At 41.8% G+C, this 126,343-nt stretch overlaps 7 protein-coding genes across 9 annotated transcripts; 5 read left to right on the top strand and 2 right to left on the bottom strand.

Moving 5' to 3' along the window:
- The first annotated feature begins 9,453 nt into the window (after positions 1 to 9,453).
- Positions 9,454 to 13,867, top strand: LOC115369710 (potassium channel subfamily K member 13). Its single transcript, XM_030066380.1, has 2 exons — positions 9,454 to 9,790; positions 13,008 to 13,867. The coding sequence occupies exons 1-2, from the start codon at positions 9,454 to 9,456 to the stop codon at positions 13,865 to 13,867; spliced, it is 1,197 nt and encodes a 398-aa protein (XP_029922240.1).
- A 2,564-nt stretch (positions 13,868 to 16,431) lies between these two features.
- Positions 16,432 to 36,602, top strand: calm3a (calmodulin 3a (phosphorylase kinase, delta)). The gene is made up of 6 exons (XM_030066656.1): positions 16,432 to 16,553; positions 26,027 to 26,057; positions 27,623 to 27,766; positions 29,645 to 29,751; positions 34,081 to 34,216; positions 34,756 to 36,602. The coding sequence occupies exons 1-6, from the start codon at positions 16,551 to 16,553 to the stop codon at positions 34,782 to 34,784; spliced, it is 450 nt and encodes a 149-aa protein (XP_029922516.1). The 5' UTR covers positions 16,432 to 16,550; the 3' UTR covers positions 34,785 to 36,602.
- A 13,853-nt stretch (positions 36,603 to 50,455) lies between these two features.
- ptgir (prostaglandin I2 receptor) lies at positions 50,456 to 104,666 on the top strand. Of its 2 annotated transcripts, XR_003929263.1 has the most exons (4): positions 50,456 to 50,698; positions 51,090 to 52,150; positions 80,191 to 81,336; positions 104,625 to 104,666. XR_003929263.1 is itself a non-coding variant. In XM_030067734.1 (3 exons), the coding sequence occupies exons 2-3, from the start codon at positions 51,329 to 51,331 to the stop codon at positions 80,473 to 80,475; spliced, it is 1,107 nt and encodes a 368-aa protein (XP_029923594.1). In that variant the 5' UTR covers positions 50,456 to 50,698; positions 51,090 to 51,328; the 3' UTR covers positions 80,476 to 82,165. The 2 variants fall into 2 exon arrangements, 1 of the variants encoding a protein (XP_029923594.1); XM_030067734.1 differs by lacking the exon at positions 104,625 to 104,666 and having other exon boundaries at positions 80,191 to 82,165.
- Positions 83,762 to 89,436, bottom strand: LOC115370624 (4F2 cell-surface antigen heavy chain). Its single transcript, XM_030067730.1, has 10 exons — positions 89,217 to 89,436; positions 88,705 to 89,095; positions 87,755 to 87,919; positions 87,529 to 87,632; positions 87,296 to 87,373; positions 87,119 to 87,174; positions 86,824 to 87,022; positions 85,898 to 86,005; positions 85,749 to 85,817; positions 83,762 to 85,581 (listed from the first exon to the last, which is right to left on the bottom strand). The coding sequence occupies exons 1-10, from the start codon at positions 89,340 to 89,342 to the stop codon at positions 85,186 to 85,188; spliced, it is 1,692 nt and encodes a 563-aa protein (XP_029923590.1). The 5' UTR covers positions 89,343 to 89,436; the 3' UTR covers positions 83,762 to 85,185.
- ppm1na (protein phosphatase, Mg2+/Mn2+ dependent, 1Na (putative)) lies at positions 91,593 to 96,087 on the bottom strand. Its single transcript, XM_030067733.1, has 6 exons — positions 95,263 to 96,087; positions 93,943 to 94,514; positions 92,611 to 92,728; positions 92,384 to 92,498; positions 92,223 to 92,283; positions 91,593 to 91,802 (listed from the first exon to the last, which is right to left on the bottom strand). The coding sequence occupies exons 1-6, from the start codon at positions 95,666 to 95,668 to the stop codon at positions 91,773 to 91,775; spliced, it is 1,302 nt and encodes a 433-aa protein (XP_029923593.1). The 5' UTR covers positions 95,669 to 96,087; the 3' UTR covers positions 91,593 to 91,772.
- rtn2a (reticulon 2a) lies at positions 97,614 to 115,769 on the top strand. 2 transcript variants are annotated; one of them, XM_030067731.1, is made up of 11 exons: positions 97,614 to 97,784; positions 98,752 to 99,280; positions 100,407 to 100,460; positions 100,880 to 101,467; positions 103,182 to 103,412; positions 109,627 to 109,834; positions 111,350 to 111,488; positions 112,985 to 113,054; positions 113,166 to 113,212; positions 113,317 to 113,375; positions 113,531 to 115,769. In XM_030067731.1, the coding sequence occupies exons 2-11, from the start codon at positions 99,250 to 99,252 to the stop codon at positions 113,604 to 113,606; spliced, it is 1,503 nt and encodes a 500-aa protein (XP_029923591.1). In that variant the 5' UTR covers positions 97,614 to 97,784; positions 98,752 to 99,249; the 3' UTR covers positions 113,607 to 115,769. The 2 variants fall into 2 exon arrangements, with proteins under 2 accessions (XP_029923591.1, XP_029923592.1); XM_030067732.1 differs by lacking the exons at positions 97,614 to 97,784; positions 98,752 to 99,280; positions 100,407 to 100,460; positions 100,880 to 101,467; positions 103,182 to 103,412 and adding an exon at positions 105,610 to 105,657.
- Positions 115,770 to 116,649: 880 nt separating this feature from the next.
- Positions 116,650 to 123,788, top strand: rhoub (ras homolog family member Ub). Its single transcript, XM_030067736.1, has 3 exons — positions 116,650 to 117,064; positions 119,404 to 119,462; positions 121,376 to 123,788. The coding sequence occupies exons 1-3, from the start codon at positions 116,848 to 116,850 to the stop codon at positions 121,829 to 121,831; spliced, it is 732 nt and encodes a 243-aa protein (XP_029923596.1). The 5' UTR covers positions 116,650 to 116,847; the 3' UTR covers positions 121,832 to 123,788.
- The last annotated feature ends 2,555 nt before the right edge of the window (positions 123,789 to 126,343 follow it).

The following is a 126,343-nucleotide window of genomic DNA, read 5'->3' as shown; positions in this document are numbered from 1 at the left end:
GTATCCACAGGACCATCTGATATGGACAAACAGTTATTTACAGTAGAAGGGCTGAATGCTTGGGACTCTAGGACTGGATTGAGAGCAGAAGACCTCCTATCATCATTCTGCATAGTGGTGGGCCTTGACATATCCATGACTTTCAGAGTACCTTTGTTGAGCTGCCATCAGTCAAGATGATCTTAAGGATCACAGGAGCTCTCATCTTCAAAGGCTGCTGTTTTCTCTGCACAGACACAAATCCAATCAAATGTCAGACATCCATGAATTTAAGATTTCAAATTCGGTGCTGAAATCCTACATTTCAATTACTGAGCGCAGCAGGTATGCAAATGTATACTAAAAATTGTTTGGTAAAAGTAATATTAATTTAACATGGCTCACACCTTTTCTTAGTTACTTTTAATGCTCCGTAAATGTTATTCTGTCTCTCTCACACATCAACATGTCACTGACTCCAAAATATAACCAGACATGAGTTGCCACACGAATGAGATGACTCAAATAGTGCATGACTCAGCTAGAGTCATATGGCTTATGTCACAGCTCAAACTCATGCACGGGCAATTCCTGGAAAGAGCCCGTCTTCCAGAGTTCACCTCCACAGCGTACGTGAGGCTCTCATGTCAGTCAGCAGGAAAATGTTATATTTTCTTTATGATTATTTTTATTATAGATGTAATTTTGATTTCTTGTGTGATCAGATTTTTTTTTAGAAGTTTTGTTTGTGATTATTAATCTTTATATTGCATGGGTTGTGTTTGAGGGTTTTTTTTTTGTTTGTTTTGTTTTTTTAGGGTTAGTTTGCCACTGAGCCTGGACACTTCAGACTGAACATTAACACTAAGCACTGGCAGCTGTGTGGATTTAGATGCCACAGTGCTGTACATGCACCAATCGCAGAGGCAGAAAGTCAAAGAGTTTAACTACACAACAGCACTTGGCTTGAAGGAACGTGGCTATGTGGTAGCAGACTGTAATGTGGTCGACACTAGTGACCTGCCCAGCCTTGCCTCTCCACAGGGGCTCCGGAGGTGTGGCGTTCTGGCTGCTGTACATTGACATCCCTGTGTTTCTACGCTTGTTGATTATGGGTTTTGTATTTTAATTTTAACATTGTTGGTTTTAATTTCTTGTATCTGTTAGTTTGACGCCATACTAAATTGCATTGTTTTTATTGTTGCTGGGCTTTTTAGACACCATGTACCAAGGTTTTTTAGTTATTTATTTAAAACTTGTATACCTTCCACTCTGCCGTTTTTAATGCCCGTTTGCTCTTTTAAATTTGTGTTTGAACCTGTGTCGGCTATGTATTTTAGCGAGAGGACCCTTACCTCTTTAAACCAAACAGTGGTGTTGTTGGTTTTTTAGGTATTTTAAACATTGCACAGTTCTGGGTGCATCCTTTCCCTGGTTGGGATCCAAGTATATCTATCTATATATCTATCTATCTATCTATCTATCTATCTATCTATCTATCTATCTATCTATCTATACTTTTAAAGGGCCACACTTGGACTCCTTCTGAAAAACATTCACCGAAGCACTGATTTCGTGGTTGTATTGCAGTGTGATGCTATCCAGATGGTATTTGTTTACCCATTTTTACTAGAATACTAATTTTGGAAGGCCAGTGCATAGACAATGTTTTTCATAATGCTCTGGTAGGAATGTGGACCCTTTGGCTCTGTTATCGTCAACAGAAACAGACCAATCCCCTTAAGAACCAGAGCCTCCTTGGTTTTCTGTCTTGTGTGTGTCTCAATTCTTTTTCCATTGTTCATCATGGTTAGTCTCACTTTGTCCAATTAAAGAAATGCGCTCTTCAAGTTTCATAGAGGATATGTACATACGGGTGGAAAATGAAAAATAAAAAAAACCCAGCATGAAGCATCACCCCGAGTCACCACAAGAGCTTCAGTGCACTATTCTCTGAGTGCACTTCTTATTAAGGTGTTAAGTGAAGAACTTAGCAAGCTGTCTATCATAATTTTCCCTCCAGTGAGATTGCCTACCCTGCCCCTGATTGGTTTCACCTGTTTTCCCCTCCTTCATGTATAAATAGTCCGTCTCCCTTGCTTTGTTGCCAGTTCATTTATGCAAGTCTGAGTGTTGTCAAGAGTCCCTGCCTCAAGCCATCAAGTTTCTGTATTGCTTTTTTGAGGTTAAGTTTTGAGTATCCTCCTTGTGAGCGCTTTATTTTGTGACTTTGAATATCCTCCTTGTGAGCGTTTTGTGTTGTTACTTTGAATTTCCTCCTTGAGAGCGATTTTTGTAATATAACTTTTTGTTTGAATAAATACCTTTCTGTTATTGCCACGCCTGTCCTGGAGTCATGCATTTGAGTCCACCAGTTTAGAGTCAAGGTTGTTACACTCTTGTCTCCTTAGACGCCCTCATTCTCGTACTTCCCAATCTCAGTTTAGTAGATTTTACCGAGGGTCCAAAATCTAGAGTTCTCTGCCTTTACATTTCTTGAGTTTGTCTCCACAGCAGTGTAAAAGAGCCCTGACATCATTTCTCATAACCAATCAATGTTTTCCATATGGATTGCCTATTTAAACCTGATCATACCAATATTTTCCAAGTCCAAAGGCCTGTTAGGAATACTACCTATTTTCTTTTTCCCCCCTTTATCTTCAAATTGTCTCTGATTACTTTTCTAATCTTTCTTGTCTCATGGATGAGCCATATCTCATGAATGCATGTTGTTTCTCTGTTAACGATAGTCAGAGTCTTGTGACCATGACTTAATTCATTACTGTTGTGCAACAGACCGGTATTTATGGGATGTTTTGTTTTAACATGCTTTATTATATTAGGTTTCTTCTCTTTTCTATTACTTTTTTTCAATTCCTGATAGATGTCATTCCTGTATGCTTACTGTCAGTGACGTGCTGCCTGGAGAATGCCAGGCAGCACATCACTGACAGTATGATTTACATCATTTTAATCCTCATCAAACCATTCAGTGAGTCTTCATGCCCTGTGGGTGGAGGTGCTGTCATTCAGGAAGTGAGCACTTTCATCAGGATAGAAATGTTTTATCACAGGATGAAGATGATCACTTCTGAACTGATTTACCGTGACCCTTCACTAAGGGGAAAAGTGGATCCAAATTATGCCGGGAAAATGCCCCCATGGCATGACGCCCTCACTGCAGGGCTCCAGCACTCAGGTCTGTAGCCTGATCCTGTTGGACCACACATGCACCTGTCCTCTTGTCCAGAACAGGAATCCACCGATACTGACTTACTGATAGTAATCAAGGACAGCTATAGCCGAAATATAGGGCCAATGTTCATTTGCAGCAAAACACTGAAACTGGAAATTACAGTGTCAAAATTTACAGGACAATCACCAGCACAAATCTTGCTTTCAATTAGCAAATGTTTAATGATCATTATCACTTTAGAAAAAAGAGAAGAAAAGAAAAGAAAAGAAAAATTGCCAGACAATGTCCCTTGCCCAGGCATAATTATCGGAAAAATCTCAATGGAGAATTTGTTTGGAAGGTCTGTAATCTGGCATGTTGATGTAGCTGATGAGGAATGAATTGTGTGGGAGTGACAGACAGACCAGACAAAGAAACCACAAGGAATGTGCAGCCTTTAAAACGCATTTTTTTTTTTTTTGTTCTTTGGGCTTAACATTTCTGATTGATGACATATTCATTTTCCAGAGAAGGGTTGTGCCTTGTAAATACCAGACATATACACTATATTACCAAAAGTATTCGCTCACCCATTCAAATGATCAGAATCAGGTGTCCTAATCACTTGGCCTGGCCACAGGTGTATAAAATCAAGCACTCAGGCATGCAGACTGTGAAACAAGACATTTGTGAAAGAATGGGCCGCTCTCAGGAGCTCAGTGAATTCCAGCGTGGAACTGTGATAGGATGCCACCTGTGCAACAAATCCAGTCGTGAAATTTCCTCGCTCCTAAATATTCCACAGTCAACTGTCAGCTCTATTATAACAAAATGGAAGCGTTTGGGAACAACAGCAACTCAGCCACGAAGTGGTAGGCCACGTAAAGTGACGGAGAGGGGTCAGCGGATGCCGAAGCGCATAGTGCAAAGAGGTCACTGACTTTCTGCACAGTCAATTGCTACAGAGCTGCAAACTTCATGTGACCTTCAGATTAGCCCAAGTACAGTACGCAGAGAGCTTCATGGAATGGGTTTCCATGGCCAAGCAGCTGCAGCCAAGCCACACATCACCAAGTGCAATGCAAAGCGTCGGATGCAATGGTGTAAAGCACGCCGCCACTGGCCTCTAGAGGAGTGGAGACGCGTTCTCTGGAGTGATGAATCACGCTTTTCCATCTGGCAATCTGATGGACGAGTCTGGGTTTGGAGGTTGCCAGGAGAACGGTACATTTCAGACTGCATTGTGCCGACTGTGAAATTTGGTGGAGGAGGAATTATGGTGTGGGGTTGTTTTTCAGGAGCTGGGCTTGGCCCCTTAGTTCCAGTGAAAGGAACTTTGAATGCTTCAGGATACCAAAACATTTTGGACAATTCCATGCTCCCAACCTTGTGGGAACAGTTTGGAGCGGGCCCCTTCCTCTTCCAACATGACTGTGCACCAGTGCACAAAGCAAGGTCCATAAAGACATGGATGACAGAGTCTGGTGTGGATGAACTTGACTGGCCTGCACAGAGTCCTGACCTGAACCCGATAGAACACCTTTGGGATGAATTAGAGCGGAGACTGAGAGCCAGGCCTTCTCGACCAACATCAGTGTGTGACCTCACCAATGCGCTTTTGGAAGAATGGTCAAAAATTCCTATAAACACTCTCCTCAACCTTGTGGACAGTCTTCCCAGAAGAGTTGAAGCTGTAATAGCTGCAAAAGGTGGACCGACATCATATTGAACTCTATGGGTTAGGAATGGGATGGCACTTCAGTTCATAGTATGAGTAAAGGCAGGTGAGCGAATACTTTTGGTAATATAGTGTTATCATGTTTGCCAGCCTTGAGGAGACAAATATTTAACCCTACATAAATTCCAAGGTAGGTAAACGAAGTCACAACTTCCTTTCGTCACAAACAACGGCAACATAACAACAGAAATAAACCAGCAACATGCCTCGGCAGCCAGTGTCATGAAAACACTCTGGAAGCCGTTGTGGAGACACCATTCCATATCCCGAAGGACCTAACCTCGGATCTACAACACCTCAGTTCTCTCCACCCTTCTGGAGCTGAAACGTGGCCCCTCAGCAAGTCCCTGGCTGACAGAATTGACGGCTTTGACACCAGAGCGCTGCGCACAATAGAGGGTATAAAATCGCACCACCGAGTTTCCAACATCACACTGCGGGAACGCACCCAACAGCCCCCCGCGCCCCGTCTGGCAGCACAGAGCAGGATGCGCTGGTGCGGCCACGTCAAAAGACTCCCTCTCGAACGCCCCACACATGCAATCCTTCACTTCGACCCTAATTCCGCTGGCTGGAAACGCCCCCTCGCGGTGCCTGTCGCACTCGATACATCGACGCTGTCACCAAAGACCTGAAGCAGATGGGTCTGTCACTGGCACTGGACCGACCCAAATGGAGAAGACTGGTGAACCTGATTGGCTCTACGCATGGCACTGCCCCCATCGCCGAGCAAGAGACCTGACGATGATGATGATGATGATGATGACATTAATTCCTGATTCACCATGTGGTCATGTTGTCGACCTCTTGTATTACAACTTTTGACCACATATTTGTGGTGTGTTTTGTGTCTAAATCATGTTGACTGTACATTTTTGACTATAAATTACCTGGGCCCCATTTGTGCCAGTGGACATCAGGGGCGGTGACTTTGTGCTTGCATGATGGTAATTTTGTTGGGAGGCAGCAGGTTTTCTCACGCTGAAAATCATTTACACTGGTGTATGCATGTTATCATCTTGTAGGGGCCACTGTTTCTTCTTTCCTGCTTCTTCACTGAATTCTCTGTCTGTGTCTTTTTTTAATCTCCTGTTTCACTTTATCTAAAATGTACTTGAGACCCACCTTGATTCAATGGGGCAGCTAAAAAAAATTATTTTACTGAGCCATTCACTGAATTCTGACGTAGCGATTCAACTTAAGAGATTTTCCCATTGTAAGAATTCGGCACTTTTAAACAACATTCTGGCACAAGTGACATCGGCGAGCCACAAAATTACTGAATTGAGCAGGTGGCAGATGGCAACACGTGATCTCACAGTCCACGTGCGTTGTAGTTAGCTTTTAGTTAGTTATTAGGAAGAACAGGCTAATGAGTGTCACACACAGGGTCCCCAGTCATTACCATGTATGTATGTTTTTGGTATGTGGTCAATATATAAAAAAGGTGAACGGATGGATTCCACATGCCTGGTTCCCACTGTGAAGCATGGAGGAGGAGGTGTGATGGTGTGGGGGGACTTTGCTGGTGACACTGTTGGGGATTTATTCAAAATTGAAGGCACACTGAACCAGCATGGCTACCACAGCATCCTGCAGCGACATGCCATCCCATCCGGTTTGCGTTTAGTTGGACGATCATTTATTTTTCAACAGGACAATGACCCCAAACACACCTCCAGGCTGTGTAGGGGCTATTTGACCAAGAAGGAGAGTGATGGAGTTTGAACCACTTCATATGCACGCCTTAACAATAGTACGGCACACAGTCCTATGCCTGAATTAATAGCCTACACCTCTTACTAACGCTGTATAACTGCTGGTCATTGCATTAATATCCTACAACAGAACAGACATAGGATTATTATAAAGAGAAAATTTGTCCCGATGGATCAGGTTAATTTCATATGAACAACAGATTTCCTGAGCATTTATATGGGCTACGCAAACTTCAATCCACATGATAAAAATTAATCCACGGACCACCAAAGTAACGTTTGACTGTTTAATTAAATCAACTTAAAATTACTCTGGCATGGTTGGAGGGGGTGTGCTCCAGTACAATACGAGCGCTCATGCACGAGCACATGCACGGTCACATGAACGTGGATACGACGTAAATCATGCCGTCCTCCTGCTTCCGCAAATTTGTCAAGGATTCTCCCCTTGCAAGAGGGTCCTCTTACAGCACATGAGAAGAGTCAACTTCCAGGTATGTGTCTGGAAGAGGGCTCATGAGCAGTACCCAGAGATCCCATCCCCTCTCGAACATGGGTTTCATATGAACACAGAGAAAGGCAAGCTAGAGCCACTATGGTTTGAGGGTGATGTCATCCCCAAAGCCCTTGTCGATGTCTTGGTAGAAGAGGAAACAGATGAGGATGACTTAGCTGATGACATCCATACAAACATGGATGATGATGAGGAAGAGGAGGACGATGATGATTAAAAGCTAGTAACATAGTTTTATCAGCTAATGTATCTCATGTATAATATCATCAAACAAAGCCCTCCTAAACAACTTTCTACATCACTGCTCAGAGTAGCAAAACCATACTACAATCCTCAAATAGTCCAGGTATTTCATGAACACATTGAGGACACATCCTGGTGCAGAGAAATGTTATCAGTGTAGCCAGATCACATATCCCAGACAACTGCTGCCACACTAAAAGCATCAAGAGATAGCATGAATAAAACTTAAAAAATGCATCTTCTGGGACATAGTCTACACTAATACAATACACTGATATGACCAGTGGTCAAAGTACAGTAGCAAAAATATCTAAGAACCATAGAAATGTGTTCTATTTTCGTTATTTGACTATGCAGAATGTTTATCTATAGTTAAGAAATGTTGACTCGAGTCATTTATTCCGTGTCAGGACTGAGTTCTTTAATAAATCTCATATGATTACCTGGTTTTGTATGATGCTGTTTAATGTTGCACCTTGATATCGTGGTCCATCTGGGGGCGTAACATTATTCTCTTTTCATGTAATTCACACTTCAGATAGTATATCAAGACGTAACTGAAGTCTCACCTCTTGTTTAAGATTGGGTTTAGATTCCAGAAAATATGCTTGAGCCCATTTGAAATGGTAATACTGGAATTTTCAGTTTTTTCCCGATTTGGGGTAAAGTGGAAAACTTTGGTCATAGCAGCTGTAATCCTATAGATGGAAAGGTCACCTTGGACTTAAATTGAAGCTTAGAAATGTGGGAAGTTTTTAATAAACATTTTAGGCAGTGAAACAATAATGAATTGTTTGAAACTGAGCACTTTTGATGGTGAGTTTTCAGGCGGACAGACATTTTTTTTGTCTTTTGGGGTATGTTGAAGGTGATATTTGAGAACTGAAAGGCAGGACACCCCTGGATCTTTTTCTGGTAGTTTCCCCTATGTGTCAGGATACATCTTGCAGAATTTGAGGGTTTTACGACCATTTTTGCAGTTGCAGTACCTTAATATGTACAATTACATAATTTCGCCAGGAGCTTTTCCCAAAAAGGGAGTTTTTTGGCCCCTGAGACCAAATGTCACCGAGTTGGGAGTGGTCGGTATCAACTCGTGATGGCCCAAGGTATAAGATAACAGGAAATTATAGTGAAAAAAACTTAGCAAAAAACATCCTGAGGGGTGGACCTGGCTCCCGGCCTATCACACCATAACTATTAAACAAGTCTCTCACCATTACAAACATGATCCTCCTTAATTCCCCCTTGAGTATGTACTTTTGTAGTTATCCCAGTATTACAAAATAGTTGCACCATAATTTGTGGGCTATCAAATCAAGTACTGCCAGATCTTATTTGTTATGAAATAAACACTTTCCATGTTTCAAATGTGAAACTTGGCCCCTGTGAGTTCACGCTAAGGAGCTCAGCTGGTTTTGGTTACATGGTTTCCTCACTATGACTCTGTAACAGTCATTATGATATCCGCTCACCAGTGTAAGAAATGTACACCAAAAAAAAAACCATCAGACTGCTGACTACACAGTGGTAGTGAGGTTGGGCCTCATAACTTACAGGGGCAATCATAGAGAATAATGGAAAATGGCTACATAACAACAAGCCAGCTGTCATATATATGGACAATGCTGGGTCAATACTTATGCAATAAGCTCTTTGTACGTGTGTGTGTGTGTGTGTGTGTGTGTGTGTGTGTTAAAAAAGAAAGATTGCAGATGCAGGCGTGTATTTCTGGCTCATAAAGGAAGAGTAAAGATGGATTATTGAGCTGGTGATAAGCAGCAGGTATAGGCACATCATTAAAGCCACTGATAAAAGCACCTGCAGACTCAGAGGCCATGCTCACTGACAGCAGACCATCGTATGGGGACATTATTGTTTTGCAAGTGATGTAGTGAGGAATTACAGATTGCACAGATTAAAGCAGCGGACATTTCTGATTTACGGGTAGCAGCTGTGCTCCTGCTGCAGTTGTACTGAAGCAAATAAGTGAAAAATAATTATTTGACTTTTATTGTGCAAATATTTTAGAACGTCAAATCAGTTCACAGAACAAACTTGTGGTTTGTATGATTTTCAGATGGAAATGAGGAGGGCTTCCTTGTGCTGCTGCCCCTCTCTGTGCCTGAGCAGGGACACAGCGTGTTTCTGTCTGCTCGGTGTGCTCATCGCTCTTTACATGCTGGCCGGCGCTGCCATGTTCTCCTCCCTGGAGGGGCCAGCAGAGCTCCAGGCTCACCAGCTCTGGGAGACGAGGCTGAAGGACTTCAGTCATGAGCATCGCGTCAGCTGTGAAGACGTGAGGTCTTTAATACATCACTACGAGGAGGCCAGGGCCGCAGGCATCCGGATGGAGCGAGGCAGAACTCTCTGGGACTTTGCAGGCGCCTTCTACTTTGTGGGAACTGTGATCTCCACTATTGGTGAGTCAAAATGAAAAAGCACACCATGAGCACATTTTGAACCAAATTCTCAAACAACAACCCTCAACCACAAATGAATTCAACCTTTTAACTTTACAGCAAAAAAGCTGCGTAACACAAATAGAGTGGTATTGACCGAATATGTACAAATTTCTGTTGACACATCTTTCCTACAGTTTCTTTTTAGTGGAAACATAACACAATTTCATCAATACAAGTCATCTTTAAAGGAGCATTCCAACGTTTTGGACAAAATACCCTTTTATTGACTTACTCAGACTGAGACTGCTGTTTAAAAAAAAAAAAAAAAGTGGCAATAAATCAAAATACACTCAATGGTAATGACCTTGCAGAAATATGGAGACCCTGATTATGAAAACAGCATGGCAAGTCCACAGGGGTGTTTCAAAGGGGAAATTTCATCCATCTAAATCTAAATGGATATTTCACTTGAATCAAACAGAGAAACAGGTTTTAAAGGGGGAAAAAAGCTTGACCTCGTCTCTGAGAATAAACACTTGCAGCCTTCCTGTTCCATAACTATACTATCTGAGTCCCTGACCCGTTTCTGTGGAAACTCATGGATTGGTTACTTTGAATGACTCAATTTCCTTTTTCAACAGCTAACATGTTTACCGACTGCAGTTGTTGCATGTTGTAAATAACAGATGCTGAGCCAATGACAACATAAAGATATTTCCACATGAACTTTTCCCTTTGTGTGGTCACACGGGTGATTGTGAACATTTCATGGTGACTCACCCCATTGATATGCTACCTCTCTCATTCCGATCATGCTCTCCCACTCTCAGCTGCCCACACGTACACACACGGCCAGGCCATCCAGCCCCGACACGCACAGGAAACTACTTAAGATGATAGTTATTTGATGTTCCTAAATTTAGGAGGGCCAACCTCCACAACAATTTAGTGTTGGTGTTTTCCATTTTCTCATTGCACTTTCAGGGCTCCAGAAAAACATGATTACAGGGTTTCCAAAACTTTTAAACCCTATTTGATGAATTAAATCTACTCAGAGACCAGGGAATATATGAATTGTAGGCATAAAACAACAAATAAAGCAACACAGTGCATTAACAAAAAAACAACATTTATTTTGTTATTTATGTATTTCTCCTGCAGAGATAGTAAAGCTGTGGTGAAGTGCTTGGCGAGATGTGCCTCACCTGAAGTCCCCACAAACCTAACAGTCAAATCAATAAATGGATTGATGGCTTATGCAAATTTTGTTAGCAATGCACACAGGAGAGAGTGCACAGCCTGTGAATGTATGAAAATGATCCATGCCACTGTTCTGGAGGACAAAGTGAACAGCCAACATGAATACCTACATTGAAGCTGACCCACTTGATCCAAAAAGGGAGTCTCTTTCCTGCTGCTCTCCACAATTTTCAGGTCTAGTAAGACATGTGCAGCTCCTAGTGTCTTTCAAAGGATCTCAGCTAAGAGGATACAGGATACTGGCTCTTAGCAGCAGTCTGAGACATTTGAAAGAAATGCCAGACCACACACAAACAGAGAGGTGAAGTGAAGCAGGGGTGATCCAGAGAACAGAGACGTATTTCACCCAGGAGAAGGAAAGTAAGAATGGCTCTTACAGTTCTCACACTATGCTACCACCGTAGAAAGTCCAGAAAATAAAATTGAACCCTACTTATTGACTAGCAGAGTGGTTGTGGACATTCTAGTTATTTGGAGTCTGGGAACTTGTATCTTACAAAGCAGCGTGACACAAGTGTCTTTACTAGTTTCCAACCAGCGCAGTTGTCATTTTCCCGTCCAGCAGCCATGTTGTGTAAATGCACTTGTGCCCATCTGTGTGCCCATGGGCGTGTCGGTCTTAAGATGCGATGTGGTCAGGCGTATTGTTAGTGCATTGCTGTCTTGGGACAGTTGAATTGCGTGATTGACCAACAAAAACCAGTTCTTAAGTCAGTGGTGCAGTTTTCACTGGGGCGCATCACCAAGATAATAAAATGCGCCTCTGCACCTCATGGAGCTTTGGTTGAATCCTGCTGCTGCCATAGATAATGTGCTGTTTACTGCATGTTATGCCCAGCACACACCCATAATTTTTTAATTTAGAGGCTAGATACAACCCTTTTGAACTATGCCCCTTGGCGCAAAGACTCTGTTTTTTATGCTGTTAAAATAGTGAAAGTGGACTTGGACGCGCCCTAAGTGCACATGCGCCATGCTCTTCAGACTGTGTGCTTAGATAATTAAAATAGGGCCCTTAGTTTGTTTCTCATATTGAGTACTAGACAGAGTGGCCACTGAAAATGGTGTTATATTTTGGGTCAGGAAGAACAGAAATAATAAATAATGAAAAGAAGAACAGGGACATTCAGCCGCATGGAAATGAGGATTTGTCTTTATTCTGGATTTTTTCCACTCATTTAGTGTCTAATTCATGGTTGCTCTGAAGTTGTCAGATGATGTGTTGCAGCTGTGTCGGCTTGGAACCTGAAGGCGTGTGGCCACATCTGTCAAGTCTGTCTATTCCTGACCAGGACACCTTCCACCACTTTTTGGGGTTTTGGTTTTGGCTTTGTCTTTGCACCATCCAGCCTCCCAGCAGCACACTGTCCTACCATGCAGGCACCTCTGATGATTCAGACTTATTTTACAAACTTACAAACTATGAGTCAGCCAAAGTGGTGACACTTGCTCTGAAGTTGTGTTTTGATGGCTGACACAACACTGATATCTCTGACACGGTGGCTGCAATGCCAAAAGTCTGACATAAGTGACCGCTTATGATAACAGCTAGAAACTTGGCTAATGCCACATTTTCATGACAAAGACATCCCAGATCATGTCAGCTTGGCAGGGAAAGCCACAGAACTAACCAGATGACTCTTAATGTCAGCAGCAGCAGAACACTGACCAAAATGGATGACAGCTATCATTTCAGGAAAATTGGTTTTGTGTCAGTTCTGTTTGTTGTTTTTGTATTGTATTGTTCTTTTTTGTACTCATAATTATGGACAATTCTGTTTTCTATCTTAAGCCATCATAAGTCAAAATGGACATTGTTTTGTTTTACTTCTAACGAAACATTACAAAGCTAGACACATTTTCCACAACCTTTACATTCATGAACAACTCATTTTCACTTGTCATAAAGGCCCTGTCGTTTTAAAGTGTCCATAATCACAGATCTGACCTTTGACCTAAAATGTCTTTCTGATAGGATTTGGAATGACAGCCCCATCCTCCACTTTGGGAAAAGTCTTGCTGGTTTTCTATGGTTTGCTGGGCTGCTCGGCCACCATACTCTTCTTCAACCTGTACATGGAGAGAGTCGTCACATTTCTGGGCTTCCTCATGCGCTGGTGCCACAAGAGGAGATCACAACACGATGCTTGGCTCCACACTGGAGGGGAATGCAGAGACAATGATGAACATGGGGGAAAGGAGGAGTGGAAGCCATCAGTGTTTCAGGTCATGCTTGTCCTCCTCGCTGCCGTCCTCGTGGTAGCATGTGGAGCTGCCACCCTCTATTCAGCCATGGAGGGCTGGAGTTACTTGGAGGCGCTGTACTTCTGCTTTGTGGCCTTCAGCACTGTGGGCTTTGGGGACCTGGTGAGCTGCCAGAAAGAGCACCATGAGGACAGCCAGGGATACAAGGTGGCCAACTGTCTACTGATGCTCCTGGGTGTGTGTTGCATGTACTCCCTCTTTAACATCATCTCTATTGTTCTCAAAATGGGTCTTGGCTGGATGCTGAAGACATCAGCCTGGGCGTACAGGAATTTCTGCCACACCAAGCCCCAACACATGTCACTATTTAAGCTCTGTCTTTCTGACGCCAATCCACCCATGCAACTGTGTGAAAATGAGCCTCAGCGCATGCAAAAAATTTCCTGTTTAGGTCACAACATGCTGACACTTTCCAGTGCTCCAAATACTATCAGCAGATGCCTGTGTGATGAGGCCAAGGTGGAAACGGTGTGCCACAGCGACACAGACAGGCTGATCGCAGTACAACAAGTGCAGGGTAACTGTTTGCTCAGGGGGAGTGGCGTAAATGTCAGACCTCTGCCTCTTTGACTAACAAGAGTCATGAAAATGGGATGGGTAAAAAGATGATAAATGGGATCAGTGCTTTATATGGTGATTTAAAAAAAAAAAAATAAAGATTGCTGTCTACCTCTGATGACTGGATAACACTCATTTAGTTGTCTGATTTCTCTAACAGGTCACATTCAGTTTTAAATAAAGTGGAATTTATTTTTACAGCCACTGCTTGAAAAATCACTTGCAACTGTATTTACCTAATGCTAATGCCTGTATATTGTATACAATGCCTTAAAACCTATTGAAAACATCCTGAAATGCAATTTAATGAGTATGTAAAAGCGTCACTGCACAGTTCCCTCCTGTGTTTCCGTGCTATTTTATCTTTTGATGTAGGCACCAAAAACTACCAGGAGAGGGAGCTACTGCACTGTGAAAAAGCTGGGCCTACTCTATCTATCTATCTATCTATCTATCTATCTATCTATCTGTTAGAAAGTAAATAAATTCATAAACAAATAACTACACAATAAAACGCTTAATTGCCACCATAAATATAAAGCAAATTAAACCTGCAGTGCAGAACTTTCACATATAAATGAACATCCAAAGAGCTTGTTTAAAGCCCATCACCGCCAGTCGAGTCTGTGTGGAAGCTGAAAAACATGGAAAATAAAACTCAGAGTGCAACATTTGTCTTTGAAATGTAGTGCAGTAAAAGTCATAATGTTGCTCAAGTAAAACACAGATACTTGGAAGGGGGGAAAAATCAATCAAATAAACAACTCAAATAAAAGTAGTAGTGAGTGTTAGTGTCCACCACTGCAGATCCAAGAGATCTGTATTGCCAAAAAAAAAAATAATGAGGAACATTTGGACAGACGACTGAGGCAAGCCGGGCGAGCTCTAGCTCTGTTCCAGGTTGATGGTTTCTGTGCAGCTAGCCAAGGAAAATAACTCAGACACAGCCTGGCTAATTCTAACTAACAGATCCAGGGACATTTCTTTCCAGCAGGGCAAGTTGATCAATTAAATTTTTTGCCAAACCCTGTAGGCAGAATGGAAAAAATCAAATCTTCCCCTGTCATAAATGCCTTCAGAGCTCAACATTGCTCTGCTGTGAATGTTCACAGTTTCATAGTTTTATTTAAAACATCATCATCATAACTTCATCATCCATGTTCTCCTGTGGGCCAGCATGCTGTGATCCCCCTGGCTTTGGTCCAGCTTCACTGTCAACGTTTGACCCACTGATTGATACATAATGCACTTACTTTCTTGTTACAGTTTTCTAATGTCTCATTTCTTATTCTGTTCCTTATCATTTGCAATATATTCTACTCTTGAGAATTTCAGCAACTGCAGCTGACCCAATTTTCCCTTGGGATTCAATAAAATAGCTTGTTTCTCATTCTAATTGGCCTCCTTTTCAGTCAGAAATCGCACTTGAATTGGGCAACACCAGACCCACATGAGTCACTGGACCTTCTTGTGACTCACGGGTCTGGAGCCAGGCTGTTTAAAGGACAGTGACGAGTATTATATCACATTAACTGCATCAGGATATATGCTACATGCAGTGCTACGTGCTAGAAATTGTTGCCTGCGCTCATTAGACTGACCTAGGTTTGGGGTTAGCCAATCAGAGGCAGCGTAGGGGCGGGTCTTCCCAGCCGGCATGCTGGGTATGCAGGTCCAGTATGTCAATTCAGGCTCTCTCTCTCTTGCGCCTACAGTAGCGTAATTATGGTAAGAACAGCCGCTAGGCGACGCGAAGGTCCTGGAAGATACATACATGAATTTCTCTCATGTTGTGTTTGGGCTCTTTATGAACTCTCTCGCTCTTTATTACCTGTGGGAATTGAAAAATAAAATAACCTCCTCTCTGTGTTTAGTCTTTAGTCTTGTTTTAAAGTAAGATTTCTCCATGTTGATGCAGTAAAATGTCACAAAGTTTTTACTAGGGATAGAAGACAGTAGCATGGAAGAATGAATTAACCTACTGGTGCTTGGTGCAGGGTCAAAGTTCAGATAAATGCATCTGTGCTTTTGGTCTTGCAGGTTAATTTAAACTGAGATTCCTCAAAGATTTTAATTAAAATATTTCAAAATTTCATGAGATTATAAATGAGGAGATTAGGATTTAGCAACCACAACAACCAAGCTACTAAAAAAAATGTCACACTTGAAATTTAGTTTACAGAAGAAGAAGTGTACTTTGTTGACCATACTTGGTCATGTCACATTAATTCAACATTTTTAGCATTTACAGACGTAATGGTTGGGGGGAATATGTGCATTATGTATACATTTGTAAATAAATGTGCATTATGTCTAAACATGCATAATGCACCCAATTGCAGCTGGGTCAGCTGCAGTTGTTCTGCTTCTCAAGAGAAGAATTTAATCATAAGTTATGATTAAATTCTTATGATTAAATTTAATCATAAGTTATGATTAAATTCTTCTCTTGAGAAGCAGAACAACTGCAGCTGACCCAGTTTCCCCTCGGGTACCAATAAAATATTTCTGTTTCTGCCTCTAAGGAGCATGAAAGAAAACGTGTATCGTCCAGGACCTTCGCCTCGCGCAGTGCCCGTCCTTACCGTAATTACCCTGCTTGTGGCGCAGCGGGGTTCAGACGGCGGCTGGCTTGAGCACGGCTCCGCACTCGGCAGCTCACTTGACCGCAGTTGCCTGAAGACTCGACGGGACAATGGTGAGTACCGGGGCCGCGGTGACGCCAGCAGCGCCCTTAGCCTTCTAGCCAGATAGTTAATGTTACTAACATCGACGACACCGCGTTTCCGACCTGTCCTCCTCGGAATAACCAGCACTAAATAATCTCCAAACTGAGCCATTTGTTTGTTAGTGCCTGCATCGACGCCTAATCTTCCCAAGACAGCTAATTACCCAACTCCAAACTTGACGACAGAGTTAAATGCCCTCGGTAGTTTACTAGCCGCACACTTTAGCTGCAAACTGGAGTCTGCCATCTAACGGTGTTCATCGCCCGTCGTTAACTATAAATCTCCACAACAGCAGGAAGGGCAAACATTTTTTTGCAGTCGTTTCTGTGTCTGGTAGACTGTCACTGTGCTGGTTAGCGGATTTTCCATGTAGTCCACAGCTGGTGGCAGAAAGCCCCTTTTTCTTTATTCAGAAATTGCGCAGCAAGGGGTCGTCGCATGAAAGAGGGCACATGTTGTCGCCCTGTTGCAACGAGGTGTCAATTAATTAGATATATTATGTGTAGCTGCTCAGAAATACCTGGAGGTTTTAGCTTCAGTGTCAATGCCCGTTTGAGGGTTTTGCAGCGTTTAGCTTTTGAATCGAAAGTGGGCGTGGTAGCGCTGGGGAAGGGATTGCTGTGCAAAAATAGATCCCCCGGCGTTAGCTTGAAGCCCGCATCGTTGCAAGATTGACATCACGGCTCTCGCCAGCTAGCTTGTCTCTAACTGTCTTTTTTCTCCCCCACATCCCCCATGACATGTTGGTGCAGCCCGGGCTGGAAGGCAAGCCGCATGTGGCAGGCACAGCAGCAGGGTGGCATGCGCAACAAGCGAGAAGGGCTGTTGCCATGATTGCGATTACATAAGAATTACAGCTTAGTTGTGTTGTAAGTTGCATGCAGCTTGGTGGTAGTAACAATTGGTCAGCAGTTTTTGAAGTGGATGCTGTTTTTGATGTCGGTACCGACGTGTTCTTGCAGTCCAATATGTCAGCATCTCTGCCTGTGTTGCATATTGCACCACGACGTGGAGCCGCATTCTGCTCCTCCTGAATGATTTTCCTTGCCACCCCTCCTTCCTCGCCCCTCTCTGTACCACACGCCTCCCTTCCCCCCGCATTGAAACAAACCATGCTTGGTGCAGTAGGCTGTCAGGACCCGCAGTGCACGCTCTGATAAAAGGAATGCGATTTCCAAAGACTTTATTGTTGCGGGACAAATAAACCATTGTCTCCCAGTGCCTCATCTTTATGTCTCATAACTGTTGTTTTTGTGGAGAGAAGTGGGTCTTTGCTGTGAGGCTGTATCATTGGTTTTCTGCCAATAGATCAGACACATTATCAGTAATAGATGCTGCCATCTGCCAAGCAGGGAAACTTGGAGGAGGCTGCAACATCCTTCTCAGCTACACAATGCCCAAATGATGTTTGTGTATCCGCACAGTAGGAGATGAAGAGGATTTCATCTCCAGCACGTCCATGTGGTTGTCTCTTCTGTACATGCGATGATGTGAAAGATTCTCCTGTTTTGTGATAGTTAAAAGCCACTAATAGTGTTTCACTTGGCCATGCAGTGCTTTACACCACAACCTTTGGAAATCCTGTAACCCTGAACTGTGCCATGCTCTGATCCAGGCACTGCTTACTTCAGCATCGTTGAATTGGTTGGCAGTGGACAGAGTGGATACTCTGCAGTCTGTCTCTCTCCCTCCTCCTTACTTTCCCCCCTCTCCTCTTCCCATGGTGACTCATTGAAATGGACCAGAGGAGCACATGGCGTAACCACCCTGGGCTAGAGAAATGTTGGATTCAATCTGCTTGGTTTGCACTGACAAAGACTTAGTTATAAAAACATGGATATTTTATGTGCGGTGCAATAGTGTGTGCTGCCTGTTTTGTTTGTGTTTAGTCAGTATTCTCACATCCCCCATTTTTGAGAGCCAGGCACTGTTGAGTGTCACGTCAATGGGTGTTGGCTTCCTTACAGTGCAAGTGGACATATTTGTTTGATGCAGTTAGCTAGGGAGCCACATGAGTTTTACTGTTGCTTTTGTTCCTCTTTGTTTAAATATGTCCCCAGGCTGTACTGTAACATAGTGTTAAACTCATTATGCAGCTAACACCCAAAGACTGCAGGCCTGTGGAGTTGGCTTTGCAGCAAAATGTTATGTTTTTGTGGTCAGGTGTTCTCTTATCATCTGTGGTTTTTGTTTTGATTGTGTGTGTGGGGGGGGAGAATAGGACACAGAGGCAGAGAAACACAAACTCGAAAGCAACAGTTGGCGCAGAGGCTAAGGCTGTGATGATGAACCAAGTTCCCACATCTGTTCAATAAAAAGATACAAAGTGGTGGTGATATTCAGTGTGCTACATTGGCGACCCTGTTCGTGTCTCACTAATTATAGCAGGCGTGTGTATTTCGGGCAGCAGAGTATTTATACCCGTCCCTCATCACACTTCCTCAGCCTGAAGAAGGCATATTGACTGACTCAGACAGACCTGATAAGGCCTAATATTCACATGTCAGAGAGAAGTCTTAGATGAAGTATAAAGGTTATGTGGTGCATGATCGAAATAAATTTGGTTACTCTGGCTTTATTACTTGTTACAACAGGTAAAACTGATCTTGGAGCAGCAGGTTGAAATAACCTTGCCACTTAGGCTTAGGCTACACACACGCTAATATGTTTGTGTTTCAAAGCACCAAACTTTTTCTACATTTGTACCCCGGGTTCCACTTCTCTGGCGTGTTTGAACCCCAAAAACAGAGACTTTTGGAGATGCTGCTGACCCCGTATAACACTCTGGGGTTGCATAGTAGTGTGGACAGGCAGATACGGAGACATTTAAATATGATGACGCAGACAAAGCATGGCAAGCCAAAACATTATAGTGAGACCTGTATACTTGCTGTAATTTCATCCTCCTTGTGTGGTTACTGCTGTCTTATTGCCATGTCCTCCAGTCATGGATAATGCTGTAGTCTCCTTACCTGTCAAATGCCCTTGGCTACACCATCTGATGTTTAGAAGCAGTCCAAGTCCCCCTCCTTTGCTTTTGCTGCATAGTTTAGCGTGGTTTAGCATTTCTAGTTAGCCACGTTTCCATGAGACAGTGTAGACAGACCTCAAATGGGGTGTGTAATGCTCCCGACCAGCCTGCGGAATATACAAACTGCATCCCATTTACACCAGCACGCGTGTGCCCAGTGTACATAAATGGTCATGTGATATGCGTTTTCAGGTGTGTTAGTATGGAAGGAGAATATTTCTGATACGTTGCTAAAATACTCATTTAAGCAAGGATCGTTTTTTAGTCTCAAATGCCGTTTTAAAAAGAATACATATTGGTGTGGAAGTAGCCTTAGCATGGTGGGGTCAACCCAATAGGCTAAAATAAAATCATATTTTGAAGAGTTTTAATTCTGGTAATACGACTGGCCTAAGGCATTTTAGATAGAAAACTGTTCCTGAAAAAAAGCTAGTTGCCTTCTTATTATGAATCTACAGATATGGTCTCTTTGAATAGGTCATAGGCACTGATAATGCGAGTCCAGTTGTCGAATGATGTCCGAGTCTGTGTTTTGGATTAGTTTGCACAGTGCCGTTGCGTAGACCTAGAGCTACTTTGCACACAGACCTGTATAAGTAGTTTCCACAGTGAGGCCTGTTGCAGTTGTTTTCCCTCATTAGGCTGACAAGATTTTCCATCTGTTTCATCATCCTATTCAAAATCTAACAGGAAGAGCTACAGGCTGATGCCACTGTTTGTTACAGGATTAAACTGAAATTTCTCCAACACTGTTAATGCAGTGGTGTCATCCTTCCAGTGTTTTTCAGAAATAATCATGCTAAAGGCTTTCCTTTTTAACCCCAAAGAATCAAGTTGGAAAGTAAATAGACAGTTTTTGCTATATTCCTACACAAAGTGCCACGGGCTGCAGAGTATGTTGGTAGCCAGGTGTGACTGTCACTCTCTGTAGCATGTTTTCAAACACTTTACTGGCCAGAGCATTTTTTAATTGAGTATTATTGTCTAGTGTTACAATAAGAGGAAGCGCATACCTTGAGAATAAAAGTAACATCGAAACGGTCTTAAATATTGATGTAACAAGAAGGATATTTTTTCTGGTAACTATGAGGTTACTCCTGCAGGGATGCATGTTCAACAAACGCTGACAGACATGAAATTTAAATCTTTGAATCGTTTACGTAGAAATCAGATTGCCAGACCTCCTTTAGTAATAGTAGTAGGAGGGCCTAACCCTCAAATGCAGCGTTAAACCAATAAATCAACAAGCAGTTTTTCATTGTGATGACATACATGTTGCAGCGTGTTATTAGTTCCTGCAGGGGTCTCTGAAGGGGGGAGTTTAGTAGAAAAGGACATTGCACTTGAACTACTGTCAACACTTTGAGAAAATGTGCGTATGTGCTGCGATTTTTTAGGTTGTTTGCTTGTTCAATGATGCCAGCAAATTGCGGGGTTAACTTGAGATAGGAGGAGATGAGGAAACCAGAAATAAATAGTTTAGTTTTGGCAAACCACAAATTTGTTTCGCAGCTTTCTCCATGCTGTCTTGCACATATTGGGGTTGTTAATGCTCAGTTTGGTTGAAACTCTCCACTTCACTTTGACTCAGTCCATCTGTCAGCTGTTGCTCCATCTAGCTTCATCCAGTCACTGCTTCTCCACAGGACATGTCCAAGTGTTTTTGAGCAAAACACTGAATCCTGACCACCCCTGATTAGCAGGCTGCATGACAGCCTTTGCCAACAGTGTCTGAATGTGTCATCTTAGGTGAATGTGAGGTACACATGGTAAAGCACTTTGAGTAGAGAAATGCTATGCAAATTAGAGTTGGGACTGATCCAGTCCAGTATTAGTATTAGGTGCCGAAACTGACGTAATTCACTCACTGGTTTTCGGACTAACGTTACTGATCTATGTACTGATTCAGATTAAATAGTCTGATGTTTTTATGAATTATCAATATTTAATAATGCAATTTTAAGACCATTTTTAATATACAATTAGTAATTAAACAGTTCTATAAACATATCCAGTTGTCCTTATATTTTTTGTGCGCTTTGACTATAGGGATTTTTACATGGGCAATGAAAATTTCCTGGCCTTAATTCATTTTCAGTGAGAGGCGAGCAGAGGAACAGCACCAGGCAAGCAATTCAGAGCGGAGCTGAACTTTTGACGATGTGATGTGTAAATCACTCGCCCAGTTGACCAGTCAGCAGACACCAGACACTTGGTGCATTAAGTTCTGGCTAGACCTACTTTCAATTGATGGAATTCACAAAAAGTCAGATCTGGGAGGCAGCACAGGATGTACCCCTGCCTCCTGCTGCTCCTGCTCCCAGAACAAAACTAAACTGATGACCTCCCACTCCTGTGTCACAGGTCCTCTGCCCACATCCCACAACCAGCTAGTGTTTACTTTGCTAGTAGGCAAAGTTGTACGTTTATAACACATTTTAGATGTTTTTTAGGCACACACTGTTTGTGTTGTGTAACTAGTGCAACAAGGATGAATTAAATTTGCATGATGATTATTTTCTAAGTAATTGACTGCGAATCAGAAACCAGGATCACATGGAGCCTTAAAGTGTGTGTAAGTGCCAAGGAACAACACGTCAGGCAAAATACAGATTTATCAAGGCATTTAGTAAACAATATGGCAAATATCACAATATAGAAAAAAAACAACAAAAATATGGGCCCTTTTTAATTTGTTAATGTCCACTCAAAGTCCAATTCCAATGTTTGAAATGGAGGTAAAGTTCATTTTTTTCCTTTTCCTACCACAAGTTGTGGGGGGAAAAGACGAAGATTTCACAGGCTTGGGGTAGCTCGCCATCCAGAGTGGAGATCGCTGGTTCAGCATGTAGGCTAGAGGCGCGCGCGCGCGCGCACACACACACACACACACACACACACACACACACACACACACACACACACACACACACACACACACACACACACACACAAAACCTTACAAACAAATCAGCATTCAACTTGATTTTTTTCTCCTTAGTTGTACGTTTATCACTTATCATCGATTCAACATAAATTATAGCCGGCATATAAATCTTACAAAAATACACACATTGCCGGCATGCAAATCTCAAAATACATTCAGAAGGTTAAGCTAACCAGCTAACCCAATGGAAATTTACATGTAATTAGCATTAGCAATGAAAATGCCGACCGTATAACTCGGTCTTGATATCAAACATTTTTTAAACACATTTTTGGCAACGAAATGACAGCTTGTGACACCTAACCATGTTTGAAAATCTCTACTCACCGTTGAGTGTAGAATACGCAACTTTACAGCGGGAGCATAAATCGGTAGCAGCAAACAAACAAACAAACAAACAAACAAACAAACAAACAAACAAACAGTCGCATACATGTGCGGAAATACACAGGCATGGCCCGACATCATTATAAATCAATAGTTCAAATACAGTCATAATGTCTTCCATTTAACTAAAAACGTTTTTGGTCCTTTTAATCAGACATGGGATGTTTATTTATTTATTTCGGAGGTCAATTGTCACTCTTCTCTGACAATGTCACACTAACCTCGCGACAACTGCCACCTACAGTACATGCAGTAGGTTACTGTAGCGGGTGGCAGACGCAGACCGGGAATGGGCGGCTCGCCCCGGGGTATTATTATTATTTTTAATAAATGCAGGTTAAATACGGGAAATTTACGGGAAAATACTAATACGAGAGGGGGCCGGGAAAGGAGGGTAAAATACGGGAAAATCCCGGCCAAAACGGGATACTTGACAGGTATGAGCGGAAGAGGAAGTGACCTCGCAACCCGGAGCTGTTGCGTTCCAGCAGGTAATTGTACCTGTGAATCACGACTTCAAAGTCACGAGTCACGACTTCAAACCGTTCCAGGCAGAACCGACAAACATTCTTGTTACAACCGGCAATGGCGGAACGTGCTGTGGGCGTGCTTATGTTATTTATTCATACACTTAACAGGTAATGATATATGTAGTATTTACAACGTAAACGTAAAAAAGTACTTTTTATCTCTACCCAATACAATATTTCTCACTGTTGGCTACTTGAAGAACAACCGTCTCCTGTTTGTGTACAAAACATAAACTGCGTGACGTCGAACGAGGAAGTTGGAGTACGTTGAGCACAATCGAGCCCCGCCCACTTTTAACCGGTAAATTACCAGTTACGGGTGGCCTGGAACGCAGCATGGACATCGGTAACCATAGTTACCCGGGTTACACTTGCTTTTGTGCTAAGGTGACACACGTCAGCCCGATAATAATAATGTTAATACCAGTAATAATAATAACAACAACAACAATAATAATAATGATAATAACTTGTTATATTAAGATTCAAGAAAAAAGAACTCTGCTATCGGCGGATATCCAAATGCAGGTATTGGAATCAGATTGTAATTGGAAAAAAAGCAGATTGTTGCATTGCTAATATAAATGCAGACTACCGTAAGTTCACCCTTTATTCTTGTACATGCGCTGTCTGATGGTGGAAGACCTAAAGCGAGATGGAAATCTAGTAACACATTTGCCTGTCTATGTTCTTGATCTTAATAAAAGTCAACACTCTGAATTTCGGACACACAGGAGCTCCACTGTAGAACACAGGTCTTCAGTTTTTTCATTTGTGCTACGTTCACAAAACGGCTTTCAAAAACACAGTTATAACTAAAATATGAACCAGACTTACAAATAGAACTCAAAGAGGATCACATAAAGAAATGGTGGTCTCACTCTTTTTCACTTTCTCATTCAAACAGTTATTGAGAATTCAGTGGGCAAGATCTGTGTGCTAAAGCAGAGCTCACAGTTTAAACACATACGGGCAAATGTGTTATTAAACTTAAATGTCATTTTAATTGGGGCTGGGACACTGTCCTCTATTTTAGCACCTACCGACCCAAGATACGTGGTAGATATACATAATGCAGTGTGGGTCTGCTGTTCTGTTCCACATTTGCACAGTTTGTGCTCTGTTTCTCCTCACCATCTCTTCACCTGCTAAGGGAAACACTGATGTCCATGAGCCCATGTACCGTATTCTTACTATTCATATGATCAGAGGTCAGTCACCTTCCCCATCTCTTATATTGCATATAGCTGTAAAGTTTGATCAAGAGCTAGGCTACCCCATTATTATTATGCCAGTTGAATCCAGATAGCTGGAAGGCCCTACAAGAGTTTGCACTAAGCGGTACATCGGGCATCACTCAAGTCAGCGTGTTCGACAGTGATTCAGTCGCCATAACACCTCTTCTATTAGTGCTATTTTATTCTCTGATCGAGTCAGCTTGAATCAGTTTCATATTGCAGTCTTTGAAAATTTGATTTATCCTTTCCCTAAGAAACAATAGCAGAGTAATTCCATATCTTTACTAAGGCCATGAGCGAATTCCCTTATGGTACAGGCAGTATTGTTTAGAAAAGGCTGAATTATTTTGTTTGTTCCTGACATCCTAGTTGAAACCCACAGTCTTTCAACATGTCTTTACTAAGGCCATGAACGAATTCCCTTATGGTACAGGCAGTATTGTTTAGAAAAGGCTGAATTATTTTGTTTGTTGCTGACATCCTAGTTGAAACCCACAGTCTTTCAACATACTTTGTCCTAAACTGTTAGACGAAAACCTTTGGAAAAGATCATGTTTTCAAGTGAGGAGGTTTTTGTGTCATGTTCTGTTGATTCCCAGTGTGAAAATTTCCTTTCACTCACCTCCACCCAAGCACATGTTCAGCCACAGAGCAGGACCCTGGAAGGTGGATGCTTCCTGCCACAGGGGGGTTGAATATGGATCCTTCCACTGCAGTGGAAAGTGCCAGAATAAAATGCATTGATTTTTGCTTTTGCTTTTTACTTGTCGGCTTGATTGTAAGAAATTTTTAGTTGGAAATAAGAATGGGTAAATAATCATTGTCTTCAGTGACTCAAGCACCATAATGGGGCAGATGTGATTCAGTTCATCAGTTTTGTTAGAAATTCAAGTGTGGCAAGTGAGGACTGTGTCTTTTTGGAATAGTCTGTCGTTTCTTTTTTGCTTTGAAGTATGACTGAATCATCTGTGTAAAAGCACATTCAGTGTTCATCTATAAAATACCATCTAGTATGAGCCTTCTTTCAGAAATCAGTAGTTTCAGAAGCCAGAATCTTGTATGCAAGGAGGATTTGAACTGTGTTACCTAATATAGCCTACTCTGTTACATAAGTAGCATAGACAATTTTTTGCTTTGTCAAACAGTACAGCATTTAGAAGCTCAACAAGATTATTTTAATTGAGAATGTGTTTCACTTATAATCTTATGCTAGTGCTATATGCAAAGCAGTCAGTATTGTTTCCTGTTGATGTGCCTCAAACGTCATCTTGGCTCAACACTGCCGCTGACAATTTATTCTTTTTTTCAGGCTGACCAACTCACTGAAGAGCAAATTGCTGGTGAGTAGTCATTTTAAGCGTGGATAATACAGTCAGGTTTTAGGCCTCAGCCACATCAACTCAACTGTCTACCAAACCCTGATGGTAGAGGTGATGGAGGGGTCATTGAAATCGATAGTTGTGAGCATTTACAGTTCCACTGAAGCAATCAGCATGTGCATAGAGATCTTGCACCAGTATGTTTAGTCACACCAAACATACTGGTACAAGATGGGACATGCAGTTTCCATCCAGAAAAGTATGAAAAAGCTGCATCTTGGTTATATCTATATCTAAGGAATATCTCAGCTGGGCTACTTATCACCGTTCTTTAGCAGATTTTCAGTGACTGCATTTTTTATGTTGTAGAGGAGAAACACGGTCAATTAAAGCCTAATACATTCAAAAGAATCTCAATCGATTTCATGTTATACCCAGCAGGCACAGGCCACTCATTTGTAGGGTCTGCGTCTAATCAGAGGCACACCCCGGAGGTTCACTTAAATATTTCTGATATCATATTTCATATTGCTATCACAATATCTAATCAGTTGCTTGCATGATCCGCATTTTCTCCGTATAGTGCAGTCATAATTGGAGAGGTTTTTTCTTCAGTAAACAATGGGAAATGTGTGTGGAAAGACAAGAAGGAAAGCAACTTTTGAGATTGTAAAATAAGTTCTACAAATTGTTTTACAATTGATATGGCATTTCTGAATTGACAGGCTCTCTTTGAATACTAGATTAGCCCAATATTTTACATTTTATACACTGAAAAATATTAAATATTAAAAAATATCATATGCATTTATCACATGCTTACACTATGCATATATTTGAAAATGTCTTATTGCAAAAAATGCACATGGAAATATTTTATTTTATATAATATAGACAATATATTGTCATAGATTATGATGATACAGCTCAACATTTTTTGGGGATTAGTTTCTTGTACAATTATTCACCATGTTACACTTCATAAAGTGGCTTCAGTGGCTAAACCAGAGACATGATGGTGTGATGCCATGCCAGTGTCCCTGTCTCAGCTACGCTAACAGCTAACGGCCCCTCCATCGACACTCACAGCAGCGGGAGGAGCTTGTTCATCACTCACATCAATAGTTAATAGTTTCCTTAGTTAAAAAAAAAGAAAAAGAAAAAGAAAAAGTTATATAGTTTCCTGTTCTATCTCTGCAACTTTGCAACTTTTTGGTAAAAATTGGCACAAATCACCAAGCAAATCAATTTCAGCTTGAGCTGAGCCTGAAAGACCGCAGTCACATCTGTCTGTTCAGATCTATCAGTGAGGCCTAATCAATAGCCAGAAGCATGTTAACCATTTCTTTCTGATATTGGCTGATGTTACGTAAGGCATTCAGGACATCAGGCGAGAGGGGGTGCGTCACCTGTAAACGTCTGAAAAAAACACAGATCTACACTGTAGTCATGCAGTACTTTTCAAGCTTAGCTGTGTGTGTGTGTGTGTATTGATTTGTTATTAGCTTACATGCAGGACAAAGTAGAATCCATGTGATTACTCACACCACACCACCTGTGCCATCTCTCTAAATGTACCCCAACAGAGTTCAAAGAGGCGTTCTCGCTGTTTGACAAGGATGGTGACGGCACCATCACCACCAAGGAGCTGGGGACCGTGATGCGCTCTCTGGGACAGAACCCCACTGAGGCCGAGCTGCAGGACATGATCAATGAGGTGGATGCTGATGGTGAGGGGGGACGCCCTACACACAGTCACAAGAGAATTACACCCTTAAAAAACAAAACAGAAATGGTTTCTGTGACACTTGCATGGGCTACATGACCGTTAGCTAGTGCCAAGTGCAGCTGAGGTCCAGTTTGTTGTGAGGCCCATTTCTTATATGGGAAGTTCTATTGTATTGTGTTTTTAGATGTGTGTACAGTTTTGTAAATGTATGTGTACCTTTGAATTGTTGAGAATTGCGGTGTGTCTTGAAAGTGGACTGCACGTGAAGCCCAAGGCAAATTTTCCTTCAGGGACCAATAAAGTGTATCTCATCTACTCGAAGGCAATAGTTAGGGTTGGGTATCAAGAAGAGGAGCTAATTAGGTAGCAATTCCTGATTGGATGGTACTGAAATATCAATAGTCTCCTGGACAAATGGCACTGCTGCTGTTTTTTAACTGTCTAATTTATTCATTTACTTCTCAGGCATTTTCTTTTATAGCCCAGTGTAATTATAATTAATTATTTCAAGCAGGACTGTAGTGATGATGTACTGATCAATAGGGATGTCAACAAGAACCAATACTTTATTACCAAGTTAATGGCAATAGTCCAAAAATACAATGGTATTACAATACAATGGCAGCATAAATACAATTTACACTTGTTCAAGTGTGCGCCGGAAAAGAGACAAACACACGTGAAAGATGAAGCAGCAGCTCTGCCTCGGGCTGTCCAAAACGAACACAGTAAGAGCCGTGTGTGGAAGGATTTTGCATTCGAGGCGGGTGCTCAGGGGAAGATAGTAAATTCGCAAAACAAAATATGCAAACAGTGCCATCAAAGTTTCCTGTTACATAGTTGTTTTTTCTAATTATGTTTTTAGTTAAATTTTAGTAAAATTTTGGTTTCTCCCTCTTACTGGCTTGAGAATGAAAACCCTGGTGAACATTAAAAATACACAATACAATGCACAAATACAAAGATAATATTTAAGGGGGGAACATATAGAAAATTAAAATACATTTTTTTTTTCCAAGAAGTCCTGCTCACAGCATGGATTCATGGCAATACCACTTTATTACCCTTTTGGTGGCTCGAAGGAGCTGCTTTTTCCTCTCTTCTCTTCTCAGCCTTCTCAGACACCTTGTCTTGGTAAACACATGCCTGTATGTGAATATGGCTGCTCAGAGATTGAAAGAATGTAATTTTGACTGTGGTCCAGTTGTCATGGTCATCAAGGGGCAAATTTAGGTCAGTCAGTCAGGCATGAGACACTTGACTCCACACTGTGCTGACATGCCATCAGACAGCCTTGAATTACATTTAATTTACTTCACATCATCCGCTCTTTATCCAGCAGTATCTGCTTAATAAAATGAAGTAGATATTTTTTGGCAAAAACATAACTTTAACTGTGAGTTTTCACCCCTTATTTGTGAATTTTCACACAACACCCACAATCCTTTTCTTGCATTTGAATGAAATGACAGTGAACTTCTGTGCCGTTTGCATGGACTGTGATAGAGTGCTTTATAGTAATTATGATCATAAGAGAACATAGAGTGTGGTATTTTATAATAAAGCAAGCTATTATATAAGCGGTGTATGCATAAAGTCCATATATTATCCAGTGTACTTACATATAATTAAAAGATACGATTTGGCACAAGACAAGAAGAGATGACTAGCAAGCCAAGCAGGAGTTAATTTATTTATGTAACTATACTTAAGTTTTTAACATACTCTTTCTTGGCTTTTGTTGTGCTTTTACACATATTGGCATTACAGTATTACTTACTCTACAATTAAACCGCTCAAACAAATATAGTTATAATAAATCAGTAAAAATACCTAACAGGGACACTCCACTTCTTCTTGTCTGTGTGTTTTTGTTTAGGTAATGGCACAATTGACTTTCCTGAGTTCTTGACCATGATGGCCAGAAAGATGAAAGACACCGACAGCGAGGAGGAGATCAGAGAAGCATTCAGAGTCTTTGACAAGGTACAGTATGAATGCAGCGACTGAAAACAGTAATCAGCTGAATGAGCAGCTCTGTTTTTGTAACAGATCAAAACACAATGTATCCACACCGTCCAGGGAACAACACACTGCTCTTAAGTTTGAAAACTCAAAACATTTTCAAACCACTCTCAGAAATTATGGACCCTGTGGAATAGCTTTAGTCTTACTACAGTCTTGATTGGATCTAAATTGCTTCCTGCCTACAACCTGCAACCCCAGCTGAGCAATCAATTTTTAAAGGATCTGCGCTGCCCGGGGAGTATCACAAAAGTTCATGCTTGCTTGTGTTACATAAACATGTATCAGCATACATGTTTACCTGCATACTTGCGTGAATTTGACGTGGAACCACCACACTTTGAGATCTATCTAAGCAGTTTTTATCTGAAATACACCAAAAGTGGCTCGTTTCTGTCATAATTGTTATCACAGCTGTGGCATGGAGATGGGATGTTTGGCAATTGCATAGTATGGCCCATCTCAAAAGCCAAGGAGGAACAAGTAATCTCTATCAGTGACTAATGAGTGATATATTTAAACATGCTCCATTCTGCTTCTTTTCTTCCTTTTTTCTTTTTTGTATTTTCTATAATCATGGCATCCTCGGATATTTCTGCAGTACATATGGTACACATTTTAAACCACAGGAAGTTGGTTCAGTCAGTTTTGACTCTTGTTCTTATAAGCTTTTTGAATGTGCTCCTGATCCTGTCCTAATCCACTTCACATGACACTGTGCACATTAATGCAAGAAGGTTCCCTACAAATGTAGAACAATTTGCAATTTTTCTCTCTGTTCTTAGCCACACATTTTGTTTAACTGGCATCTTGGAAACGTGGCTCGGGGAAGTTGCATTTATTGAAATAGCAAATGAGATAATCATAGGGTGTATTTATAGGCCTCCCACCTCCATGATGCATGAGTTCAATGTGTTTAGCAGATGCTCTTTCTTTGATATCGAAGGAGGGTAAACACCATTATTTAATAGGTGGTTTAAATATAATTCTAATGAATGTTGCTCGTGCTGACCATGCACAGTGATTCTTAGATACCATTTTCTCATACTGCGTCAAACCTGTGATTTCTAACCCTAGAGATCTGCTTCTCTAATAGATAACATCTTTTCCAGTGTATTTGAAAATAAACTTTTTTTTGTGGGATTCTTAGTACTGATGCATCTGACCATTTCCCCTTCCCTCTATTGATGTGTGCTTCAGAGAGAAACCTATTTAACACCAAAAAGACTTCCAGACAAATTAACAAAAAATAGCAAAATTCAGTCTGTTCGAACACAAACACATCTTGGGATTCTGTAATGTATTCACAATATGCATATCCTTTATCCATGAATTAATGAGTGAATTAATAAAAAGCTATTAGTTAGCTTTTCCTGAAAAGGAGAAAAAATGTGAAAATACATTTCCAGTCAAATTTAAAAAATAATTGTACAAGCAATACATATCATACACATGCTAAGAAGCAGAACTGCCACAATGAACTGACAAAATACAGTAATAATGTAAAAGGTTGATGGGCAACAAAGAAATTTTGAACAAAGAACCTATGTAACATTATTACCATCTGAATTTAAAATAGACAGCATAATTATATCTGATCACCACTTAATTGCACAAAAGTTTAATGAGGTTTTCATAGAAATGGGACCAATTCTCAAAAGACAAATTCCCCAAATTGATGGGGCTCCTCTTCAATATATGAACTCATAAGTTGCTAGCTCCTTTAAATTTAATTTAGTAACAAAAAAGTTTGTCATATATCCCATAAAAATGTTAATGCAAGACTGGCAAAGGAAGTTGTTGATTTTATTGTCAAACCATAATGCACATATATAAGCTGATCCTCTGATCTTTACTATCATCCAATTTCTGCATTGCTGGCCATGTCTAAAATCCTTGAGACTTCATTATAGATTGACCAGTCTTGAAAATGAGAACATATTATTTGAACATCAATATTGCTTTAGGAAACCTCATTCAACCTGCATGCATTACAAATTACATTACAAATCTCATGAATAGGAAAAAAAATTACATTTGGAATATTCTTTGACATGGTGGATCGTCACATACTTCTTGGTAAACTGTGATCCACTGGTGCAGATCTTTCTCATGGTTCAGCGGTTACTTAAAGAACATGAGACAGTATGTTAGAGAATATAATAACTCCGCACAACGTATGGTCACAAGACATGGGGTCCCATAGGTATCTCTCCTTGGACTGCTGTTGTTTCTGATTTACAGAAATGATATAGATGATTTACAAGTCTTTAACAGCTGAAAGTCTGTTTTTTTGTTCAACAGCAAGTGTTTTGACCCATTAACTCATTCATTTCGTAACTACATGTAGAGTACATGCACACTATCAGAATTTTGGTGTCAGCAATCAGTCAACGGTCATCTGTCCAAAATGAATGGCCCTTCTGTATGCCTTAGGTAGTTTTGCTACATTTATTGATGAACTGAAAACAAAGTGTGCATTCAAGATGGTACTTGATGTGTCAAGTTTTCTTTGTGGTTGAGGGGTCTTTTTCAGGTAATCACCTGAAATGGTTTTCCAACAGTCTTGAAGGAGTTCCCAGAGATGCTTAGCACTTGTTTGCCCTTTTACCTTTACTCTGCAGCCCATCTCATCCCAAACCATCTTGATTGGGTTTAGGTCAGGTGACTGTGGAGGCCAGGTCATCTGGCGCAGCACTCCATCACTCTCCTTCTTGGTCAAATAGCCCTTACACAGCCTGGAGGTGTGTTTGGGGTCATTGTCCTGTCAAAAAATAAATGATGGTCCAACTAACTAACTGCCTTCAATTTTAAATAAATCCCCAACAGTGTCACCAGCACAGCACCCCCCACACCATCACACCTTCTCCTCCATGCTTCACGGTGGGAACCAGGCATGTAGAAACCATCCATTCACCTTTTCTGTGTCACACAAAGACACAACGGGTGGAACCAAAGATGTCAAATTTGGACTCATCAGACCAAAGCACAGATTTCCACTGGTCTAATGTCCATTCCTTGTGTTTCTTGGCCCAAACAAATCTCTTTCGCTTGTTGCCTCTCCTTAGCAGTGGTTTCTTAGCAGCTGTTTGACCATAAAGGCCTGATTCGCACAGTCTCCTCTGCACAGTTGATGTAGAGATGTGTCTGCCACTAGAACTCTGTGTGGCATTTATCTGGGCTCTAATCTGAGGTGCTGTTAACTTGCGATTTCTGAGGCTGGTGACTCAGATGAACTTATCCTCAGCAGCAGAGGTGACTCTTGGTCTTCCTTTCCTGGGGCGGTCCTCATGTGAGCCAGTTTCATTGTAGCGCTTGATGGTTTTTGCGACTCCACTTGGGGACACATTCAAAGTTTTTGCAATTTTCAGGACTGACTGACCTTCAGTTCTTAAAATAATGATGGACTGTCGTTTCTCTTTACTTAGCTGATTGGTTCTTGCCATAATATGAATTCTAACAGTTGTCAAATAGGGCTGTCAGCTGTGTACCAACCTGACTTCTGCACAACACAACTGATGGTCCCAACCCCATTAAGAAGGCAAGAAATTCCCCAAATGAACCCTGACAAGGCACACCTGTGAAGTGAAAATCATTTCAGGTGCTTGAGGGACAGAATGCAGACATGATGCCAAGCAGTTGTATAGAAAAATGTTAGTAGTCAAAGTTTTCGAGATAAAGACGGCTACTAACCAGGCTTGTCTCCGACCTGTATGGAGGCAGTCAAGACAGATCGAAAAGACTGAAAAATAATATCTCCTTATAGAAGTTAATGGCTAGAACAGAACCAAACAATCCACAGTATTAAGGTTAAACATAGGTTAAACACAACATTTTGAATTTTGATTAAAATAGTTGCAATATGTCTCAGTACTTGCAAAAAATGTTAATGTTTCATGAGAGGGGGTCTATTAAAAGGGGAATAAAATGTTTTAAGGGAATATTCATGACTGCTGGACCCACGTATTGCATTTCCAGATCATGCTGGTAGCTGCCACTGACTCTGATCATTTTAAATGGCCCATTAGCAGTGTTGGCATCTTGCTACTGGCAAAATATTCTCCACAAAGTGTTAGTCCTACTTCACCTCACTGTTAGGGGGCAGAGTAGACACCTCTCGTATGAACGCTGTGGAAACTCGCGAATGTGAAGTGATCCTGACCAAGCTGTCCTAGGATGCAGGAATAGAGCCATGGGTATTGATTTCAGTGGTATTGTAGTTTGTATTAGGCTACCAGTAAAAGTTCTATTGAGCTTGATGCCGAACGTTTCTTCTGGTGCCCCCTGCAGGACGGTAATGGCTACATCAGTGCCGCTGAGCTACGGCACGTCATGACCAACCTTGGGGAGAAGCTCACAGACGAGGAGGTGGACGAAATGATCCGTGAGGCTGACATTGATGGAGATGGGCAGGTCAACTATGAGGGTGAGACGTTTGTTTTTTCTTACCTGTTTTCATCCATTTTGCTGAAGACATTTCTCACGCTGTCTCCTTTGTCCTTTAGCCTCCCTGTCCGTTACCAAATAACTGAATACATTACCTGATATAGGAGAGCCCCATTGTCATTCTTTTAGTGTGCCTAAATGCAAAAAATGGCAGATGCAAACTAACCTAATCCCCAAACTCTATGTGTATTTGGTTTCTTTCACTTTGTACCCTGTCAGTCGTGCTCAGCCCATACATGCACTGACAGAGGAGCAGTCACTGCAACCTGACCTCTGTTTTTATCGTAATCCTTGGAGAACAAGAAACCCATTGTGTATTGCTCCCTGCTTAGTTTTGCTTTCAAAAGAGCAGGGAATTGGGTCATATGCGATGCCGCTTTTACAGTAGCCTTTCACATCAAATACAGATCTCTTGTACCAAAAGCTTTGACAGCTTCAGAATTCTTCAACATTGTTACACCTGCCTTGTCTTTCTAAGTTCTTTTTCTGTCCTTTTTTTGTTGATGTTTTTTCTTACAGAGTTTGTCCAAATGATGACCGCCAAGTGAGGAGCGCTCTCACATTTCCCTCCGTAACGTTGCTTGTCCTTCTAAGATCACTGTCTTTAAGTACTACAAAATAAACCCAAACAGTTATCAAGCTAAAAAGACAAAACATAGCCCCAAAATTCACTATCTATTGAATTTTGCAATGTGTGCATCGATACATCCAGCTACTTCTAAGGTATCTGTTTAGAACACACCAACAGAATAATCCCTAGAGAAGTTAATGGACCAAGCTTTAAGAGGGATGAAGCCCCATACTCCAGACCAAGATCCTGCTGAGTCACCCAGCTCCTGACTAAATTAGAGGAAAGAGCAACACTGAAGAGGCAAAGGAATAGGAACCCATGCCACAGATTGTTCAGAGAAGCCGACTATTACAGTCTTTCGAATATCCCCCACAAAAGAAAATTGACATTGCCTCTAGCACCAATGGCAGTTGAGACTCTCTCAGTACTGAATTGGGTTCTAGTACTCTTCTTGCATGCACCTTTTCTGTGGCGGTCTCTTGTCACGACGAGGTGGTTCTGATCCCATCAGAGGTAGTGGTCAGATTGTGTACACACTGGAGGTATATACATTAATATATAGCTATATATCTGTAAAATTTGTGTCACTATTGGTTATTGCAAGAGAAAACATTTATGTGTAGGATGTTGCACTGGTGCTAGGTTGAAGATGAGTTTTCCTCCAACCTCAAACAGGTTGGACAGGAACAGGCGATAGAAAAATGCTGAATGTTTTATTTTTTGTTATTATTTTTTCTATCTTGTCATTTTCCTTTTGGGACGGGATGTTTTTTCTTTTGAACTGTGGGCTTTACTTTCCCTGCAGCACTGATTGGAGGCGGAGTAGTAATGTATATCTTCAGGATGATGGATTGTGAAAACACACTTTGAGAGGATTGCGGTTAAAACATTTAATCTGCAAACAGATATCCTGATGTTACAATATCAATGTAATGCTTTTTAAATGTGTTATCAAATATTAATGTATTAATTACAAACTTTGGTCACAAAATATATCTATATATATTAGTGTATCGTAAAGTTTGCATTGCCTATTGTTGTAGTATATGACCTGTGACATGTTTTTTTCCTTGGTTTTGAAATGTGCCATAATACTCTTTAACACCTCAACCTTCTTGCAAGACAACTTGTAGTTAATTAGAATATTATAAATATACTTCATACATATATAAATATATATATATAATATACAGTAAACATATATTTGCACTTTGGTGTAAACCATATTGATATTTAAAAAGGTTTTGTTCTAAAAGAAAAAAGAAACCAAATTTCGCTGTTGTTGCTGCTGCTAGAACCACTCAAATGTGTCACTCATTTTTTGTCCTTGTTGGTGTCTGATCCTCACTCCGTAGTCCAGTGATTCCAACTTCAATCTGCTTGCTGTTCTACAGGACAGAATACATAAATATATAAATATATATATATATTCACAAATCGTTCTTTTGGTGGGGGTGATTATATTTCAAATGGGTCACTAGAATTGGAATTTCAGATGGGAATGAATTTGAGGTGTAGCAAGGGGTTATGCTTTAGAGAGGGCGCTGGTTTGAGTATTGGGTTTTTGAACCGTTGACTGACTTTAATAGGCGAGTTAGCTGAGGTGCCTAGTAGTTCCTCAAAGCTATAAACCTAGCAACTGGTTTGTTTTTTGAGTCATTTAAATTGGTTACTCTTGATTCAAATGTGGAGAAAGAAATGGTCATGGACTGTTAACTTCTGAAAGTTATCTTAAAATGTAAAGATGTGATATATTATTTTCCATGAATCAATAAATTGAATGAGCTTCACTTCATTTGCACCTCGTTGTCATTTATGTCGTCTAACAAGCATCTGTACAATGGGCTCTTGCGGTTTAATATCACTGTATTCATCTTCACTATATTCCTGACCTTAGCCATGTTCCTCACATGCCGCTCTGAGTGCTGCACTGTGTCTGTGTGCGTTGCCTGCCAGTGTCCCGGTGCTGCAGGGGAGATGTAATCCCACCCAGAGGCATACACACTCAGATGGGGTCAGGGCAGGTCACTCTAGCCCTTTCAAGAGTAGCTATCCCTGGCAGGGGCTATATTTGGTGGCTCATGGGATTGCTAGAGGAGCCTGTGGTAATCCAGGTCAGCATGGGTTGCGACCTCTCACCCGTACACCGAGTGCAAACAAGAATCGCTCTTCCTTGCCGTTGACAGGCAAGATCAACAGCCAATGGGATGAAGCTTTATCTGGGGCATGCACATGTAATTGGATGTGTGCCGGTGTGTTAATCGCCTGTGTTGTGGTAAGTAGATAAGGTAAATGAGGAAACAGGAGCTCACTCAGCAGGACAGCAAGAACTGTACCATCATATGCAGGTATGATTATCCCTCCCTGATTATGTAATGACATGCTGGGTGGGCAAACTAACACAGGCCTCACAACAGGGTACAACAATCTGCACAGCAACGCCTTGGAGAATAATTTTTAGAAGTGGCATTCTGGCCTTCATTGCTGGATTATGAATTTTTAATAGATAGATAGATAGATATAGCCAATGCATGTGACATTCTGTACATGGAGAGTGAAACAGTCACACAGAAAGATTAGCTAATTGTTAGATTATGTGTCTGTTAAAAATGATGAATCTGAAGATTGGTTGTAGGGAGAGTCTCCCATCCACATGAGAGGAACATATTCAAATACCCAGACATTGTTTATAATATACAAGGGTTTGATCAGAGCTTGAACACTAGGTGGTGGTATTTCATAAAGTTCTAGCTCACCTTCCATGAGACAAATGCAGTACAGTATGAATTGGGATTAGGAGAAGATAGGTCAGTGTAATAATAATAAATAAAAAGACAACTGAGTAACTGAATATATTCTGAAACTGTTCTTCAGACATTTATAAATTTTACTGTAAAAGCAGAGGATGTGTGTGTGTGTGTGTGTGTGTGTGTGTGTGTGTGTGTGCGCGCGCACACATGTGCGTGCTTTGATCTTCATGGTGAGCGTGTGAGCATACATGTTTGCTTGTGTGCTCCTCCTCTCACCCGCTACCCGTAATTGTGTGCACTTTGCAATGTAACCCAATCTCCCTTTCAGATGGGAAACACTGAACACTACACTTTTCTTGTAAGTGAGGGCACGGGATTTGAGATGTAAAGATAGTCAATTAAACTGTACTGTGCAAATCTGCAGCGCAATGTATGTTTAATAAGATTAGCTAATTGCAGTTAAAGCAATACTTGACTGAGGGAGTATCCACTGACATCAACTGAATCAGACCTTTCCTCAGCAGTAGACCTCTAGACCTGAGATGCCAGGCAAAAGAAAATAACTCGCTGGTAGGATAGAAAATGAAAAGTACCCTGGTCAAATTGAGAATCATTGCTTTGAACTGATCTTCTGAAACACTCACATGAACTCTGAGCGGTCAACCTGAATGCTGCATCATGCCTCACCTTCAGCCTTCACACCCTCTTCCATATGAAAGCCTGGTGCTGATGCCTAAAGCTGTGTGTGTAGGGATCCATACTCCGTCACACCTGGGCTGTCACCCAGCCCTGCACGCCACCCTGTGAATGTCCTAGGTGTGTAAGAGTTCAGGTTGTACCTTGATTTTTTTTTTTTTTTTTTTTTTAGGCTACAGTTTAGCTTGTATCATAGCTTGGCTTGGAAAGAAGTAATTCAAGTACTTATTTTATTTTTAATTTAAGCATAATTCAACACTGAAAACTGAATGGAGCTTTTGGCAGTGCTCTGTAAATTTTGTGCAGCCTGGCAAAAGAAAGCCTTTGTATGAGGCTTGTGGAAACATCAGTTATTAGAGGCAGTTATGAATATTCGATATTATCAATGTACTCTGAAATTTCACACTGTGCTAAAAAATATCATGTGCAAAAACTGTGGTGAAAAACAAATTCACAGTTTACCACACAGTTATGGTTGGTGTAAGGATGCCTTTTTGACACCCATTTGACACTGTTTTTTTTTTGTTTGTTTTTTTTCCCTGCAGCAAGTTTCCAGCAGATTCTAAAGTTCACAAAGTTTCTACTGCTTTACATCAGTTAAATAGACACAGAGCCATGTATATAGTAAATTCTCAAAGCTAATATGAATAATATGTGACAAATATCTCTGGTAAGACACAACAAGTACTGAACGTAAGTTATACCTACAACTATGGATCTGTGGACCCAAACAATTATCATCACCATGGTCTTCATCTCAGTTGATGCCATCCTTTACCTGTTGAGACCTTATATCAACAAAGTCATGTGACTGACCTTAGGAGGCTTGGCTCTCCATCTATAAAAGCATCCAGGTGAGCATGCCTCTTCCTCTTGCCTGGAACGCCTCAGCCCATTCCTAGCGACAAGAGATGGTGACGGTCATCATTCAGTCTTATATCTTACTATCTATTTCGACCTCACTCAGACCATCACCACAGTCTTCACCTTGGATGACTTATACCATCAAGGTTGTGAGGAACGGAGGACTCCACACCATCACTTCTCCACCCAGCTGCTGAGAGCACAGCAGAACCCCGTGGTACCGGCGGTGCCACATTGACGCTGTTGAATGTACTTGGAGCAGTTCATGATGCTGCTGCACAAATCTCTGTGATAGATACCCTCCTTTAAGCAGCCCAGAACGTGATCCATGACCCTCTTTCTGTCCTGAACAACCTGATCACAATTTGGAGTGAAAATAAGTCAGTTGTCTAAATACAGCAGGATCTTCAAGCCATATATCTGAAGGGGGGACAGGGCAGCTGCCACCACCCTGGTGAACACTCCTGGAGAGAGAGAAAGGCCAAATGGGAACTGCAGAAACTGCAGAAACAGCCTGTGGTCCGGGCAGATGGGGACATAAAACTATGTGTCTTTCAAATCTAGGGAAGTGAAACACTTCCTGCTTTCGATGGACTTGATGAAAGATTTGCTTGGTGTTCAGCATCTTGAAAGGTAGTATCTTTATGAATACATTTAACCGCCTTAGGTCTAAGATGTGATGCAGACCACCATCTTTTTTTTGGGAAAAAAAAGGAGTGAGACACCTCCAAAACTGAATCCTGTAACCATTTGCCACATTAGCCAGAGCCCAAGGGTCTGACACAACCTTTCCCCAGCTGTCCAGGTGTAGCTGAGAAACAGGTTGGGAGGCCACTCCATGAACTGAACCTCTGAAGAGGTGCTTTCTTTCAAACACATTACACTGAATGAAAAATGTTTATGATTTATTGTTGTAGATTAATTTAACTGCAAAATCAGTGTGGGCCTAGTGAGGGCAGTGAGGGCTTCCTGGAAGCTAGGTAAAGGCTGCCTGCTGTGCGCCCTGTAGCCAGCCCTAAGTGGGCCCATACAGGGCCAGTGCAGGCTTCCTTAGGGGTTAATGAGGGCTGCCCATGCGGGACCAGCACTGAGGGGCCAACGTTTTGCCAATGAGCAAATTCTCAGGGGGCCTGCGCGGGCTGCCCTAAGTGGGCCTGTAAAGGGCCATTGCAGGCCTGTTTGCTGGGTTTCTAATATTCTCTGGTAGAGAAGTCTGTGCCAGTCAAATTTGCCTGCGCCAGCATTGCTGATGACAAGGCATGTCATGGCATGGCTCTAGTAAGATGAGTATGAGCTATAAGGGCTGAGTCAATTAAAGCCATGGTGTCAAGATTCTCCAGGCTGGCAGTCTTTCTAATAGCTGCCAGTAAAATAGCTAATGCATTACCTGAGTGGGCAGCTTTTGTGGCAGCATTGTAATTTCGGCAGACCAGGTCAGTGACCAGAGTCAGCCTTGTGACATTCCTTAGCAAGGAAACAGGGATTAGCAGTCATTTTCCATGTGCCCCATGACGCCAGGGCAACCATTTCCCTTTCAACTGGTGGCATATCTGCCAGGCCACTCTCAGATCCACACTGAGGCTTTGTGTGTTTGCGACACCCAGCATTAAACTGAGGTGCAGTGGCAGGGTTGTTCCATGCCTTCCTTAGCATTCGCAAATAGTCTGCAGCCACTGGAACCGAAGCAGATGGTTGGGACTGGGAAATACCAGCCCAAACCCCTTCCACTGGAGCTCTAGCCTCAGCTGGCATACTCAGCCCCACAATTTTAGCTGCATTCATAGATTTTGACAGGACATCAGCAGTTGAAATCTCATTATTTCCAATGCTACCATTATCTGACTCTACCTCACAGTGAGGAGTTGAGTCTCCCTCTAGAGGGGCTCCCACCAGCTACAAATAGCTGAACTGAAAAAACAAACTATGTGCTTGTTAGATAATGCCTGCCAATCGACAAATACTCAATAATTAACCAAATTAAAGTATGCCCTGCAAACAGGGGTGAGAATAACACAAATAGCACCACAATGGTGTGTCCAGTATAAAAATAAACTTAATTGTTCACTTCATTCAGTGTCTGAGAACTTACCAATCAACCTTCTCAATACAAATATACCAAATTGAGTAGACCTCCATTCTAGGAAAAACACTCATCCTCTCTACATAAAACCAAAATACTCCCACTCATTGTGAGTGAACGCACGAGGGAAGGTTGAAACAAAACTCCCACTCACTGCAAACAGTGAGCTCCCGGGGATAACACAGTACATCAGTTTCAGATTTCCAGATTAACTGGGATGACACACTGGCCAGAATAAATAGCAGCTAACTTACCAAAACTGTCAAGTCGATACCTCGTTACGCTGAACCAGGTGTAATGAATTAAGCCTCCTAAAAAGAGACATGGCATTAACAACAGTGACCACTCACACTAATATCCAGAGCTAAACCAACAAAAGGACAAACCACTTGCAATTCTCAGGGACACAAAGCACCTGCACTGAAGTCAGGGATTGATCACAGTGAAGCACGAAAAAACAGTTACGGTACTTTGGGTCTCGGATGAGGCGAGTAAGGCAAAGAGGAAGAGGCATGTTCACCTGGATGCTTTTATAGAGGACGAGCCAAGCCTCCTAAGGTCAGTCACATGACTTTGTTGACATAAGGTCCCGGGGACAGGAACAGGGATGGCATCATTCGAGGTGAAGACCGTGGTGACAGTCTGAGTGACACACACACACACACACACACACACACACACACACACACACACACACACATATGCATGCACACAACAAGAACGGTCATCTTCATCATCATAATATGGTACATCATAATCAGCATTTTGTTGTCTGATAGACTGATGAAATCTCTGTTACTGACAGATTCAACCTGTAAAGTCGGATTGTCAGTTATCTCATAAATGTTACATTGTCTTGTTATTCTTCACACTGAAAAATATTAGCTTGGGGAATCAGTGCTCACCAGTCAGCATTTGGCAATAATTCTAAACATAATTTGATCATGGTCGCTCTTAAGAAAATAAGATGTCTTTTAAAATCAGATTACTTATGAGTCATCCCCTAAGGTTAAAAGTTTGAATCAATAAGGGAAATTGACATGGGGATCCCAAAGGGCAAAATGAGGAAAACATTAGTCCTCTGAAAACCCCTGCTTGGTCTAAATGGTTTGCTTTCAAAACTTTATTACTCCATCAATACACTGACGGATGGCTTCAGATGAGAAATTCCCACTAGGACTCCCTTATAATTACAAACCGCATAGGCCGTTTATTCTCTAACATGTGACAGTGGTGTTTGTCGAATAACCACACCATATACTGTAACTGCTGATGAAGAATCAATGTAAAACCACACTGCAGGCATGTCTGTTATTTATGAAGTTGTCTGAGAGAAAAACACTTTATTGCAAGATACAAGAGACAACAAAAATTTTAATTACTTCTTTGAAAAAGCCTTTACTCACTGAACACAGTTGATCATGTCTGCATCACTAAATTACTAGAGATGGCACCATTCTCCCGCCATGAGTGATAATTTCACATTTACAGTTTGTAGAGAAAAAACCTAAATACACTGTGGTTTTGCATCATAACAGGCTAATTTGAATGCAAAATTGATGCTTTTTGGCACACAGTCTAAAAATACATTGAATAGGAATCTAAAATATTTAAATGAATGCCTACTGTGGTAAAGATGTTAACATATGATGCAAAATGTGGAGGAAAATTATGCTTTTTTAAAATTTTATTTATTCAGAATGATAATAGTCATCACAATGTCTGGCAAAAACAGTCACAGTTATTGTTTTGGGTCATAATTGTGCAACCCTGATGTCAAAGCAAGAGAAGACAAAGAGAATTTCCATGACAAATCTATGACTACATATATTTGTGTTAGTGTGTCCCTCCCTTCAGCGTGTAAGAGAGAATGAAAAATTCAGAGGCAGACCACAAACCAAGAATTAAATAAACAAGGTGTCTTTATGGGTGGCTCATCAGCATCTGTGCTTTGGGAAGCCTTTTAAATAAAACCTGAAACCCAACGACAGGCCAGTGCCCCAGGCCTTTGATAAAAATCCATCAGTGCTGTAATGATGTAGTGAACGCTGACAGGCAGACAAACCTGAGGAGGGGAGGAATGCTCTCACTGAGGATGGAGCTGGCCGTGTGGCGAGGACCTGAGAGAGCAGAGGGAGAGTTCAAGCAGTGATTCACTGAGAGTGCTTGTCGGCCCGCACGTCTCCATAAGAATCAACAGAACACCAGATTGTGCTGGGTGTCACCAATGGCATGCAGTGTTGTTTTTATACACAGGTCTCACTGTAAAAAATTGTAAACAGGCAAATGACTGATTAAAAAAGGTATACATGGCTATGTTGTGTAGTGCATTACATAAGGGCAAGCACATAATGAAATAAAGAAATAGAGTGCATATGATTTTTGGAATAGTTTTTTATGCAAAATTATAGGGGGTTAATCTAAGTGAGGACACGTTTGACTTGACTTAAAAATGTGGCTTAAGCACAACATTGCCTGAAGGTGTCAGGGATTAGCCCAAACAGAGACCGTTACCTTCCAGCCGTGATCTTAGAGGAGGTCAACCCAGTCGCCAGGATAAAAATGTTGCCGTTTTACATTTCTGCAACCAACAGATATGTTGAGCTGTCGATGCTTCTGGACCAAAAATATGTTGCACATCAACATTTAGACTGCAAGCCCACATTCACATGACTGTTGAATGTTAATGCATGCATGACCACTCCCTAATGTTAGTGTGGTAGCTATTTGATGATGTCACATGTTTCTGAAACAGTGTAGGTAAAAAGGTGCAGCCACGGAGACAAAAATATACCTCTGTACCATTTATTCTCAGAGTGTATCAACCACCTGGAAACATCTTAGCAACCCTTCAGATGTTACATGTCCTTGCCCTTCCAGATGCTTACAGCTAGCCCACACATTTTCTCCAGTGAGTGTATTTTCTAATGTGATATAAGATACATATCATCTGTTCATAATCACTTCTTCAGTATGCTCTTTTTCAAACCACGAGGCAGCGCTCATGCCAGGTGTAGAACATGTCAGAGAATACACATTACACATTATTAGTTACAAGTGGAGTTTCTGGAAAAATAACGAGATTTTTACATGACGATCAGGGAAACTTGGCAACAGGACTTCCCTGCTTGAAGAAAAAAAAAAAAAATCTTTCAAATTCCATTATGGTTTGAATTGAATCAAACAAGGTAAGCCTCGCTAATTGGTTCCTACATTAGAGGCGCCTGTGTATCGTCCACATTTCAGTTGATGGGGAAACGCCTGCCTTTCCACTGTGCAACCTCTCCACTGTGTTTCATAATTTATTTGCGGTCAGTCACTCATGCACTGAGCTGCTCATGCAGTTATATGTAATTATATAAAAATCCATGTCCAATTAGGAATCTCCATGGTTCATTTTAAGGTCAACTATTGTTCATTATTGAGCAAGAATACTCTGCAGGAAAAACTCTTTACAGTTATAAATGAGAATAAAGTCATAAACACCACTTAAATACAGCATCAGTGGTATCATCAGCAGGGCTGTCATTAGTAGGTCATCTTCAGCTACTTTTTAAGTCACGAGTGCAAGTCGTTTTGTTTCTACAACATAACTGGGTTAAACACTGTTCAAACCAGCCTTGCATGGTGCCTCAGGAAAGCTCAAATAAACACTCAAGGTATTCAAATTAGTATGCAAGGTAGGCCAGCTTGTAATGCCTCCCGGTCATATCAGCAGCAGGTTGTCACCAGGCCCAGCTCAGGAAAACCTCTCGCCCAGGGGTCAGTGTTGCCTAGAAAACACAATCACACAAGAAGCAAATGGAAGTCCAGCACAGGGGTGTCGAACCACGTGCCATGGAGGGATGAGAGGCTGCAGGCTTTCATTCCAACCAAAAACTATAATAGGAGATTTCACTGATCACCTCACCTTCAGGCAGAAAGGAGGGACTAATCAGTGAAATCAGCGGGTGGAGTTATTGTTTGGAATGAAATCCTGCAGCCTCTTGGCCCTCCATGTCGCACGTGGTTCGACACCTCCGGTCTGGCAGATATGCTGTCAGACATGAGGTGCACAACTACGTGCACTTGCAATCTGATTAAATAATTTCATGATGAATATTTCAAAGGCTTTATATTTGAGTACCAACAAAGTATGGGGGAAATAAATGAGAAAAATCTGATGGAAAGCTTCCTGACATGCAACTAGGCTGCATTTGACGAGAAGTGAAATTCATAACAGTAATAAAGAGAAAAGCCAAGTAATGACAGAGCCTTGAGGTTTGTTGTCTTTGCTCTCTCTCTCTCTCTCTCTCTCTCTCTCTCTCTCTCTCTCACACACACACACACACACACACACACACACACACACACACACGCGCACACACACACACACACACACACACACACAAAGTCAAATTCAAAAGATGGGGTTTTTTCAAGCATCTTCATGACATTTACCAGTAATAATCTGCTTTTAATTATGAAAGAGAGATAACTAAAACACAAATTCCCTGGGCTCCTAAAAGTTTCATAGATGTGGCCAACACACGCTGCTCTCCTAATCCCTTCTCCTCCTGCTGAATCAGGGGCTCTTTCAATTCCCCATTTTCAGCAGTCCCTCCTCTGTACTTAAAAAAAACACATGATCCATTTACCTCAGACAAAAAATATTTCTTTGTTGCCTCTCTCAAATGGACTTCATCTTTTATCTTCCCATGGACTGATTAATGGGGCCAGATGTTGATTGTGCCAGTCCTTTTACTGGCAGGACAGAAAACAAGCCGGAGCTGTCATGTGACACCTCGTTCATTTTAAAGTTGAAGAAAGGTCTGTTTTCATTGTGATCCAGCTGGGCTGGGAAATGATCTTTACCAGGCCAAAGGTATCCATCTTAAAGTGAGACAGCTCCAGACAGAGCACACACACATACACACACACACACACACTAGTCTATGCCCCCTCTTACTGGACACAAATCTGTTCGAATGTTTAAGATATTCTAATATAATCTTTGTTCTGATCCAAACAGTCAAATAATTTTTACTGGCAGGTGGTCGATACCTGTGTTTCAGAGCAGCTTATACCATCATCATCATCATCAACCTTTATTTAGCTAGGCAAGTTAATTAAGAGCAGACTCTTATTTACAATAACGGCCAGCATCTCTAATGACAAGAAGATATTTTTTCCTTTAAAAAGATTGAGAAATTACTCGTTAGTTCCTATTCTCATTAAAATGTATTTTCTGTCATCATCAGTGTGTGTAGAAAACACCATGAAACTTTGAGAGTTTTGCTGGGGATTAAAAGGCACTTTCACACATGCGAGTGGAGCGATGCAATCAGGAAATGACCTGTTTTTTTTTCCTCCCACCCTGTCTGACTCTTCTTCAGCTCCTCTTATCCTCCACTGGCCTCAGTAAATGGTTATAACAGTAACTGGTACCTTGTTAGTATGGCACCCTGATTTTGTGCTGTTCATTTTACCCAGTGAGGTTCATTTTACACAGTGCTATTTTTTCCCCCCCACCTGGATTACGGGAACATACGGATTCCAGGAATGGTTCAGTTGGTTAAGGTTAGGGTTAGGGTGAGGTTAGGGTTAAGGTTACCCAATCAGAGGCACAGTGGTGGCAGGTTTTCCCATAATGTGGGTAGGATTTTTTTTTTTTTTTTTTTTTGTAGTAGCAGAGTTGATGAGAAAGTTCATCACTAGCTAAAGCTCCATATTCAAGTGAAGCCCTCGCCGCTCCTGATATAAAGTTAGATTGGTAAAAACGTATTGTTGCAGTGCTATTAAGACCCGTAGCTATTTCAGTTCCAACAAGTGAGATATTTTCTGCTTTGCTGGACAGCTGGTTGGTCTTACTGGGGTCACAAGTCAATCATACAAGGAGAACGCCCACCGGGCAGCTGCAATGTCTTACTGTAGAAAATGCAGTCCCTTAAACTCCATTTTAGTACAGCTGCTATCTTTTAGCAACTCTCACATCATGGTGGATGACGGAGAAAGTACCTTAGTATAATGCTAAATACGAAAATCTGTGTGGTTTCTTTTAACTGGGTTTCCCATCCCTTGAATTTCAACAGTAAAAACATGAAACTGTATCCACGTCCCCGGCAGTGAGCAGGCAAAGTGGAGCAGATAATGCAGCCTTCGGGGTTAATAAGCAGCATTCCTCTAGATTTTGATTTTCCAAACAAGTGACAGCCACAGCACCATGAGGCCAGATCTGAAAAATGCCATCTGCTCTGCCAGTTTAAATTTGGTTGTTGCTCATATTTAACCTTATCAAATGTGACTCTAGTTCTGGATTTCAACGTCATATAATTGTTTTCAATATTATGTATATGTTTTTGAAGTTTTTATTTCTACTGTAGGTGGTGAAAGTGTGGCATTGACTTCCTTCAAGAGCATTTTCAGCTATTTGTGTTAGAAATAACTAATTACTACATACTTTATTACTGTCAGATTAAATAAAACTCCACACTGCCTCCACAGAACATGTATTGGCAAGAATATACAGATATGAACAAAAGTTACCAGAGCTGCTACTGCTAATGGAAACTGCTTAACTATCTTCTATCTTAAAATAAATAAGGTATTATTATTTATACGGCACTGGTTAAGTGTGGGTGTATTTATGTATTCCGTCTGCATGAATTTGTATGCGCACTGCTCCGCTGTTTGTTTAAAGATGCCAGCCTGGTTTGTTTTATGCGCAGAGCACATGTAAACTCCCCGTGCCATCCTCTCAAAGTGCCTTGTGGTAGGAAACTGCAACTTGGAGCTTTTTCTCTTGTCTGTCCATACAGGGAGTGACCCAGAGGAGAGCAACACTCCAAATAAAATAGCATTCTCCTCTTATTTACTTAGATGAATTTCATTTAAAATCAGATTGTGGTTTTGATTATTTACTTAATATTCTCATAGCTCTGCAAAGCCCCATCTGAGAGGCACCGCTGCAGCGCCTCACTCACTCTGGTGCTGCATATTATGCTTCTCACTGAGCTCTTTCGTTTTTTAAAAAAACTTAATATATGCTAATGCTATTCTTAGCCTCTAATGGGTCTGTAAAGATAAACATCTCATAAATCTATCACTGATCCTTGAGATATCTCTTGACTCAAGAGCCTCTTACAGCATCTCTTTCCTCCTCCTGCACGAGAGATATCAGTCAGCCTAAATTAAAACATGATAGTGTATTCCCTCAGAGATAAAGATGTGATGTTAAGCAACAGGTGTTTCTTAGTCGGGAGAGCTGAGCAAATGCAGCAAAATTAAGGTAAAAGTGGGGAAAAAAATCTCCTCTCAACAATTATCACAAGGACCCTTATGACTAAATTATGATTTAAAGGTGCATTATGCAAAACAACTGATCGCTGATTTATGTGCAGACCCTATCGATGTAAAAAGTAAAAAGTCCCATGTGTAAATCTCCACTCTCAGTTTGGAAATCTGTGCTAACGGGTTAATAAACTGTGATTCATAATCCATGCCCAAAGATGTGTAAACTGTGCCCTTGGATTTGCAATCCATGCACTCAAACAACTTTTTTCTTCAGAGAACAGGGGCCGTAATCTGAGGGTTTACAAATCTGTGTGCATGGATTCATAATTCAAGGGCACGGATTATGAACTCTTTTTATCTCAGATGACCCCTGGGGTCCTCTGTTAGACGTCACTGACTAAACACATGGACTAGGCACTTAATTTAATAGTTTAGTCTATGTTGTTCACATCACCAGCTGACTCACTGCCAGATTATTCCACGTTTGGTCACTTGAGTCTAAAAATCCGCCACCTCAATCGGCCCTCTGACATTTTTACATTATCTGTATAATCTCTTAATGACGATGCAGTGATAGCACTGAGAGTGAAAGGTGAGTGGATTTCCTGAGAGGGGAAACTCAGCTCACCTCTTTCACATTGTGTGGATGACTACATGTTGAGTAGCTGCTGTGTCGTGGTAATGAGAAGCAACCATCTGTGGAGAAGGCACATTTACACAGAGGAATAGTGGTGGGTGTGTACAGCAGGAATCTGATGATCATTATGTCCTGTGTGTACAGGAATATGATATGTTTGCTGTCTTTCGCGTGCGTGTGTCTCTGCGTCTGTTAGCTGACGCATCTGCACAAGCATTTGCTTTGGATCTTCTTTGGCACTTTGTCCGTCATCTCTGATCATCCCTCGACCACACTGAAGGCTGATTTGGTGTGTTTTTTAAATTTTCTTAATTAAAACACCAGTTGACTTTCCCTCTCCCTGGTTCTTCTTTGCTGTGTCTTCACAATTTCTCTCCATGACATACATTAAACCATGTTAGTATAGAAAACTCAACATAAACAAAATAAACTCGGTGCCTCAAACATCCCTGCCTTGTTGCAAATACCCAACAATATCATTCGAGCTCCTGTTGCTGCGGAACTGCTTCTCCTCGGGTCCCATTTTTGTCCCACACACTTCAAGTTGTTTAAATATTTACACCACATTCAGGATTATATTGGCCCAGAGGCCTGCTGTAAATCAACCATGAGAGGAGTGGAATTAAAACATTTAATCTTTTTGGGGGATTTTATTCTCCCTCTGCTCAAGTATTGTACTATCAAAACTGCATGAAAAGTAAACTGCTCTGCAAGACTATTCAGTGCCACACCAAATACAGACTAATAATGACAGATATAAGCCAACCCAGGCAAACAACCCCTGCCACTAAATCAGTCAATAATTAGGTGTGTAGGTTAACCTCAATTAGATGATAATTTGGCAAAGGTTACACAATGTCTACCACTGTCTTTGTGATTATTCTCAGCTTATTCTCTCTCAAAACAAGTCATATATCCCTAATCTTTAAATAAGCACAGACCTATTCTTTCTTATTTCTCAAAACAAGATAAATATTCTCACAGCTGGGCAAAATATTTGTAATCAGTGGAGTTGCATCTGTCTGCAAGCCGAGTATTAAAATCATGGAGCAAATACCTCCTCTGATCAACTTCATGTTGCCAGAATGACACGCACTGGCAGCAAGTGTTAGCTTCTCATCTTTTTTTCCCCACTTATCTCACGAAAAGTGCGTATCAAAGACAGTATCAGATCAAATGTAATTGTGGGTTTTGCTGTATTTTGCTTGGCTTTGCGCTTTGTTTTGGTGCTCGGTCCCAGGGCTGTGGGTGGGACTGCGAATCGATTCGAAATATAAGAGTGGGAAGTGAGAGACAATGAAAAGAGACGGAGGGAGAGAGTGAGCGACAGAGACAGAGAGAGAGAGAGAGAGAGAGAGAGAGAGAGAGAGTGAGTGAGGGAGGGAGAGACAAACTAAGTTTCTCTTGTCGTGAATTTACCGTTTGCCGCCACGTTCCACAGCAGCGCCAGTTTAAAACTCCGTCCCACGACAAGCCGGCCAGTTCACCTCTGAATGTTTCACTAACAAGGAGTCTGAATTCACAACTACCAAAGAAAAAAAGAAGAAAGAAGTCGCTGAAGTGTCAGTGGCTGCCGGGAGCGCCAGTGAAAGGTGAGTGTGTTACTTTCTTAACAATGTGAGGACATTGTGGACACAGTCGAAACATTTTTACGCGTTAACAACGTGAAAAGAAACATTGTAGCGCTCATTGTGTGAGAGGAGCATCCTGTTACAAGCTAACAGTGTGACAGCAGTTAATTTTAAGTCAGTAGGCTACATGTTGGTTTCGTCGGCCTGACAACAACACGTTCTTGGTTGGTGTGGGTTGACGTAGTAAATGCTGTTTGATTACGCTCATAATACTTTCCATCCTAAGGCGAGAACCGCGCGGCTTCTCAAGGTGAGAGCTGCCGTCTCACACGGGAAGTGTCCTTTAAGCGAAACAGTTGTGAGTTTACTCAGCACTAATCAGCATTTTTTCCATTATTCCGTTCATTCACAGAGACAGAGAAACAGGAGCGCAGAGAAGGGAAAGCCCCCTGCATCATGTTTTAAGTCGACACGGCGCCATGGCTCTACTAGCGCATCCAAGCCTCCTTTGCTGTCAAATGATGCTATCAAGAAGTCAGGACCTGCTTCTTTTATTGTTTGGCAGTTCCCTATTAATTCCACATTGACCTGGCCTAGTGCATTCAGTTGAGTCAAACACGCGTGTGTGTGTACATGCAAAGTTAGAAAAGCATGTTTTCCAACGTATCCTGTGACAATATCACTGATGTGACGGTGGAGGGCAAGCCGGTGACCAGCACCTTCATGTTTGTGGCTGCTGTGGTGGGAAACATCCTCGCTCTCTTCATCCTCGGAGTGCATCAGAAGGAGCAGCGCACCAAGACCTCTGTCTTCTGCATCCTGGTGACCGGCCTGGCCCTCACCGACCTGCTGGGCACCTGCCTCCTCAGCCCACCTGTGTTCGTCTGCTATGCCCGCAAACTGTCTCTGATAGGTCTGACTGGCAACCACCAGCTCTGCAACCTCTTCGCCTTCGCAATGACTTTCTTCGGCCTGGCGCCCACCCTCATCCTTTGCACCATGGCTGTGGAGCGCTGCCTCGCCATCAGCCATCCCTATGTGTATTCAAAATATATCCGCCGCAGCTTTGCCAAGGTCGCCCTTCTCTTTATTTACCTGTTTTCCTGTGCTTTTTGCCTGCTGCCGTTCCTGGGCTTTGGCCGCCACAGACAGTACTGTCCTGGGACCTGGTGCTTCATTGACATGGATGTAGAAGAGGGTAAGGATGAGAAGTGGGTGCTGGCCTTCTCTCTGTCCTATTCCTCTCTCATGGCACTGCTGATCATAGCAGTGTTTGTGTGCAACGGTTCGGTCATCGTCAGCCTCTGCAAGATGCACCGGAGCCACATGATGCGTCGCGGCTCAGTCGGGTCCAACGGGCGGAAGAGGAAGATGAGCCTAGCGTGGTTCGGCCAGGGGGAGGAGGAGGTGGACCACCTGATGCTGCTGGCACTCATGACTATCATCTTTGTTGTTTGCTCCCTGCCGCTCACAGTGAGTCTCCTGTGTGTGTGTGTGTGTGTGTGTGTGTGTGTGTGTGTGTGTGTGTGTGTGTGTGTGTGTGTGTGTGTGTATGTGTGTGTAAAACTGCCCTCTCTAGATGAATGAAGAGCAGAACATTTATCTTTAAGCCCATTGTGAATGTGTTCACCTGTTTTTTTTGTTTGTTTGAAAGAGTGAGAGAGAGAAAGAAAAACAAGACTCTTCTCATTCCTCTTCTTTATTTTCCACTCACTCACACTCTTTGAGTAACTTCTCTAACACATTTTGTCAGTTTTTTTTTTTTTTTGATCCATCCTCAGCCTCTCTTTCATAATTTGCATCTTGATCCTGGTATGTCGAAGTTTTGTTGTCAAATACGTCTTAGATTTCACAACAGGAATTAGAAGAGCTGACACGTGGGTTTCTCCAGGTTGAGATAAAGCATAATCAAGACTTTGTCCTTGGAATCGTGTCAGAGCAAATGAAGGCAACAGTGTGTATTGACAGGAAACTAGAAAGAGCATTTTTTATGAGTTATAAAAGTTAAGATCAGCACTAACATAACATTGGCATGGGTAACAGATCAGTGGTGCCCACTCTTATGTATTTGCACATGGACTGACCTCTGTTTATATAAAAATACCACATTTTCTTTGCAGGATTATCGTTGATGTATGTAGAAAATGCAAGGTGAAGCAGAAAATGTGGCAGAGGACGGTTACTTGTCACAGAAGTGCAGCTGATAATGGAAAAAAAGTTCCTCTTGACTTTGCATGAGCTTGCACTTGTAACACTGATTCCTTCCCGGTGTTGCATAATCATTATGTAAACAGAAAGCCAATCTGACACGCTGTCTGTTGTCGATGTCGTGTGTCTGTTGGAGTCTCCCTAACGGCTGTGCTGTGCTCGACTGGCTCTGCTGATTGAAAAGGTGTGCCTGAGCGCAGACCTCCCCACATATGGCATGTTTGTATGCGTGTATGTGCAAGTGTATGTGTGTGCTTAGTTGCATCTCTCTCACCTATTAATGTGGAGTGCGCTAAACCTGACAACCCTGGAGGACTGGTCTGGCCATATCTTTCCTCGAGGGCTGGGCTCCTCTTGGCAGGCGCCTGAGACCCGACGTTAACTGCCACACTCCCATGTTTGTGCCCAGATGGATTAAACCAGAGCGAGTTTCAAATAAGAGAAAAAAAAAAACGGGACGTTCCAGAAGAAAAGGAGTTGCTGAAATAAAAACCCGGAGATGGTTATCATCAGTGTGAGCCATTGTTGGCTGCACACCATCTCCGCATATTTTCTTATATGCAGTCATTTCTCTTGGATCTTTGATATACTTACCTTTGCCTGACTGGCGTGGCACAGTGTATCATGTTATTGGAATGAATTCAAGCCATTTGTGTCAGTCTAGGTTAAAGTGTTTCCTCTCATTTTTATGCAGCTGCGGTGCTTTTAGTTAAGTACAGTATCTCGTGCTGGTTGGGTCTAAGTTGTGCTTCAAGTTTTGGTTCTTGCGTTAATGATGATTTTAACCTCAATATAATCATTACTTCTAACCATCTTGACTACACTTACTTTAGTTTAACATAATAACAAAATTAAATTAAAATGTTAACTTTAATGTCACACTTTTCACACTGAGTTATAACAAATCAAAGACCAGTCAACCTTTACTCACTGATTTATGCAACAGACTGTAGATATTCAGATGGCATCATTGTGAAAAAGTCGTTTACAGGAAATAGCGTGCCATTGTCCTTGTACACTTGCACTTTAAGTTACAGTCTATCTGCAGATGATGTGTTATGAAGACCGAAAGGGTTGACTAATCTCTGCCCTGTGGTTTCTGCCCAGAGCTGTGGCTCAGAGGCACCAAGGAGTGATCTATGGTGATGATGACTGCCTGTTGTTTCTCTGTAAGTAGGTTTTCAGGAAACTCTCACCCCTTGTTTTTTGCACTGAACACTCGTGCATCTGCTATGACAACAATCTTAAAACACTGTGGCTGTTGGTCACTGGCGCTCCAACGAGGACATGAAAGCTTCTTCACGGGCCATGTTTCCTTAAAGAGAAGTAATCGAGTCACGCTTCAGTTTCATTTTGGAACTTCTACTGAGTTGATCATGATATCATTCTGCTCTCAGTTTACATCGGTAGAAGTAGATGCCAGCATTTTTCAGGTTATTTTTATCACTACCACTAACAAACCAGTTAAAACTCCGTCTGGTATTGCGTGTCATACTGAAAAATTTAATTCCTTGTTATGAAGGAATTAATGATTCATGCCACAGCTCAGAGAGTGTGTGTGTGTGTGTGTGTGTGTGTGTGTGTGTGTGTTTTGGGGGGGGGGGGAGTGCCTGTGTGTGCTTGATTGTTCACGTGTGCCCATCTGTGTGTTCTCGTAACTAAGAGTTCGCCCAGAGTCAGTGATGAAGTGGAAGGGTTGAAGCTCGGACGACTCACTGCGTTCTCAGGCAGCTGCGGCTTCTCCCAGCCATGATTAAGCCCAGCTGGTTAGCCTGAAGCCCTAAGCCTGCAACACAGACAGGGTTTTGGAGAAAAGTTGGCTTCTTCACGCCATTGTAAAAATTCCTTAGCCCACGGCACATACTTATTTGATGCACTGTCAATACGATCACCTTGTACATGTTTGCTCGCTGCACAGACAAATTGTACAGAGTTCTCCTCGGAGTCCCACGCGAGTATTCAAACTGCATCCAGTCGCCGTCCTCGTGCATGCACAAACAAACAAGTACAAACGCACTTGCCAGCATGTGTTCCCATTGCATCTTGATTCAATATAAACACAGCCATAGGATTTCACAGCCAAGAAAAATAAGGTCTCCTTGTGCAGTTTGCTCTTATCAGATCAAGGCGTGCGGTGAGGACAGCAACCAGGAATAAGTGGATGCAAAATACTTGAAAAACAGGAATGTATTTTGAGTCCGCGGTTGGAAAATGAGTGCTTTTAGTGTGAGCGAGTAATGGAAAATATAATTTATGAGTTATCGTCAGTGTTTTTCACAGCTCAGATGTTTTCAGTGTCGTGTTTTACAAAGGAGGTGGTGGCTATAGCACAGTATTTGCATGCCCGGTTGTGAAGACATATATTTGCTAAGTGGCTTTTTGACAAGTTGACTGTTGCTGCGAATGAAAAAAACAAATGAGCCAAGAGGGCCGGTGTTTGCTCTATGAATTTTTGAGATATGACTGTTTCGCCTATCAAAAAAAAACAGGTTTGCTCATTTCTCAGGAGGTGAAAGTTCACATCATGTGGTATTGCAGTCGGAGAAGTCCTAAGAATTGTGGGAAAGGGGAGATATATGGCTTTTACCCATGGGGGAAACAAAACCATAAATTTGCCTACTGAGAAAACCTACTGGTGGTTGTAACTAGCTGGAAAACATTTGATTTGGATTTTCCACATGTGCACATGACGTCATCAGTTTTAAATCTTCTTGTCGTTCTGTAGAGATGCTCGATATTGGATTTTTTGCCGCTATCTGTTATGACAGTATTTCCCAAGTCTTTTGCCAATTACCAATGCTGACGCTGATATATGCACCTATTTTTTTCCACCTAATTGCAGAGAACAGCAAGTCTCTCCTGTAGTGGAATTAAGATTGTTATGGCTACTCTTATTGTGAAGGCCCACTGGCATATGCATATATAAAATTCAGTGCTTTTCAAAATGTACATATTCACTTAGCAGAATAAGAAAACTACTTCAACTTTTTTTTTTTTTTTTTTTTTAAAGCCTTTATCAGCTGATACAGATGATGGGCTGTTATTATGATGCATCCCTATCATTTTGTCTGAATCCGACCAGCTTCCCAGGCCTGTCACAGCTGTGTGATATGCAGCGTTGGCTGTGAATTATATATTACCTCGTATTGATGTGAACTTTAATGTGGTTACATCCACAGTAGTTACCAGAGACAGCTAAGACAGATGAGGTGCCATTAAGCTATAGACGTTGATGCTATGAATGTTATCAGTGCAGCTGGTCTGTGAGAGAGAAGTTTGATTTGTTTGATGTAGCATGAAGTATGAGGTTGACTTGTGATTGCCTCAGGACTATTGACACATCATTTGGTAACTGTATTTAGTGTCATGTGGTGTACTGCAAATGGTTATTGATTGTTAAAACATCATAAAATGCAGCCACAGTATTCTGTCTCCAAAAACTCTTCTTCCCTAAGTGAGATGCAGACGGCAGCCACACTGAACTGAGCATGCACAGTAGAAAAAGGATGGAGTCATTTTCTCAAATACTCTGTGTGCATTTTGACCATTTGAGTTTTGATTGGATCATTTCTTGTTTTCTGTGTGGCCAAAACATACACAGATCCCCTGACAGCCCTATTTTTTTTTCTGAAAGGAGAATCACCGCCCCTCCATCAGACCTGTCTTTGCTTCCCTTTGTCTTGTCTTTTACTGTTTATACATGATCAGGCCTATCTCCTTTAGGGGAAAGGTACAGACTAATAGCCTGTTTGTTAGAGTAGCTCCCTCCCTCCAACCCTCATCTCCCATCACTGCTGTTCCCTTGGGAAGCATAGAAGCTGCCTGAGGCCCATATGTTGCTGATCAATACCCAGTGAAGTGAATCAACCAATGAAGTACAACACTCAAATCACAAGTTACTCACAAGAGATTCTAAATGGGACAATTTTCTGACTTTTTATATAGCCATTACTCTCATTAATGTTTTTACAGAAAATAGGTTAATTTTATTTTATTTTATTTATTTATTTATTTATTTTTACAAGAATGTGTTTTCCCCAGCACATGTGACTGATACTGGATTTTCTGTGCATCATACCTGCGTCACTGTGTTTGACTGTGGCGATGGTCTGGCCTAATGGTTAAAGGTTTCATTAGTGTAGCTACCAGATATAGATCTTTCTGTGTCTTACTCAGCAGACAAATATTGATGTGATGTGTGTGTGTGTGTGTGTGTGTGTGTGTGTGTGTGTGTGTGTGTGTGTGTGTGTGTGTGTGTGCGCAAGATTGGATGTCTGGGACTTGTAAAATAGCAACAAAGCTAATGTGAACTTGTGATTTTAGTAATCCACTGATAAAATAACAGTATGCTATTGTTTGTCCATGTAATGCATTATAGATGTTGGTGACCAAACTATCTTGTACAAACACACACACAGCTTCATGTGTAATTAGTTCTGAATGTTCCCCTAATGTGATTTTAATTTTAGATAAACACACCAAAATGTTAATAATAAGCCTGGCAGGGTAAAAATAAACACCTCCAACCATAAATGACCCAGAGAGCTGGACAGGAAATGAATTGATTTTGATTGAATCATCAATCAGAATAAAAATGGATTGTCACTGGTGCACATACAATAGCCCATATTAAAGTAAAGTACATAACCTAAAGCAAAGTATTTAAAGTCATATTTTTCCACAAATTAATTTTAAAAAGCAAGGTAAGAGTAAGTATTCAGCCCTTCGTGCACATGCACTAAGAAACTACAACATCTTTGGTTCTCTGCAAGGACCTTTGTAAGATGCCAAGCCCCCTCTCCCCTCTCTCTCCCATCTTCTCTGTCTCTCTCTCTCTCTCTCTCTCTGCTGTGGTTAAGTAAATGGTATAATGCAAATCAGCTGAAGTGTTCTTCTCTTTTGCTGTGATAATCCAAAGCGAGTTAATTTGCCGCCAAATTCCTTTAAGTGTATATACATGTCCCTTGAAGCTCTGTTTGACTCCACTTGCAGCTAACTAAACTAATTTATTATGATTTTGAAATAAATAGAATCCAGAGAATGAATTTTTGGGAGGAGTGCAAATCAACTTCTTAGGTGCTGAAGGCTCACATTAGAAGAAAAGGTTCCATCATTGGGAAAAGTAAAAAAAAAAAAAAAAAAAATACACAAGTCTCTTAAGGGTGGACATCCAACCCAAATTAGCAGCTGGATAAGAGGGATCTTGGTGAGCAAGAACCCAACCACAGATTGTTGGCTGTGAGTCAGCTTGACTCTGGGCTTAATGACTGTGTGGCCAGAAGAACATCGCTCCTGGTAAAAGGCAGGACAGCATGGCAGGAGTTTGCAAAAGACTTATGAGGCAAATGAGGAGGTGCGCCCAGTAGAGTGCAGAACTGCCAAGGAGGTAGATTCGGTATTTGCCTTCACCCAACACGTCTGCGTTCAGTCAGGGTCCATGTATGATATTCATTCATTTTCCAAACCACTCATCCTCGTCAGGGTTGTGGGGGGCGCTGGAGTCTATCCCAGTGCTCAAGGCAGGAGAAACACTCTGGACCGATCGCCAGTCCCATCACAGCAGCTCGGATACGCACACATTAAAATCAGTTGAACCACCTGTGATGCTGAGCAGTCATTCACCTCCATTCATTTTAATAACTGCAACAATTAAACGCATTTTAAGTCTTTTAATAAGGGCTTTAAAATGATGAAAGTATATCCTGTATGTCATTACATTCAGTATTGCTGAAATAGTGTTTTCATTGCAGAGTTGTTTTTTTGTCGTTGTTAAAGAACATGTCTTAGGTATCTCTGCTTTATTGGACAGTCACAGTGGAGAGACTCAGGGAAGACAGGGCGGAGACAGAGTTGTCACATTGAGTTCTATGGCTCGATCACGCCTAATCCCTAAACATGGCACTGATGTTAATTGCACCTATGGTCATAGGTGTGTTTCTGTTTGTTCTTGTGGTGTGTTTTGGCCAACTGGTGTGAAAATTTAATCAATGCTTCATTGGCTCAGGACCAACCTTTCTACAAAGTTTCATGTAAACCCGTTCTGCACTTTTGGAAATATCTTGCTCACAGGCAGATAGACACAAACACAGCAATCACCTAAATGCCACTGGATGCTGTTGTCGCATGTGATCTATCCATCTAGATATTTTCTGTCTGATCTGACAAGTTTTCCAGTTTGCCGTGATGTCCCATGTCTCCTGGAAACCCAGAGCAACGGGGCTGGATGGGTATTGTTTGTTCTAATCATTAAAAATCACATTTGAAAACGTCAACAGCCACAGCTCTGTCCCAAGCCAATGATGTAGATACTCGACATAGTGCACAGCCCTCTGGGGCTAAGAGCTTTGTTCTGAACTATTTCCTGTAGAAGAATACTGCCTGAAATTAGCACTCGTTGAGCTCCACAGAAGAATACACAGCCATCTTAAATCTGAAATGTATTAGGGTGCTGAGACACAGGAATATCGCTACACAGGAAAGTGTCATTTTTGTATTTCTCTAATTAAGAGTCTGTGTCGGTGGTTGGAGAAGGGCCCTCACACATATACTGCTCAGTTACATAAATGACATCATGACGCCTGGGGATTGATTGGGTAGCTAAGACAATGCACTAGAAACCTGTCTGTCTGACCAACTCATGAATACTCACATGTCCCTGAAGGCCTAACTGGGTCAGCATGACATTTACACATTGTTCTTATATTATCATGAGGCATTCAAAAGAATCAGAAACAGAGTCAGAAATACTGTATTGACCACCAAGAGGAAACTGGGTCAGTTGCAATCGCTCAAATTCTCAAGAGAAGAATGTACTATAAGCACAAGCGAAGTTATAAGATATAGAAAAATAGATAAGAAAGCGAAATAAATATTTGTAAAAAAAAAAAAAAAAAGTATGCATTCTGTATAAATATGTGTATTAATCCTAGTTGTGAAAAAGTGTGTGCATTATGTACAAATATTTGCGTTAATCCTACAAAAATATGGCAGTAATAAAAAGGCAAGGCAGTGCACATATTTACCTAACATATATTATCATACACACTGACTACAGAATGAACCCTCAATCAAACACATCCTCCTCAGTCACATGACAGTCACACCACACACACAACATGCATATGGTGTTCACTACCATTCCAGTGGTCGTCTCACTGAAGACTGAACTCTTTGACCTTAAAGTCAAATTGAAAAAGACGTTGTCCTTTTTAACTAATTTAAACTACAGTACCTTGGACCCATTTTCCACCTTTTGGGGTCCAAATGACTGTTAGGGACAACATTTTTTGAAATTGGTCCAGTATTGAGCAATAACGCCTCAGCCAGCAGTCGTGAAACGGGCTACAGTGTGAGCACTCAGGGCAGGTTCACCCGTCAAATTACGTCCACCAAAAGTGCTTGTTTTTGCCATTGACAGGTTCAAATTATTATTATTATAAGTGTCTTACAGCATTATGGAGATGATGCTTACAGGATCCCCACATTTTTCTTTATGTCTCATAAGATTACCTCCACTCTGTCGACAGCAGGTCTTCCCACATTTTTCTTTATGTTATTAACCTTTATTTAACCAGGTAAATCCCATTGAGATTAAAAATCTCTTTTTCAAGGGAGACCTGGCCAAGACGGTCAGCAGCAAAAACACTAAGTTACAGACAGAGAAACGACAGAAAGAGTTAAAATCACAAGAGAAAATCACTACAAAACAAACAAACAAACAAACAGATACGTACTTTGGTGTAGGATTTCTACTCTTCTTGGGGAGTTGTAATCCCAAGCAAAATGGTCAAGACCTGACGGTCTGCAAGGCACTGTGCACAGACAGGAGTGTTTGGATCCACTTGTAGAACAACTAAATAACTATGTGTGTCTCTATCCAACAAAAGTAGTCTGCTGTGTGAAATGTGGCATGTCATTTTGTTTGTCATTGTTTGTTATTACTACAGAAAACAAACACTTCCTGTTGACTCCTCTCTCTAACTCTCACATTTCTACTGTTGTCCTGCTGCAACAACTCACCTCACACGAGATTTCAGAGCGATACTTCTGCTTGAGCTAGACTTCTGTTAAGGTGATACACACACATCTGTCTCTGTAAAGACCCTTCCCATAATGCAGTCAGACACTTATAACAATATGAACCTGCAAGAGGTAAAAAGAAATACTTGTATGTGGACGTAATTTGGCGGGTGAACTTGCCCCATGTGATTACACTGCAGCCCATTTGCAGTTGTCAAATGAAGCGATCTAGCTCAACACCAATTCAAAGTTGTTTTTTTTTGTCCTTATCAGTCATTTGGAACCCTGAGGTTGGAAAAATAGGGTTGAAAAATACTGGGATTATCCTTTAAGAATACATTTGTGAATTTGCCCCCTGGGTTTATTTTTGGCTCAGGATGTAAAGAGTCATTTAACGGTTACATGACTCACTACATCCTAAGCAAAGGTTAAATTTTAACCGTTGCATACAGCCAAATCAACATATGAACTAATTTAAAAAGGAATATGCAAGTCTTTGGCAGGCCCAGTCAAAGCCCACACTTAAATCACATTGAAAAAAAAATGTAGAATGGCTTGAAATTAGTTGCTTCCCATCCGTCTTGACCAGGACTGCGTCAGTCTGTGCAGAAGAAATGGAAAACCCCCTAAATCCAGATGTTTCATATGACTCAAAACTAATTGCTGCCAAAGTTCTTTATTCGATCAATTTTGTATTGAGGCTGCAATACCACAAGATGTAGAAAAAGTCAAGGTTTTATGAAGGGGCGGTATAGCCACATGGTACGACAGCTGGGCTTTCCCCCCCACCCTGCACTCTTTCTGTTGCCTATTTACAGTTGGTAAGTAATGATACACAAGCGGTCAGTGACATTAGATAAGACCAAGCCTCACCTCCACAATTGTTATTGGGCTGAAGCTGCTCCAGGCAGAACTTAGAGATAACCTCATTGTGTGTTTCTTTCAGGTTTCTATTTGGGACGGTCAGGCTTTGTAATCAGCAGCTTGCTTTGTGAGCGAAACAATGAGACCTCCCTCTCTTAGCTAATCGGTACCTGCTCTTCTTCATACACATGCGCTCAAAGCACATGCATAAGCACACAGAAACACATGAATACACAGACAGTTGTATACACAAGGGAACAGGATCCCTTAATTTAAACTGAAGAAAGAAAATTGATAATTGATTTTGAATGATCAAAATCAATACCTGAATTTGTTCTTGAGAAAAGACCTTAATATGAGTTTTTAAATTCAGAGGTTTTTAAGAGATCAACAGCTTAAAAAATTACAGGAATTTGAGCATTGAATAAGAAATTTCGAGCGACATTGTCTTGATTTTCTACTAAATTTTAAGTGGAATCAAGAGATTCAATCTTGAAATTGAGAACTCGTTAAAGAGAGGGTGCGTGTTCAGGGTAAATTTAAAACTAACTAAATATAGGTAAGTCCATATTGAGGGTTTTGTGTTTTTTTGTGTTTTGTGTTTTGTGTTGTGTGTGGCTCTCATTGCGGTAGTCAGTAGGCCCGCAGGCTTGCTAATCTTTCATTTATTATCCGCAATTTTGTTTCAGCTCCTTTGTACATCATGCTTTACTTAGTTTTGATTCTTAGCACATGGAGGAAATTGGACAAACAGCGGAGGCTCCGAGGTAACATGGCATGTGAGTGAGAAATTGAACCACCTTTAACTGTTATTGAACTGTGTGGGCGCTGCAATAACATGGCCTTAGGCTTCAATAAGTCCACAAGAAGTGGTGAGCAGGTGCCGGAGAGATTTTGATTGGTTGTGGTGCAGAACAATGAAACGGGATAAAGATAGAAGAGGAGAGGGGAGCGACAAAGGTACAAAGAGAAGGGCTGAAAACAACAGCAGAAGTGATCTTTCACGCTAAGTCTTTGTGGTTATGCAAACGACAAGACATCCTAAGGAAATGGTTTGAATCGGGCCAAAAAAATTCCAGCCAGACTGGAACTGAGTTCACATTTTTCAGCCTGAGTCTGAACCAAACCCACCCGGCTGTTGTAAGAGTTTTGAATGTCTGATCTGATTTTTCATGTTTAGCATGCGACACGCAAAGACCATCACTAAGATAATACAGGATTATAAATCCAAAGTTGTTTCCCAAGAAATACTGGGAAACAACTTTATTGCACTTCATTCTACCGCCTTGATTGCTATTCGTCTGTTGTGTGTCGCCCAAATTCACCAGCACATGAACAAAAACTGTTATTCAGATCGGTTTCTCTTACTGTAAGGCTTGTGCCGTCTGTATCAGGGCAATACAGGCGGTGATTGGAAATATTTACTGCAGTCAGTCGATCTATAAGGAGAAGTCCTCAACAACAGCTCGTGTGATTAGCCTGGCTTCAGTTTCCCATGCAGTTGAAACAGGGGAGACTATTAGAGATAATGTTGGTGGTGTGGCAAGAGAACGATCATGTGAAACTGGAGAATAATCTCATTCTCTCTCTCCCTGTTGTCATTTATGTTGCCAGACGTATGGACACCATCCTGCCCCTAAATGATTTTCTTTCTGAATGCTGTACCCCCTCCATCTGTTTTCCAACACAGCCCTCCAGGTCATTTATTGTTACAGGTGTTGAACAGTGAAGGTTTTTGATTTTTTTTAAAATCGAAAATAAATTTAAAAAATGTAGTACCACTGTTCTCAATAAGCTGTGTGCATCTGTGAAAAACAGTTTTGGATGTGCACGTCTAATAAATACAACACTGTTAGATGTGGGGACATACCTGGTGGTTGAGTGAATTCAAATCCCTGTTGGATTTATTCATGATGAAGCAATGGCTCATGTTTTCAGTGGATGGAGAGCCGTCAGCCCTTTCCCAGTCGATAGATGCCTCCAAGCTTCCCGTTCAATAATTCATCATCTGACTGGGACAGGGTCTGGTTTTCAGATGTGTTACTGAAGAGACAATGACGTGTTTGTGCTCTTTTAAGATAAGCAAGATTTTTAAAAGACTCACTTTGATGCAACTCCTGTCTTATGGTTTTAGACCTGTTTTTTCCACATATTTCCACATACTCCACAGATTTCTACCAGCTCATGAATTAACAAATGTGCATCACGGGCAGCAAAACAGAGACAATTTCCTCACACACAGAAGATTTCTCTCCAAGTACATGAGGAGGACCTGAACTGAGGTGTAGCACCTAAAATGCTGCCTGTTTTCACATTACTATGACATATATAGCACCTCACTGGACTGAAAACACTGTGATCCCGAGGGCTGATGTGTCTGATGACGGTTGTCTATCAAAGCCTTGAAGGGGAATGAGGGATTTTCCTCCTTGCATCATTTGTTGTCTTAGCCAAATCTCTCTTAATATGAATCCTCCAAGGGAGTGTACTTGTACCAGCTCAGGGAATTAAGTCAGTAGTTGATTATGTGAACGTGTGTAAATAGACCACATCAGAGACATCTGTTGCAATATTTGGAGCATCCTGTCGATGCCAAAATATACAGGAAACTGCAGTATATTTTTCTCACACGCATAGGCGTACACATGCGTGCTCACATGCTCCCACATTACGTGCTTCTCTCCATATTTCGCCTCTGGTTTCTTGTAATGTTTGCTGGAGCCCTTTGATAATCCATCATCAGGCAGAGCGTTGTGTGACGCCCGAAGATTAGTTTCTCCGCTCTGTTTTCAATGTCGGCGTTGTGTTTTGTTTCAGTTGTAGTTGTGCAGCTGAATAATGTTCAGGGATGCAAATATGAAAGGAGGCGCTGGTTGAACACAATTGCCTTGAGAGAGAAAGTTGTTTTTTTTGTTGTTTTTTTTTTATTAGCATTTTTGGATCAGTAGGTATCGTGATTGCACTGATAAATTCAAATATCAGCTACATTTGATTCGATATACAGGACCTTATTCATTATCCAAAGGGGCAATTTCTGTATGTGCTCTTTGGGTTTTGGCGCAAGGATGTGGATCACGTAATTTAATCTGTATGCCTTTCATCAAGAATAAGGATGAGGTTTCACACTTGAATCGCTTAATCATTTTAATGATCTGTTATATGTAAACTGCAAGGTGTTAGCGTGATAGTTGAATCTTTCCGGGATGTGTACCGTAGGTAAACAGAGAGCAGGAGGATACTGTTGGACCTCGCCTCACCACTCACCAACTGTCTCAGGACAAGTGAGCTAATAAAGTTGGTTAATACACACTAGTGAAATACTACACCCTCACATCAAACAAACCATAACTGGAACACAATGTGATTATCATCTGTCGTTGTATTGAGAAGTGTATTGCACAAACATCTAGTTCAATACAGGCCTGGCAGGAAAAAGTATATACCAGAACCACAGATCACCTTGATTAAGAATACGGGACATGCATCCATGTTCAAGCACTTTTATGGGACCTTGTTTTCTCCTGCCTCTCCAGGACGGCAGTGAAGTGAAGAAACAGGGCTTAATAATGCAACTGAATTCAATGAAAATAAGAATTTTGCCCAAGTTTGTTCTTGTTTTCTAGAAAATGAAATCTTGTGTAACCGTCTTTTATGGCGCCGCTGAATCAGTGACTGGAGAAAATATGGAAGTTATCAACTTTCATCCCAGTCATAGATCATGTTCCATAAATTTCACTTAAACTGGCCCTGGGATGGTTGTGATTCATAGCAGTTTGTTTGAAAAACATTTCACGTGGCACATCTTGCCATTTTGCGGCCCTCTGTTGGGTGTGCAATTTCCTAGTGTGACTAATAAACAGATTTATTACAGCTGCTTCAGACTGGTTATCGTTGCATGGTCGAGCAGCAGGAAGTGCCCATTTCTCCTTATTGTCATCTTTTTTACAGCAAAACTGATTTATTGCTTTTCTTAATTTGAGAGTAGGCGTCATTAAATGTTTTTCTCTGATCATTCCAAAATGTTTTGGTTCATGTGGCAGGCACACTCCACCCGCAGATTGTTACTGAGCCAGAGAATGTAGCCGACAGGGACTACGCAAATTGAACAGGATAATTGGAACCATGCAACCAGACCGCAATTCGTGGTTTAGTTTCAGGACCAAGTGACCCGTAGCTGGTGTTTACTAGAATGCTTCAGTTGAAAACAACTTGATGGGAATATCTTTCCCTTTGTTTTCTGACCTTCAGACAACCCATTAATCTCCTGCCCTGCCGACCCTAAACATCAGGAACAATAAGCTTACTGATTTGATTTTATCTCAGTGCACACCATATGCTTAAAAAATGTAAATTATATTGTATTAACACCACAGGGGACATGCTTGAACTTGGTGTGAAATTTACTGGAAGGGAAATATGAATCATGTTGACAAAATGGTTGGACCCTGATCCTTTTTTTGAGGAGTCTGACACTTTTCTCTTAAGTGAGATTGGATGAAGAAAGTCTCTACTCTGACGCAAACACACATGCACACACATACGCACAAAGTCATTCTCACCCACACCACCGTAAGCCAGGCCTCCATCTCCATCATCATCTACCACAGCTCAGCGTAGACGATGTGCCAGCTGCCTTTGATATTAACCCAACAGTCAGATTTACACCCTCAGACGCTCACAGCCGCAGACTGATGGCAGAGAGGAGCGCTGGACTGAAGCTCTCCTGTCACAGAAGCTGATTTAGGTTCAGGACTCTGAAGTGATTGGCTCAAGGCTTTCTAGATACAGGATGGCCATCTTACAGTGCTTTTTTGTCTATCTATCTATCTATCTATCTATCTATCTATCTATCTATCTAGGCCTTCTGTTCATGATCAGCTGGTTATGACATGCTATAGCAACCTTTGCCTGTAGCAGCTCAAATTTGATCTGACAGTTCCTATCATTACAGCGCAGAGTAGCGACTAAGCACTGTTTATTGATCCAAGCATTTTGACACAAGATAACTTGGTACCTATATCTGACAAAACATCACACTGACCACAAAATAATTTCTTGTCAGTCATCACTGACGGCTTTACTTGTACCCAGAAATGTAATCAATACAGGAAGGTGTTGACGCTATTGTTGGAGGTTTTAACGCTATTGTTGGAGGTTGTTCATATATTTGACTTGAGATTCACTAAACACCAAACTATTGCAGTGTAGTAACAATTATAGTTTTTAACCAGTTATCAACTTTCATCCCAGTCATAGATCATGTTCCATAAATTTGACTTAAACTGGCCCTGGGATGGTTGTGATTCATAGCAGTTTGTTTGAAAAACATTTCACCAAACTATTGCAGTGTTACTACACTGCAATAGTTTGGTGTTTAGTGAATCTCAAGTCAAATATATGAACAAGAAAGTACTCAGTAGCATGCAGACCTCTGCCAAGGTTGCAATCAATCTATCTAGCTATAGATAGATAGATAGATAGATAGATAGATAGATAGATAAAACTTATTGTCCACCGGAGGAAATACTTGAACCTGTTTCGCCTCTATTTATATTGGCAGGATGTGCATTATGCAAGCCAGTTTTCTTTCTGCTATGTATTTGCTCCATATTGTGAGCAGACAATTTAAAGCCATCATTAACATATAAAGGTACACCATATTCACCAGATGGCATTACAGGGCAAGCTTGGCATAACTCCAGCACATGGCAGCCAGTCAGCCAGGTGGTTGCTGAGGAATTTCCCCCCTCTTGCATGTGTGTTTCATGTGTTGGAGTGTGACTGGCTGGTGTGAAGGAGTCTGTCATGCACAACTATTCCTAGTTGTTTGATATTTATAACAGTTCAGTTATTATTATAGTTCACATTTGATTAATAGATTAATTCCCCAGAATTTTTAAATTATCAACAGGTTATTAAAAGTAAATTAAAATATATGTTTATTTTTATCTGTTTTTCAAGCTAGAAAAACATAAAAAAAAAAAAAAAAACAAACATCAGTAGTCATTGTGAGACTGTATGTTGAAACCCGTGATGCAGATCTGCACAGCCCACATGTGCTCGTCAGGAACAGAGGGAGACTGTTGAAGTGACTTATGGAGTGCACCGTCTGATTTGTTCTCAGAGTCACTGGTCTGGGAAACACTTAATCATGTCGTCGGCATGCCGCTCATGTTGGGACTTGTGAGATTTCTCTGCCTCTGACAGACTGTGGACTGCGGATGCCCTATTATGTGCTCAGTTTAATCCACTGACAGATGTCAACATGATACAAATTTGTACCAGTTCAAATTACTTACCACAGGTACAGAATCAATACCCAAACCAAACCCTGTTACTGAAAGGTGGAGGCCTACTTGTTAAGGTGTAGCCTGCATTCAAAAAATAAACTCAAAAAATGAATTTCTTTAATGAATGAATTCACATTCTTTAATGAATGAATTCACATTCTGAATTGTTGAGGCACAATTTGAAATTGAATGCAATTGTTTATTCCTGGATTATGACTGAATTTAACTTTTAGACGTAATTTCAGATTTGGTTTGCTCAATTAAAATTTTTTTAAGATAATGAAATATGACTATTGTTATGCCCCATCTAGGGGTGACCAAGATACAGCATACAACAAGGCCAAGGACCAAGGCCAACATAAACAAAACACCTCTCTCTGGGAAGTACTCAGTATAACCTGACAAAATCAAAGAAACTAAATGACAGCAATTTTCCTCCCTAACTAATGAAAACATGAGAAAACAAGGTCAAACAAAACTGGCAGTCCACCCCTACCAACTCCAAATCAAGTTAACAGTACTACAAACTAAAGGTCAGGAAGAATGGCCAGTTGGGAGAAGAAGAAGATGGGAAATGCCCCAGTGCAGCGCCGACTTCATCCATGCTCGTTTTATAGCAGCCGAGCCTCTTGGAGCAGCAGGTTGAGGGGTCAGATCCAGCCCCATCTTCTCCGTGTCCCCGCACACATCTATTTACATAGGAACGGACAAGCAGACACACTTATACCTGACATACACATACAGTCGATAAAAAAAAGCACAAGAACACAAGGGGTATGGCCACAGTCTTAACCGTGTCAAGATGCCTTGTGAATGAGGTCCAAAATGCAAAAGACAGTCCAAAAATCCGACGCACTCTGATTGTTAAAAAAAAACAGGAACATTTGATGTCCTCTTGTCCCTTACTAAATAAAGGATTTCAATTTTTTTGACAGAGTGCCTTGGACTGCTTTTTACATTTTAGAACTCCTTCACAAAGTCATTTTTCATGGACAGTCATTTTTCATTATCTTGTATTCTTTGCCCTTATCCTGGAAGAGCCCCTGACTGTTTTTCAAATTTCCTTTTACTGCCATCGCTCTCTCACTCTCAAGATTCAGTTTTCTTAATTCAGATTACACTGTGAAAGACACAGACACATATGGGCACCAAGGAATCTTCTTTTTTCCTGCAAGTGTTGACTAGAAGCTGTAAAGAAATTGATATGATATTACACAACAAAACAAATGATATCTGCAATACGATGGGTTCACTGCAACCGTCTCACTGGCTGGGAAGTTCCCTGTGTGGCAGAGTTTTGTAGTGAGGGCACTCAAAACCTCCTGAGGGTTATCAGCTGGGCTCCCCCATCCTCAGGTGTTAGATCAGTTTGATCCCACAACACCTCCAGAGAGCTCAGCCGCTGGGGCCGCCCCCATCGGCCCCTCAGGCCCCACATCCACTCAACTCAGACGTCTGCTCTGCTCACTGACTTGTTCTAGCGTTCATTGTGCTTCAGCTGCACCACCTGGAGGCTGGCTCTGTTTGTTTGGTGATGCCGTTTTGGTTTGCCACAAGAATCAGAATCAGACTTAGAATCAGAATAGCCTTTATTGTCATTGTGTATAAATACAACAAAAGTAGTTGTGGCACTCAAAAAATACAATAAAAAAGACATAAAAAACACAAGACACAGGTCATTACTAAGATTAACTAAAATGAAGGGCAGTAGATAAATAATAAATAAGAAGTGCAAATCCATCAGTGTTATTTACAATTTACTGTCATATACAAGCTTCTTCTGGGCTGAACTTCTGATTCCCAGGATGGAAAAGGCTCTCTAGAGCGACTGCCCTGGAGATCCTCTACAGCGTACTTCCACTGAGAGACTTAATGCCCGCTATCCCCTCTGCTGCCTCCTCCATCCTCTCCTCCCAAGGCACAGTCAGTACCACTTGTTGCGTTGCTCTAAACCACAGAACTATATCTGGCCTGAGAGTTGAGCTAGTAATCTCCTCTGGGAGAGTTTTCGTTCTTTCCCGAGATCCACTCTCATCTCCCAGCCAGCAGCTGTTGCCAGGACTCCTGTGCCGCTTGATGTTCTGCAGGAACTTTCTCCTGGTTTGACATCTGATGAAGCATGGCCCTTTGTTTTTGATGGTATTGCTCGCTGTCTTTCTCTCCTTCTCCAGGCCAGAACTTGTTGTGCAGGAAAAAGTTGGTACATCTTGTTGCTAGAATTTCAAAGAAGATATTTACGATTTTTCAGAAGTGAGAGGGTGAGGAACTGTTTTAAGCTGGTCAAATTTCCCACTTCTGGAATGAAGCACCTCTCTGCAACAAGCCCTCTCTCTAGTAAAAAGTTATTTCCTCCATGCCACCTTCAGCAGCGTCCAGAGTCTGTCCAGAGTCTGTATCTGTTGTAAGCTCTGTCCACAAGGGCTCTCTGTCTTTGCAGATATTTGTTTGTTCATCAAGACTTTCCAAGTTCCTTCCTATCTCCAATTCCACCTTCCATCCCGAGTCATTGCAGTTGTTAGAGAGTGACATAATCTGTAACTCTTTCACCAAGTAAGGATTATAATGCCCTGTGTACACATTGCCTGGGGTGTGTAGAGGTTTCTGTGTTGCAGGTCACACTCTAAATTTGAAATCGGAAGCAACATTTGAAACTGTATTTAGATTTTAGATCGCATTCAAATTCAAGCCTTTGTATTCAATTTGAAATAGACTTTTTTTAAAAAAATATTTATTAATCTATTTATTTATTTACTGAGCAGAACAAAGTCTAATGCATGCAATTCAAGCACATTATGTGCTGGCATCAATATTCATGAACTACTCAAAGTGTATATAAAACAGTTTTAAAATCCCCAGCTATAATTTCTGGGCTTTATGCATGCCACGATAAGCTACTTTGATGGGGAACTTATGGTGTTGTGGCTCTGTGCAACACTGAAAAGATTTCACAACATTGACCTTTACTGACCTCATCTAAATATATGTTGTCACATCAACCTACTGTACAGCTCGTTCTCCACAGTTGCAACTTGAACGTTGGATTTTTACCCTTTCAACACAGTTGCTTCCACTTCCTCCTTGTTGTTGGTGTGTGTGTGTGTTTTTTTCCAGCAGCAGTTTCTTTTTCATTTCTTAGGTAGAAATCTGCTTTTCTTCTCGCTTGTCTTAGAGTTTTCTCTCATGAGTGAGAGTATCGTGACAGTTTGTCCTTCATGAGCAGCTGACATCCTCTACGTTACACTATTCAGAAGGAGAAAGGAATGCTTGTCATTGAATCTGCTAAATATTAATACAATCAATGTAAAAACAGATTTTTTAAAAATATAATCCTCAAGTCATTTCATATAAAGAATGTCTCAAGGAAAGAAAGCGTGTAAAATTTTATCTTACAGTTGGAGGTGTGTGTGTGTGTGTGTGTGTGTGTGTTCATGTCTGCATGTAAAAATGTAACAAGCTTATCTAAGTAGGCTTGAATGTAATGTGATAACAGGCCAAAGTAATCCTTAAATAAATCTTGTTTTAAGTGATGTTTAGTAGGTGTGACCAGCAGTCATTAGTGTGGTGCACACTCTTTTAAGGCCCTGTAATATTCACAGTATACTGGAGCGGGGCGACATGGACAAAATCAATTACCATATAATATTCCTTACCAAATTTTGATATTATGGTGATATTGTACGGATGACTATTGATGCTTTCCTAAGTCTTTAACATACAAGATATTTTTGATAAACAATCATTATTAATGGGGATATGATGACCAAACAGGTGGAGGCAAATAACAGAGCAGCTACAACAGTCTTCATAAAATTTTGCCTTTTAAAAACAGGAAAAAGAAGAGACTGACACCACAATATTACAGTATCTTAAATCCCAAATACTTCACAGCACGATGTCAATATTACGTCTGTATATTGCCCAGCTCTACAATATACTACCTTAGGTGGTGGCAAGGCTTGAAGGCCTCATAGGCTTAAAAATGAAGGTTTTATGAATGAAATATAGCTAAAAAAAATTTAAGCACATTCACTTCATCAGTCAGTTTATTAATAGAATCAAGTCGTTCACAGACAGTTACCAAAACAGTTCAGGATAGTGCGCAGCTCCACAGATATTCTCCAAAAAAACCTTTCAGAAAAAGGGCCTTGTGATAATTAAGGTATTACTCGCATGACCTATACATAAAACGATCCAAACAACCTGGAATTGCAGCACATACTTTCATTTTGCACAGTAAACTGAGTTCAAAACATAATTGGATAAATACAATAAATTAATGAAATAGTTTACACTCATTTCAATATTTCAGTATTTGTTGAAACTTCTGTAAAGGCAGAAGGAAATGGGAATCCATGGTTTGATTTTAACCGTCCAGCCAATAGCACAGTATCATTACAACCCACAACAAAAGAAGTTTATTGAATGTACAACCTACTATCCTGGGGGTCCAACAACTATTTTGTACTATGGTCTGTGAGTACGTGTACAAAGCCTTGAGTACACATCTGGCCACCAGGCTATAATGATTTCGAGGTATGTGAGTCATCGTGGAATAGCAAATATAAGAATGTGTGTGTGTGTGTGTGTGTGAGTGTACTTATGTCTGTCATCTTGGAGGCATTGGGTAATACTGAATATATCTAAGGACAATAAAAAGTGTTTTCTGTTACTTTCATATCGTAGGAATTTTCCCGGGCAGAGCTGACTGTATTTAGTGTCCCAGTGAAGCCCGTTGCCAGGAATAGCCCTTTCACTTCTTGATTTCTGCACAGTGCTCGTAAAGGGTCTAATGGCTCCTGTTAACTCACTGCAGCCTCTGGCATCATTTAAAGAGGAAACTTACTAATGGACAACCAGACAGGGTAATTCCCCAAACACAACTTGTCTGAACGCAGACACAGATGGACTTACCGGCTCGCCCTGCCTCCGCATTACTGATATCTATTCCTAAAAAGAAAGACGCATTTAGGCCAGCATAGACTTGTTTGATGATCTTGAAGAAAAGTTAAACAAATAGTGTGATTCTGCGGGCCACTTAAAAAAATAAACTTTTTCCAGGAAAGCTGTAAGCGGCGTAGGTGGTGATGAAACAGTCAAACTCAAGTGATGCAGCCACCCACACATGCTCACCCACGCATGCTCATTCTTCCTCTATTTCTCTGTGTCTTTATGTATGTCAGACCACATACACCCCCCTTCATAACTGTAGCCTGGAACTATGACGTGTTGAAAGATGTCCCGCTCCAGTTGACCTTTACGTTGCTGTGTGCATCGCACTGAAGAAGAAGGAGGAGGATCTGCACACTGTATAGGTAGCTCCCAATAAGTTAATGACAGGTCAACAATGTTTCCATCTCACAGAGATCCTTTTTCAGGCAAATGAACACAGTAACAGACGCCACTGTGTATCACAGTGCCATGCTTTCTGTAGATGAAGAGCGTCTCCTCTGCCTCTGAGTGACTTACTGCCACTGTGTCATTAAGTCCACCACTAACTAAATTTGAGGGCAAAGGTGTGACAGGTGACCTGGGGTTAAACACTCCTACACTACTTGGCTCATTTTTTACTTTAAATTAGGTCTTCATGCTGTTCTGGCTGGAGGAGCTTGGAGGCAACATATAGGCTTAATAATGTCCAGCTAATGAAGAAAAGTCTACCTGTAACCATTCCTTAAAATGAAGGAAGTTATTAAACAGTAGACAGCAAATCCAGTAAACCCTCTAATGTTCTTGTGAATCCCAGATCAATACACTGCTAGACAGCTCCCTGTGTCAGAGAGAATGCAAGGAAAAAAACACACTTTTCGTGCATTGATGACACATTTTTAGTAATCTTTATTTGCATTGAAGCTTTTATGAGTGAAAATAACCAAAATGCACAAATAAATAGTAGGTAAAAGTAGAAAGGGCATATTAAATGTAGAGATTAGACGTTTAACTGTCAATAAAATGAAATTAATAAAATTAATAGAATAGAATAGAATTAAGTCAGAATGCAGGTTTTAAAAGTGAGTTTTGAGAAGTGATTTACAACATGGTAGTGAGTCAGCCGGCTCCCGCTCCAGGCAGGTCATTCCACAGTCAAGAGGCCCTGATCGAAAATCTCCTTGTCGTCTTTCAAGTCTTGACTGAGGATCTCAGGCTCCATTCCAGCTCATATGGGACTGGACAATCATTAATGTAGCTAGAGGCTAAACCATGTAATGATCTAAAAATCATCAGCTAGACCCTAAAATCAGTACTTAACTGGTTGCCGGTGGTGAAATGATCTCTTCTCCTCTTCTTCTTCAGTGATTGGGACATGAATGGAGTGAGTTACCGTAATCGAAGCATGGTGAGAAAAAAGGCGTGACCTTTCCAAGTCAGATGAAGATAAGAAAGGTTTTTGTCATGGAAATATTTCAAAGTTGCAAGAAGCAGGATCATGCTGTGTTTTTTTTTTAACCTGCTGACCACTAGAAGACAGACTGATTGTCATTAAGCTGCAAGAATTTCAGGAAGATGCAGCTTTAACTTCAGAAATGCACTCGTTAAGAAAACAAAAAGGGCCCCAGCACTTTCGAGGGATCACTATGTGTCATCCGCCTAACGATGGAGAGATGCGTTACGTGTCTGGATAGCGTGATCAAGAGGGAGCATGTAGAGGCAAGAGAAGAGCCTTGTGAAATCCTGCAGGCTGTGAGGAGGAAGATGCATCACCAAGTAAACCGGATAATGTTCTATCAGAGAGACAAGAGCTGAACCATGGCAAGCTGGTTATCTGCAATACCAGCCCCGTGCTGAAGGCAGCCAAGTAAAATTGTGCGCTCAACTACGTCAAAGGCTGTACTAAGGTGTATTCCCTTAAACTCTGATTTCCCCATAAATTTCCCGTTAAGTTGCTTTAAAGTTAGAGGAAAAACAAAGCTTTTTTTCCATATTGTATAACAGTGGCACTTACATATTCTGTATCAGCTAGTTGCAACACTTCATTAAAATTACATCACACTTAGTGAACCATTCAAACCCAAGATGCCATTGTTTTATGACTGCAGCATGACATCAAACAATATCTGTGTGTCTTATGCATTATTTTATACACATTTATCGTATTTGATATTTTTTGGAAACATTGTGATCTCTGCTAGAGTTTAAAATAAAGCCTAGTGGGTTTGAACAAAGCTCAGCCGTGCAGCAATGACAAACCCACTGGGTTGAAGAGGTTAAGAGAGATAACAATGCACAGTTCTCTCTACAGTGCAGACAAGGCCATTAGTGACCCTCTGCTCCGCGTTCTCAAGCCAAACTATGTAATGTTGGGAGAATATGTCCTCCTCAGCAAATTAGGATAAAGATGTAAAAAAATAGAGATGAGCCTATAATTATACTGTACGATCCAGTGTAGATTTTTTGTTTGTTTGTTTGTTTGTTTGTTTCTTTAAGAAAAGATTGTGGTAAAACATGTTTTAAGCGAGAGACGGGCATTTTTAGAAAATTAGACGTTATAAGTAGGTGAAGTGAGAATGCATGCATTTTGAGTGGAAAGGTTTGGTGTAGATTGCTGACAAGTTTAGAGCAGGGGGAGAGAGGTGAGAAGTCACTGGAAATGATAAGCACAGTCCCAGCAAACACCTTTGCAGTCATCTTCACACTGATTTTACCAGCTAGACTAAAGTCTGAGAAGTTCACCAATTTGTCACCCTGTCGAAAAGATAAAGGTTCACACAACAATTTTAGAGGAAACCCCCACTGGGCTGTTATCTATATTGGCTTATTCCATCAAACTGCTGCAAAGACGGCTATCGCTCACATGCAGCAGTTTGCATGGCTCTCTCTTTCCCCTCTCTGTGCTGTAAACACGGCTCTCTGAGAGGCCTGTGATTTCTGGGTCTGCCACCCCATCAAACCCGTGTAATGATCCCACAGTGAAACAGGATCAGGAAGAAAGAAGTGGGAAGAGTCCTCCAGGACCCAAGATGGAAAGTAATGGGTCAGTATGGACTTCCATTACGGGGTCTGTTTCCTGAAAGTCACAGCAATCATCAGCCTCAAATGGCATCTAATGTGTCAATATCTCATGACATACCCGTGTTGAGCAGACACAGCGGGCCCAGGTGTAGCTTGCAGATCGGTAGATGTTGAAAGATGGACGGATGAGCCTGTACAAGTGTGTATGTGCGCATTTGTGCCTGTGCAGATGTCTGTGAATGTATGAGTCTGTTTATACAATTTGCTGTTGCTGACTGTGTGCTTACAGGCATGTTCAAGGTACAGCATGTGACTTCAGTGCTCGCCTACATAGTCATGAATCTTTAATACACCCCTGCTCCCCTCTGATGAATCTTCCAGGCCCTCGCCTGCTGTGTGTCTGGCCTGGACCTTAACCATGCACTCATATATTAATATGCTGCTGTTTAAGGAGAGCCTGACATCTCATCCATTTGGGCCCCACAGCCTGAGGTGCTCGGAGGTGATGGCTGGTGATTTGTGCCCTCCTCTGCTGGGCCTGAGGTCTGCCTAGAGGACCATAAGAGGCAGGGTGGCATGGAGGAAGAGAAGTAAGGACATGGTGGTGACGTGGAGGGAAACAAAAGGGGTGAGGGTAATGGCAGGGGTATGAGGCAGCATATCTTTTTGAAATGTTTCTGGAGAACAATGAGATAAACATTTATCAGCTTGTTTGTCAGTGTGTTTTATCCCAGGATGATGTTTTACTTCAGGTATTAAATCAAATAACAACAAACTGTTGATGACATAAGGCCATGAACAAAGATAGTTCATGGTAGGTTTATGTCCTAAAAGGTGGAAAATTTGTTAAGAGCAGCACTGGAGGTGTTATGCCTGACATCGTTTACAGTTATAAGTGAGGCTTTTAAAACGGGTTTCCCTCAGGCAATCTGTCTGTTTGATCTACTATTTGATCTGTGTCACATATAGTGAAAATGAGACGAGCTACTATAACGCCATCCCCCAAATCGATCTGGAGCTCATGTAATTACTGATTTAGTTTACCATTTCCTGAAAGGCTATTGCACACCATTAGACGTGTTTCAGGCCAAGGCCGATCTCTCTGCATGTGAACACAGTAAATGGCAGGAAATAATTGACTTTTGATTGACTCAGTTTATGAGAGAAAACTGAAGTGGAATCAGATTGAGCTGTGAAATGTAAAGTGGGTTGCAGCAGTTTACAGAGGAAATTCGCTATCAATTGAAAGGAATCAAAGAAAGACCACATCGTGGTAGTACCACATCCATTTAGGGCAGGAGTATGCAGATAAAAATTGCAGAGATGCAAGTACTCAGTGTTCCTCCTAATATCTAACTTTTGTTGTGAGTTGTAGGCCTGGATGTGGTATTATGGTTCAGTGTTTATAGGTGTGAACATATGACAATAAAATGTCACAATGTAATTGTAACGATTAAAGTAAAATTTAGAAAATATTTATTATAAAGGTTTAAGTCCCTTTAGCGGCTCACGTTAGACACATTGTAAAAGAAAGAAAAATAAATAAGCCAGCCTACTAGTGAAAACAGTGAAACAGTGAAAGTGACAGTAAAAGTCTCTTAATGAGTTTCTCTTGAAAAAGGAAATGAAAACAAAATGCAGTTCATTTCAGTCTTCATCTGGACAAGACCGGGTCTCTATCCTGAGCATTTATCAGTTATCAACCAGTAACAAAAGTGCCTGTTGTAAAACAGAGGTAACATTAGGAATAACAAAAACACAGCAGTTTCACTGGATGAAATTAGTTGATGAGAATTATTTTGAGTAAATAGGAATTTATCTTTAACACATCTTTGGCATTTTTCTTTATCTTTTTCTCCTACATTTGCTTCTTTCTCTCACTGAATACAAGCACATGGATTACTGTTCATGAGTGTAAATTTCATGTGTGTGTGTGTGTGTGTGTGTGTGTGTGTGTGTGTGTGTGTGTATGTGTGCGTGCGCGCATCCATGCTGTTTGTGGCCTCATAGGCATTTCACATAGATAGATGTTCCACCAGTGCAAACTCGAGCAAGCAGTTCTAAAAACATCAGTTGTGCAATTCAAGAAACTTCACGCAACCTCAAATAGCACGATGACTTCCTAAAAAGCCATGGACATCTGGTCTTTGTTTTTTCTGCTTTCGAAAGCTTTTGATTGTATCTGAAAATCCAACATTATGGTCTTCTGTGATTTGGGAGTTGTCATACCACCAAGCTTTGCATCTACGTAGGGTCGTAGGAGCATCCCAAGATAATTGTTGGGCACTGTTATGGGTTTACATGCACTCAGTCTCTCTCTCTCTCTCTCTCTCTCGTGGGTGTATCTGTATATGAATGTGAATGTGTGAGTGCACACATCTGTTTGAGTTTAGGCCAATTACGTGGGAACAGCGAGGACATACCCAGCTCTGCGTCTGTTCCTCCGGGAGCCTGTTTTGGCCTGGCTCTGGATTGTAATGTTCCCTATGACTCTCCTGCTCCTCTCGCTGTCTCTAGCTTATTAGTTCTAAGTCCCAGGCCCTAGCAACAGGGAAACATTTACACCAGTGCACAATAACACTCAATCAGCACAAGCCATTAATTAGGGCACTGTTTGTTGGATATTTCATGGAGGAAATAGAGGATTGTTGATAGAGGAGAGGAGCGAGGTGACAAAGAAGCTTGGCGGGCCAGCTGCTGCTTCTCTCCCTGTGCAGGATGAATAACCAGCCAGCTGCTTCTGTCTGGGATGTCTGGGCTTTCTGGCTCCTCTGTAGTCTGCTATATCTAAAAGGTCAATGTAGGAAAATTATGTAATTTTGTCATGTAGCATTGTGTGTATCTGTCCTTCGTGCTGCTGTACTTTAAAGGTGCGTTCACTCCGCCCATGTTTGCAGCAGTTTAATCAAACTCTGCAGCGTTCGCTCTTCTAGTTGGGTTCATTTGGTCAGCTGAGAACAATGGCCACCAAGTAGCTGCACAGAGGCTTCCTGAAATGCAAGTCTTCCTCCAGGTAAACCAAGGTGCATTTTGTTAGGAGTGAGAGCATCATCATGGAAACTTCAGGAAAAGACTGTAAAATATGTTTTATGGATTTAAGCAGAGGGATTTTTCTGTCCGTTAGGCAGCAGTTGCTCATGCTGGGAATGCCTTGCGTAACAAAATCAGCAGCCGCTGCAAACGATGCTCATCAGTTTCTTCATCTGTTCTAAATTAGCACAGACACCTTAGAAAATACATGCTGGAAGAGGACAGACAGTCACATCATGTTTAAGTAACACAGGCACTGGAATTAGATTGGTATTGACTCCTTCCACTCTTTGGCTGCCAACATCTCTCATCTTGTGAGATGATAGTTTATCAAAACCAAAAAAAATAAATAAAAATCAGCTACTCGTGAGTCAATGTGACTTTTGTTTACAAACCCTGCTCTGCATGGTTTGTAATTTAGGCAGTGTGAACAAACGACCTGTCTAGACAAGCAAGATTAATGGCTTAGTTAACTAACTCTGGGCTTAAGCCTGGCTACCTTTTTCTTGGCAAAAATACCATTACAATCTCAGAGATGAACAAGAACGTTGCATTAGAGAAATAATAAAAGAAGAATAGTTTCTATAAAACAGCAGAACTTTCCTTTCCATGATGAGTTATTTCATCAAAGATATTATGTGTGTAGTGTTTCCAGGCCCCTCTTGTTATAAATGAGGACTTCTATCAAACTGCAGGTAGCTTACATAAGTTGATCAATAATAAATGGAATTTACTGCTGATGTTCATTCATATGACTCCTGAGGTTGATTGACTCAACAGATTGCACCCATATTACATCAGCTCAGCCTGAGCAGGGCTGATGTAATATGATAAGACTGACTTTGCGACGAGAGACTTTCAGGAGGCTGGCTGTCTAAACTCACCGCAGCATCCAGTAGATCAGTGGTTCTCGGTCCTGGTCCTTGAGACCTGAAGCCCTGCAAGTTGTCATTCTAACCATCTAAACGAGTTGATTTATTGTACATCTGGGATGCAGGAATGCAGTTAACTAGATGGTAGGATAGAAAAGTCCCTCCTCCTTCCTGTCTGTGAGATGTTTTCCTCCCAGTATCAATTCATCTCTCACGTTATTTTCCATCTATACTCTAGGACCAGTAAACACTAAATCTAATCCTGCACTTTCTCTCTCTTCAGATTGCAGGTTTCATCAATGCTGTCAACCCATTTTTGGATGACAACGAGAACCTGACAGCTTTTCGTTTCTACGCCCTCAATCCTATTGTGGATCCCTGGGTCTTCATCATCTGCCGCAAATCTGTTTTCCGCCACCTTCGCTCTCTGTTGACCTGCCGCTTTACTCGGGGTGCCGTGAAGAGAACAGCCCACTGCGCCCTCTCTTTACCCTCTGACAACCACATACAGCACAACCCCGCAAACATCACCGGTCCACAGCCCAACTACTCCAGCTTGCCCCTGTGACACACAGGAAACCCTGGTCAGCACAGGGCAAAGGACTGGAGCCTCATGAGGACGAGTAAAGGAGATTCTAGATGTTAAAACATCGGACTAAATTGATGAAATGATAAGAATTGGGTCTGGAACACCGGAGGATGTGTGTGAGTGTGATACAACTGTAGACATTTGCTCACAAATGGTCACATTACACAGTCAAGTGTATGAGCTACCTAGAAAAGTCTATAATGTATTAGATACCACATGGGACGGTGACCATACTTAATGAAACCATGACTGACAGGACTCTTGCACTGAAATAAATCACCAACGAAAGACCAGGCACAAGGACTTGCACAAAGTGACAATGGAAATATTCTTTCTGTGGGTGTTAGTTTCTCCCTGAATAAACTTGAGGGAGTTATTGCACTAGGTCCTGTATTTCCACTGATTGATGGAAATTATTTCAAACCTGCAGTGAGAAATGTGCCATAAAACAAAAAGCACTGTAACTTATCAGATCATTGATATTATATCAACATTACAGCAATTTATGTACTAACTCGGGTATGTGCACTCGAGCAAAGCTATATGGGTAAACAATATGCATGAATGTAAACCGTCTTGTCTTTTTCTGTCAGTCATCTCTGCCCTTGAGAAACAGGTTGTTCTCATCCATAGCGTGTCCACCTTAAGAGGTGCATCTGTGAGAGAGTCAGGAGGATGGCCTGCTTGAATATTTCCAAAGCTGTCATCACCTGGTCAGTGAGCTGTTAATCCAAAGAAGTCCCCTGACCAGAGCTGTAACATATCTATCATCTGTGATGTGTGTGTGTGTGTGTGTGTGTGTGTGTGTGTGTGTGTGTGTGTGTGTGTGTGTGTGTGTGTGTGCAATCCAAAAGAGTGAGGTTAAGTGTCATTAATGCTTTGGTGACTCACATTTGGTCCCTGAGCTAAATCACTCCATTATCATAATGCTGCCACCATGCAAAGAGTGAGAGTCGTGTATTTGTAATAAAGGTATGTCACTGTATAGCATGGGCCTTTGATGCCATCCCTCTTTCTCATTCTTTTTGATCTCTAAAAAAAGCTACCTATGACTTTCTGTGAATGTATGGTAACACTTCATGTGAATACTCCAATGTTGATATTCAAAAATAAAAACAGATGCCTCTATAGACTTAAAACCGGACCTCAGCCTAATCCTAACCTAACCTATTCCTTGCATTAAACCCAGTCACACAGTTAGCTCTTGCCCACACACTGAATATCTGTTTTCACATAACAATGAGCATAACTTGAAACTCATTAGTCTCTTTAGCAGCACATTATAGCTACTTGATAGGGAGCTGAGTATCAACAATGGACTACTTAAATAAAGTGTGACCTGATGTTCCTTTGAGAGCTTAGTGCTCCTATGTTTGTGTGATCTTGCTTTTGAAAAGGTCTGCTGCAAAATGCACTGTGGGATTTTTTTTTTTTTTTTTCTGGGACTATGATAGCAACTGTATTAAAATGTGGTATCTTTGTGCCCCTTAATTGTGCCCTAATGTTGTGTATACTGAAAATTGTTAGTGTTTGATTGTTCTGGTGGAGTGTAGAGATATAGGACTTTAGCTATTGTGATAGTGAGCCCAGTGCTGTTGTGTTGCACATTCACTTAATTGTCTCAGACTCTGATGCCTAGCCTGCATGACCTTCGTTATTGTAAGTCACACACTCTTACCACTTGCACATTTTGTTCTTTTTTTGATGGTGTAAGCATTTGAATTTGCTGTCCACTAAAATGAATGAATAAATAAAGTTAGAAAAATAGTAAAACTTCCCTCCTGTGGTACACATTATTCGTGTGATCAGTTGTAAAAGGAAAACAAAAGCAGAAATAAAAGCCTAAAAAGGAAGCTATGATTGACAAGTTATGTCCATGTGTATGTTCCCAAGAAGATATACTGAGATATATCACGGTGTGTTTATGCTGACACTGAGAAGTCTAAGGCTCCAACATTTAAATAAAACAAAACAAATACTGCTCTCCAGTTCAGTTCACTTATAGCCTTGAGGACATTGGCTGGGTGTTTACGCAAAATGGAAACAGGGACAAGACAAGATAAACAGAAAAAAGCTTTTGTTTGAGTTGCGATAGCCCAGTTATTTGCCTTTGAATTGTTAAAATCTTAACTCCACTCCGGTTAGTATACATGTAGTCACAGAAGAGCATATACCGGCGACTGCAGTGGTTTATTAAATAAGGAACTATAGACAGGAAGCATGACTCATGCCGTCTCATGCTCATAGCCATTTGGAGACCTCCAAAGCAACAATTATACAAGATGTTGGTAAAAACTTCTTAGTATCTTGAAGTGACATGACCATTGTAAAATTTGGTTTAGTTTGGGATGGGATGAGTAGACGAATTAACTGATTGTGTGGGCAGTGAAAGCAGCAGTAGGAGAGTGTCAGTGAAAGATTATAGGTTTAAGGCTGTATACTTGTGTTCAGATTTCTATATCTTTACAGTGGACACTCAATGGTCACTTTATTAGGTATTCCTGTCTAATATGATGCAGTTCTGCCATAAATTCTACCTTTTAAGAAAGTTTATAATGTTCATTTTTGTTGACATTGTGGAGAATATAAATTTAATTCTATGTTTATTATTATTTTGTGTTTATTATTGTGGTTGTAGTTTGCAGAGGTCTTGTAGAGGGCTTATAATGAGAGGTTTTTCCAAATTTTTGTTCTCCCTTTCTATATATCTCTCTTTATATATATATGAGGGCAGCAGCACTAACTGAGCTCAATGCCAAACATAGAATTGAATGAACACCTCTATTACTGTGACAAAAAGAAAAGCTGAGCATTATAGGCATCAGAAAAATAAACTTTATGACAGAACAGTTGTATTGGATTGTATTAGACTGTACAGGGGTACCTAATAAAGTGGCCACCAAGAGCATACCATTATATGCATCACATACATAAAGTATATTCCAACCAGTCCTCCATCAGTCATGTGTTGTTTCTGATTCTGAACATCAGTGGGAATGTGAAAGTAGATGAAAAGGTAAATGAAACTCACTGTCCCTTCAGAAACAGGATGTCCTGTGGCTGATTTGAAATTTCATGTCAGGGGAAAGCAATGACAAATGGCAATAATCAGGTTCATTCCCTCAAACTTGAAATGCTACATTTCATGGAGGTATTCTTAATCATTTCCAATACCCAATCAAACATGACAGTCCCCTGGGTTTATCTTTTTTAATCACCATTCTGGAGAAAATTTAGCAGGTAATTGTTAAATATGTTGACTGAGAGATTTTATTATAACAAGAAAACAGGCTTCAGAAATCATAAGCTATTCTGTATCCTAGGCAAGTAAATGTTTTTTTTTCTCATTTGAATTTGCTTTAATGACATTGTATAGCGTAGAACAACAGTATGTTAACATGCTGAATGTGGGAAACGGAAGGGTGTGAGTTTATTTTTATCATGCTCTGCTTCAGGTTAAGTGTCAAATATGCTTGTGGGGCACTTTATGAACCATGTGAAATGTCTTAATATTGCGCAATCTAAGGGTGTGATTCAGAGCGAGAGAGAGCTGTATGTCGAGATTGACTAAGTTGAACCATGTCATCTAAGGTTCAATTTGTAAGGCTGGTCAATTCCAAGGAACAGATTAAAAGAGAAAAATGTAGCAATGGAAAAGCTCAACGCTAGTGTAGTATGAACATACTCTTATTTTGATACATGAATATCTGCAGGCCATTTAGAAGGGAATATTTGGTTTACTGGTTTATTGTAATATTGACCTCAAGGTCACAATAAAAATGTTATAGGTGGCCATAGCAGCACAGCTGTGAGTGGTGCTGTAGCGCCCCTGTGTGGTCAGATACAAGTCTCACAACCAAACCCACCTGCAGCCCTGAGGTGTGGTCAACCTCAATTGTACATGCGGTTCTCCCTCTTGTAATGTTAAACAAATCCATGGACATATGTGCACATCAGGGAAGGCATAAAGTGATGACAAAGGGATGCAGTGTACACTGTATCAGTGCAATTGCACAGACCTTCATTTACCACCTTAACGTTCAAACTGTGGTCAAACAATCCTGAATTGTTGTAGCCAAGATCAACTTAACGGTTACAAGGAGTCAAGAGTGCATTACAAGTGCATTTAATGAGACCAATCCGGATAAGTTTTGCAATGTGGTCAGATTTACCAGCAACACATCACCATGTATGTGACTCATGCTTGCAACACCACTACAGCTGTAAATCATGGCTTGCTCACAAAGCAAGCCACATAGTTAGGGTTACGGTGGATGTGTTGCTTTAAAATGTGAGCCATGATGTGATTTCCTATGAAAATTTGATAACCTTTTGCCATGCTGCAAAAAATAATGCTGCTCTATGTCTGCCTTTGTTCATTAAAAAAATACGAGTAGTGAGTTGGTACATTCATAACTGCTTGGATTTGGGGTATAACTGTCTGGCACTCTGACACATCAGCACCTCCTGCTGCTCACCATGGCTTAACATGAGAAAAACTGATGTAACTATTAAAGTAGTACCATTATTTTATTTTCTAGGACCTTCAAGCACATTTTGATCAGTGTCCTTATAGAAACAAGAACTTGGTGTGGTCAATGCTTTATAGTTTCCATACTGACAGAAGAGTGCTGTCGGTTCTGGTCGTCTGTATCGTCAGAAGACAACCGACATCCCAAAGCAGAAGTTCTAGGAGTAACTTCCTGCCTCAAACAGTTTGATGACGATGGCTTCATGTGGCCGCAGCGTCAGCGTGTCCAGAGAGGTAGCTCCCAAACGGTCCATTCCTGTGCTGGTCACAAACACTCCTGCACTGGGCAGACTGGGTGCCCAGGCTGGGTCCAGGGCATGAGGCTCATGCCCTGTGTTGAGGAGAACTAGGAAGTGGACACAACCCCAGGAGCGCAGGAAGGCCAGGATGGGGGGAGATGAAGGAGAGGCAAGAGTTGCATTGGAGGACAAGAGGGAGGTGGTGTTGAAGGAGAGAAAAGTGAAGCTCCCGTAGAGAAGGGCCTCCTCTCTGGCTCTAGAGTGACTGAGGGACGTAAAGAGAGCTAAAGCTATGTGCCTTATCCTCTCCTCGTCCTGAAGGATAGATGGTACAGACGTGCGTTAGAAAGCAAATACTACTTAACTACGAACTGTTTCCATTAGCTACAGGTAGATATGACATGTATTGTCACCGATTCACCAGCTAACTAAAAAAGCATTATATTTTGTGTGTCTAGAGGGATAACAGCTCTATTACTCACCACATGAGAACTTGATGTTTCATCATTCTGCACCTCTTCATGTGACCAGCCCTTATTCAAAGACATATTCTGCAGAAAGGTTTTATTTTTTGACATCAAACACATTTGACATAAATACTTTAATGGACTCAGGAAGCAGAGGGCCTCACCTGTGTATGACTGATTTCTTCTCCAAACTGGATGGCAGGTGATCCTGGTAGCGTCATCATCAGCACCAGCAGTAATTTCTTCAGGTCATGGGATGGTTTTCCTCCAACCTGCCAAAAACAAAACAGTTGAGGTATAATATCCACCCTTGACCAAAGTAACAGGTTATGGCATTATGTCAGCAGTAAAATATTTCTCAAATATTAACAGAATTACTATGAGAGGGTGTTAGGCTTGTTTCTGGTGTTTTTTTTTTTTTTTTTTTTTTTTTTAATGAGTAGGCTTTGCGTCAGGAAAATGAGTACAATACCTCAACAATGTAGAAAGTTAAAAAAGCTTCTCATATTGCCATTTGCAATAGTATTGGTAATCTGATCAGTGATTGGGCTTTACCAGCTTGAACTGGACTAATTCTCTCTAACCTTACGATTTGACAAAAGGGCTGGGTAAAACGAACCCTTAATTAATTGCAAACACTTTTACTGACTAGATTCTCTACATTTTAGATATACTAAAAAATACAGGGTGTCCACAAAGTCTCTTTGCAATTTAAAAAAAACTATTACAAAAGCAATTGATGTACTCATTGGTTATCAAAGTTTTTAGTCACACTGGACATCAACGACCTGAAGCAAAAGATCACTGATGCCATTGCCACCATTGATCTGGCTATGCTACAGCGAACGTGACAAGAAATTGAGTGTAATCGAGGTGTATTAAACGAGGCAAAAAAAACTTCAATATCTACTCCTCATTTTGAAATAATTTCCACAGATTTGTCTATTGATTTGCTTTTTTAATATATTTGTTAAATTGTAAAGAGACTTTATGGACACCGTGTACATTTTAGATCTCCAAAATGCACACACTTTCAACTCTATATGTTTAATTATATTCTTCTTATTTTTGAAAAGCACAAGAGTCGTACCGTCCAACTGGGCCACATATCCGCTGCTTTCATTGTCTGAAGGTGCATCTCGATGGCAGAAGCCACTTCCTGGGTAGACAGGAGATGATGCGTAGGCGGCAGAATTGACCTCATGACAATCTCAACCAACTCAACACTGACTGAACCAGAGGTGTCGATAGCAGGAAGAAAGTCTCTTGTCTGTTTCACCACGACAATCCTGAGGAGACAGACACACAGAGCTTCAAACGAACTCCAGATTGATTTCTGAATGGAAAAACATATATACATCTGAATGTACAACAACACACGATACCTTTCCTCTTCCTGAGTGCTGAACTCCTTGAACACAACTCTCCACTCCAATAGTGTCTGAAATTCATGTTTTTTTAGAACTTTATTCAGAAATTAGTATTCTTCAGAAATTAGTATTCTTATTATTATTCTGCATCTGGAAATATTAAAGGACTGATGAACACTCCTGGCAGTTTACCTTTTCTGAATAAGCAGCATCTGTGTCACAGATTGCAAACCCCGCCACACCCTGCTCCAACCAGAACCGCAGTGCATACTGTGGGGAATTTATCAATGTAATAAGTGTTTAAAAAAAAAAAACAAAAAAAAAACAGTATTTCAGTGAGAACTTTAAAAATGGCCACTTTTAAAAACAGCATAATGTTGTTTAACAGCCAGGAGGAATGCCATCTAATTTCTCTTCTGCTGTACCTGCACTGTGGCGGAGAGCTCTGAGGGCCCTGCCGTGTCATTTCCTGCCGGGTCCTGAGGTCCAAACAGATCCAGCTCACATAAGTCTAGCACCACTTTGAGGCCTGCAGGTCAGGAGAATGGCCAGTAAGAAGCCCATTTAGGATCTGATCATGCAAAAAATGTTTTGTGCAAGCAGCCCGGCTTAGTGACCGGGCTGCTTGCACAAAAAACACCCTTTACTAACCTTCTTTGTTGCTCTCCTTAAGCAGACGCTGGATCTGAGGCACTGAGCCCAGGCTTTCATTTATTACAGTGAGGTTTGAAGGTGAGGCCTCCTTATCAAAAACTCCCTCCAGGATTAGGGCCCCTATTCCCAAGGACTTCAGGTATGAAAGATGCTCACACACCACTTGAAATAGATTAAAACATGAGTAAAAATTAAATTACAAACACTTTATCTCTATACGAGGGTAGATTCTGTTTGCACATCTATACACATTGTTGTACAGTATACTTTCCACACGCCTGAAAATAACACAATCCAACACAATATGAAGCTTTTGTCTTCAAAACTTCTTGTTTCAGTGTTTTGTCAGTGTACTGGAGTTGAGCGTTATTATACCCATGCATTGTTACTCTGCTCTACCATCTGACATGCACACATGAAAGTCTGATAGGAAATAAGGCAAGAATAAAATTGTATTTATTAAACAAGAATTAGAGTCTAGTGCTAAATAAAATAGTAACAAGTGAGTATTGACAAGTTGATATCTAACATGTATCACCCCATTAGATTAAATCAGAAATCAACTTTACTAATAAGAGCAGTAAAGTGAGAGATCCAAATCAAAATAGTGGCTCTTAATAAAATAAGTAGCCCACTAGTGTTTATTAAACGGAGTTAGTCTAGGCTGGGCTTACTGATTAAAAACAAACTACACAGTAAAAAACAGCAAAATTAAGGGATTGTGCTAAAGTTACTATTCTTAGTTAGCCTAAAAAGGTAAAATTACACTATGAGGAGTAGTGGTAAGTACCTAGTCACCAAAAAAAAAAAAAAAAAAAAAAAAAAAAAAAATCTAATTGAGAAGAGCCTGAAGGCAAATTAAGCAGTAAATGGGCTGTAATTTTAAAAGCACCGGTGCTGTCTTTTAATTCTGCATCAGCGGGCCCAGGTGACTGCGGGCCCCTCACCTGTGACGGCCCCTGGCCCCTCGGGCTGGGGGTCCACGAACAGGTTGGGCTGCAGCTGGTAGAACAGAGACTTCTGCCACCACTTGAGCGGCGTGGCGATCGGCCGCGGGCTCTTCACAATGATGGCTATGGCGGTGCCGAGCATGGCCAGCCAGGCCAGCCAAAAGAGGAACACCAGGCGGGAGCGGGCCTTCCTCCAGCCCGGACCCCCGGCTGCCACCTCCAGCTCCTCCTTGGTCATGGGCTGCCACCTCTGGACCGGTCCGGCCTCGGGCTCCGGCATCAGCAGCGGCGCCGTCTCCAACCCTCTGCTGCCGGACAGAAGGGGGCTTGCGGCCGCTGCCATGCTGCCGTAGCTGGACTCTCCTACGTTCACAGGCATCCTCTCTGACTGCAGGTTGGTAACAAATTGAATTCATGAGTTTAATTTCGGTTGGGACGATGCGACAGATGCTAGCAAGCAGAACCTCGAAGGCTAATCTTTTTGCTTTTAGTTGAAGCTGTTTCCATACCGTGGGGTCTCTCTCCTCGGTGTCATCTCTGTTAGTAAGTTGCTCCATGGACCACAGAAAAGGAAATAGCCTACAGGTGGTGGCTTTTGAGTTTAACAATGCTTTTACTGTAAAAATGATGTTCATGTAAGTTTATCTTTGTTGCAGCGCGCAGAAATTCGCCATGAAGCCATGTTACTCGGTGAAGCAGTTTCTGCCTTTTATTCACCAGGTGTTATTCACCAGGTGTTTCAGTCGTTTCAATTAAGTGATGCGTTCACTTGCCTGCCGTGCAAGTCGTATTTTCTAACTTCCAGACGAGTTAAGTCTTCTCACAGACATTGTATCACTTTTAAACTGATATTTTTTGTTGTTGTTGTGGAAGGAAAAGGTGTAGCCACGCATTTACCAAACAGCGGGTATTTTGCCAGTTGTATTATCCAGATGTACTCAAGAACACTCAGGTCAATGTGATACAGCCTGCTCTAGACTATAAAAAATATACTAGGCCAAGGTGATCTTTTGCATATCCTCATATAAGCTATGCATTGTCATTACTCACCCTGAAAACATGTATATCTGAGAGATTTCTTGTCTTCTCTTGGGCTTTTTCCCTTCTTCCTCCTTCACTTTCTCGGCTTGTTGTCAGACTCAGCTGATCCGCCCTGTCCCAAGTTGGTTATTTTAATGATCTGATGTCTGTGAGTGCTCCAGAATGGAGAGGTGAGAAGAGGCACTCTGTCCAATCAAAGCTATGTTGAGTCAATTAATACAGAGGTGCTGAGTCTCACTGCAGCCTGGCAAGACATTCTGGAGAACCCATGACTAGAAATCTGCACACCAGCTTTCTAGGCTCTGCTGAGGCTCACAGAGCTTCAATGGAGTAGAACGGACATTTGCAGGTTGTGCTCATTTGATGCAATCTGGTGCAGAAAAAATGGCAATTGTGCCTCTTTGTGATGGTTACATTTGCCTGAGAACTGTGCAGATATGTTGTAATGTGGCTATAACATCAAAGCGAAAAAAAAAAAAAAAGTACTTCTATTAACTCCCCCAGTCAACATCTGCAAACTAGCAATCCTAGCTGGTCAGCATCATCAGACATACATTTTATTTAAACTCGTAATTACATTTAATCTATTAAATGCTATAAACAGTTGCAGTTTAGTCCGACTTTAATGGATTAGAGAAGTTTTGATGACCTTAAACGGCTAACGTAATGCCAATTCCAGCAAATGGCATCAAGTTTTAATTTTCTGATCGCTACTGCATTCGCAACACCCTACTAATTTTTATCTTGTTATGGAGAGAAAACAAAATCTACAAGAGAACGCCAAGAAAAAACAAAAACAAAAAAATTCTGGGTGTCAGAAAGAAATGAAAAACAGACAAATTATACATATTGTATTCAATACAATACACCAGTTATTTAAATTACAAACATTTATTGATCCATATATTTAGGGGGCTCAGTACTCCACGAATCTGTCAACTAGAGGGGAGAAAAACAGTTCATCCAAATTGTAAGATGGAAATATTTTACTACAACTCCAGTGAAAGCAAATGGGATACAATGTTCAACAATCAGTTGGTGTCTACAATGTTCAAATTACAAAATTTTAAAATACTACACATTAGGGAGCTCAGTGCGGCTCCATAGATCTAACAACGTTTCAGTCTATCAGCTGGATACATTTTACAGACAGAAAAATAGCAAGGGAACACGTTGAAATTGGCCCATGAAGCAACACATCACACATCCACTCTAAAGTGCAAAAGGCTGCTTTTAATGACCCTGGCCATGCTAATTCTTAGAGACATCTTTGCCTGTTAACATATAGTCTGCCCCCCCGCCCCCGGCCACACACACACACACAGACACACACACACACACACACACACACACACACACACACACACTTCTACCCTCGTTGGCGTCCAGTCATTTTCCTTCTCTGTCTGTGTCTCTCTTCTCTCATGCCTTGACACGCCTGCATCCGTCCTATAACAAGTCAATGCTACCCATCTCCCCTTTGCTCCTTGACAGAACGGTGCAAACTAATAACTTACTGAGGCTCCGCAGGCCCTGATGAGTGTCTGGCATAATACACGTGTGATGTACATGTGGAACGCATCGCCTTGTGAACAACAGTATTTTGAGTTTGCACGATATGTTGCCTCAGAAGAATGTGTGAGATCCATTTGTTTAGCATATACATTCGGTTTGTGTAAGGTATGAAACAGACAGTAATCTAAAATGAGCTGCCTTATACAGAAGCCTCGGACTTGGGGTAGATAACTATCAGGACCCAGGCACTGTATGGTTACATTATTGTTATGAAAACACTTTTGTTCTCTGTCAGTAAGAAATAACACATTTGGAAGGTACAGGATACTTTCACTTTAACCAAAGTCTCATAAGGGTATGTTATGTGGCAGTGCTTCAAAGGAAATAAATTACACATGAGGAATGAGATCATCATTAGGTTAGAGCTCATCTAAAAAGTACTGCCTCTTGTTGGAGCAGGTCACCATGGAGACGATGAAGCTGATGATTCTGTTTCCTTGGGAACCAGTTCAGTTGGAGTCCTCCAGTCCTTCAATGTCCTGAAGCGACACAAGTCACTGATTTTACTATCATGGCACCGAGGTGTGACTTTATTCTTCACTCGACTCTGCCTTACAAACAGCACAAGCCGTGTGTGTGTGTGTGTGTGTGTGTGTGTGTGTGTTTAAGATCAAATGTCATGACGTAAGATCTCTTTTTCATTTTGAGGAAAAAAATATACCCAAATATGCTATTTAATGGTAATGTTTGCTTCATCTGTGCTACATTTAGAGGGATAAAATCCCAAATGTTTTTAGCGTGACTTTTGGAGATCAGTGGGTAATTATGCTTATCAGTACACACATAAACTTCTAGAGAAAACCATTTATGTAAAAGAAGCTTATTAGTATGACTTGGAATTTTTTCATTGTCATAAATTCCTACCCTACATGTAATAAAATATAAACTTTGTTGCTTACCATAGGCTCATGACTTCTGAGAGGCAAATATTTCTGATAAGCAGCGATGATACAGTCTCGCCTGCAAACAAAGAAGCAAAGGCAGAAAGTCAAAGGGAAATCTGCTTTGATCCAGCAGAGATATCTGCACTTTGACCATTTCTGTGGCATTTTATGCTCACTTGCTAGTGACGCCGCCCCCTGGTGGCAGGCCTGGGATATCCTCTGAGGTGAGGTATTTCATCACATAGAGGAGATCAGGGTCCTCATCTCTGGACCTCATCAGCTTGATGATTTCTGTGAAGGGAGACAATTAGAGCACTGTTGTTACAGATTCAGGGGATGATTTTGACCCAAACTTCAGTGTGTCGTCTAATGTGTTTGGAAATGCTCCAAAGCAGCAAATCACCTGCCACTTTGGAAGCAATTTGTTGCTCTAATGCTGTCTCCTGTTGCAGTGCCTCTTGTGACACCTGGGGGGCGCCAGGGAAGCAGACAATGATGATGCTGATGTTATCCAGGCTTCCCTGTGGAGACAGAACAAAGACCAGGTGTGCTGGAGAAGTTTGGTTGGAGGTGCAAAGGTTGCAGTGGTTATGCTGGTTCTGATGAAACACCAGGAGACATTTATCTGCTGATGTTTATTTTACCTGCTGGGCGACTAGCTCCTTTTGTGCTGTCAGATACACACAGATGTGCTGCGTCCAGAGCACCTTTTTAATATCTTATGATGTAATAGTAAGGAATCACAATGCAGCACTTAACATGACTGACGGTTGTGATGTCAGAGGTGAGGAGCAAAGCTCAGTCTGTACCAGAACATGCAGTATTTCAGAACGTAAGCCCTTTTGAGTGAACTAAATAGAAGCCCATTTTGGACAGGATAAAGCCTCTCAGCTGGTGTGTGTGTGTTTGTGTGTGTGTGTGTGTGTGTGTGTGTGTGTGTGTGTCAAACTGTAACACTGAGCTCCAGTCAATACACTCACATTCAGCTTTAATCCTAGCCTTTCTTCCCTCCTCTCCCATATCCTGGCATGCCCTGAAACATCTATTTATAGTGCAGGCTATTCTCTGCTGGTACTTTACGGGGCAGATCAGTGTTCACATATACAGTTGCTAGTGCTAACGAGCATAAGAAGCCCTCCAGGTAAAATCTGCTTATAACAGCTGACGTAAGCCAGAGGGATCTTCACATGATAGCCCCTGTCCATGGTGTGTACACCCACTCACCCACCTTGACGTAAACCCAGCCATTCACAAATCCATATGCATGTATTTCCAAAAGACACTGAAAAAATGATTTTATGTTGATACATTCATTGATACTGACAATAAATAGTACTGTAATGGTCCTGTTAACTTTTATTAAGTTTCTAATACCAAGCCACAGGAGCTTTTAAAAATGTTTCATACGTAGTTTTTACGTTTTCATCTTGTATTGTCATCTTGTCTTCCAGTACATCTGGAAGTCTTTGCTGTTCTTCTAATTGCAGAATTGCAGCATTTGAATGAGTTGAGCTTTAATTATCAGATTGAGTAGGTTAGAGGGGAAAAATGTTTCTTTGTTGTGAACTCAACTTGACCCTTAACCTCATAATCCCTCCTCAAAAATGTTGATTGATGAGTCTCTCTGCAAATCCTCAAACAAATCCCAAGAACAATAATAATGATAATAATAATGGTTGGTATATGTATGTCTGTGTATTTTAGTTACTGATGCGTAACAGTGCTGACTTCTCACCTTATAGAGGCAGAGGTCAATGACCTGGGCACAAATCTCCCTCAGGTCATCACACACCTGCAGACGGTTGCGCACAAAGGCACACAGCTCCTCATTGCCGATGGCATCCCACACACCATCACATGCCAAAATCAGGAACTCATCCTCGGGTGTTCTCTCCAGCTCGAACACCTCTGGCTCTGGAGACACCAGCTGCTCCGTCTGCGGTCTCCAGTCCACCTCCTTGAAGTCAAAGTCCCCCAGGGCTCTGGACACAGCCAGAGAACCGTTGATTCGATGCAGAGTCACCGAGCCCCCGGCGTTCTGGATGCGCTCTTTCTCCCTGGGGTTGGACGGCTTGTGGTCCTCCGTGTAGAAGACCACCTGGCCATTTCTGCAGAGAAAGGTGCGGGAGTCTCCGCAGTTGATGAAGTAAATGTGTCGTGGTGAAAGCAAGGTGGCTGCGGCGGTGGAGCCACTGCGATCCCAGCTGTCCCGGCGAGCTCTTTTGTGCATGTGGCGATCGATGTCCAGGAAGCCTTGACGGATGGCCTCCTTCACCTGCTCGGGGTCCTCGTCTGCTTTCACGCCACCTGTAGGCAGTGATGGTGTGGAGGGAGGCTCTGTTACAACTTTGCATTTTGGATGTCTAATTTGAAGCATTAGATATGACGTTTGACACTTTACTACCCAGTCTCCAACTTTGTTAATTTATTTAGTTGCTATTTGTTTTGAGGCAATGTGGGCCCCAAGCACTGTATCTATATCACCATAACAAGTGGACACATGACGTCTGACTAGTGGATGGTGGTAACTCTGTGTTGTTTTGATCTGGACTCACTTGACCCATTTCTCAACAGTGCTTTGTTATGGCGCTCACTGCTCGAAAGAAAAACAACAAACAAACACTGTCTTATGGCGAGTGTGATGTACAGTAACTGCACCGTACCTGTACAGAGTGTGACGTATGAGTTATGTAAGTAATATCATCTTTGAGCTCTTGATGCTTGTGTAAGCTGTTATTAACCTGCCCTTAAGTAGCTACTGCCACACTAAAATAGTGGCAGTCAAACATGTACGTGTAAAACATTTTAAGTGGCTAATGTTGCTGCCAAAATGAGTAACATTGCTATCAATTTATGAAAACCCAGCAAATGAGTAGATTTTCACCTTATTGGTAGGAAAAGCATGGGAGTGCAGTATTGCAAGTAAGTTTTCAGATTAAATACATACTTTCCTAGGATGTGTGAACTGCTAAATGGCTTCTTACCTGGCCCCCACCTCCAAAAACGAATGCATTATTAATTGATCTCATTAATCAGTGATCATTGTGTCCTGTACCTGTAGATAGGATTTGATCCAGCAGGTTCTTGGAGCAGTACTGTGCCACTGTGGTGCCGGCATGTCCGTCAAACACGGCAAAGTAGCCCCACTGTGCCAGCTCTCCTCCCAGCTGGGGCATGCAGGTGTGTGCGTCCTCCATTTGAGCCCTCCAGCCCTGCATGCTGGCCACAGCGTAGTTCACCCCCCAGTCAGAGCCCCCCTCTGTCATGTTCTTCTCCAGTATGGGATGGTCCAGATAAGGGCTTGGCATGAAGTCGTCCTCATCTGTATCTTCCTCCTCCTCAGAGCCTTTCTCCCTGCTCCCCCCTTTGAAGAAGAAGGTGACCATCTTCTCCGTCTCTTTAACCAGCTGACGGAGGAAGGAGGGTACCTCCACGTTGCTCGCCCGCCTCGCCGTCCTCATCGCCCCACGGAGTCTGCGCTCAAGCCTCTTCCTTGACCTGGCAGCAGCTCTTCTCCCCCTGATGCGTGCCCTCCTACGGCCCTGCGTTTTCCGCAACAGGTCCAGCTCAGCAGTTATGCTGTGCCACTGCAAGCAGGTAGAGACAGAGCTGCTTCTTTACAGAGATCTGACTCAATCAAATAATCCTTTAAAGTGGAAAAGTCTCTATTAAAATCAGCACGTCCATTTTCCTCTTTGTATTCCTAGATGTGGATAGAGTCTGACATTCCTCACAATCCCCCTCTGTTTTTTTTTTTTTTTTAATTTGATGGATGTGCTGTTGGTCTATGAGTTGGCTTCTTTCTGTCGTCCTCTGTCTCTCTCTGTGTCTTTCCCTCTCTCTTGTGTATGTCCTGTATTTGCCCTGTGCTTCTATTGGTCCATCTATTTCTGTTGACTTATCCCTCTGCACTGCCCCCTCCTACTGCCTCTTTCCTTGTCCCTCTGTCACTGCCTCCATCTTTATGACGCTACCAGATAATCGCCTGGCTCTGGGGCAGCCTGGATTAGCTGGGTATGACCGCATGAATGGATTATTAGCAAATTAGCATGTCATAATAATGAGATGATTCCTATGATCAGTGATATCTGCGTTGCTGGGGATTGCAACTTGGGTACATCTTAAGAACAACCTTGCATCAGACATGACTTCATTTTTTGCTTCCACTTTTATTTAAACCTTTTTAGCTGCCTTTACTTCCTGTGTGGTAGCTTTTGTGTATCAACCTCTTGAAAAAGTTCACATCATGTGCCTGCTCCTCCTTCCCACCTAGCCACAATAAGTAGGCGACTGTCAGGTCAGCACGGCTAATGCAACTGATACCGGCGAATCTGAACTTGGACTGTATGTGACGTGCTGACACCCTGTTGTCACAACATCACAGCTCTTTGTCTTAAGCTTATCAACCACTGTTTATTTTGAGCCGCTGACAAGCTTTAGATGTAGGAATTCCGGAGGCGTTGAAGTTTAAAGTGCTTATATGTGTGATCCTATCTAACTAAGTCGGCCTAAAGCTTTTACATTGATATTTCTTGTGTTTCTTGTGTTGTGTCAGTCTGTGCATGGGCAACAAACCCAGTTTCCCCTCTTAGAGATGAATAAAAGTTATCGTTATCCTTATGTTAGTCTCAGTTGGTCCCAGGCAGTTTTCCAGGGGTATTTTTATTTGTTCAGACAGGACTGACTAAGCACACATGCTCATTTTTGCACCGGTGCCTCATTGGTGGGTGCGTGCCCTATTGTCTGTCTGGATTCAAAGTGCTACTTGCATCTCATCGCGGTGGTATTTTTAGTGGTTTATTTTCTGTTTCCCTTCACTCAAGAGGATAAGCATGTCTTTTCACCATCTTTGGTTCTGTAGGAGCTGTGGAAGAAGAGCAGCTGTCTGTCTGCTTTGTGCCACAACGTAATTTCCCTTTGTGCCATGAAGATGTCTTTACTGTATTTCTCATAAGCAACTTTTTTTTTCTTTTCATAAAATGTTACAGTGTCAATATGCCAGGTAATTGGTTACAATTAGGTACAGCTTACGCCTATTTTGGCTACAAGCTCGTCAAATGATGGCACCTTTTCAGTGTCTTCAGAAAAACTTTTGGTATTGTTGGGTGGGTTCAGAAAAAAAGCACTATATGTAAGTATAAGTGATGAAGATTCAAATTAGAACATCTTTGTTTACCAAAATCGTGGAAAGAGCAGTTATTTTGTGCATGCTCTGTCTTTGCTTTACTAAGTAAAGTACCTCACACATTATTTATGCATTCAGTATTTTTACAGTTTTTTTGTTTTGCCCCTCATGTCATGAACTTGAACTCCCATGACAGTGATTTTTTTTTTTTTTTTACCAGCTCCTTGTCTGGATCACACTGCTCATCGTTTGTTATGCAGACCTCCTGGGAAACTCTCTTTTTGCTCGCCCCCCTCCAGGGAGGTCAGACTGCAGGAGCCACATAAGAGCACCCCTGGGAGCTGCTAGGACTCCAGTGACTTTATCAGAGACACTGCAGCAAGGTGGATGCTTGCTGACATGGGGTTTAAAGGACAGCTTGTCTCACCACTGGACCACCCCACTTTGTCACAGTAAAACTTTTTCTGCAATTTTATCTGTGAAGGTTGCTCTTTTTTTTTTGTTTAATGTCCCAGCAGCAAAATCTGTTAGTATGAAGTCATGCACAAGTTTATGTAAAATCGTATTTGGCTTATAATAATCTGACTGATCCTCCTCAAAGTGAGTAAGCGAACCTGTGAATTTGCTCCCTCAATCATAAATCCCAGCTGTTTCTTGCAGGATTTAGAGGCGGTATTACTCATCACTTAGCTCGATACACACTGCCCCCTAGCAACAGTTTTCCACAGTGACTCCACTTCCCATTATCACAAAGCAGCCATCAAGCCGAGCCTTTACATTATTCATATACTCTTCAGCCTCCATGTTTAATTTTTTTTTTTTTTTTTTTTTTTTTTTTTTAAATCTGAGCTTGTGCTTTGTGAAAATATTAAGTAATTACATGGCCATGGATGAGACGCTCACTGTACTCCACTATACAGTACAGTAGTAATTTTTTACCTTTTTTTTTTTTTTTTTTTTTTTGCTGTTCAGGTATATCAAGAGCTTGTAATTATATGCTTCTCTCTGGGTGAAGTGCAGCTCAGCCAGTTGTTTTTCCCTCTTAAATATTTAACCCAAAATTTTCTTTAAAAAAAATATCCAAATAAGCAACAGTAGCATTCAAACAGGAGGAGTATGTGGATAACCTGATTTTGCAAGAACCATCCAAGCTCATGATGTCTCATATTTTATTTGGGTGTGTCTGAATAGACTTAAGAACATGTTGCTCATGCTCACATGTTGAGGCTCACACGCTGAGGTATTGTAGCTCTTGACAGATCAGAACATAGACCTGGGTGCGGCTGTACATCATGCACTGCTCACTCCCACAAGCCAATGTTCACATGGAGCCTTCTTTGTGTGTGTGTTGTATGTTTTTGTGTGTCTGTGTGCACAATAAGACACATCTCTAATGACTTATGACTCAATTTGTTGCAGCATATCCAAGCAAGAATGTAAATCCCTTTAAGATCCTGAAGTGAAATGGCACGAGGGAGAGATGGACACAGATGGATGCACAAGATTACGATCACTCAGGAATGGGAGACCACAAAAGGCACAAGCAGACTCACACACACACACACATACACACGCTTTCTCCCTTTGCTAGACCCTACACTACCCCTCTGCAGTCATAATAAGGCTAGGAGGAGAGAGAGGCTTGGGGGAATAAGAGAGAGCGGTAGAGGGAGGAAGGGAGGGGCTGCTGAGTGATGGAGAGGAGGGAGGCTGCACAGAGACAGAGTCACTGTGGCAGAGGCCAGGAGAAAGCTGCGCAGTAGATGATCAAGACACGGAGGGAGGTGGAGGAGGAGAGAGAGAGCGAGGGAGGGAGAGAGTGAGGGAGAGAGAGAGGTTTTCCACAGGACAAGAGTGCTGGCAAGGGAAAGGGGGGGGCTTCCAGATTGGATGGGCCCAGCGATGCCTTGATGGAGCATGGGCCAGGTTTTAGGATTCTCCCACTGCCGTGAGTCTGCTTTTGTGTTGCTCTGTTTGCCTGCTGTCTGTCTAGGTGTCCACGTTGATTCATTTGTCTATAACATCCTCACAATGTGTATATTCCCAGCCCAGCATCTTCTCTTGCTAACTGGTGTGAGCATCGTATGTGCTAGCTCACCCCCCGTGCTTCCTCCTCTCCATTCCTCTCTGTGCTGCCCTTAGCTTGGATAAACACATGGTTGAATGAATGAATGCAGCGCTGGAGCGGACCGATCTTGTCATTGTCTCCCGCTGATGTGTCTGTGCATGTGCAGGCTTTGTGTATGTGTCTCTGCGACCAGGCATGTCAAAAAAATCCAAGATGTTTTTCCTCCTATAAAAGCAGGTTGTACATTATAATAGACTCTGTTGATGTTTTCATTTTCCCTTATCTGTCTTGATGTCCACCTGCTGTTTTCCCACAGTTTGTTGTTATTTGTGTGCATGTGTCTGCTTGTACATTGGCAGAAAATAATATGCTGTATAGGTTGATTTACTGGCTGATCTCAGCCTAGCTGTCTAATGTAGTGAGGGCCTTTACTGCTGCCAGCATAGCACTTGCACGAAATTGGATATCAACCCATTGAACAAAGTGTAGCTAAAATGAGCAAGCATCACATTATGTGAAACTGATATACACATAGTATCCTGTATACCTGCATGCAATGCTCTTAAATATTCATACCGAAGAGTGTAGTATTTGTTGTTTTACTTTACTGCTGCCATTTTAAATCTGTAAAAAATTTGAGCAGTCTATATGTAAAGTGTGCCCTGAAGTTGCTTTTGAATCAGTTAAAGCAGGTTGAGCCACTGTAACTTAAAAAAAAAAATATCAATTACAATGTAGTGCAGTGTTTATTGGTGCCTTGATGCCATTTACCATCTTCTGTTAGTTTTCCTGCTATGTTTTGAAAATCACCGCATCAGCTTGAAAGTGACAGGATGGAATGGATGAGGCTGCAATGTGGAAAAAAAAAAAAACATAATCTGTCACAATGCAAACAGCAGACAGCAAAACCGATAATGTTGTGTATAGTTTTCTGTCTTTGATGTTACTTTGTTACTTCAGTGTTGCCAGCGTCAAGTAAAATGTTGGCTTGTTTGTTTTCTTCCAGAGGAATATGGCTCTGTGGCGTCCACACCAGACTCAACGCCTCCATGCACTGATGGTACGAATACAAAAAAAGTCACACTCTCATGCTTTCACTGAGAAATTGTATCACACCAAAAGAATGAAAACATCTGATTCCTGTATCTTCTGAGCATAGCCATGGAATGATTCAGCCCAAACATTTCTCTCATGTGACCCCTCTCATACAATGCTGTAGTGTTTATAATACAGAGGTTAACATAAAAGTATATTTTGGTCAGTGTTACATTTTGGAAAGAGAGATGTTCACGCCAGAGTAAAGAGTTCTTATCAAAAAGGGTTTCCTCTTTTGATGTGCCGTCTTTTTTCCCAGGCTTCATACCACACTCTGATGCTTTCAGCTCGCACACCTGTTCATCAGAAAGCAAAGGCAAACAAATAAGATCATACTGCTCCCTTGTCACTAAAATCATTCCTGTTGCTTTTGTCTTTGTACAGGCGGAAATGAGGAGTCAGAGTTGTATGAGCTGCAAACAGCGAGGGAGTGGTCTGAGGATGACGAGGGAGGGGATGGAGACCAAGATGATGACGAGGGACGAGCCTCGTCCCCGTCCATCTGGGGCACGCCACGCCAGAACTCTTTTGAGCTGACGTTCTCTTACATCGCCATCGCCGAGGCGGAGGCGGTGGGAGCCTCGCGGCACCTCCGTGACCGACGCAGGGGCGGCTCCCGGGGAAGCCGCACTCCTTTGATTCGCACGGACACCCTGGAGACACTGCTGGACTCCCCCGACGTGGACTGGGACCCCCAAGTTTTCCTCAGCCGAGAGGAAGAAGAGGAAGCATCAGAGAGGAGGGAGCGTGAGGCGAGGACAGCGAGCGAGGCACGGAGGAGGGAAAGAGAGCAGCACAGACAGACTGAAACAGTTACAGTCCAGCCCTCTCTCCGAAACCTTGACCCACAACCTCAGGAGGGAGACAGAGGGATCCAAAGAGGGGAGACACAGAGCTCTCAGCCCCACAGTCCCCAGCCTCCTTCTCCATCACTGTCTTCCCAGCACCACAGCCCTTCACAGAGCCTGCAGGGTGAGAGAAACAGGAGAGAGGACCTACAAAGGGGAGGGAGAATGTGTGAGTCAAAGCTTAAAAAGGAGGAAGAGTGGTGATGTGGCATTAGAGATAGATAAGTATGAACATATGACAATCAAACATGGCTGCAAAGTAAGTGGATAAAAAGGTTGGGGGATTTTCTATGAACCTCTAGTCGGGAGGGGAACGGACAAACATTTTGATCGAGGAGGTTTTTTTTTTTTATCTTTTGTTTGGGAATTCTTATTTGATCTGAGTCATCTGAGTCTCCATTTTTTCCAGTTCTTGATACAGCTGGAGGAATGTCACCCCAGGTTAGCAAAAGTAAATGTAGATCAGCTTTGATAGACAGGGAACTGGGAACTGTGACAGAGCTTTAAAGAAACAGTTCACCCAGAATGCACCCAGAATGATTTTTTTTTTCTCTTCGTACCCCCAGTTCATTCTATTCATCCAGATCTTTCTATGTGATTTGGCGTGGTTTCCAGCCTGCTGCATTCTTCCCTGTTTCCTTTCACTCTAGTACAATGGGGTCGGATGGGGATTCGTTTGTGGAGCTCAAACTGTCAAAAATTAAATGTGAAAAACTCAGCAGAACCGTTTTGTCCAACAACGTTGACCCGGATACCCGGCATAATCCTTAGCCTATGGGACCCAGGGGAGACAAGTTTGATTTCAAACCAAAGAATGTGGCAAATTGTATCTATCTGCCTCTAATTCCTACTTGTTGAAGGCAGATAGATACAGATTTTAATGGTGTTCTTCAGCAAGAAATAGTTCCCAGTGAAACCCTTCCACCACCAAAACTGTGGACTATGTTGGATATCTTTGTCATTGTTTTTAAGCTCCACAGAACAGCAGCCATCCAACTTACTGAGGTAAAGGACCAGTAACTGAAACCTCGCGGCCAGGGATTTTATATATATATATATATATATATATATATTTTTTTTTTTATTTTTTTTTTGGGTGAACTGATCCTTTAATTCACATGTAACTATTGGGATAATACTGAGTGCATGTTTTCTGCAGTGTACAGTTGACTGATGAGACAGATAAGGAAGTCAGATGGTGCAGAACAATAACAGCTGATACCTGCTTGCTTCAGCTCTTTACGCTTTTGGAGAAGAATACATTTTTTTTTTTTTACAGTTTAGACCATACTCATAACTGAACAGATAGTCAAAGGGATGCAGCCTTTGTGTGTATTGTCTTTGCAGCATGCCAAAACGTACTTGGAGAGATAATTATTATACTCAAAATAGGCACTTTCAGTATCCAGAAATACTGACTTTGCAATACCATCAAGATGTTACCATCCTATAACCATCATTAGTCTGTATTTTTTGCATTTTAATGAGTCTATTAGAATGAAGTTGGGCTTCTGCTTAGCTCACTGTGAAGTCCATGGTAATGATAATTACCTTTGAATCAGCATGCTCTCACAAATAGACTTCAGATCGTCATGAATAACTCTGATTGATTTTCCCCATGTGAATTTCCTGTAAGAGCTTCACTTATAAAAATAGCGGTAAAAGATAATGATGTGGACTTCAGCCACACAGTATGAATGTGACGCCAAAATACTGTGGCTTTGAGAAGCTACTGAAGTCATTTGTCAGAAGCCTTAGCTCACGCTGAGCATGTGCAGCGAGAGGAGGTCAGCGGTGATGTCATCGAGATAGTGACATCATGTTCCGTTTCCTGGCAGCAGCAGCAGCAGCAGCCTCATCACCCCCTGAGCTAGAGTCTCCCGTCGCCATGGAAACCATCTCAGTCAAGCTGCTCACATCTGTGCGACCGAGAGGCGGGCTCAAAGGAGAGACGGCGTCCGCTTCCTCTGCTGCCGTTGGTCTAAACACTCAGGAACAGCTGGTCAGCGAACACTGGTTTTCAGCGCTCAGCCTATCAGAGGACCCGACAGTATGGACCCACATCGCAGGTACAGTGCCCCGTCCATCCACAGCTATCATCATACCCTGTTACAAGACGTCTGCACAACACTTAACCTGTGTATTTACCTTTATGTGCAGCCTGTTTAACAAATGTTTCACCTCTTTTGACCTCTATCTCTCTTAGGGCTGGGCGATATGTCCAAATACTGATATTGTGGTTTTTGATTGGATATCATCTGGAAATTTGGATATTGTAATATTATGACACACTGCAAAAACTCAAAATCTTACCAAGATTATTTGTCTTATTTCAAGTCAAAAATGTCTTATTACTAGTCAAAATATCTCATTACACTTAAAATAAGACATGATCACCTCAGAAGTAACTTGTTTTTAGACAACTGTCTCTTGTTTCAAGTGAAAATTCGCTTGTTTCATTGGCAAAATTTGTTTCTTGTTTCTAGCTAATTTTCACTTATTTCAAGTAAATTTTCACTTTTTCCACTGGCAAATTTTGCCAATGAAACAAGCAAATTTTCACTTGTTTCAAGTGAATTTTCACTTGAAACAAGTGAAAATTGTCTAAAAACAATTTACTTCTGTCTTATTTTAAGTGTAATGAGATATTTTGACTAGAAATAAGACATTTTTGACTTGAAATAAGTCAAATAATCTTGGTAAGATTTTGCGTTTTTGCAGTGCATGGAATAAGTGTTGTCTTTTCCCAGCATTATCCTGAACTTATTACACTGTTCTAGCTGTTTGGTATGCCTCCACCTGCTTGGTCATCAGATCCAGATTTTTGTTTACAAAGAAATCTTGTGTGCGAATATGTTACAAAAGCACAGAAGGCACAAGGCCCAGTGTTGATACTGCCAGTGATAGCCATCGTTGACGATATTGTGATATTTCATCTTTTTCCCCTAATCGCCCAGTCCTAATCTCTCCCAACTCTCTGTCTTTGCCGTGTTGCTGACAACGATGCTTTTAATCAATTCCCAAATCAATTCTTGAAATAAAGAAAATATCAGATTTCGCCTTCACAAAGGACGAAAGACCAGTGTGGCGCCCAGAATAGATATCCCCCCCCCCCGGAAGTCCTGAGTGTGCCATTGTGTCTCCATGGTAACCCTCTCTTGGGATCTCAGGATTGATTGGCTAATTGTGGGGAGAGTTTTTCCCTGCAGTGGCTGATGGTTTGGACACGGCCACTATCACCACCAGCTCCATTTCATACACAGAGAGGGACAGAGAGACAGGTGTGTGTGTGTGTGTGTGTGTGTGTGTGTGTGTGTGTGTGTGTGTGTGTTCAGGTTTGTGGGAGTCATCGGTTGAATTGTTAGGAATGGGTGAAAGCAAGAGAGGAAATGAGAGAGGGGAAAAAGCGGGAGAGAGATATAATCTGTTTGATATTTTTGGCACTTTAAGTGGAGTGTCACTCAGAGTAGAGTCCAGTCTTATTTTAGTGGACAGGGTCTCGATGCACATTCCACCTTCAGACTGTGATAAATGTGCGGCCAAGCTGGTGACAGTGTTCGCAGTGTCCAGAATAACCACCAAACATGTCGTCTAATGTGTCCGAAAGGGAGAATACCGCCGTATTTCAGCTGGTTATATCATCTACTTGTTGAACTATGTAACAAGTCTGACATATGATCATGGGTTTGTGTGGGCTGCAGGTATGGAAGCTTACGTCAATGTCTTAATATCTGGGTGAATGGACAGTTTGGCCAGTATCTGTAAACAGAAATCTACAAATAATAATAATAAAAAATTAAAAAAAAAAGGTAACTTTTACTTTTGAAGTTTTCTTAACCAAAAAAGCATACTCATATTCGTTGGAAAATCACAGTGTTAATGACCACCATAAAGATTTAGCTTGGTGATGTAACAGAGTTAAAGTCCTGGCTCTCTTATTTCTGACCCTGGAAAAGACTTGCACATATCCACACTACGCCAATCCATACTATGTAATCAGAGAAAACCACGTTGCTAATTCTGTTTTAGAGTGTATTTTTGCCTTAAAGGCCTTACGATCCAGTGATTTTGAGAGTATTGTGTGATTACTGTGAATTACCTTCTCTCTATGTGTGAGTCTACGAGCCTTTAAGGGGGGAGGGGCTGCGGTCTAGATTATTTTGGGCTGTCAGGCCTGTGGACTGCTGACTGAGCAAGGGGTGGCCAAAAACAGCTCAGAGGGGCGAGGGAGAGCACAGCCGGACACACAGGGACAGAGAGGGAGAGAGGGCGTGAAGGGGAACACCGGAGCAGCAACCAAGATGACCAGCAAAGGTGAGACCTTAGGCTTAAAGAGAAAAGGAGATAATTTGAGAGAGGGGGTGTCAGCCTACAGGGACTATTTGCTTACTTTCCATAACAGCTTATTTGAGCCACCGATGTAAAGAGCAGTGTGCGATTTCACTGACCGGCAGGCAGGAGGGAAGGCTGCGGAGAGCTTCAAAGTGAAGTCTGAGGGGCTCTAAACCACTTTGGGTCTGCAGTAGTGGATTATTTAACCTTGGTATAGCAGTCAGATAGAAGAAGTCTGAGTGTCAGGGGACTGAACGAGGGGATTTCGAGGGTTTCTCTCTGCTCTTTGATCATTTAACAAACTGCAGAGTCCCTGGAGACTCAAGCAGCTTCAGTCAGCTGGAGGTTTGTGTGGCTATTCATTGATGAGATGTTTAGATGTAGCTTTTTTTTTTTCTTCTTGATTTTGGGAATCAGTGACATTGTTTCAGTTCAAATGTGCAGCAAAAAGTGTCCCCAGGTTGATAATGATTAACGCTGTAACATGCTGCTGGGAGGTTGTTGTAGTAGTGTGTAGTTACGCGGCCAGCTGGTTTCTCCAACATTCAGCGTTTCCTCTTTACGCTGAAGAGTTGGCATGACCAGAGGCATTTCAGAGTGTAGTACTATGGGATTTCCTGGACACATCAGACTGGGCCGGCCTGTGCTGGGTTAGATGAATGAAACGGATTAAGTGGGAATGAGACAATGTCAGGCTGGATAGACAGCAAGCCGTGACAGCGAACGGTGATCCATGTGATTTGTGTTATTTTATTGCTCGGTTGGTTAATTACTTGAGCGCTTGAGTGATTGATTGATAAACAAATTGACTGATTGATTCACTCATTCGTTCATTTATCCAATCATGCATGCAGCAACTCCCTCAGTGTCTCAGTAGGGTTGATAGTTCAGTAAAAGGAGCAATACACTAAACAGCACACTTCCTCTTTGGATTTAAAGGAAAATTCCAGCCTAAAACACATAAACACAATTTAACACCTTGGCTTGGCGATTTACATTTTCTTTCTGGTGACATTTTGTTGCTTGATATTGTATTTTTGTTCTAACTAGCTAAACACAGTTTAGTGGTGTTTAACAGGGGGGTGGAGGGTGTTCACCAATCTAAAACACAAATATTAGTTGTCACGTTTTAGTGTCAGCCCCTAAAAATAAAAGAGCAAGGGCTTCTTTGTGGACTTGCTGATCTGATATGCTGAAGAAATCCAGCATAGAAGAGTGGGAGCACACCTCTTTCTCCCATTAAGCTCCACTGTAGCCGCAGCTGCTCTCTAAGTGCATCAGGTTTGGCAAGTTTATCCTCTGAAAAAAAAAAAAAAAAATACACCCTAAAACGGCAAAATGGCGACGGAAACTCAACACTGTTTTGAGGTGGAATTGTCCTTTAATTTTGGGCACAAACTATGTCTAACTGTCTTATTCCAGTGGCCCTGTCACATTTATCTTTTGTACATAATAGTGCATGAGTTTGAGCCAAGAATGATTTTTTGACTGTCAAACTCTATTATCTGTTCTTTTTCCAGCATCTCATATTACATCTGGCTTTGTCTCATATTACCTCCAGCTCATAAGGGGATGTCCTGGTTTGACAGTATTATTGCGAATGTAGCCATAAAAGATATCTCTTTTTTCATCTGCTGCTGTGCTGTCGCTCCACTCCCACAACATGAATTACCTAGAAAATCCTGATTGTCCACAGAATTTTTAGGATCTTTATAATAGGATTAACAGGATCTTCCATGCATGATGTGTTTGGCATTTATTTTGTCCAAAGCTTTGTCCAAAACTATTACTTTGCTCTCTCTCTTTTGTTCTTTTATGATTATATTGACCTGACTTCCTATTAGTGCATGCACTGAATGAACCTGACACATCCTGTCTGTTGCAACAAAATGATGGCACCACAAACAAACCCATAAAACAGGCTCATCGGTCACTGTGTGTGCTCGGGTCATAATAATAGACGGGTGTGCCTGGGGCATTGTGGGTATTAATCATGTGTGCTGATGTTTATAAATAACCCACCTGCTGTCGGTGCACTCTACTCAGAGAGTCTTTCCTTTATTCTAATGCCGAGGCTTAGCCGTCCACCGGCAGTCACTGAGTGATGAGCATGAAGAGCTTCCTGCCCGCCTGCCATGACAGTGCAGCAGCGCCGCGGCATCAACACTGACCGAGCTGAATGTCACTGTTGACATTTACTGTAATATGAGAAATAGCCACGTCATAGCCGTATAAATAAATGACAAAGAGACAGACTATACTAGGGTTTCTATGCCATAGACGTTCACTTTTAGATAGATAGATTGTGTGGTTTGAGCTATGTCAACATCAGAAATGCCATTTGTGATGGTGTAAGTGATAGTCGCATTTGCATGGAGAGGAAGGCAGTGCTAGATATAATTAGATGGTGGAATAAAATCAAGCTTTATTTTAAAAAGCCAAAAAATGTGCTTCAAATGAAACATGAAACCAACATGAAACATAGTCATGGTGAGATACAGAGGAAAGGCTGCCTTTCCTGGACGCCATTCAGGCAGGGGGAGAGGATGATTTCTGTGAGAATGCAGAAATATTTCCCATTTTGTAACGCTCTGGAGCCTTTACATCACTGGTTGTGCTGAAATGACAAAAAAAGGAAAAAATCAATGAAGTGTACAGGTTAAGGAGAGACAGCCAGGTGAGTGGGGAAGCAGAGATTCTGATTGGCTCTCTGGTTGATGGACGCTCATTGATAAGATAAGATAAGATATTCCTTTATTAGTCCCACAGTGGGGAAATTTCAAGCATTAGAGCTGCAAAGTGGATAGCAAAATATGAAGCAAATTTCCAGTATAAACAGATAATAAATAGCAGCAAGCAATATAAACACTATAAACAAGGAATATAGAAAAAATAGAAAAATAGACGAGCTGGCCTTAAAATGGAGTTCTCAGAAGAAAGAGAAAAAATGTGAATGAGCTGTCTGACTCTGATAGGATATGAGGATTCGAGGAAGAATCAGGGCAGATTCTGATGGCTAATGTGATAAAGTGAAAAGAAAGGGTCGGCCCATGAAGATGGTGCAGGTTGTCTCCTGGACCGAACTTACATTAAACTACATATCAGAGCAATCTCCGTGGCTGTGCGATGCCTCAGCTGGGTGACAGGGGGGGCTGTGGGCGGCCTGAAGTTTGTCAGCAGGTGCTAAGAGAGGCAACTTTTACATTCAGAGTCCCTCCTCCTTCTGCTCTCCCTCCCCTTGCTTCTTTCTTTCATCTGAAGGCTAAATTTAGCTTCTGATGTGCCCTCATGGCTCGTCTGTGTGTATTTGTGTGTATGTGTGTGTGCGTGTGGGTGTGTGTGCTCATGCTGCAGGCTGGAAATCCCTCTTCCCCCTTGTCTCCCACTACTGCAGTCATAGCCTCCCTTCCCTCTCTCATCCGTCGGCGTCACTCCTCCTGCCACGTCCCCCTTCCTTGCCTCTCCCCCAAGCTGAGAGACCTTTTGGTCGACTGGGTTGTGAGGAGGCCGAGCCAAACGGAGGCTGACTGATGGCGCTGTACGTGTCCTGTTAAAACCACTGAGGCGAAAATGGGCAGGAGGCGGTAACTCGCTGCATCTTCAACTTCCAAGGACATTTCCCTCATGAGTGCAAGGCAACAGCTTGCCTGTGATCTTTAAACGCATTTGTTTTTATCTCTTTTGGGACTATGTGGTGCTCAGATTTGTTGGTTGAGAATTATGGAAATGACTGAATCAATATAACATCCAAATAAGCAAATGTACATTCTCTCTAACCCATAATTCCACTTTCATCTATTTCTGTCGTCACTGCTGTTGCTTACCTACTGTACATACTTCCTCTCTTCCTGTCCCTTGTGTGAACCCCCTCCCTCACTCATGCTGCCACCCGTCCTTCCTCATTTCTCTTGTCCTTTTCTGTAATGACCCCTCACTCTCCCTCTGTCTCAGTGATGGACCTGATCTACTGGAAGGACACGGAGCGAACAGGCATGGTGCTAACAGGGCTGGTGGTGGGCCTGCTGTCCCTGTTCCAGCTCAGCATCATCACTGTGGTCTCCACGCTCTCCCTGGCCATCATGTGCTTCACCATCTCAGTGCGCATCTACTACCAAGTCCTCCACATCCTCAGCTGGGGTGACGGCGAGCACCCCTTCAAGTAAGCTACCGCGTTTATGTAACACGTTCAGGGTTGATGAGACGGGGGAGGGAAAAATGACAAAAGCGTTGGATTCACCCCATTCAGTCACAGCACATAAACGCTCTCCTGAGCAAGCGCATCGGTTCACTCAGCCTAACCACACCAGCTCAGTCCACTTTTTACTTTGCACTTTTTTTTTTGGCTTACATCAAATTACATCAAAAATGTGGCTCAAATTGTTGTTATTAATGATGGGAGAGGTTTTAGGTTGCATATCTGATGACGTTTAGGTGGTTAAATCAGTGTTGCATCTTGTGGTAAAAACAACATGCTGTTTCTGTGTGTGTGTGTGTGTGTGTGTGTGTGTGTGTGTGTATGAGTGAGTGAAAGAGTGAGAGCATGCATGCAAATTTAGGTTTTAACACAACTTTGAGAAATATGGTAGGTGGCTTCAAACAAGCACTTTATTCCCCGTTGCTGCAGTGAATTCTCCTGTAATAAATAACCACCTGCACTGCTCACAGCATCGGTGTTAGCGCCACACGATGATTGACGATGTCTCCCCTTATTCATCAAATGGTAATAGTGCGTAGGCTAAGCAAACCATAAAAGCTCTGAGGTGACCCAGCAAATTGAAAAGTTATGATGCTTTGACTCCTGCACTCTGAATGCTGTGATACGGCATAATTTTTATTTGGTGATGAAGGAATTTAAGCCACATATCAAACCTCCATCCAGTAAAGTTCTGACTGAGTTTATGCTTTATGAGTATTATGTTTATGCTGTATATGTATGTTTGTAGGCATGTGTGTACGCACATATCTTTGTGTGATGTAGAATGTAGGTATGTATATATCTACACTTGTATTATTGTGTCTGTGGACATAAATGTGTATTTCTTTAAATAGCTCCATATGTTGATTTATTTTTTTCTCTCCTAGTTCTAATTCTAACTGTATAATATCGGCACATTATAAATGAGAGAAACCTTAAAAAATTCCAAGAATTGAATTGAACTGAATTGAATTGAATTGGATGCGATGGAAGGCAGTCAAGTCAAGAGGAAAAATGTAAAAACAGTCCGTTGTGCAGCATCATTATGTGGTTAAACATAAATGATGACATAAGGGAATGAGGACAGGAAAAATACATGCAGTTGGATAAGGACATGAAACAAAACTTACTGCTCATTGTTTCTGGGGTGGAACAATAAGTTGATAATGCAATATATCGCGATGCTTCCTCTTGTTATATACCCGTGCCAAGTATCACTATTTGAGTTTTCAACTTCATTTTGCACAGATACACATTTGAGTTCCTGTGAGGTGTGTTTGTTCCCTGGCTTGAGGTATTTTAACTGGAACTGTTCTGTTCATGTTGCAAACACTGAAAAACATGATTGATTCCTGCTCATCACAGTCACAGATTGTGATGTGTCATAGCTGACTGTCTTACAGTGTATCGCAGAATCGCTTTTATCGTTTCCCTGTCTCACTCACCTTCCTGCTTCACATTGTCTCTGGCTGCTCTCAGGGCTTACCTGGACCTGGACATCAGTCTGAGTGGGGAGCAGGCTGACCTCTACATGCAGAAAGCCATTGTTATGGCCTTGTCTGCTGCTGACACGCTCAAGAGACTCTTCTTTGTTGGAAGCCTCTTGGACTCCCTCAAGGTGAGTTAAACTACTTTTGAACGTGTCAGGATTGATTTGTGTGTTTGTTTCTTGATAGGCACTTGTGAGCTGTAGATAAGAGCTCAGGTTCACTTAACTGTTCAAGAAATGTTTTGTCCTGGTTTCCGCCATCTAGTCTGGCTTGGTCAAGTCCTACCCTCATAATCTGCTACGAGTCCATAGAGATTTGCTTCACCCTAACTTCTCGCTGCCCGGCACCTCCCCCACTTTGTCGTCTATTATATTGTAGACATTGCCCCATCCCTCCATCTCTCCATTTCAGCCCATCATCTGTTGTCGTCCTCCCACAATCATCCCAGCGCCCTCGTTCACTGGAGATGACAGCATTACCATGCCAAAAGTCACCCTCATTATTTTAGCTCCGAGCTGAAGACTCTGGTCCTAAATAAAGGCTTGACTGTCATGGCAGCTGTCATGCCCAATGACATACTTCAGCAAATCATGTAGCATGCATTCCCCAGAGAAAATCTCATTCAAATCTAATTTGAATCGGTATCTACAGAAAGATTGCTAACCAAAAAAAAGTCAGCATAACACTCTTTTGTTGTCTGTGCTATTTGAACCTAGGAGAATGCCTCTTTTACCAGCAGAGGAGCAGACATATGACATTATCTTAAGTTTTTTTCAGGCCTAAATGAATCTTTGTTGGCACTGCATATTGTCAGCAGTGAATTTTCTTGCCCCACTAAGGCTATGTACACAATACGCTCTGCACTCCTTTGACTGACAACACAGCCTTTGTTACATTATTTATACAGTGCTTCTATGACAGGTTTTACAACTTCCAATGATCATTATTTCCCTGCAAGTGAATTCAGAAGATACTGTACATGTCAATCAGCATCACTGTGAACATACTAATTGTATGATACAAGCTTGTGTACTTCAGTAAATTAGAGCAGAAGCATATGACCAAGCAGACTTAGCGTATTTAAGAAGTGAGCCAGTGTGAGTTGATTACATCACTTCGTCTCTGAGCCCCTAAATCCCAGGACCTCCCAGTCTCAACCCTGACCTGGTCGGTATGTGACATGACACCCAGGTGCCTCTATGTCAGAGTCCCTTTCCGTCTCAGAGAGCGGTGTCCCGTTTCAGAACAGGGCTCTGTGGCTGGATGGGATACTGTGAGATATTATAAGAGCAAACAGCCAAACCTGTAGTGGTGGTCACATATTTGGTGCTACTGTACATGAGGTTCTGTTCTGCGCTGTGAGTCATTGTGGGAAGTACCTTGTCATCAAGGCATTTTAACAGAAACAGAGGGTTATACAGCAGCACAGAGATAGCGCATACTGACTCAAACAGCTTAGGTGTCTGTTTTAATAATTCAGAACTGCTACAAATGCAGTGCTGTATGATAAAATATTTTTTAAAAAACAAAAAATATTAAAACAACTTGAAGCAATGCTGGAGGATGTTCCTGACAACTGTATGGATTGTTATTGAGAATTCATCTGTTTTTTTCCTGCTCTTAGTTCCTTGCTCTGATTTACCTGGTGACATACTTGGGAGATCTGTGCAATGGACTCACTTTGCTCATCATTGGTAAGAAACACTCAGATATCATCGATCTAATTGTAGATATCACTACTGGAAATATCTTTGGTTGGTACACATCATCATATATTGTATGTTAACTTCTTTCTTACTCTTCAGGTGTGATTGCTCTCTTTTCGCTGCCACTTTTCTACAGACAACGCCAGGTAAACCTGTGTAACTCCAGATTCTTTGTACTGTTATTGTATTTGATCCTTCATTTGCATGTCTGCAGGCCCATCTATTTTCATGGCCTTCTGTAATGTTACAGGAACAGGTGAACGGCTTCTTTGCAAAGATCCAGGCCAAAATTGACAACATCAAGGACATGTGAGTATGGTGCCATCTTGTGGCACAATGGTGGCATCAACAAAGGTCCACCGGTATTTTTCCCATTGCTGCAGTTTATACTCAACCACTGCTTACCTACAGCGATGATAACACCCTAAACTTTCTCTTTGTGTCTCTCTCTGTTTCCTCTTCAGTCTGCAAAGACTGGTCCAGGGTGGCGGCCCTCCCCCCGACCCAACTCCCGGTGGCGCCAAACCCAAAACCCAATAAACACACATGGACAAGAACTTTAAGAAGGGTTGACGAGGAGAATTGATACCAGAGTTACAGGCTGTCACTCAGATGTCTTACCCAGCAGTCTGTGTTCAGAGCTCCAGAGGAAGGAGCTTCAGAGACAAGGGAAGGGAAGGGAAGGGAAGGGAGGGGAGGTTACTTACAGGGATCATGATTGGACTGAAGCATGGTACTTTATACTCTACAGGATGTACTGGTACTTTATCTGTATGTAAGGAATGGAGCTGGAGGTTGGGTTGGATTAGCTCTTGAGGCAATGAAATCGAGGCGTATGAATCCCGGATGAGTCTTGTTGAAACTGTCGGAGATGTTATGATGAAAGCGAGTCGTATCTGGCTGTCTTTGGAAATGACCACACAGTGTTTTTACTGTCTTAGGAGTGATTCAAGAAGTGGCTTGGCTGATTGACAGCTGCAACCAAATGAGGTACAAAGACCAGGAATGGGACGCTCTGTAGATGAGACGCCCGTGATGAGGGGATTTGATCTAGAGTTCAGCAGGAATTGAGCTCATGTGCTTCCCTTCAGAAAGAACAGGGAGGTCATCCCAGAGGTTAAAGGTCAATGGTCATCCATCCAACCAGGGGGTCATCATTATTCATGGCAGCATACAACTGGCAATCAGAATGCATGTGTCTATGCGAGAGCACGTGTCCATTCCTGAATGCTTATCCATTTTTCATAACTGTTTATTTATGTGTTTGAATGTGTATGAATATGTTTATGTGCGAGTGTGTGTGTGTGTGCGTGTGCAGGTGTGCATGTGTGTGTGTGTGTGTATGTTTTCTGACATATAGCTAGCTGAACTGAACCTGTTACCTGCAAGCTATTAAAATAACATTTCTTCTTTGGGTTACAGATATTCTCTTTCTTTTTCTGTCAGCACAGTCATTCATGATTAATTCATTACTGTCTGAATTTTTTGTTCTTGTCTGAGTTTTCTCATGTCATTTCACCACACTGCTTACACCCCTGGGTGCTGCAGATTAACCCTCATTCACTGGCATAGATGTAGAGTTTATTTAGAAAGATAAATAGGAATAGGAATAATTATGATTATGATGTATCGTAATTCATATGTGGAATGAAACACACAGTTTCTGACTTGAAGGAGGCTACTCAATACAGAAGAAATATGCTACCTAAGGTGTCAGTGGAGATGAAGTGTAAGTTGAAGATCAGACGGATAATTAGACAGACAATCCCCTCCTATAATAAGTTATCTCCAGCCTGGGAGGGAGCGAGCGGAGGATCATGGGAGTGATTTACAGCAGGTGCCTTTCTAACCGCAGGTTATAGTGCATGATCTGACTCACAGTACTTACTAGACAACAGCTTACAGCAACTTCTCTTCCCAAAACAACCCACCTCTCATGTTCGCCGGTCCATTGCCTTCTAGAGAATGGTGTTTTGTATGGTGTACAATACTTGTGTGATAGTACATGTGTACCATGACCAGGTATCTTTCATAGAATTAGAGCTATACCAATTTTAGGAATAATAAATTATTCAGGACACCCTGTCAACTGAGATCCACATTTCCTAGTTTTCCTAGTTGCTTTAAAAGCCCTCACCAAAACGTGTCTGTTTCCTATGCCTTATGATTGTATGATTTAACTGTGTCCTGCAATGAAAGCCTTGTTATGTTAACAGACACAATCTTAGGATATGACACCCAAACAATATGGCCCTTTAGCCTTATAAATTCTCTGTTGCCTAGTATTGTACCTAGTTGCACACACTGGCCTCCTGTAGCAGTTTTCTGTATCGATGCATATTAATTTGTCCATAGTTTTAACAGCCACTGTCATTTATTTATCCACTTAGATTTGATTTATGTTTGAGTTCAAAGTGAAGAGAATGAACATGATATAAAAGGCATTTTTTGAATGACGTTCCCACACTGTCCACACAGATTTCAGTTGTAGTTTTTTAGTTTTATGCTGTGTGGGTTCAATTTTTATGGCTGGGAGGAAGAAACTGAATCAAAAAACAGGAGAGGTAAGTTTTAACAAGTTTCAAGGAAACCACAGTTATACATTGGTTATTTTGTATTCTTGAATACAAGTCAAGCCTTCACCCAAACTTTTAATCTTGCAGTAATAATAGAGATCTTGGGGGGGAAAAAAATAAACATTTTAAAAAAAGTAAAATCAGCATAGTGTTTCTTCTTTTGATAGATAGATAGATAGATAGATAGATAGATAGATAGATAGATAGATAGATCCTCTAAATCCCTACCACAAGGGGGAGACAAAAGTCAAACCATCACTTCCCTCACTGTTCAATTTATCCTTAGACCAGACAAGATCAGTTATTTTATGGCTCACACAAGTGTAAAAGGAACAGGTAGGCCTAATGTGAATTTTGTAGACTTTTCTCACAAGTTCCACAAGAGTAAGTGTTTTTTTTGTTTTGTTTTGTTTTTTTTTTTTAATTCAATAAAGAGAGTCGGTGCTGTTGAATCAGAACAGACAATAAATTGGACATTCGTGGTCACTTTCCAAATCCAGCGGCTGTACCTCAATCAGCCCTGAACACACTACCTTCAGATTAAAGTAGGCTGTGAGGTCTGACTGGGTTTGAAATTTCATACTTTTATGACTCATGTCAGTCAAAGTTGTCCTGTTAGAGAGGACAAGCCTGGACTTGTCTCCACAGAGTCCATAGCACACGGAACCCATTGCTGGCAATATGATATTTCACCAAAGCGGCCCTTATAATTTAAAGCAACTTGACTGGAGTGTGTACTGGAGAAAAAAATGCACCTATAAAAATAAACAGACGCAATAGTGGAAAGGATTGTGTTCTATTCTATTCTATTCTACTCTTCCAGCTGCTCATAAGTAGCCAGTAAGATGCTTTAACTATCTATGAATCAATTCGCAACCCTTTATGAAAATATATAAATATGTGATTTGTGCTTTTGGGCGGTGAAGTGGGTGGGATTAGTCAAATCAATCTGGATATAACGCATTAGACCCGCCTCCGCCGTGTAAACTGCAGAGCTCCCAGTGGTTGTGGTGATAATCTGCCACACCAGGACTAGCAGCGCTCGGGACGGGAGGGCAGCCGCCTGTCTCACGCACGAGTCCCGTTCATCCGCAGTCATAACTTTAATTTGAGACACTAAACTCTGTTCTCATGGTGGATCCCCCATCTGCCCCTCAAGGAGAGCGCATGTATAATATGCGTTGGTGAAGTGTTGCTCTGAGTGAATGTCTCCTCCAGTCCCCATGGATTACAGCAAGTCGATGGCTCCTCCGGTGCCCCCGCACAAACCCAAACCAGCCCGGCCGGGACAGGCCCAGGAGCGGCTGCTCAAGTGCGTCCTCCTCGGCGATGGAGCGGTGGGCAAAACCAGCCTGGTGGTCAGCTACACCACCAACGGATACCCGACCAAATACGTCCCGACGGCTTTTGATGACTTCTCGGGTGAGTAAAATCTGGGAAAGGTGTTTCTTATGGGCAATTTAGACAGATTGTATGCATGCAGTGAAGAAATTACAGAAAGGAAAAGAAAAGAGGAGGGAAGAAAAGAAAAGGGAAATGACAAGTGTTTTCACATTTTATGTCACACCCCATCCCAAATCCGTTTCTTTGGATTTTCATTGTGAAATGTTTCATGTGGAAATCCGTGTTTTCCCGTATGTTGTTGTTGTTGTTATTGGTATATTACATTGTATACCTGTATACAATATACTAGGGGAGATATTACTAGTAAAAGTGGAGCCCGGGGTTGTAAAAATCATTGTCTAACTGGGGTAACCTTTAGTGAAATTAAACTATTGCTCCTTTTGCTGGAGAGCCCATAGCATCCCCTCCTGGAGCTCTGGGTGTCCCACACTGAGAACAGATTTCACAGCTCACAAGTCAGTTTGTTGTGTCTACCTGTCCTGATAGCACACTCAGAGGAAAGCCATGTACTGTGAAATCACCCCACCTCTATAGAGAGTGCACACACCCATTCTGCACTGCTCTGATGGATGTGTTTATGTTTCCTATTATCTTTCGTCCCACACGATTAATGCAGATGAATTATCCTCCCTTTGGTTGCCAAGACTCCATTTGGCATGGTTCCATTTTCCAAAACTACCACCCCAGTCCCAGTGAGCTTTGTTTGGTGAAAAAAAAAAAAAAAAACGAGAGGCAAAAAGCTTTTGTGGGGGAGCAGTTGCTGTTTAAACTGACCAATACTGGACAGAAACAAAAGCCCCATTGGACAGTTTTATTGCATCATTATCACATCTTTATTGAAACCCATTTAGCAAGTCCCTCTTGAAAATTTTATGACACCTCCTCAGTTGGATGCTCTTAATAACTGTCAGGATGACTGTCTAATGAAACAGTTGAAAATAAAACTCATTGTCAATTGGCATTAAAATGTCATAGCAGGGTGCGAGACCACAGGCCGACTGTCCAGATGCACAGATCATAAAATATATGCCTAATGTCATATTGATATCTCTCATATTGCCACACCACACTTGACCCTTAATCTGACCTAGATAAATGTTGCCAACATACATTTTTTCATAAATCTTAGCTATTTCTCTGACATTACACTGTTACACAACAACACTCACAAACAAGCAAATAAAAAATCCCATAAAATCCTCACTGAATACCCACACCACCCTCAAAAGTGGGTTGGCTCACCCCTCCCAGAGTGAGTGGAGAATGTATCTGGAGCAGGCGGGGTGCGTAGGGTTTTGGATTGCACAACTCTGGCTATTGTTGTCAGCCTTGACCTGCAAGCCCTCTCTTCTATACTGGATGGGCACATCTGTTGCAGTGGCTCTGAGGCAGAGATTGTCTTTCGCCGGCCCTGACAGAGAGGGATTGTGCAGTTGGGGCCCTCGCTGGTGATGTCATTGCTCGGTGCCCGGAATCAGAGCCTCGTCCTGAAAGCTGACTTCTGAGCAGTTATGCAATGCCACAGGTGGCGCTTTTAGCAGGGAAGAGGAGCGGGAGGCAAGGCGAGGGGATGATAGGGGGTCCGGGGAGTTTTGGTTCAGCTGAGAGAGGAAAATCAAAGGAGTATCGTATGTCAGGGATTAGGAAATGATTGCACAATAGCAGCGCTCTCTCTCTCTCTCAGTTTTCCTCCTTTTTTCCTCCTCCCTTTCTCCCCTTGTTCTCCCTTTTGTCCGAGTGCAGGGCTATGACGCCAAGTGCTACTACTAGATGAGTAGTTCCAGCAAACTCTTTGATCAGGTGCTGTGACAGATCATACACTCCAGGCGCATTGTAAATGTTTCCATGCGCCTGCCACACTGCATTGTGCTCTCTCTTTTGAAAAGAATAAATGACCCTATAATGAAACTCATTGTGAGATGACTCATCCACTTTTCCAATCTGGAAGAGGGGCCTATTGGAAGAGAATCACTGAACAAACAAAATCTGCTTTGTAACCCCCTCCTCCTATAAGACAACCTTGGAATGGGCTCTGTCAAAGCAAAACAAAAGAGAACAAAGCTCACAGAGCGGTATGAGCGACAGTAAAGTGTTACGGTCTGAGCAGGGACTGGCTGAGTGGGTGGGCAAAACACAGCAGGCAGTCACCGAGTTGAAAGAGAATGGTAGGAGTCTGACCAGGGGGAGCTATGTGTTTTCAACTGGCAGGCATTTGTTTATTCCAGAGAATATTCTGCGTGGTTGGTGTGTGAGTGGGTTTATTACCAAAGTGTCAGGTGGAGGCATAATAACTGGCTGCAGTCCTGATGGCAGCTGGGACTTATTATTTTTGTTTGTCTATCTCTTTCTGTCCACAGCGGTAGTTCAGGTGGACGGAAACCCAGTCAGACTACAGCTGTGTGACACTGCAGGACAGGTGAGTAACACACATGCACACACACAAACACACATACACGACCACCATATTCACATCAGAAGCAATGCATCACTGCATCCCGTGCACTGCTGTCACATGGATAACCAGTCACCTGCAGGGCGCATGAAGCTGAGCACCAGTGCATTTCCACAATGGAGACTCCACACTTCTCTGCTCACACTATATAAAAGTGCCACATGACTTTTTAGTGAAAGGCATGGCCCGCTCTAGTGCTCCACCCATGTCACATTTGCTTTCCAGATTTCCTTAAGGCTATGTATGGGTTCATGTTTTTCCCAGAATCAACACACAGGAAATAACAGAGTTCCTTGGCTGTGTTGCTGCTTTTGGACATTATGCTGCTCCATGGGACAGTAATATAGCGTATGTTGGTGTCAAGGTGCTAAAGACAGATTAAGTAGGTCAGATTGGAGGTTGCATGCCTTGTGTGACGTAGAAAAAGTGGGAAGGCAGAAGGAGAAAATGTTTATCTCTCTCACTCCAGACATTAGAAGGGCATGGTGGTACATGAGGTTTTACCTGCCAGGCAAAGTTTTTGCCTTCTTAATATTTACAAGGCAGTTTAGGAGGGAACAGGTTGTGAAACTCTTTAATTTCTTAGGGCATGGGTGGGGGTTTTGTAATCTAAATCAATAGCACCCTACCCTGGGAGCAGCATATTTGAACTTAAGTAACTCCACAGGAGTGCTGCCAGTTTTACACCGTATCACAATATTCCACGTGTTTTGTCCAAAGGCAACTTGGCTGCAAAGTGGATGCAGGCATTTGAACAAGCTCCTAATACATCTAAAGCCTCCCAGCATGTTGTGAATTGCACATAATGTTACTGTAGTACACATGTAGGCGAGCATGCGCATGCACAGGCAAGCTTGGGCAAATATAGGCAGAAAAAAATGTTGGCAAACACTTACAGTACTGATGCTCTTTCATAAGAGGAGGGCTTGTGCCAGAACAGTTGGATCATGCCAAGAGAAGAGGTGACAGAGAGAGGGAGAGACTGAGTGAGAGAAAAGGGGCGTGGGGTGTGTGTATGGGGGTGTGCGGACAGAGAGCCAGAGCTGATCTTGAGAGAAATGATAACAGCTGCCGCCATGGCTGATAAACAAAGTTGCTCCTCACTCAGAGATGTTGATATGTCTGTATACTGTGCAGACAGACCTACGTCATCAGAGTGCAAACACTGTGAGCAAAGCCAAAGCTTATACTGGAAACTCTGTAGATAAGTGGCCACTGTGATTTTTTTTTTTGCACCCCAAATCCATAGGTGCTTAAATGCTGAAATAGTTTCACTTTTTATTGATTGCAATTGCAGCTTTAAGTTATACTTATTAAAAAAAAAAAAAAGTACAAATTCTATTTAGGCAAGGGGGGATTAGTAAAGCTGGAGAGGAGAGGGTTAAGCGAAAGAAAGAGAGGTTTGTGTCGAGTTTCTGCCAGACTTAATCTGTGTACTCAAGGATGTGGGAGGCTCTTGTTAGCCAAAGCTGTGTGGCTCCAAAGTGTTAATTTAGGAGATCTAGGTGATATAAAAGAGGGGGCAGGGCTCATGTATACACTAGCTGAGTATAAACAGTGTTTAGACTGAGCTTTGTTATTGAAGGATCATTGGCACGATTCCCTTTCCTATGACGCTCTATGGTGCTTGTGTGTGTTGACCCGTGAAGTGATTACTGAAAGTGTGCGGCCACTCTGTTTGGGTGAGCAGCTGAAGCGAAACAGCTCATTACAAAGTAGAGATTTAGAGCTCGACCAGATGGAAATTTTTAAGAACTGTTTGGTTGATTTTATAAATAATGAAGCTGGCATAAGCGGAGTTTTTGCCTTTGCAAATGTAACAGCTGTCTTTGCCAACTTCACCACATTGCTCAATATCTTCTCTCTGTCTCCCTCAGGATGAGTTTGACAAACTTCGCCACTTCTGCTACACCCGGACAGACGCCTTGCTCCTCTGCTTCAGCGTGGTCAGCCCGGCCTCCTTTCAGAATGTCTGGGAGAAGTGGGTCCCCGAGATCCGCCGCCGGTGCCCCCTCACGCCTGTCCTCCTGGTGGGAACGCAGTGCGACCTGCGGCAAGACGTCAAGGTCCTGATTGAGCTGGCGAGGAGGAGGGAGAGGCCCGTGCTAGAGGAAGACGCTCGAGCGCTGGCGGACAAAATCGGGGCAGTGACATACGTGGAGTGCTCTGCGCTGACCCAGAAGAATCTCAAGGAGGTGTTTGACGCGGCCATCGGCGTGGGGCTGCGGCACTCTGACAGGAGAGCGCGGCGAGAGAGGAAGGTCCGCAGCACGGCCGATAAGATGAAGATGCTCTCCAAGTCATGGTGGAAGAAATACGTGTGTGTCCAGTAGGGGAGGGAGCGGGGCATCTTATCTGTGACTGATGATAAAACTGGAACTGCTGAGCTGTTCAGGGGACTCTGCGTTGATGAGCTGGATACACAGACTTCTGTTTTCTGACCCCAGAGTGACTTTGAATCAGTGAAGCAATCGTGCCACAGAGGCAGATCATGCCTGCTTGAGCTGTATAGTGGTTGCGGGTTGAGCATGGCTTCAATTTGACCTGATTTTGTTGATTCCTAAAGACAAAGAGTATAATGCTCTAACCACTTTGTGCTCCACAGAGCCAGTCTGAACTGATTATGTGACCAGCATCCAACGAAACACAATGGAATTAATCAGAGTTTATGGCACATGGACTGAGAATCATGTTTTCTCTACACTGGACTTGGCCAAAGGAAATACGAGCTGACTTAGTGGGGAGGAGTTACGACTGTGATCTCATGCACTCAAAGTATACTCCCTCACATCTGTTGAATTTGATGCCCTTCTTTAACCACGTACATAATTTGATGTGCTCTACACTGTAATTCAACCCAATGCCCTTTCATAAGATCTGCTTTTATATTTTTACAGATGGAATCAAAACGTGAAATTAATACAGTCGTAGAGAGCACAATGCTAATTGCTTGTCTTACCCCCAATCAAAGATGTATCCTATTACTTAAAATCAAAGCCAGCACTGCACCTTTGTTGCCTAAATCACAAGCACCTACAACTTCACTGATAGCTTGTGTAGGGTTAGATAAGACCTGATGAGATTTTGTTCTGGATAATAATAATAAAAAAAAAAGTATGTGAATTTAAATTTTTATAACATCTATGAGTTTTTGAGGATGTGTCTGGCTCTAGATTGAACAGTACCAGGTCATAGTGTGAGTGTGTGTGCGTGTGTGTGTCTGTGTGTGTGTGTGTGTGTGTGTGTGTGTGTGTGTGTGTGTGTGTGAACCACAACACTGTATGGAGGTTCCTCTGGGCCTGCCTGTGTCTGTACCACATTTGTGAGTGTTGATACAGCTGTCACACTGTTAGCAGACCACACATTCAAGGCCCACAACACACACCGTCCCCAAAACTCCTCCCCAATACACATCCAAACAACGAAACCCACTTTAAAAAATATTAGTAGAATGCAGCAAATGCCTATTGATGTTTATTCAGCTGATATGGAAAAAAAAAAAACATATGATCAGAACATGTCAAGTGTAGGTTTTGGCCAGATTTGAAGTTTCAGTTGTTGCATCACTGTGACAGTAAACCTTCACCTGGAGTGTTGTGCAAAACAGAATGAGTGTGTTGATTTCCAGAACTTTGTGCCTCGGCCACAAAGTGACAACAGCGAGTTGATTGGGTGGTGCCACGATACATTGCACTTATCACACGTAGTCCAAACACATCACTGAAGTCCTGCCATGCAATGGCCTTTGGACAATTACAGGGTTTGATGTTACTGTGTCATTGTAATCAGGACCTCTAGGTTTCAGTTTAAACAGATTATTACCCCCCCACACCCACCCCCACCCCCCCCTTTGTTCGTCAGCGTGTTGGAGCTATCTCCTGTTTTGAAATGATATGTTAAATGAGCTGAAATTGCCAGAGAGGCTGATTCTATGTTTGCTTCTTATTTTTCAGAAGCCTGTGTCTGTCAGCGCTCTCTGTTTATCTGTTCTGTCTGGCCCATTTCTGCACGCAGCCTTTGATCAACAAGTGCAGAACAAACTTATGAAATGTTGTATGCCATTATGTATGTTACATAGTAATCATCTATGATGTTTCTATCATATGTGTAATGTCATCAGGGTAAATCTGTATGTATATATAAATATATATATACATAGGTTGTACTGGCCCACACTAAATGGTACTTCATGGTACTTTGCAGTATGAGTGTTTCAGTTGGTGTCTGGTACTGGCATGAGAGCAATTTGTTAAGCTATATGAGGAACAAAATAAAATGTGAAATCTTAAATCCATTTGCACTCTGTTTGTGTCCACTCTTAGCACTCTCAGCACTCACATTGCGACGACAGCGGAGTTTACAGGTGAAAGGTGAATGAGGAATTTTATGCTTTGTATATTGCTTACTTGAGAATTGATAGAAACTTACCAAACAGACCAAATAGTGTCCAAAGGATTGATCCAATAAATACAGAGATTTTCAAACATGATCAAATGAAGTGGGGCTGCACAATTAATCATATTGAAATCTCAGTAAGGATAAGGGCAATATATAAATGGCAGCAGCTGCAATTTTCTGATAAAGGTTAAATGTGACAGTATACTATTATAAGTGAAGTACTGTGTAGTTATAGAGATGCCCTGGCCTACAAATCATACTATCCAGACATCAAAACAAAACAAAACAACATGGTTTGGTGCAGACCCCATCACAAAACACATGATCCTCATTTTACTATTTTTTTTCCCCCCAGTTGAAATATAAATTATGACACAAAACTTATCAGTCCCACTAAAACTGCAAATATTATCACAATCACAATACACAATAATTGTGCTATGTTTTTTTTTTTTTTTTTTTTTTTTAACCGTATCATGCTGCTGCAAAGTAGATTAACAAGCAATCGCTCACCAAGGAAAACATCTTGCTATCCTAAAAGACTCTGACTTGTTCAAACAAGGAATGCCTAAATAGCAGAACAAGTCAAACACTGTAAATAAAAATAAACCGACTTTTAGCAGAGTCAGGGCGGTGTCATGTGTGGTTAGAGAAGTCGGAGAGATAAGAGTCTGCTTTTATTCAAGTTGGCTTTGAAAACTAGTTTGACATATTTTCATACATCATGGTGCATAAAATTGACTAAAATCTAAAATTCATAATATAAGGCTGAAACTAACTTTAAAGATTCTCTCCCATCGGTTTTGTTGGCACCGAGACGCCTAACCGAACAAGATCAGGAGATTACAGTCGCCTAAAATAACCTTTTCTTCCTATTCATGGCCATGTGTGCACACCACAGTATAAAACAATGGGCGGAGAATGACAATTAGCTAGGTAGCTTGTGCTTGTTTGGAAGCGCTAATGATAGGGTAGGCAGCTAAAAGAGAGTTTGTGTTGTCTGGCAGACTGTAGATGAGTACGTTGTCTAGCCTCAGAATGGGACAAACTAAGGTAGGCGTAATCCCATGTGGTCTAATTATGATAGTCAGGACGGCTCCTCCACGCTCCACCAATATTTTAGCAGGAAACCTCACTGTGGTGTCTTACCGAGGCAGCCGTCCTGGGACATGTCCAGTACACTGTGTCCAGACTTTTCCTGTGATGGCTTAGCCCCGAGGCTTGTGTGAGGTCAGGAGGCATTGTGTTGGACTGTAATATCTACCTTTATGAAAGCAACACAGATCATTTTCTCAGATAGGGATCTTGAGGTGCCAATCATAAACCCAACAGAGTGAAAATGTGAGGCGCGACGTTGACACAGCCCTCATTCCAGCTGTTCAGATTTCACAGTGAGATTGTCTGTCCTGTTGTGTCAGAGTTTCCTCTCAGTTTCCACAGTTTGCTCAGCACTGTGCAAACACCAAATGTGTCTTTGAGACGGAAAAGATATATAATTTACGATATGATAACAAAGGTTTTGAGAGAGAAAATGACTATTTGTGCAACCTTATGTCAAACACGTCGATAAGCCAACATCATCAGTCCCTTGAAGACTATGGAGCCCATGTGGAGCTGACAAAACATTGGCACTCAATATTATTCCAGCATGTTGGCAATTTTTAAATCAGAGGTTTATGTAGATGGTAACTTTCTGACTGATCCAGACGACTTCCACGTTGGCAGATATTGCTTTCAGTCGAATAGGGCAACACTCATTTTTCCTCCAAATGAAGCTGAAGCTGCAGTATCTGTCCTTTTCCTCTCTGTTGATGGGAACAGTCAGTATTGTATACATGCATACACAGGACCACGGTTTGCTAAACAGTGGCCTGAACAATGGGAAACAAAAGCTAAAAATGTCACGGTTATCCTTTATGACTGCGAGCTGTCTGGAGACATGGTTAGGTGAAAAGGGTGGTGCAGTCAGCTGTGACTTTCTGGGAGAATAAAAATTCAGATGGCACTTGAACTTTTCTCCCTCCTGGACGCCCGCTTCGTTACGTAACTTCTGAGAATCCTTTAGGTAACAGCTGAACTCTGACTCCTCATGAAAGAGCAGATCCATAATCAGTTTTGATGGCTTAAAGTTGGTGAAAGATTTCTTCAGCGCCCCTCAGATGATTGCTAGCGAAATGACCGGAGCTCAGCCTGTGGGGCGGGATTACAGGGGGCCGTAGACCACCCCGGTCAGGTCTGCAGGGTGGGAACTGGTCTAACCAGCAGACTCTGCTCCACTTTGTACATTGTCTTTAGGATTAACTCTTGCTCAAGCACTTGTAATGCGATGCAATATGTCTGGGGCCCTGATTAAAGGACACCCACACTTAGATTTACCAGTGATTTAGTACTGTACATTCTTAATTTAAATCTGCTTTCAAAGCACAGAACAGGTGAGGACGCTGTGC

Source organism: Myripristis murdjan, chromosome 13, assembly GCF_902150065.1.
Source record: "Myripristis murdjan chromosome 13, fMyrMur1.1, whole genome shotgun sequence".
Lineage (NCBI taxonomy): Eukaryota > Metazoa > Chordata > Actinopteri > Holocentriformes > Holocentridae > Myripristis > Myripristis murdjan.
Note: the sequence above shows the minus strand (reverse complement) of the source record. Positions and strands in the feature narration are given on the sequence as shown.

Excerpts from the sequence above, each read along its gene's own strand:
- LOC115369710 (XM_030066380.1), top strand. The coding sequence starts at position 9,454 with ATGAGGAGGGCTTCCTTGTGCTGCTGCCCCTCTCTGTGCCTGAGCAGG. Across the intron at positions 9,791-13,007 it reads AACTGTGATCTCCACTATTG|GATTTGGAATGACAGCCCCA; the intron begins GTGAGTCAAAAT and ends TCTTTCTGATAG.
- rhoub (XM_030067736.1), top strand. The coding sequence starts at position 116,848 with ATGTCTCCTCCAGTCCCCATGGATTACAGCAAGTCGATGGCTCCTCCG. Across the intron at positions 117,065-119,403 it reads GGCTTTTGATGACTTCTCGG|CGGTAGTTCAGGTGGACGGA; the intron begins GTGAGTAAAATC and ends TTCTGTCCACAG. Across the intron at positions 119,463-121,375 it reads TGTGTGACACTGCAGGACAG|GATGAGTTTGACAAACTTCG; the intron begins GTGAGTAACACA and ends TGTCTCCCTCAG.
- ppm1na (XM_030067733.1), bottom strand. The coding sequence starts at position 95,668 with ATGAGGACGGCGAGGCGGGCGAGCAACGTGGAGGTACCCTCCTTCCTC. Across the intron at positions 92,729-93,942 it reads TTGACCTCTGCCTCTATAAG|GGAAGCCTGGATAACATCAG; the intron begins GTGAGAAGTCAG and ends CTGTCTCCACAG. Across the intron at positions 92,284-92,383 it reads GGGGGCGGCGTCACTAGCAA|GCGAGACTGTATCATCGCTG; the intron begins GTGAGCATAAAA and ends CTTTGTTTGCAG.
- calm3a (XM_030066656.1), top strand. Across the intron at positions 26,058-27,622 it reads CACTGAAGAGCAAATTGCTG|AGTTCAAAGAGGCGTTCTCG; the intron begins GTGAGTAGTCAT and ends GTACCCCAACAG. Across the intron at positions 27,767-29,644 it reads CAATGAGGTGGATGCTGATG|GTAATGGCACAATTGACTTT; the intron begins GTGAGGGGGGAC and ends GTTTTTGTTTAG.
- LOC115370624 (XM_030067730.1), bottom strand. The coding sequence starts at position 89,342 with ATGAACATCATTTTTACAGTAAAAGCATTGTTAAACTCAAAAGCCACC. Across the intron at positions 89,096-89,216 it reads CCGAGGAGAGAGACCCCACG|TCAGAGAGGATGCCTGTGAA; the intron begins GTATGGAAACAG and ends ACCAACCTGCAG. Across the intron at positions 87,633-87,754 it reads TAAGGAGAGCAACAAAGAAG|GCCTCAAAGTGGTGCTAGAC; the intron begins GTTAGTAAAGGG and ends CCTGACCTGCAG.
- ptgir (XM_030067734.1), top strand. The coding sequence starts at position 51,329 with ATGTTTTCCAACGTATCCTGTGACAATATCACTGATGTGACGGTGGAG. Across the intron at positions 52,151-80,190 it reads TTTGCTCCCTGCCGCTCACA|ATTGCAGGTTTCATCAATGC; the intron begins GTGAGTCTCCTG and ends CTCTCTCTTCAG.
- rtn2a (XM_030067731.1), top strand. The coding sequence starts at position 99,250 with ATGGGCCAGGTTTTAGGATTCTCCCACTGCC. Across the intron at positions 103,413-109,626 it reads AGTATGGACCCACATCGCAG|TGATGGACCTGATCTACTGG; the intron begins GTACAGTGCCCC and ends CCTCTGTCTCAG. Across the intron at positions 109,835-111,349 it reads GACGGCGAGCACCCCTTCAA|GGCTTACCTGGACCTGGACA; the intron begins GTAAGCTACCGC and ends GGCTGCTCTCAG.